The sequence below is a fragment of the Myodes glareolus genome, chromosome 14 (genome assembly GCF_982192425.1).
Source record: "Myodes glareolus chromosome 14, mMyoGla1.1, whole genome shotgun sequence".
NCBI lineage: Eukaryota > Metazoa > Chordata > Mammalia > Rodentia > Cricetidae > Myodes > Myodes glareolus.
In genome coordinates this window covers 31,681,036-31,824,812 of record NC_142039.1, presented here as the reverse complement: position 1 = coordinate 31,824,812, position 143,777 = coordinate 31,681,036, and the positions used below count along the sequence as shown (strand labels likewise).

At 42.8% G+C, this 143,777-nt stretch overlaps 2 protein-coding genes, 1 long non-coding RNA gene and 1 pseudogene across 3 annotated transcripts in view; 3 read left to right on the top strand and 1 right to left on the bottom strand.

The window, feature by feature from the left end:
* Actn2 (actinin alpha 2) overlaps positions 1 to 41,775 on the top strand; it is a 68,307-nt gene extending 26,532 nt beyond the window's left edge. The window contains exons 2-21 of the mRNA XM_087896433.1: positions 659 to 773; positions 2,177 to 2,296; positions 3,059 to 3,145; positions 5,814 to 5,901; positions 7,748 to 7,826; positions 10,978 to 11,059; positions 15,295 to 15,380; positions 17,248 to 17,340; positions 19,780 to 20,010; positions 20,754 to 20,901; positions 23,575 to 23,725; positions 28,683 to 28,791; positions 30,329 to 30,469; positions 31,883 to 32,065; positions 33,638 to 33,772; positions 34,727 to 34,906; positions 35,949 to 36,095; positions 38,256 to 38,321; positions 39,716 to 39,874; positions 41,548 to 41,775. Of these exons, the coding sequence (XP_087752559.1) occupies positions 659 to 773; positions 2,177 to 2,296; positions 3,059 to 3,145; positions 5,814 to 5,901; positions 7,748 to 7,826; positions 10,978 to 11,059; positions 15,295 to 15,380; positions 17,248 to 17,340; positions 19,780 to 20,010; positions 20,754 to 20,901; positions 23,575 to 23,725; positions 28,683 to 28,791; positions 30,329 to 30,469; positions 31,883 to 32,065; positions 33,638 to 33,772; positions 34,727 to 34,906; positions 35,949 to 36,095; positions 38,256 to 38,321; positions 39,716 to 39,874; positions 41,548 to 41,706 (2,559 nt within the window). The 3' untranslated portion in view covers positions 41,707 to 41,775. The remainder of the gene's footprint in view (positions 1 to 658; positions 774 to 2,176; positions 2,297 to 3,058; positions 3,146 to 5,813; positions 5,902 to 7,747; positions 7,827 to 10,977; positions 11,060 to 15,294; positions 15,381 to 17,247; positions 17,341 to 19,779; positions 20,011 to 20,753; positions 20,902 to 23,574; positions 23,726 to 28,682; positions 28,792 to 30,328; positions 30,470 to 31,882; positions 32,066 to 33,637; positions 33,773 to 34,726; positions 34,907 to 35,948; positions 36,096 to 38,255; positions 38,322 to 39,715; positions 39,875 to 41,547) is intronic.
* Positions 41,776 to 54,314: 12,539 nt separating this feature from the next.
* On the bottom strand, positions 54,315 to 56,263 carry LOC146891976 (uncharacterized). The gene is made up of 2 exons (XR_015005079.2): positions 56,219 to 56,263; positions 54,315 to 55,774 (listed from the first exon to the last, which is right to left on the bottom strand). It is a non-coding gene; the product is annotated as an uncharacterized LOC146891976 (long non-coding RNA).
* Positions 54,993 to 141,127, top strand: Mtr (5-methyltetrahydrofolate-homocysteine methyltransferase). The gene is made up of 33 exons (XM_048460723.3): positions 54,993 to 55,376; positions 60,547 to 60,761; positions 63,359 to 63,448; positions 64,761 to 64,830; positions 66,987 to 67,079; positions 69,964 to 70,070; positions 74,622 to 74,684; positions 75,151 to 75,245; positions 77,459 to 77,559; positions 79,199 to 79,260; positions 80,526 to 80,593; positions 83,413 to 83,492; positions 87,672 to 87,784; positions 92,519 to 92,659; positions 95,658 to 95,843; positions 100,633 to 100,812; positions 103,757 to 103,873; positions 104,477 to 104,617; positions 106,830 to 106,919; positions 108,145 to 108,297; positions 109,302 to 109,409; positions 111,383 to 111,483; positions 119,538 to 119,605; positions 120,140 to 120,260; positions 123,716 to 123,797; positions 124,917 to 125,015; positions 126,024 to 126,099; positions 128,564 to 128,719; positions 130,115 to 130,311; positions 133,406 to 133,606; positions 134,270 to 134,462; positions 135,699 to 135,811; positions 136,206 to 141,127. The coding sequence occupies exons 2-33, from the start codon at positions 60,552 to 60,554 to the stop codon at positions 136,290 to 136,292; spliced, it is 3,762 nt and encodes a 1,253-aa protein (XP_048316680.3). The 5' UTR covers positions 54,993 to 55,376; positions 60,547 to 60,551; the 3' UTR covers positions 136,293 to 141,127.
* On the top strand, positions 122,835 to 122,934 carry LOC125417700 (U6 spliceosomal RNA; annotated as a pseudogene).
* Positions 141,128 to 143,777: the final 2,650 nt, after the last annotated feature.

Below are 143,777 nucleotides of genomic sequence, written 5' to 3'. Positions count from 1 at the left end.
AGAGTTCTTCAGAAGGCGCAGCCATTGTCAGTGCAGAGCCACTTTTCACCGAAGGTAAAAGCTCCTCAAGAGGAGGGAGAGGGCTCGGCAGGTAGAGGCACTTGCCAAGCCAACAGCCTCTGTTCTGTCCTCTGACGGCCGCTTGTGCATCCTCCAACTCATGTACCTCTCTCCCCCACAGAATAAATAAACAGATAAGTAAATAAATTTTAAAAATTCCTCAAGTTGTAGTTGCAAACAAATGAATTTTGTCCCTACAGAGATTTTACTAAGTGCTCACCTTTGTGTGTCCATTGAACTCTGCTTCCTGTAGAAAGCCCAGGTAGCCCCAGTGTCTGACAGACCCTTTCAGTGGTTCTCGCCTTCCTCATGCTGAGACTGTTTAATACAGTTTCTCATGTTGTGGTGACCCCCCCAATCATAAAATGATTTCATTGCTACTTCATGTCTGTAATGTTGCTACTGTTATGAATCATAATGAAAATATCTGATATGCAGGATATCTGATATGCGACCCCTGTAAAAGAGTCACTTGACCCCAAAGGGGTCGCGACCCACAGGTTGAGAAGCATTGCTTTCGAAGGTGCCAGGTGCGTTCATGAAGCGGAGATCTGCTCACAGCCTGGCCGGTGCTCACCCAGTCTGATTTTCCTTGCAGACCTTCACCGCCTGGTGCAACTCCCACCTCCGGAAAGCTGGCACCCAGATCGAGAACATCGAGGAGGATTTCAGGAATGGCCTCAAGCTCATGCTGCTTCTGGAAGTCATCTCAGGTGGGTGTGCAGGCTCCGGCTGCGTCTGACCTGTGACCTACACAGGTGGGTGTGCAGGCTCCGGCTGCGTCTGACCTGTGACCTGCACAGGTGGGTGTGCAGGCTCCAGCTGCCTCTGACCTGTGACCTGCACAGGTGGGTGTGCAGGCTCCAGCTGCATCTGACCTCTGACATGCACAGGTGGGTGTGCAGTCTCCGGCTGCATCTGACCTGTGACCTGCAGGATGGTGTCTGTAAAGATGAACATATTACTTGAACTTGGTTGGCTATAACGTGGCAAAAAGCTGGGTGCGGTTAACCGTAGCAATGGGGAGGCAGAGGTGGATGGATTTCTGTGAGTTCCAGGCCAGCCTAGTCTACACAGCAAGTTCCAGGAAAGCCTGGGTTACGTGGTAAGACCCTGTCTCAAAGAACAAGGCCAAGGTCAAGAAAACCTTTTTCAAAGAATAATCGCCAGGGTTGTTTGGTTGGTTGTTTTGGTTTTGTTTGTTTGTTTGATTTTTGTTGTGGTTGTTCTTTTTCCCCAGTGAAGAATGGATTTTGTATAGATTGGACTTTCAAAATGTTTAGGGCTAGATGTAACAGTGCATTCCTTTAATTCTAGTCTGAATTAAAAGGATCACCGTGAGTTTGAAGCCAGCCTAGGCTACATAGGGAGTTGCAGGCCAGCCTAGGGTATATGATGAGATTCAGTCTCAAAAAGCAAAAGAAAACAAAACCAAAAAAAAAAAAAACCACCAGTTAAGTAAAAGAGTGTACTGTACATCTCAAAACAAGAGAGATAAAAATAGCCACTTCTGTGCTGCCTGCCATGATACCTGCTTCATCTTTAGTCCACCTGGTGTAGGTTATAGAAAGAAATGAGACCTCTTGTCCAGGTCAGGGCTTGTGTTTCACATGAGTGAATGTGTGTAAAGATCGCCCTGGGCTTGTTATCATATATAGACTGGGCAGGGAGGGTGGGTGGCCCTTGAGATGTGACTCAGAAGCAGAATGGCCAGCCCACTCTGGTCCAGATAATCACATAACCAGATGTCTAGGAAGCCCTGATAGCCACCTCTGTGGCTTGAATTAGGCCATCTTCTTCTAGCAGCTAGTCAGAAACTCTGACTGCTTCAAGGCCACCATGGCTTCTCTCTTTCTGAATGTGAAAGCTGGCTCAAGACCAGACCTGATATACTGATATGCCTATGTCTGCAAAGGGTGCAGTAGCCTTAATGCTATAGTTCTCTTGGTCACATTGGCCTTTCATGTGTTCCCTCTTTGTCATTTAGGGAAACGAGGAACATGTCAGAAGCAATGGGTGATTGTGATCATTTCCTCTTAAGAGAAGCCTAGACTCTAGTATTTAACCCCTTGATTCAGAGCCCAGTACTCTGCACGATTCTCTTTTCTTCCTTCAGGGGAAAGGCTGCCTAAACCTGACCGGGGCAAAATGCGGTTCCACAAGATTGCGAATGTCAACAAGGCTTTGGATTACATAGCCAGCAAGGGGGTGAAACTGGTGTCTATTGGGGCTGAAGGTAGGTGAGAGGTGACCTCAGCTGTGGCCTGTGCCTTCAGTTTTCTCCTCCCTCCCACCATGTTCCACGCCTGCCTGTGTCATGCCCCCTAGGCACCGCCTCTAGACTTGAGAACCAGGAGTGGGTACCAGGTTCTAGACTAACTGGTAAATACCAACATCAAGTATCACACTTGTCTTCTTCAGACTGGAATGAGAAAGAAGATTCATGTCTGAAGGATTATAGGTTGGAAACTGGTCACTAGGACCAGGCGGTGTTGAGACATGCCTGTCATCCCAGAACCTGAGAGACTAAGGTCCATTCTAAGTGAGAACCCAGTCTGGCTACGTAGGACTTCGAGGCCAGACCTGGCTGCATAGTCTCAAAAGAAAACAAAACAAAACTGAATAAAATACCTAATTTCTAGGAAGGGAGCAGCCTCCCCATTGTTTGTGGAAGACTGAGCACCAAGGGAAGCCAGGAGCTGGACCAGCTGCATGTCACCATGTAACTGCCATTTAGGGAGGATGGCAGGAGGGGCCAGGGCAGAGGTGGGGCAGAATACCTTCTCTCTGACGGGGTCCTAGAACTCCTAAGTGCTCTGCATATACAAGGCTGGTGCTGCTTACTAACTCAGAATTTGTCTAAACTTAGAGCCATTTGCTTATAAATGCCATAGAACCAGACACTTGTTTGAACAGACGGGTCCTCTTGTGTGTCCTTGCCGGCGGAGTTGGGTACCGATTGTGTCATCTGCCCATTAACTTGTTTTTCTCACCACAGAAATAGTTGATGGCAATGTGAAAATGACCCTGGGTATGATCTGGACCATCATCCTCCGCTTTGCCATTCAGGACATCTCAGTGGAAGGTAAAAGTCTCAAATGGTGATCTAGCTCTTTGATCTGGAAGCTGTGCTTGCAAATTAAAATTTGAGTAGGATATTGTGACACTGAACAGTCATGAAAAGCATCTAAATTGAGTCTTCAAAGATTTCATACTTCTGTGGGAAAAGACCCTGGTGGTGCTGTTCTATTCTTGGGGTGGAATCACTTTGCAAAAGATGAGCACATGTTCAGAGCAGACGTTATTTTTAATGTGGGTCTCTACTGCGTGCTGCACTACGAAGTTAACAAATTACTAATGAAATAGGCAGCGAGTTTTCCTTTCTTCTTTGTTTTCTCTGTCCTTTCCTCTCTCCTCCTTCCCTCCCTTACTCCCTCTCTATTCCTTCTGTCTCTCTTCACTAGGGATGGAAACTGGAGCCTTGCCCATGTTAAGCATATGTTTTGCCACAGAGCCATCCCTACAGCCCCGTAGGGCAAAGTTCTTCAGGCTTACAGCTAGATAATAATAATAATAACAACAACAACAACAATAATAAGTTGGGCATTGCCAAGCAGTGGTGGTGCCTGTCTTTAATGCTAGCACTTGGTAGGTAGAAGCAGGCAGATCTTTGTGAGTTCAAGGCCAGTCTGGTCTATGGAGTGAGTTTCAGGACAGCCAAGGCTACACAGAGAAACCTTATCTTGAAAAGCAAACAAAGAAAGTTGGGTATGGTGGCTGTCACTTATAAACCCAGCACTGAGGAAGGTAAGACAGGAAGATCGCAAGTTTGAAAACACCTTAGGCTTCGTAGTGTTTTTCATTGTGCCAGGCAGTCAGGGCTACGTAATGAGACCCTGTCTCACCCCCAAAACATTCTCTACATTCCCCCCAAATAAAGAAGAAAAAGAAAAAAACAGGAGATGCTCCTAGCTCAGCTAATGTGATAGTGTAAATTGGTCTTTAAAATAGTATCTACTCCATAAAGTGACTGTAACTGCTTAAATATTTAAACTTAGTGTATAAAAACTGACACGGTTATGACAAATTAGTTTTTTTAAATAAAGTGGGAACCTTTAGGAAGCATCTTGTTATTTCATTAGCATAAAGAAATGCACTTTTATAGAACCACATTGTGCAGGAGTGTTCAAATGCAGACTGTGCGTTCTTCAAGCTGGTTGTCATTTCTAAACCTGAACTGCGGTGTGAATGTCGCTATATCCAGTTTAGATGATGTAAATGGGTTTGGGGTTCTAACAAGGGAATCACAAGGGAATTAGAAGTTCTCTAAGGGCACATACTACAGGCTTTTTGTCACCTGGTGCAAAAAAACAGGCAAGTGGATTTTTTAAAGATTTATTTTAGTTTTAATTATGTCTATGTATGTGGGGAGTGGTGTGTGTGTGTGTGTGTGTGTGTGTGTGTGAGAGAGAGAGAGAGAGAGAGAGAGAGAGAGAGAGAGAGAGAGAGAGAGAGAGGAGAGAGAGAGAGAGAGCAGGTATCCTTGGAGGCCAGAAAGCAAGTCAGATTCCCTGGAGCTGGAATTAGAAGTAGTTACGAGCTGTTCCTCATGGGTGCTGGGAACTGAACTCAGGTCTGCTGGGAGAGCAATGTGAGCTCTTGCCTACTGAGCCTTCTCTCCAGCCCCACTGGGTGGTTTTAATGATTGCTGGCTGATGAGTCACTAAAAGCACCAGAGAGACCAGTCTCAGAGCCTCTTCCAGCCTGGGAAGAACATTCCACCCCTCGCCACTGAGGCTTAATTAGCTCTTAGTTAGCAAGTTACAACAGCTGAGTATTGGCAGTCCATCTTGCCCTTAAACCTATTCTGCTGGTACACATGCTGTGCTTTGAGAGTTAAGTAGGCAGCTCTGATTTTCAGAATGTCAAGCTGTCATTTGTCAACAGCTCTGAATTCAGATTTAATTATAAGAGGTGCTGAAGAGTTGAGCTAGCAGGCAGTCCTGACCTGACAACCTGAGTTTTGCTTCCCGGAACCCACAAGGTGGGAAAGAGCACCGACTCCAGACACATGTACACCATGGCACACACACACACACACACACACACACACACACGTGCATACACACACACAATTTAATTTTAAAAAAATTAGAGAAATAAACATTTAAGGAAAATATTTAGTTACAGTGATCAAACACTCATTAAGCTAAAAAGCACAGTAATAAATTTTGATAAAGTGAAAAAAAAAAAGGAATAATAATGATCCGTAGAGCCAGGGAAGGAGGGAGGTAGCAAGCACGTCAGACTGTGCAAGCTGATCCGTGTGAATGCTTTGCTTAGGGTGGGGTTGGCCTCGAACTCCTCATGACATCTCCAGAGTGTGGAATTAAGGGGGTCTAGCAAATCCTTCTCCAGTTAGCATTACAGAGGTGAAGTGTTTTTCTGACTGGTTGTTTAGGTTTCTCTTCTTTGTATTTTTGTTGTCCTTTCGGTTTTGGTTGCAGGATATTGTACTCGGTGCCATGGAAACACTAACCACGTGGGCATTCTACTCCTGAGCTACCTCCCATAGGCTTGGTTGCAATTTTGTAATTAGTAATAAATTTAAAATTTAATTTTTTCAGGTGTAGCTATGAGAATGACATTGTCTGAGTTTCCCCTAAATGATTTTTTTGTGTGTGTGCCCAAAATAAAATAGCCGTTCTCTGAATGTTTTTCCTTCCAAACACCTTTTCTTGATGCTGTTACAGAAACATCTGCCAAAGAAGGTCTGCTCCTGTGGTGTCAGAGGAAGACGGCCCCATACAGAAATGTGAACATCCAGAACTTCCACACCAGGTAAGTGCCAGGGCTGTTGAGGCCCTACCTGTCTCCCAGAGCCCAGGAAGGTGAGGAGAACCACGTATCTCTCCTGTCCAGGGACTCGTTTCCACAGGAGAAGCAAAGCTTATGTTTTCCCAGAGGAGACTGTTCGTGAGGGTTTGCAAACAAGGGGACACATTTGTAAGTGGAGTCTATGCTGCACCAGGGTCCTTCCTAGTCTGATCTAGGGGCTCCTTGTGGAAGGAGTGGTAGACTTATCTGTGTCACTGGGAGCCCAGAAGACCCTACAACCACTTCGGTCACTCCTCCACCTTGGCCTCTCCTGCTTAGTCCAACAGCTTTAATAATCAAAATTGAAGTCAAACAGGAAAGACAGAGAACAGGACAGATGCAACACAGAATTGGTGTGAGAGTGTGGCGTGGCTCTGGCTGCAGGCTTAGCTCCCAGGTGGCTTTCTATACTCTCACATGTGAGCACGGACTTGGTCATATTCTCAGCCTTTGGATGGTGAGTTCCCCATGAGTCTATGGATAGCGAGAGAAAGTCCGTTACCACAGTAACCCATTGGGAGGTACTTTGGCTAGAAAATTATTAGACTGATGGCTGTCGGAGAGGGAGGGTCAATTTTCCTGAAGGGTGTGACCCTTGATAGGTCTACCGTGCTCCGGTGGGTGGTTCCCCATGAGGATATGGACAGCACAAATTGAACTTGATGGATTGATTTTTTTTTTAAAAGGAAGAAAGAAAAGAAGGAAAAAAGGAGAAGATTGGGAGGATGGAGGTAGATCTGAGAGGGATTGGGAAGAGTAAGGAATGAATGTAATTAAAATGTATGCTTATCTGAAACTCAAAGAAATGTTTTTAAAAATGTATTTAAAAATATGTTAGACTATTTCCAGGATGATAGCACCAAGCTAGGCCATGCAGGCAGAGGAGAAAGGAAGCCCTCCCTGTCCCTGAGAAGCCAGGGGGAACTGAAATGGCCAGCCAGGGTGGAAGTCAGGCTCCCGTGTTTGTCTATACTTACCGCTCTCCTCTTCTCACACTGGGCCAAACGGACCTAAGCCCTTCCAAGTGATGCTCCATCAGGTTCTTCTTCCACTTCTTACTCCTTAAGGGTACCTCCCATGCCCTACTCTCACTGGTTCCGCTGTCAACAATACACTTAGAGCTGAGCATCCCAGGGGCCATTAATAGAGGTGTTTTTGCCCCTGCTGACATCCAAGTTTGCCCTGTGACCTCACCTAGAAGCTTTAGCCTTTAAAAAAAAAATAAAAGTAAGCTCAGAAGGGTACCACCCATCTGGAATCCCAGCACTTAGGAGGCTGAGGGTAGAAGGTTGAGTGTTTGAGGTCAGTCTGAGCCACACTGAAAGACCCTATCTCAAAATAAATAAGTAACTCAATAAAAGCAAACCTCTTAGGAAAGACAGAGTAGCTGGGAACTGGTGTTGGCTTTGAAAATACCATAAGAACTTTCAGAGGGTGAATCTCCCGCCTGCGGTCAGTGATCTTTGGGGAAAGGGGTTGCTGGGCAGAATCAGGTAAGGACCAAAATGGAGACTAGGTAAATGTGAGTAGGAAACTCCAGGATTAGAAGGCAGGGACAGTGGTGGACTTGTCTTACCCCCCATTGCTATCCAGACAGGGGTAGGGTCCCTGGCAAGACTGGGTCTGCTAAAAAAGGAAGGGAGAGGGGAAGGAAATGGAAGTGTACATGGGGAAGTGCAAGGCTGGACCATCTAGGGGCCATTGGTGTCATTCATTGGCACATGACATCAGATGGGAATAGCTGGTGTCTCACTCAGGGGAACTGCGGGTCTCTCCATTAACCCACGTTCTTCTCTTCTGTGCTGTGAAGCTGGAAAGATGGCCTTGGACTCTGTGCCCTCATCCACAGACACCGGCCCGACCTCATTGACTACTCAAAGCTTAACAAGGTCATTCATTTGGGGTGGCTTTCAGTGTCCCCCACCCATCACGCTCAGCATGTCACCCTGAGAATGAGCACATCAGCACTGACTAGCATGGATGCGGGCTGCCCAAAAGGCTTTACATATGTCCACGCTTTCACTAGCCTGGAGAATAAGACAGGTTCAATTGTTCTCCCTGTTTTTAATGCGGCACCTGAAGATCGCATGTGCTAGGGGAGGGCTTCCTATTGAGCCAATGTATTCCTTGCCCTTAAATTCACTTTAGCGTTCTGGGGAGTTTTTATGTAGCTGTTGAGAATTGATTAATTGGTTTCTCACACAGGATCTTCACAACGATGGCATTGTTGATGGTAAAAATTAGATATTAGTCTAACAATAGAAGTTTTGGAGATTTGGGGGTGGGGGCTAACCTTAGAAAACAGTTCAATGCACTAGGTCTCAGATGAGGTTGGGTTTCGGTGGAGTAGGAAACAGGGGTTCTTGTATATGAGTCTGACTTTGAATTCCTGATTCTCCGCCTTTTCATCTTAAGCACCGTGATTGCAGGAACGCTCCTCTCAAAATTCCATCTTTAGAAGTAGTTCCAGAGTCAGGTGTGGTGCCCAGCACTTGGGAGGGTGAGGCAGGAGAGTGGTGAGTTAGAGGGCAGCCAGCCTGGACTATCCAGGAAGAACTCACAGCCATTTTAAAGTGTAGGTTGTGGAACACAGAGAGATAAGGCCCTCCTCTGGAACTGCCATGCTTTGGAAATAATGATGCAGGAAGGTTAAGTACTGAGACTATGGCAGTCTCAGGCTGCTTGCCTTGGGTTGTAGCCTCAGATTTCCTGCTGGTGTGCTGAGTTGGCTCTTCATGTGTGCTGTGTGTTTTGGGTTGGAAACTGGCTCTGTTGCATGCTGCCCTCATGTGTGTGGCATGTACAGTTGTGCCCTCTGGCTTCCCTCAATCCTGTTAATTATCACTTGCCCACCCGCACCCCCACTCCCACCCCAGTCTGTCTTCATCAGTTCAGAGCATGTGAAGATTGATTTGTTCCCCAAAGATGAGGATGGGGATACCACAGTAGAAAGTCGTTTTTCAGACTAGCCAATGCACATAAGCACATGTATGTTTTCCCCATGAATATTAATTGCATTTGTAAAATGAAGAACTTATTCTAAATAGATGATTCACTACCAATTTATAGTGATCAGTTTTTATTTTGAAAGTGAATAGATTTGTAGAATTGGTCATCTATAGTGGGTAGAAAATTAGTAATATATGACAAGTAGAGTTTTCCATTCTTTATATCAGATTATATATAATGAATAAGTGTATATGCATATATGCTCAATATATGTAAGCATGTTGTAAAATCATGCAGACATATTCATTGGGGCTTTCACACTAAAGTCAGTGCTTAACTTTTTGTTAGTTTGTTTGACATAGGGCATGGCTATGTAGTCTTGACAACCCTTAGACTCATGACAATTCTGTCTCAGCCTCTAGAGTGCTTGGATTATAATGAGCCATCATACCTGGCTTCAGGAATTAGCATTCCAGTTTTGTAGACCTAGAAAGTGGGAGAACCAGGGCTTGCCCAGGGTCGTATGACTTCCTATTCTAGGAAGTACTGAATTGCCACATTTCATCTCTTTAAATTTAAACCAAATGGTTGTCACCAAGTCTCACTCTGTTTTGGGTACTGGAATCTTCCTTACATATTTTTGAAAACAATTTTTTTCACTTAACTAATAAGCTTCATAAACATAGCCACAAAACAGGCAAGTAATATTTGCTTAACAAGATTAATCAAGTGAACATATGCCTTATTAAAACAGTATTTAGTTAAAAACCATTTTTGCCTGATATAATCAGATATCCTGAAGTAAAGGAGACGACACTGGTGTTCTCTGTGGACACATCTCAAATGTGGTTTTGAAGTCTGAGGCCTTCAGTGAGTCCCTTGTAGTGAAGGAACTGAGAGCTTTGCAGAGCAGTGCAGTTTCTGAGATGTTCAAATGGGCAGATGGCTCAGCAGGGAAAGGTACTCCCTGGCCAAGCCTAACAACCTGAGTTCAATCCCTAGACACACGGAGGAGGGAGAGCACCAACTCCTGGAAGTTGTCCCCTAGCCTGCATACATGCTGTGTGGTGCACGTGTGCCTGCATGCGGTGCACGCATGCATGTGCGTATGTGTGTATACACACACAACAGTAATTAATAAATTTAAAGAAATTTGAAATGTTTACATGACATTGCACTGAAAGGTGATTGAAGTTGTCCCTGAAATAGCACTGCTTTCATTTGGATTTTCCTCTCTTCTCTCCATCCATTTCAGATTTATCATAGTTCATCTCTTTAGGAGATTAAAACAGCTTTTGTTAAGTCTAGTTTTTCAGTATTTTGGTTACATATCTCTAGTTAACATTACTACACATGTTTGGCAAATTTCATAGGGTGGAAAACATAATTTCTTGGAAAAAAAATGACCGTGGCGAATTCACGTGAGATTTTTTAATACTGTCATTTTCTCACCTTTAATATAATAGAGGTGTCATTTCTACTCTCACCTTTAACACAATAGAACTATCATTTCTGCTGTTTGTAGCCGCCTTGTAACTACTCTAGTGGGCTAAGTATTTCACCCAGTACCACCTGCCCTTCATCTTCCTACCCCCAGCTTGCTCATATTCTGAACCAACATGTTAAGCCAAGTGTGGTGACGCACACCTGTAAGCCTGTCACTTGGGGAGTAGAAGCAGGAGGATCAGTTCAAGGTAGGACTTTGTGAGATGTGTCAAACAAACATCACAGTATAATTGGGGTAAACATCTGGAAAATGGCTTTCATGATTTAGAATGGTGGAGGATTTTTCCATAGCCCTACCGCACACATATCAGGGTATCCTTTCTTACCAGTGACAAAGCAGTCTGACTGTTCACCTTCTAATCCAGCATTTGCCCTCTTAAACCTTTTGCTTACCTCCTGCGAGATGGAGCTGCATGGGTCCTGTGGTTTCTGTGACTTCTAGTGTTTCTCTCCACGTCTCATAAGAAGGAGCATTGTGTAATTCTAGTTCCGTGTGAGCAGGAAGGTGTCCTTCCTGCAGTGAGGTGCATGTCTTGTCCATTGCTTTGGTATTTTAAAAACTTGATTCTCTTGTTTTCCACACAGGATGACCCCATAGGAAACATTAACCTGGCCATGGAAATAGCGGAGAAACACTTGGATATCCCTAAAATGTTGGATGCTGAAGGTGAGATGAAAATTGGGCCTACCGAGTTACAGGGGGGAGAAAAGCAAAACCTAGAGATTGTAAAAGCTGTGGCTGTGGAGGGGAGCTTTGTAAAACTACAGCCACGTTACATCTGAAGTGCTTAGGATTCCCACAAAGCTCTGCCCCTCAACCTGAGTATTAGAGTTCTGTGTCTATCTTGATCATACATGATCTCGCTAAAAAAACGGGCCAGCAGAACTGTAGGAATAGGATTTGACAGACATTCCAGCTTCAGATAAGAAGTAGAATGTGAGCCTGGCCTGGTGGTGCACACCTTTAATCCCACGCTGGGGAGGCACAGGAACTGGATCTCTGTGAATTCAAGGCCAGCCTGGCCTACACAGTGAGAGTTCCAGGAAGGCCAAGGTTACACAGAGAAGCCCTCTCTTGAAAACAAAAACAGAATCCTTTTTATACATTGAAGTTTAGATAGGTGTCTGTGCATAGATACAAATTATGTATACATATCCCACATACTACGTATTTGCACACATCACATAGACAGTAGTACAGTCCTGGAGACTGAGTCCAGGGCCCTGCACATCTATGTGAGCACTCCACCATTGAGCTGTGTCCCCAGCCCTCCTTTTACTTTATAGTTTGGAGTCAGGGTCTCAAGTCTCATTAGGTTACCCAGGCTGTCCTTGATCTCACCTCACGGTCCAACCAGATCTAGAACCTTTGACCCTCTTGTCTCAGCCTCTCCAGCAACTGAGACTGCAAGTCTGCACAGCAGGCTTTGTGGGCTTACTGCTTTTAAAAAGACTTTCTGTGTTTTGTTTTGTTTTGTTTTGTTTTGAGTAGCAGATGCCTTTCTCTTCCCTGTGGAGAGATAAATTTAGCCGATAAATCCCTTGTGAGATTTACTACTTAAGAGGAAAAAAAGTCTTTCCAGCTAAAAGCTGTGGAGCAGAATTTAAAATATGGGACTTTGGCCATCAGTGTACTAACCAAACTTTCATGCTTTGTTTTGAATTTATCGAAAATGAAATTTAATGTTGACAGATCGGGGGGGGGGGCTTTTGTATAGTTTGTGTTTTTGCCAGTTCCCCTTCTGGGGACTTGTTTCAAATACTTCTTGTGCCCCTTTGGAGTGGTGAATTCATGCGGTTGTACCTGTGGCCCACTGTTTAAAGCACAGGCATTTGGAGAGGCTGCATTCATTTCATTTATACACAAGTAGTTAACCCTCAGCAGACATTTACTGAACACTTACTGCGAGCCAATTCCTCTCTGCTGGGAACTGTGGGGATCCCAAGTTATGTAAGTTTCTGCCCTCTGGATTTGACTTTGTTTTTTACTTTGTTGTTGTTAGTACCATTATTCTCTAATGGGAATATCAATTACTCATCAGTTCTCTTAGGGCTAAACAATCACAAGCTGGGTGGCTTAAAGCACCATGGTCCACTTTGCCCCACAGCTCAAAGTCTGGACTCAGGGTGTTGGTCCGGCCAGAGGCTGAGGGGAGAATCCTTCCCTGCCTTTTTGGGCTTAAAAGCCCCAGACATTCCTCACCCTGTGGCAGCCTTGATCCATGACAACCTCTTCTCAGAGTCTGTCTCCACGTGTCCCGAATCCTAGTTGACACCTGCTGGGCTAAGGGACCTGTAAGCTCCATCATGAGTTCTTCACTTCCTCCCCTCTGGGACGAGTCCTCTACATAAAGTCCAGTCACAGCGGCTGGAGATGAGCGCCTCAGCTATCCAACCCACGGCAGCCATTTTTCAGTTGCGATGCTGCCATTTGCCAACCCAAACCCTGTGTGGGTGCTAACACTCAGACTCCTGGGTGGTTCTCAGAACGGAGGCAGAAGGAAACCCTCCTTCCTGTGCTTTCTCCCAAGTTCTCTCGAGGGAGCACAGAGATGCCCCCTTCCAACTATCCTCTCCAGACTAAGTTCGCATTCATATGGTCTCTCCGTGGACCTTTCCATGTGGTGACTAACACCAGAGCTGTTGAATTAATATCCAGGGTGGATTAATAGGTTCATCTCTCTGTTCATTAGTGCCTTTTGAACACCTGTCCCAAGTGGAAGGCCAGGGTTGCTCTCAAACCTGCATTCCTGGTTGCCGGCAGGCTCACCAGTACTGCCCTGGAGATACTCACATTCTCCTGTTCTGGGTTTTCCCTTAGTCTCTGGGTCCTGGGCTGGGTGTGCAGTTAGCCTTCACTTTGTCCTTCTGGCTGAAGGACACTTTAGGGTGCTTGCTTCATTTCTTCTTCCCTTTCTCCCTCCTCCCCCTTCTCCTTCTTCTCTTCTCCCTTCCTTTACCTGGCTCCCTCCTTTCCTTACTTCCCATTCTCTGTGCAGGTCTTTCTATACATTCTAAGTTGACCTTAAATCCACTATATAATCCAGTCTGGCCCAGAACCAGAGACAACATCCTGCCTCAGCTTCCTGAGCACTAGAGTGTCAGGGTTTCTATTGCTGCGAAGAAACACCATGACCATGGCAACTCTTATATGGGAAAATGTTTAATTGAGGTGAACCTGTTTGGAGGTGACCTCTGAGCTTAGGTCTGTGGGCATGCTTCTTGTAGACTTGTAAAAGTGATCTTGTTGACCTCAGCCCCCCCAGGTCACAGAAAACCCTGTAAATGTGCTAGAATTCTCAGAGCTTCGTGTGCTTTCTTGTAATTTAAACTTTTACAGATCAGCCATACGCTCTTCTCTGCAGTCCTTCGCTTTCCTTTGGTGGTTCTCACAAGTGCTCTGAACCAGCCACAAGCTCCTCTCTGCCATCCTTCTCTTTCCCTTGGCGGTTCTCAGAGCACTCAGAACAGAGACTTCAAGTGTGACTTCTGTGATTTGAGCCAGACTCAGGTAGCAGCTGCGCGGTGGGCAGAAGAAGTGCTTATCAGAAGCCTTATCAGGAGCCTCCAAGCACTTAACTCTCTTTTACCCACACATATGTAGTATACACTGGCAAGCCCTCCCCAGTGAAAGAGCCGCAGTGACTCACCGTTACTATCCTGCTCCTCTCTGGTGCACAGAGGGAGGATGAGGGACACAAGTCACCACTCGCCCTTCGTCTTTGGGAGACTGTCTGGTTCTGGGGAAGCAGTCCTTGGTCTTTCATCGTCTAATTTTCCTTGAAACTTTCTGCCCACATGCCATTTCTGTTGTTTTCCAAAAGGTTCCACAGCCTGTAGAATCCTCTATTCTTTACACTCATAGCTTCAGCAAACCCAAGGTCAAAGTTCGCCATAAACAATGACAGAGTATCATCTCCCTTTGTCCATTGTCCATCGTTCCAAAGCCAGGTAGAAACACACTCACCAGAAATGATGCCATAGGAGGAAAGCATGCGCAGTCCCCGGGTTCTGTTTCCCTTCTGATTGGTCTTGCAGCAGCTAATACAAGAGGCAGTGATAAGCACAACCACGGTTGCTGCTTTCTGTAGACGTTTTGTTACTCTTGGTGGGAAGGTAAGTATGTTGCAGAGACGTTAAAGATAAGCCCACACAGACACACATAATGAATTTCCCTTCTCTCTCAGGGTGGTTTCCAGAGCAAAGAGCTCCCATGCACGTGAGGGTGGGCCTGGGAAGTAAGAGGACAGCCCCGCCAGGTCTCTAGCATCTTTCAAAAGTAACCTGTCTTCCTCAGAGCCAAGGTTGTGGGTGTCACAAACAGGACTAACAAACTAACAAAAACGGGGTAATGATCCTGATACATGCTGTATGAATCCCCTGTCAACATGCTGTATACACTTTTAAAAGCCCATCAAAGGATGCAGGGCACAAGCCCTCAGTTAGATCATTAAAATACCCTATTCCTGGGACTGGCAAGATGGTTGAGCCGATAGACACTTACCAGTGAGCCTGATGACCCAAGTTTGATCCCTGGGCTCCACCTGGTGGCAGGAGAGAAAATACTCTCAAGAGCTGTCCTCTGACCTCAATATGCATAAAATACGTGTGTGGGGTACACATTGCATAGAATATGTGTGTGGATTTATGCACACACGCACACACACACATCCCAGCCACACACACATTCATCTACTGAATAAATGAATAAAAATATAATCTCCAAATTCCTATTCCGGGATCATCTCAATGCTGTCCAGCTGCCCTGAGGTTCCGGGTCGTGGGCCAATGAAATGCGAAGCAAAGTGGTCGGTGTAAGCTAATTAGTTCCTCCCTCCGTTCACCGTGGTTTCTCCTCTTCGCCTGTGTGTGTCTGTGTCCCGTGTTATTTTTCCCCCTCAGACATTGTCAACACTCCCAAACCCGATGAAAGAGCCATCATGACTTACGTTTCCTGCTTCTACCATGCTTTCGCGGGAGCGGAGCAGGTACTCCTCCCTTGTGCACGCAGCAGGCTGTGCTGCTCTTCTGTGTGCGCGCGTGTGTTTCTGGGTGTGTGTCTGTGTGCTTCACATCTGACCTCGGAATCTCAGTGTTTCATAACGACCTAACACAGCAAGTTCCAAACTGCAAGTCTTTTTTTTTTTTTAACTTTAGACAATAACCAAAGTGTTTTTCTCTACTCTTTCCCTTTCTAAGATATTTCTTCTATTTTATTAGAAAATTGTTAGGAACATTCGCACATTCTGGGGAGCGGAGTGGCTTGAAGAATGCGCTGCATGCACTGAGTGACAAAGGGAAGGCAACTAGAGGCAGGAGTGCCCCTCCCCTGTTGTTGTTGTTCTCATTGGCCTAGAAACGACCTCTGTTGAATGGTTTGCTCGTCATTCAAGACTAATCATATGTTTAGTCAGAGGGACCAGCCTCAGAAGCAGTCACATACCTCAGGACAGTCTGAGGGACACTGGGAGAACAGTCGTCCACCTTCTGCAGATTTGCCTGTCCCCTTTACATGGCGGATGCACAAAGTGTGCCTTGTTTCCGCCCTCTTTGTAAAGACCACTCCTGAGAGATAATAGTAATTGGAATCCGTGTGGTCAGGGAGAGCAGGCTGTAGAAGCCACACTTTGGGGGAAAGTATCTAGTTGGTTAGCTTCTCTGGGTCACACTGGAGAAAGATAGATTGTGTTGAGCTGCTCGGGGGTGTCCAACCTGTAGCCCAGAGGTTGCAAAAGCATGTGTTTATTTACTTTGCCTGACATTACCACATGATGTTGTCACCTACAAAGTCCATACTCAAGAACCATGCAATTGAGTTGCACCCTCAAAAAACATTTTCAAGTAGGATTGGTAAGATGGCTCAGTGGGAAAGGTAATTGCTGCCAAGCCTGACAACCCAGGTTCAATCTCTGGGACCCACATGGTAGAAAGAGAGAAGACATTACAAGTGTCTTCTCTGATACCTACATATGTGCCTTGGTACACATGTATCTGTACTTACTTGTGCACAGTCTCTATACATGCACACACACACACAATAAATAAAATGTAACAACAACAACAACAAATAAAGCCAGCTATGGGGTACACCCCTTTAATCTCATCACTTGGGAGGCAGAGGCAGGCAGAGTTCTGTAAGTTTGAGGCCACGTTACATGTGACACATGGGCCACGAGTTGGACACCCCTGCTTTAGGACAGACACATGCCTCTTCTTGATCCTTCGGAGGAGCGTATTATAAGAGATGTGACCCAAGTTCCCTTCAAGAAGGTGACAGAGGATTATTTATTGCCTCGATGATTCCTCTTGTAGATTAAACAATGGATGGAAGAACATCTTAAGGCAAGCTCATCTCTAGTATCCCATCCAAAAAGTTCTACATGGCCATGAGAAGAGCTGAGGTCCTCCCATGGATTCAAGGTCAATGACACGGTAACAGGACCCAATCACTTCAGCTCTGATTTCTGAAGGCCAGTGTCATTCCACCCTGTAGCAGTAGGGTCAGTATTCAGGAGCGTTTAGACAGACAGTCAGGGATCTGAGATCTTGGTTTCCTTTGACCCACATATTTGTTACTAACTTGCTCAATGTTTTATAAAGCTTGTGCTTTAGACTAATGATATCTCCCCGTTATTCCCTACAGTATATTCAGCCTGCCGTGTAAGTCTGTGTGAAAACTAAAAAAGGTGTGAACTGATTCATCCCCCCCTCTCTTATCCCACCCCGACCCAGACCGCACTGTTTCCAACACACCGTCTCCTTCCACCTGCCTTGCCTGACCACACCTTGCTTTATGTGTGTTTGCGCGCATACCCTTGTCGACCAGCCATCCTGTTTACCTATTGTGTTTTGCAGGCCGAGACAGCAGCTAACAGGATATGTAAGGTTCTTGCTGTGAATCAAGAGAATGAGAGGCTGATGGAAGAATATGAGAGGCTAGCGAGTGAGGTAAAGGAAATGGGTGGCCCCAGCTCTGCCCACCTGCAGCCAGGGGTGAGGCAGAGATTGTCCATGTTTATTTTTGTACTTTTCATCGCAGAGAGAGTGAAAGCAGGAAACACACCTGGTCTCAGGGGTCACTTATTCTATAGCGACATGTGTGGTGCCAATGTGCCCCCCTAAGCCCCAGGGCCTTTGCAAAGACTGCAAAACTTAGTGTAGTCTGCATGTTTTGAGGTGGTAGGAAGGGCGTTCTAGTCTTAGCTCTGCCCCTGCAAGGTCAGACCCTCAAGCAAACTTCATGCACCTTGCTTTGCCCCCTGGTTTGTGGACTGCTGGCATCATGCAGTGTGCTCTTTGTATCAAGAGCCCTATTCAGCACTGTGACCCCATGTGAAAGGAATTCGTATAACCTTTTGGGAGGAGGAGATGTGATGTGTGTGTGTGTACACAGGCCCAGAGTGGGATCTGGGCTTACCTTCCAAAAACTTGGAGCCTTGGGGATGCAGTTCTGATTTGAGCAATGCTTTTACAGTTCATTTTTTTGGTCCTTATCATAGCATAGAGGGTACCAAGGCATCTTTGTTGCTACCCCTGTGCTACTTTTGTAACATGAGTCCAGGCTGAGGAACCCCAGAGCTGTGTCTTCTGAGATGGAACTCAAGTAAAGAGCCATATTCAAGATCAGACAAACTATATTTTAAAATATTTTAAAAGTAGTTTAAAAGGTTAAAAAAACACAAAAATAAATACAAGACTAAATAATTTTTACCTTCACTTGATTTACCTGATGTTTGGTTTGTGCTGTGAAAATTATCAGTGTTAATGGGGTTAGTCTTCCCAGATAGGTACTTGATGATGATGCAATCAGAGTAAACTAAATGTCTACCTTCATGCTGCTGATATGAGAAAATCTTCGGTGTTTAATTCCCACCACTCTTTTTCTTTTGTAATTGTTATTATTGCTGTGGGAAAAAAAATCCAATTCATTAGCAGTCGGGCCAGTTTTCAACTTCAAGAGTGAAATATGTTCAACACAGAAAGAGGGTTCTTGGGAATTTTCTTACTTGACATTAACTTAGTTTCACTCTCTTTGCTGTGATAAAAACAAACAAACAAAAACAACAACAACAACAAAAAACTCTACAAAAGCTACTTGCAGGAGAAATGATTTATTCTGACTCAAAGTTCCCCTGGGAACCTTGACACAGTCCCCTTGAAAGAGGAGGCATAACAACAGAATCCTGAGACAAGTTGGTCACATTGCATCCACAATCAAGAAGCAGAAGCAGAGAGAGATCAGGAAGGAGGGCTGGACTATGAAAACCACAGGGCCTGCTTCCAGTGACTCACTTCTTCCAGTGAGTTGCTTCCTCCTAAACCTTCCCAGACAGCGCCACCTGCTGGGGAGCAAGCGTTCGACACATGAGCCTTGAGGGGCATTCACATTCAATTGCTGCAGGTCTTCTTTCTTCTTCTGGGATGCTGTCTGTGGTGGCATCATCATCGTAACTAGTTTCCATTCCAGTCTGCTGACACTTTCCAAGGGATCAGTACACACACGAGTAAACTAAATAAATGAGTAAATAAAATAAAAGGGGGGGACGTGGAGAGATGGTTCAGCAGTTAAGAACCAGGTTGCTTTCCGCAGGATCTGGTTTGAATGCAGTTTGAACTGTAACTCCAGTTCCAGGGGAACCTGAACCCACTTCTGACCTTTGAAGGCACTTCATGCATGTAGTGCACAGATACACATGCAGGCAAAACACCCATACACAGCAAATAAAAATAAGTAAAATCTCAAAACAAATTAAAAAATGAAAGAATAAATAAATGAGTAGATGTCGAGCAGGTCATCTCTGATACCCGGGTGGTGCCTCAGGAGAAGGGCAGATACTAGTTTTGGGGAACCCACTACCCTTTTTACTTTTTGCCTGTAGATTTTCATAAAAACCAGATGATAAATCCTATTCTGGCCCAGAGTCAGACTCAGGCTTCTAGTACATTCTCTAGTGAGTGAACTCATTAGAGCTGAGCTTGTTGTTTTCAATGAAACCTTTGCTATCCAACCCAGTTCCTTGCTGAGTATATCAACTCCATTCTTTGTTATATTTTGTTTTTCCTTTTAGAACTCGAAGGTTCCATCCAGCATTTGTCTGCTAATGTCTGGTTGCCGTGTTTCTTGTAAATGTCACACTTTTGTCAACACGACGTCATGTGCTGACCTGTGTGTGGTCTCACTGGGGTGGTCACTGTGGCCCCGGGTGGACACTGCCATTCATTGCTCCATGCACAGAGCTGTCTTCCCCTCTTTACGTCAGTGCAGTTGTAACCATGCGCAGTCATTCGGGAGCCTTGGGGGAACTGGTTCCAGTTATCGGGCCCCTTTGTGTGTGAACTGGGAACAGTTTGCTGGCATTTAAGCCCCACTTTTCTGTTTGGAAACAGCTCTTGGAATGGATTCGGCGCACAATCCCCTGGCTAGAGAACAGGACACCCGAGAAAACCATGCAGGCCATGCAGAAGAAGCTGGAGGACTTCCGGGACTACCGTCGGAAGCACAAGCCCCCCAAGGTGCAGGAGAAGTGCCAACTGGAGATCAACTTCAACACGCTGCAGACCAAACTTCGGATTAGCAACCGACCAGCTTTCATGCCCTCCGAGGGCAAGATGGTGTCGGTGAGTATCTGCAGTCCAGCCCCCGTTGCCCTCAGTCTGCTGAGGAGGCTTCCCGAGTGTAACTGTTAGTGAATGCAGTAGTGAGTGACCCTGTAACCACTCCGTTTTTGTGGGTTGAGAGATCACTGGGACTGGACCCCAAGACATTGCAAGTACGAGGCAAGTATATCACCCCTCAGCTACCTCCCCAGCCCTTTACTAAGTTGGTAGGTTGACCTTAAATTCATTAAGTTGCCCAGGCTGGACCCAAGCTTCCTTTCCTTTTGCCCTGGCTTCCTAAGTAGCTGTGATTATCAGTGTGTGCCACCAAACCTGGCTTCCATTCCGAATACTCTGCTCCTTCCCATGATGCAGTTCTTGGTGTCGCAAACGCTCTGCCTCTCTTCCCTCCTCCTAGACTTGTGACCTTGCCCTTGCCTGTGTTTCTCTGTAATTGACATTGTCTAGCTCTTCCCTGTGCTCTCCCCTCCTGCCATGACCACTTACCCTCTGCACCCTGTGGGATGTGGTCCACATCTGGAGGAGTGTCTGTGTGGCTGATGAGAACAGCTGTGCTAATTTAAAAGGCCACCGTGGTGATGTAGACATTTGGAAACCAAACCGGTGGGATGGTCAGTTGTGCAGAAGAGGCAAGGGAAGATGAAACCAGAGAACACCGCTGTTAGACACGTATTGGAGGATGCATGGGAGCCCTAGAAGCCCGCATGCAATCCCTGTGGCCTCAAACATTTTCCATTCCTCAGGACATTGCTGGCGCCTGGCAGAGGCTGGAGCAGGCTGAGAAGGGATATGAGGAGTGGCTGTTGAATGAGATTCGGAGACTGGAGCGCTTGGAGCACCTGGCTGAGAAGTTCAGGCAGAAGGCCTCCACGCACGAGACATGGGCTTATGGTAAGGGCATGAGAATCCGGTTCCAGTTTTACAGCATCTGAGTTGTGGGCCAGTGAGATGGCTCAGTGAATAGACAGGCTTGCTGCCAAAGCTGACACCCTGAGTTAGAACCAATTCCTGAAGATTGTCTTCCATCCTCCATACTCCACACTGTGACATGTATATGCCAGCACCCATACTCCACACTGTGACATGTATATGCCAGCACCCATAGTCCACACTGTGACATGTATATGCCAGCACCCATACTCCACACTGTGACATGTATATGCACCCATAGTCCACACTGTGACATGTATATGCCAGCACCCATAGTCCACACTGTGACATGTATATGCCAGCACCCATAGTCCACACTGTGACATGTATATGCCAGCACCCATACTCCACACTGTGGCATGTATATGCACCCCTCCATGAACAAACACACACATACAATTTACGTATAAATATATAAATGTAAAAAATCTGAGTTTTGCTGGGCTTGGTGGTGTGTATTTATATAATTCCAACACTTAGGAGACTGAGTCAGGAGGAGCCCCAAGAGTCCCAGCTCAGCCTGGATCACATAACAACCAGGAGTTCGGAGATAGGGTTCAGCAGTTACAAGTGTCCCTTTCCTTGTGCACCCACATCAGGGAGCTCATAACCCCTGTAACTCCTGCTGTAGGGGATCTGGTGACCTGTCCTGGCATCCATGGGCACCTGCACTTCCATGCATACACCTCCACAGACACATACATACCTGAACACACAATAAAAAATAAAAGTAGGCTGGGTGGTGGTGGCACATGTATTAGTCCCAGCCCTTGGGAGACAGAGGCAAGCAGAACTCTGTGAGTTCAAGGCCAGCTTTGTCTACAGAACAAGTTCCAGGATAGCCAGGGCTGTACTCTGTCTTCAAAAAAAAAAAAAAAAAACCAAATAAATAAATAAATATAAAATTGAATCTTAAAAGCAAACAACAAAGAATGGATATACTATAACTGTTTCCCTCATAAGGCTCCTTGTGAGTTCATATGATAAATATTTCAGTTGGGGTCTAACTCATCCTGACTGCAGTGTTGTCATCACTGCACTGTGGACGTTTGTCTCCGTTTCCAGCCTTACAGAATTAAATTGTTATAGGCCACTAGCCAGAGAGTAAATGCAGATCTGGATACCCAGTTATAGCAGTATCTAGATTTAAGAAATACTTATAGAGAGGACTGGAAATGTGACTCAGTTGGTAGGATGTTGGCTTAGCATACACCAACAAAGCCCTGGGTTCGATGCCCAGTAGCACATAAATTGGGCATGGTGGTACATGCCTATAATCCCAGCTCCAGGGATATAGAGGCAAAAAGATCAGAAGTTTGAGGTCATTCTTGGCTAAATACTGAGATCAAGGCCAACCTGCAGTAGAGACTACTTATCCAAATATATATATTTATTTATTTATTTATATATAATGTTTATATATATAATTTATATATATAATTAATATATTAATTATATATGGTTATATTATAATTAATTATATTATAATTAATATATTAATTATGTATAATTAATATATTATATAATATTTCTATATAATATTTATATTATATATATTTAGATATATAGGTATATATCTAAATATATATATATATATCTTATGGAGGAATTAGTGAAGGTCCCAAGAAGGAAATTTCTAATGTTTAAATGTTTAATTAAAAAAAAAATTTTAATTCTAAATGTTCAGAACAAGCCAAACAGAGTCACATTTCGCCCCAGAGTATAACTTTCAAGTACAAAGCCTGGGGCGAGAAAGCCCTGCTGGCAGGCGATTGTTTGAGACAGGGTTCTGCTGTGTCACTCATCCTCAGCTTGGATTGACAATGTCCTTTACTTAGCCTCCTGGGTACTAGGATTGGAAGTGTACCACCATGCCCAGCTAACACAAGGGTGCTAGGATTAGAGGTGTACCACCATGCCCAACTAACACAAGGGTGCTAAGATTGGAGGTGTACCACCATGCCCAGCTAACACAAGGGTGCTAGGATTGGAGGTGTACCACCATGCCCAGCTAACACAAGGGTGCTAGGATTAGAGGTGTACCACCATGCCCAGCTAACTCAAGGGTGCTAGGATTGGAGGTGTACCACCATGCCCCCCTAACACAAGGGTTTTATTCAGCCATCCCCTTGTGGCTCATGGATGGGAATAATTTTCAACTGAACTGCAGGTCGTGGTGAGAAAGAAAACAATTGTATCTTAGAATGATGCAGAATATACTTTATACTTTATAAAATGCATGCTTCTTCTCCCCCCACCACCTTTCTTTCTGGGACCTCGCCTGTAAACACCTAGACGGGCTGACTGTTGCTTGCAGGCTGGTCCTTATCCTTCCTTGAAATCTCAGTATTCTCTGAGCACATCCTGGTGTGGGGAAGCTGCTGTGTGACTTTGAGTGTTCATGCTTATATTAATTGATTCATTTATTTAGGCAATACTGGGACTTGTATTCATGGCCTTTACATATCCTAGGCAAGCCCTGCTGAGCTGCAGTCTTCTGTTTCTTTTTCATTTTGAGACAAAAGTCTCACAGAGTTGCCCAGGCTGGCCTTGAACTTGCGATCCTGCTGCCTCAGCCTCCAGAGTAGTTGGTATAACGACCTGGCCTCATGCTTCTTGCTGTCCCCTTTGCAGGCAAAGAACAGATCCTGCTGCAGAAGGATTATGAGTCAGCGACCCTGACGGAAGTGCGGGCCCTCCTTCGGAAGCATGAGGCCTTCGAGAGTGACCTGGCTGCACACCAGGACCGTGTGGAACAGATCGCTGCCATTGCCCAGGAGCTCAAGTGTGTGCTGGTACCCTGGGTGAAGGCCGTAGTGGGCTATGGGCAGGGTCTCCAGGGAGCGGGCACTCTTCCCAGTTGAGTTCCAAGGGTCAGGCTGGAGCCCCCAGAGATGATGATTTTGGTAACTCGAAATGTAAAAACAGGTTCAGCCTTGCTGTGACAGGGTCCTTGGGTCCTCCCAACCCTCACACCTACCCCACATAAACTATTCCTCTTCCAAGGAAATGAGATGTCAGTGTGGAGGCCAAGGCCTAACAGCCTGGCTCACACTGGGGGAGGAGGCAGGACCCATGACTCATGCAGAAAGAAAGGCCAAAGAGAAGTCACTACCTCAGCCCCGAAGTAGCAGGCTGCCTCACTTTTCTGAGTTTTGTTCTCAAAACTGAGTGGGGACAGATGTCATGGTACTGAGACTATTCATTGTGTAGATGTTTCTGTCTCTACTTTATGCCTGTGATTCCTGGAGTGTGTCCATGTGTGTGGAGGGCAGAAGAGGGTGTCAGGTCCCCTGGAACTGGAATTCCAGATGGCTGTGAGACTCTGGGTTCTGGGAAATGAACCCAGGTCCTCTTGCAAGAGTAACCAATGTACCAATGTTCTTTATTGCTGAGCCATCTCAGAATAGAATTTTTATTGCCTATCCCTTCACAATAAAAACAAAGTAATTAAAATGTACTTCAGTATGTTGCTCCCTGGTTTCACCCTTTTGAGGACCACGAACCCCTTAATTAAGAGGTAGGGCTTCATAACACACCACATCTCAGGTTGACCCTTATAAATCCTTCACGTTGTTAGCCTCACATTCTATCAGGACCTTCCATCATGGTTTAATGCTTCTTGAATGCTGGCTCTTTGCTAATTAACAGCCACTCACCAATAAAGTGAGGGCTTGAAAAGGACTCAGGTTATTTAGTGCACTGTAATGGCTCCCGTGAGTAATTTGAGCAGTTTAAGTGTTGCCCATAAACTTTAAGAAATACTTTTATATTATTATGGCTGTTAGTCATGGCATTTTTGGTGCTGTTTGCTTCACAGGGCTAAGGTGAAACCATGCATGAGATTTAGGTTGTGTCCACCTGACTGTTAGTAACATTCTTTCCCTTCCTGCCCATCCTAGAAATAAGTCAGCATTTTTATGCCGTTCTCAAAAGTACATAAAATAGTCATCGTGAGCCCTCACTCTCAATGCAGGCATATATGGAACCATCGTATGAGAATCGGGGTAAAGAAGGAGACCCTAGAAATAATCTCAGAGTGGCTGCACTGGTGTTTCCGTTGCAGTTTAGCAGAAAGTTCTTGCAGTATTCACTCTTTCATTTTGAGTCAGAGTCTCTCAATAGAGTTCTGGCCATCCTGGAACTCTCTGTGTAGACCAGGCTGGCCTCGAACTCAGAGATCCCCCTGCCTCTACATCCTGAGTGCTGATAATAATTTTTAGAAATAGCAACCTGCAAATGGGAAAGTGCACATAGGTATACTCTTGTGTTTGTGCGTGCGTGCGTGCGTGCGCGCGCGCGTGTGTGTGTGCGTGTGTGTGTGTGTGTGTGTGTGTGTGTGTGTGTGTGTGTGTGTATGCGTGCGTGCCCATGTGCGCACAGATCAGAGGACTTTCGGGGGTTGGTTTTTCCCTCCCACCTTACCGAGGCAGGATCTTTCTTGTTACTGATATTGTACTGTGCATTCCAGGCTTCTGGTTTTTCTGCTCTCTTGCCCTCCCATCATGCCATATGAGGTCTGGAATTATAGGATGTGCCGTTTAGCTTTTTATGTGGGTTCTGGGGTTGAACTTGGGTTGTCAGACTTACATAGCTGGTGTTTTTACCTGGGGAGTGATCTCCCCGACTCCTTAATTACTTTTTCATTTGTGTTGCCAAAATACCTGACAGAAACAACTTGAAGGGGTAAAGGTTTATTTTTGCTCACAGCTTCATAAGAATTTCAGTCAGGACAGAGAAGACCAGGAAACAGGGAGATCTAGTGTCTTAGGGTTTCGGTTGCTGTGATTAAATATCAGGACCAAAAGCAACCCGGGAAGGAAACAGGTCCTGATCACATGTCTTCTTATCATAGGCCCTCGTGAAGCAAAATCAGGGCAGAAACTTAGCTGTCTTAACCTGGAGACAGAAAATGATGCAGAGGCCATGGGGGAGCGCCGTTTGTCCTGTTTCTCCTAACTTGTTCAGTTTATTTCTTTTTCTTTCTTTTTAATTGTTTTCTTTTTAATTAGAGTTACCTTTTATTTTATGTTTGAGTGTTTTGTCTGTGTGTATGTATGTGTACTACCTGTGTGCTTGGTAACCACAAAGATTAGGAGAGGGCATTAGAAACTGGAGCTAGGAATGGCTGTAAAACCGCCATATGGGTGCTGGGATTCAGACCCCCATCCTCTGTAAGAGCAACAAGTGCTCTAACCACTGAACCACCTCTCCAGCCCTCAATTTGTTTTCTTAAATGTATCCCAGAATGACCACCCACAGTGGGACTGCCCCTTTCACACCAATTGTTGATCAAGAAAACTATCTACAAGCTTGCCCACAGGCCAGTCTTATGGAACCATTTATCCATTTGAGGTTGTTCCCTGCACCTTCTCAGGTTACTTTAGCTTGCATTAAGTTGACATGAAAGTAGCCATCACGTCTAGAATGGAACCAGAGGTGAGTATGGCCCTTTAAGGCCCACCCTCGGTGACTCACTATGCCACCAGACTCTACCTTCTCCAAATTCGTGCAACTAACTAGGGACTAAGCATTCGAAACATGAAACCATAAGGGACATTTCAGATTGAAATCTTCAGATACTTCTGGATTTATCTGGACTTGTCTTCTTAATGTTTGCTCTTTAAAGATCTACTGCCTTTGTCTTTTATATCAGTGTTGTAGAGCCGCTCGGGACATTTATTAGATTTGTTTTTTGGTTTATAACCAACGTAGACACAAGAATCTTAGTCAGCCTTGGTCACATGAAAAGTGTGTGTTTGTAGATAGCTAGTGACTGCTCTTAAGAACTGGACAACCTTTAATGAGGCGATGGGAAACTTCTGTTCCTACCAGAATGTTCGGGAAGAACACTCAGATAACAATCATTTCCTCTGTCCAGCAACACACACAGTAAAGAAATAAACATGAACTAGTATATGAAAGAAGAAAAGGTAGTGGGCTGCGAGATAGAGGGTAACAGTGCTTGTGACTGGTCTTGATGACCTGAGTTCAATCCCCAGGACCCACACGACACAAGGAGAGAATTAACACTTGCAAGTTGGTCTCTGACCTCCATGCACTTGCTGTGTCATGTGTGTATGTACACATACACAGTTATTTATACATAAATAAAGATGCAATAAAAAAAATTTTTTTAGCATAGTGAACAATTACTGCCTTAACTTGATGTTGAATAAGCAGAGAAGCAGACCGGAGCCTCAGAGGAGTGGTTTCAGGGGAGCAGGCCTCTTCTCAGGTTGTTTTAAAGCCTCCTGCAAATGCCTCTGTTGTCCCCAGCTCTTGCTCTCTTCTTAAAGGTTTTATGCAGGACTCAGACACTGATCCCTGAGATGAGGTTAACTTTCACCCAGGCTTTATGTTTTGTTTTGTTTTACCACATTGGAGGCATCTAACAGTCCAAAGAGTCTTTGTCCCTAAATGGAAGAGCTCCATCCTGCCTAGTTTTAGAAGACTCTGCTCAGTAATGTCCCTGCACCATCCTGGACTGGTCACTCAGTAGGCAATAAGCTGCATGCCCTTCTAGAGGAGCAAAGGACACAGAACCCTGCAAGCGGACACCTCCTTCCCTATGACTCATTTTAATGTTCCAGCGTTCCAGGCCCCGTGGCTGCGGCTCGCTTTCTGGACTGACCTGGGTCAGAGAGTTGGCTCCTTGTGGTTTCCATTTAAAAGTCATGCTCTCGGGAGGCCTCAGAGAGGACACTGGAAAAGAAAACTGGCCAGAGACATTAAGGAGACAGTGCTGTCTGTTTTAAAAACTGCTGAATAACATGATTTTCAGTAATTCTTATAATTTATTCCAAGTGATAATACGTCCAACAGGGACTGTTCACAAAGCCCTGACATTCCCTACCATTTTCTATTACATTTGTTTTGCCTGTGTGTGTGTGTTGGGGGTGAGAGTTGGGGACCCCTGAGAGTGATGTGGAGAGGTCAGCCTCAAATGTTGTTTTCACTTGTCACTATCTACATTTTTTTTAAAGGCAGAATTTCTTTTTTTTTTAATTGATTTTTATTGAGCTCTACATTTTTCTCTGATAAGACAGAATTTCTTAATAGGCAAAGGGCTTACCTGATTCAGTTATGCCAGCTGCCTAGGGAGCCCCAGGGATCCCCTTGTCTGTGTCAAGTATGAATTACAGTAGCCAATCGCCCTCTTCTGTGCTCCACAGGAGCACTCACGTGTGTGTGTGCACGCGCGCGCGCACACACACACACACACACACAAATCTTTTTTTTTTTTTTTTAACGAGCATTAATTTTAACTCTAGGAAGACAGATACAGGTAGATGTCCAGAGCTCACTAGCCAGTCAACCCAGCTGAATAATACAAAACCCTGGACATTGGAAGACTCAGTCTCAAGAAGAAGAAGAAGAAGAAGAGGAGGAGGAGGAGGAGGAGGAGGAGGAGGAGGAGGAGGAGGAGGAGGAGGAGAAGAAGAAGAAGAAGAAGAAGAAGAAGAAGAAGAAGAAGAAGAAGAAGAAGAAGAAGAAGAAGAAGAAGAAGAAGAAGAAGAAGAAGAGAGTTGTTGGATAATGACTGACAGGAATACTCAGTGTTTACCTCTGGTCTCCAAGTGCATGTGCACACATTTGTGTGTACATTCATCCGTACACATATTTGCTCACACACATTGCGCTCACGCATTCATGCACGCCCCTTCCCTGTTTAGTTCTAGCTTATATCCATTTTCTCTTGCCATCTGTGAGAACTAATCTTTATTTCTTGCATTTCCTAGCGAGCTGGACTATCACGATGCTGTGAATGTCAATGACCGGTGCCAGAAAATCTGTGACCAGTGGGACAGACTGGGGACGCTCACCCAGAAGAGGAGGGAGGCCTTGGAGGTGAAAAGCTTGAAGCTCTGTTGACTTCAAATTCTGACTAGAGGCTCCACACTGAAATCAGTGGTGTTGGTTGTTTTTATCCATGGCCTCAGTAAATGGAGTCCTAAGAAGAATGTGGGAAGTGGGAGGCAGAGGACCAAAGGAGGCTGGTAGCTTTGTGTTGGGATGTACCACATCAGCAAGCAGCAAAATAAGCTCTTCAATTTTAAAACGTTTGAGAGGGATATGGTTGAAGCCCTGTTTGTTAAGTAGCAATCACTACAAATTTCCTAAAGTTCTTTTGAAAATTTTTTTAAAGATTTATACATTATTTTTGATTTCTGTGCATGAGCACTTTGCCCACATGTGTGCCTGTGCACCACTTGTGTGCCTGGCATCTTTGGAGGCCAGAAGAGGGCATCACATCTCCTGGACTTGGAGTTGCAGATGGTTGTGAGCCATCATGTGACTGCTGGGAATTAAACCTGGGTCCTCTGGAATAGCAGTGTGAGTTCTTTTTTTTTTCTTTTTCGAGACAGGGTTTCTCTGTTTCTCTGTGTAACAGTCCTGGCTGTCCTGGAACTAAGTCTTATAGACCGAGCTGGCCTCAAACTCGCAGAGATCCACCAGCCTCTGCCTCCAAGTGCTAGGATTAAAGGTGTGCGCCATCACCGCCCAGTACAGTGTGAGCTCTTAACCACTGAGCCAACCCTTCAGCTGTGCCAATGACTGACTCAGGCTGTCAGGCCCATCTTGAGATGTGTACCTGGAAAATGGCAACAGATGTGGAAGGGAAAATGCTAGAAAATAAGCCAGGGGATGTAGCTCAGTTGGTAAAGTGCTTGTCTTGTACATACAAGGGTCTAGGATCACTTCCCAACATCCCATAAAACTGTGTCCTGGTTATGAATGACTAACTCAGGAGGTAGCTGTAGAAGGATCAGAAGTCCAAGATTATCTTAAGCTGTATAGAAAGTTCAAGGCAAAGCTGGGCTTACTGATGTGTGGCTCCAATTCTAGTACTTGGGAGGCAGAGACAGGCAGATCTCTGTGAGGTCAAGGCCAGCCTGGTCTATATAGTGAGTTCCAGGACAGCCAGAGCTACAAAACAAGACTGTGTCTCAAAAAAACAAAAAGGCAAAAGAAAGAAAAAAGTTTAGACAAGCCAGGGATGCATGAGACTTCAATCAATCAATCAATCAATCAATCAATCACAGATTTAGCTGACAGAAGTTGTATATCTGTGAATTTTCAAGAGGAGCACTTCAGATTCTTTAAATGTGAGGCTGCTCTAGACGGTATTAAATTCTTCTTTACTCAAAAGGCCCCAGAGAATAAACTCGGTGGTGGAGTATTTACCCAGCATAGCCAAGGCTGTGATTTCTGACCCAACACTAAAACTAAATAATCAGAAAGCCTCTCAGAGACAGCAGCAGCGAGAACACATAACAGGACACACTTTATTGAACTGGATACGTATTTACATGTGTTTGCACATCTTAGGGCTTTAAAAAATGTATTTAATCCTTGATAACGCTTGCTTCTATTTAATCTTCAGAGAACTGAGAAACTGCTAGAAACAATTGACCAGTTGCACCTGGAGTTTGCCAAGAGAGCTGCACCCTTCAACAACTGGATGGAGGGCGCCATGGAGGACCTGCAGGACATGTTTATTGTCCACAGCATTGAGGAGATCCAGGTGAGGGGACTCGAGCTCAGTTCTCTTTCAACTAATGCGTATTTTGTTGTATAAAGTAATGTGTTCTGTTCAAGTATTTCCTGTACCCGAGTCTTTATTCTACATTACCCTCTCCTAACCCCACTTCTGCTTGTCTCCTTCCTTTTCTCAAATAGTCTCTCTTCTATTTTCATGTCACGTGTATGTGTGTATGTATATGCCTTAATATGTATATAGCACCTAGGTTCTGGGCTGTGAAAATGGCTTAGTTGCCACATACCCCCCAGGTCCTGACAATCTGAGTACAATCAGCAAGAATTCACATGGTGGAAGGAGAGAACTGAGCTGTGTATGAACTCACCTTTACACCGCACATGCATGCATACACACACACACACACACACACACACACACACGTAAAATAAATCTGTAAAAAGGGAAAATAAAAGCCAAGTGGTGGCTCATCTTTAATCCCAGCACTCAGGAGCCAGAAGCAGGCAGATCTCTGAGTTGGAGGCCAGCTTGCTCTACAGAGCTAGTACCAGGACAGTCAGGGCTACACAGAGAAACCCTGTCTCAAAAACCAAAACAGAACAACAACAACAAAAACAAAAAAACAGACAAAAAAAGAAAATAATAAGATTCTAGATTGAGTAAGATACTTGATATTGACCTCTGGTTCCCATGTACACACAACATGCATGTAACCACATGTGAGCATACCACATATACACACAAAAGAATCTCCCAAACAAAACTGCTTGCCTTCCTTTTATATTTCTTCAGAGCATTTAATTAAGTCTATAAATAATACTTGCTGGCTTTGATGTTAGGAGGAACAGCTACTGTCAAGTACCCAGGACCCAGTTTATTCATAACCCGTTTATGGCTAATTTGAGATCTAATAGAATACAAAGAAAACATACATTTGTAATTCTATTTCCAATAAAATTGGTATGTCATGAGGGCTGGCTTTGGTCAGTAAAGTGTTGCCTTGTGGGTACACAGTCGTGAGTTCAATCCCTAGAATCTAAGTTTTTTAAAAATAACAAATTAGAGTTGATAGCTCATGCTTCTAATCCAGTACTGGGAAAATAGAGACAGGCTGGGACTAGCTGGCCAGCCAGAGTAGTCTAATCAGAGAGCCGCCAGGCCAGTGAGAGTCCATGGCTAGAAAAGCAAGGGACCTCTGACCTCTACATACATGTACATACATCTGAACACACAAACACAGTTCACACTAAAAGTCTGGGTGTGGTGTACATGCCTGTAATTGCAGATGTCAGTGCAGAAGAAAAATCAGGAGTTTGGGGTCATTTGTGACTTCATAGCAAGTCAAAGTCAATCTGGCTACTTGAGACCTTGCCTAAAAATAAATAAATAAATATACAGTTGACCCTCCAGTCATATTGACTCTGCACTGTTCCCTGGCAGAGTCTGATCACTGCGCATGAGCAATTCAAGGCTACCCTGCCTGAGGCTGATGGGGAACGGCAGTCCATCCTGGCCATCCAGAATGAGGTGGAGAAGGTGATCCAGAGCTACAACATCCGGATAAGCTCCAGCAACCCCTACAGCACTGTCACCATGGATGAGCTGCGCAACAAGTGGGAAAAGGTGGGCGGTTATGGACTGTGTGCTGGGGGTGGGGCTGGAGCTGGACATGGGGTGAGGCTGGGGTGTGGGGTGAGGCTATGAATTGTGTGCTGGGGGTGAGGCTGGGGCTGGGTGTGGGGGTGAGGCTATGAATTGTGTACTGGGGGTGAGGCTGGGGCTGGGCGTGGGGTGAGGCTGGGGTGTGGGGTGAGGCTGGGCTGAGTGTGGGGTGAGGCTGGGGTGTGGGTGAGGCTGGGACTGGGTGTGGGGTGAGGCTGGGGCTGGGTGTGGGGGTGAGGCTGGGGTGTGGGGTGAGGCTGGGGCTGGGTGTGGGGGTGAGGCTGGGGCTGGGTGTAGGGGTGAGGCTGGGGCTGGGCGTGGGGTGAAGCTGGGCTGAGTGTGGGTGAGGCTGGGGCTGGGTGTGGGGGTGAGGCTGGGGTGTGGGGTGAGGCTGGGGCTGGGTGTGGGGGTGAGGCTGGGGTGGGGGTGAGGCTGGGGCTGGGTGTGGGGTGAGGCTGGGGCTGAGTGTGGGGCTGAGGCTGGGGCTGGGTGTGGGAGTGAGGCTGGGGTGTGGGGTGAGGTTGGGGCTGGGTGTGGGGGTGAGGCTGGGGTGTGAGGTGAGGCTGGGGCTGGGTGTGGGGTGAGGCTGGGGTGTGGGTTGAGGCTGGGGCTGGGTGGGGGTAAGGGAGGGACAAGAGGAGCAGCCATGGACTGGGCATGGGATGGGAAGGATTAGGTGGACAGATGGCCATAGACTGGATATGTGGTGAGATAGGGCTGGGGGAGGAAGGACGACCTAATTCAGTGCCACCCTTAGGTTTTCTTTCCTTCCAGGTTTTATAGATGAGTTAAATTGTCCTGTTGTTTAGCAACTTTTGTGATTTTGGGGGAAAGAAAGTAGAGCTATTTTCCTTAAAGAAAATATTATAATTTTTGGCAAAGTAAATGTTAGGTATAATATTAATACTGTCAGGGAGACATTTTAAAACCCTGGCCTGAGATGGTTCAGTGGGTGAAGGCACTTGGTGTGCAAGCCTGGGAACCCAGTCCCCAGAACCCACTTAAATAGGAGAGAAACAACTCCACAAAGTTGTCCTCTGACTTGCACATGTGTGCTGTAGTGTGTGTATGCGTGGAACACATGCATGCTCACACACTCACTTGCACATGCACATGCACTGTTGTGACAGTCACCATCTCCTGTGTACATCTGATGCCCTCATTCATAGATAAAGCTAACTTTCCATCAGGGAGAGTGAAGATTAAGACGTCACATCAACACATTCAAGTTCGTGATCCTGTACTGTGGTCCCAGCCCCCATGGGCTTGGTGCTGCAAGGAGAGAACTCCTAATGTCCTTAGACAGACTCTTCAATACCCTTGACTAAGCTGTTCTTTCAGTAGTGCCTTAGAGTCACAAGGTAGCAGTCAGAACTAATCCCCTGAGCAGGGGCTCCCTTTCCCCTCTGCTCCCTGAGCCTCTCCTCCCTCTCCAAACCCCAGTGTCCTGATATCTGATGATGAGCTCATCCTGTGGTCACTCCTATGAGACCTGAGCTGGCCTCTCATCCTACTGTCCTTGGGCTCTGACAGGTGAAGCAGCTGGTGCCTGTCCGGGATCAGTCCCTGCAGGAGGAGCTGGCTCGCCAGCATGCCAATGAGCGCCTGCGGCGCCAGTTTGCTGCCCAGGCCAATGCCATTGGGCCCTGGATCCAGAACAAGATGGAGGTAGGTAGCACCCTTCCTGGGGACTTCCGGAGCCTGGAATCGGTACTGAGCTTCAGAACAGCACATCCCCACGTTCTTCGTGACCTTTGTCTCGCCATGCCAAGGGCCATTAGAGGTTAGAGTGTAGGGGAGCCACACTGAAAGAGGGGTCTTTCCCGCTGCCGTCTCTCATCAATGACAAAGCTCTTTCTCAGGCTTGGTCTCACCAGGAGCTAGATTTTTAAACTATCCATCCCTAAAGAGGGCAGGTGAAGACTCACACATACTTTGTATTTTTAGAACATCCAAGGAACAATGGCATTGGAAGGCACTGAGGGTCTGGCTTCATTTTATAACATTTTAACAATAGCTAGGGGACATTTCCTGTCCCCCTTTGGGATGAGTTAAATTGTGAAAGGCAATTTTCTACTTGCTGTAGAAACTTTTAGAGGTAGAAACACCTAAGATTATAAGACATTCTCCCCAGTGGTCTGATACCTGTCTGGCAGCTCTGCCAATGTCTGTCAGTCCTAGTGCCCAGTGCACAATAGCTGTGTTCAAAACGTGTCTCTACCCTTCAAAACTGCTGGCAGGTTTCCTTACTCCTGTTTGAATTGTGGTGGCTGATTTTCTTTCCCCATTCTCTAGACAGACATGAACTCCACCTCTATCCCATGGTCTTGAACCTCTCCTCCCCAGTGTCCTAATATCTGATGATGAGCTCATCCTGTGGTCACTCCTGTGAGACCTGAGCTGTCTGGGAACATCTAGTGCCTTGGGCTGCCTAATATGAATATGGCCCCTGGCACAAAGCTGGAGGTCCACCCTCAGTCTGTCTCCACATTCTCTGTCTGCCTCCATGTACCTTCTGTTCCCCCACCACTAAGAGTGTCTCCTCACTTTCTGCCACTTGTCCCCTACTTGCCCCTGGGAGACTGCCCCGCTCACTGAGTGCCCCCCATACCCCACACATAGGAGATTGCTCGGAGCTCCATCCAGATCACGGGGGCCCTGGAGGACCAGATGAACCAGCTGAAGCAGTACGAACACAACATCATCAACTACAAGAACAACATTGACAAGCTGGAGGGCGACCACCAGCTCATCCAGGAGGCCCTGGTCTTCGACAACAAGCACACGAACTACACCATGGAGGTAGGAAGGGCAGCCGGGCAGCCGGGCAGCCTGCTCTTTGCCACCAACCTTGACACCCTCTCAGCTTGTTTCCCCATACACATCTCCCCCTCTGTTTCTAGTAAATTCTATACATGTGAACACTAGAGATACTTAAGTCTTCCTACTTACACTGTTTGGAAAAGCACTGAACTGTTGCAAGCACCAATCAGTAGTTAATTGTCAACCCTATTAGTATTGCCACAGTGATGGAGAGGTTACCAGAACTTAAGTTGTCCTAATTTCTTCCCATTTTTTGGTTAGGGTGTTGCTGTTGTTGAGACCTGGTCTCATATACCCAAAACACTCCTGGATCTGACTGTGTAACTGAGAATTACCTTGAACTTCTGTTCCTCCTACCTCCACCTCCGACATACTATGATTACAGGCATGTGTCACCATGCCCATTTTTTATTAGTTATTTTAAAAATTAGCATATCAAGTTAAGACTGTCCCCATTTCTGCCAGTCTGGCTCAGTTTGACCTTTCCTGGAAGTCAGGAAAGATCATAACCCAGCGCCCATTCAGCTATTTGGTAAGTGAGAAGATGTCTTTAGTAACAAATAGACCACATGTTGAATATTTAATCTGTGGAATGGGGCTGGAGATATAGTTTAGTTGTAGAACACTTGCCTCGTATATGCAAGGGTCTAGCTTTAACCCCTAGTTCCAAATATATGTAACATAAATAAATAAATATTTTAAGTATTGGGAAGCCAGGCTGGTGAGATGGCTCAGCAGGTAAAGGCACTGGCCATAAAGCCTGACAATCTGAGCTGAGTCCCAGGAACCCACATGAAGGTAGAAGGAGGGAGTTGACTCCAGATTTTTTCTATGATCTCTGCACATACACTCTCACCTACACTACTACTACTACTACTACTAATTAATAAAATAAGTATAGAAAATGTATATCAAGCTATGCTTACTTCCTGCTTAGTTGTGTCCCCCCCTCCTCTCGTGACAGTGATGCACTAGAACCTCCCAGACCTAGCTGACTGTTGTTGGTTTTTCTCCTTGGTAGCATATCCGCGTTGGATGGGAGTTGCTCCTAACGACCATCGCCAGAACCATCAACGAGGTGGAGACCCAGATCCTGACGCGAGATGCGAAGGGCATCACCCAGGAGCAGATGAACGAGTTCAGAGCTTCCTTCAACCACTTCGACAGGGTACCACTCTCTCTGGTTGTTTGGAAGGCACTTACATCTGCAAGAGCATGCATACTGTCACTTTGAGTCTTTGAAGTCTCGTGGATCCCAGGCTGGCTTTGAGCTCCCTACTGGCTGAGGATGACCTTGAACTCCTGGTGTTCCTGCCTCCACTTCCCAAGTACTAAGATGATGGCCTTGTGCCAGGCTAGTCACTTCAAATCTTGCTACTCCAAAAAGTTCACAAGGAAACCGAGTGATACTAAGGGAACTAGCTATCAAACAAGCAGTAGTAACTCCTGATGCCATGGCCAGCTGACAGCACATCAAGGCTTTTGCTTTGTTTCCTGGAATTGGGGGATTTAGCTCAGTGGTAGTAGGCCCTGGGTTTAGTCCTCAGCTTGAGAGAGAAAAAGAAAGATGCCGGGTGATGGCACAGGCCTTTAATCCAAGCACTCCTGGAGGCAGCTGCAGGCTGACTCTGTGAGTTCAAGGCCAGCAGAGTTAGTTACGGGACAGCCAGGGCTGTTACACAGAGAAACCCTGTCTCAACACACACACACACACAACAAAAAAGATACGACAAAGCTTAAACATTGGAAACAAAGAAACAAAGTTGTCTTGGGGTGTGTTTGGGTAAGAGATCAGGTGTTTAGATTACTTCATGCTCTCACTAGACAGCAAGATGGTTCACCTTGAATCTCAGCACGAGGGGGCAGAGGCAGGATGATCTCTGTGAGTTCCAGGCCAGCCTTGTCTGCATAGTAAGTTCCAGGGCAGCCAAGGCTACATAGTAAGACCATCTCAATAAATAAAAAAAGAAAAGAGAAAGAGAAAACAGTCAAATGGGATAGTAGGGCCGTGGAGGGTATGGATGGAGAGCGCCCTCCAGTGGACAGCTCAGTTGCTGAATGCCATAGAGCACAGGATGGTATGACCAGAGCTGTGTTTCTGGGTCATCAAGACGCCAGGTGTGAGTGTGTGTGTGTGTGTGTGTGTGTGTGTGTATGTGTATGTACGTGCATGTACGTGTTGGAGTGAAGGTCTGAAATGGAGCAGAAGTCTCCAGTGCTTAAGGACAAGATTTGAAGGCTGTGTGACAGGGAAGAGTGACAAGTGCCATAGTCATTCCAAACTCTGAGGGCAGGAGAAGATTGCCGTCACACGAAAGCCAATCCTCCTACCCCAGCAGTGGGAGGCCATCCTGGAGCAAAGTCAGAGAGTGTGCACATAATGATCTTCTCCAGCAAGTGACCCTCTGGGAGGAAGAGAGAAGGGTTCCCACCTACAGAGTTATTGTGCTAAAGCAAGGGTAAGAGCCAGAGCAGGACACCAAGGGAAGCAGACAGAGGAGCAGTAAGACAGAGCTCAGGGCTGCAGAGTGCCTGACATTGGGGAAGGCTAGACCCACAGGCTTGAGAGCCAACACAGGTTCCATTCACAGAAGACAGAACTTCTACCATTAGCTTTCCAAACTGGCCATTTCCTGGGTGCACAAAATCAACTGAATTACCAGTAAAGTCATATGGGTGTTCGCATGTTAGCTGCCCCCTCACAACCCTGAGACATGTACAAAGGAACACTTTGCATCCCACCCAAGATTTTACGTCAGCTGTCCTGCTTATACAAACCTGAGACCACTGCACCGTTGGGCTTGCCACACAGATGAGGCCACTGCATCTGACCCTGGGTTTCATTCCCAGCACTGTATCTGGATACTAGGTCCCAAGTCTGGTTGAGCCATAAGTTTCCAATTTCAGCTCTAGAAAGGATTGCAGTATGTGCTGTTATCAGTAGGTGGCAGTGGTGAGCTCCTAACTGACTCCTTTTGCTGCCTTTACTGTGGGTTCTCTTCATTTTCAGTCTTTCTAGCACCTGCCTCCTTTTCCTTATTTTACCTTGCAGCACTGAGGATCAAACCTGGGGCCTCATGCATATTAGGCAAGCGCATAAGAAACTTCCACCGAGTTACAGCCTAGTCTCCTCTTCTCTGCTAAAGAGGCTATTTTATAATGTTCTTGTACTGGTGGCTTTGTCCTCCTGTAAGTCAGAGATGACCTCTGGTCTTGGCTGGGCTGCAGGTTACCCTTTCCCTACCATCTTGCTCACTGGGTGCTGGGTCAGGCAGAGCTGTTCGTCTCATTCTTAACTGTCCTTTCTCTGTTCTTTGCATTTGCACAGAGGAAGAACGGCCTGATGGATCACGAGGATTTCAGAGCCTGCCTGATTTCCATGGGCTATGACTTGGTAAGACACAAGCTGAAATTCAGCTGAGGTCTGATACCATATCAAGCCTAGACTGTGGGAAATAAATGATGTAATAAGTTATCAAATTGGCTTATTTTCATATCACAGGGCAATGCCTCTTGAAGATCTGCCTGTCACTGTACAAAAATAAAGTTACAGAGTTAAAAATTCATTTTTATTTAGTAGCCAGCAAAGTTTCCTTATGGTGAGAAAGCATCAAGAATGTGGGGTTTCCTGGTGATTTGTAAAAGTTTTAATTTGCACACTGCACTAAAATCACTTAAAGTGTGCAATGGCCTGAGTTTTAAAGTGTTTTCCTTTAATATTTTAGAAGATAGAAGATAGATTCTTAAGGGCTGGGCATGATGTTGTAAACCTTTAATCTCAGCTCTTGCAGGGCAAAAGTAGGCAGATCTCTTTGCGTTCCAGACCAGCTTCCTGTATACTGAGAGTTCAGGGCAGCTAGAGCTAAACCGTGAGGTCTCTGTCTCAAAAGAGAGAGAGAGAGAGAGAGAGGGGTTATAGTAATACATCAGCTAAGAAAACCATGCTTATCATGAGCTGTGGCGATCATAGTGTACTCAATTACCATTTGATGAGTTACATATTTATTGATTTTTGAAACAGTATCTTGCTAGACAGTCCAGGGTGGCCTTGCAGTTGCTGAGATCCTCTCACCTCTGCCTCTAACCTGGGGGGTTAGAGTCCCATCACTACAAGAATAAATTCAATATATAAATTTTTAAAAGAAGCCAGAAAACCAGGTGGGTGACTTGCCTGTAGTTCTAGCACTTGGGGCATCTTGTTTTGTAGCCCAGGTGATGATAGCTTGGAATTTACTGTGTACTCCAGGCTGGCCTCAAACTTGCCATTCTTCTACCTCAGCTTCCTGAATAGCAGAATTGCAGGTATGCACCCTGCTTATATATAAAGCACTGTTTTGAAAGGTTTTTTTTTGTTTTGTTTTTGGTGGTTTTTTTTTTTTTTTTTTTGGTGGTATGATGGGAACATACTGGTATGATGCTCAGTATTGGAGCATCATACTCCCAGGTTTAATGAGTGTTTTAAACCTGACCTCCTTTGATTCCTCTGGTAATTTAAACTAAAGAACAAGCGCCATCTTACTTAGTAAGTTCACTCTGCAGCTCCGGATGAATTAATCTTCCTAATTATATAATATAATTCAGAAGGGCGACATGGGCTACAGAATAGACGGACTTGTGACATGCGGGGGGGGCTTCTGGCTCGATGCTACAGCAGCTTTTAAAACGGATGGAGATGAACCTAAGCCTCCCGCCAGGGAAGCCGTTTCCAGAGAGAGGAGAACCATGTGGAGGCTCCATTAAGTTCTCAAACCCTGAAGCATTTACTGTCTCTGTGTCACCTTGTCTCAGGGCGAAGCTGAATTTGCCCGAATTATGACCCTGGTTGATCCCAACGGACAAGGCACTGTCACCTTCCAGTCCTTCATTGACTTCATGACCAGAGAGACTGCAGACACCGACACGGCAGAGCAGGTCATCGCCTCCTTCCGGATCCTGGCTTCCGATAAGGTCCGCTGGGATAGACTTTCTTTGGTTTTCAAACTTTTAAGATTATCTTTGGGTATCTGGGGGCAGTAAGTACACCATAAACATGGGCTTGGCGTGTGTGGAGGTCAGAAGGCAGCCTTGCATGTCAGCCTTGCCGTCTCCCTGTCTGAGATATGGTCTCTTCCGTTCACTGCTTTATATGCAAGGAAGGCTAACTTGCTGCAAGTTCTCAGGGATTCTCCTGCCTCCACCTCCCATCTTACCATAGGAGTGCCATGATTATAGACAGATACATAATGCTATATCCAGGCTTTTAAAAAAATGGTGTGTGTGTGTGTGTGTGTGTGTGTGTGCGTGTGTGCGTGTGTGTGTGTGTATTTCCTTCTGCCTTTACATGGGTTCGAGGGACAGTGTTCTCCAGGCTTGCACAGCCTTTACCTGCAGAGCCAGTTCATCAGCTGGACATTTCTAATATGAATTAATCAGTGGTTTATAGTAAGACAGAAATTTGGGGAAAGAGTAAAGTTCATTGGGGCTGGAGAGATGGCTCAGTGGTTAAGAGCACCACCTGCTCTTCCAAAGGTCCTGAGTTCAATTCCCAGCAACCACATGGTGGCTCACAACCATCTGTAATGAGATCTGGTGCCCTCTTCTGGCCTGCAGTTATATACACAGACAGAATATTGTATACATAATAAATAAATAAATAGTAAAGTTTATTCCAGAACATGGGTGGGTGAGAGCTTCTCAAAGGGGAACTCCCGTATGTGTACGCTTTTTAAGACCTCTGTCCCCAGATGTCAGTCTTACTTTCTCCTTTTTTATTATTTTTTGTATTTTTCAACTGAGACAGAGAGAAAGATGATTTACTGTAACTCAACTTGGCCACAAGCGAGAATCTAACTAGTCCAGAATGCCACAGGTCCCGGGCAGAGGCCGGCGGGACTGTTTTGATTGTCATGAAGGCAGTCAAGTCTCAGGTGGTCTCTGGAGCAGATGGTGAGACTCCAGGCCCCCTGAGATTTGTACTGACAGCAGCACACTGTCCAACAACTTGTTCCCGAGTCCTGGCCTTCAGCATCCCTTACATCTGCTCCTTCAGCCTTCGTGGGCGGGCAAGCAGGTTGCTTAGACCTCTGCCTCGTTTTTCTTCTCTGGCTCTTCAGCCTGCGCTTTTGCTTCTTCTTCCACTTTGCTCTCATGGCGCAGAATTCCAAGGAAGATGGCGCTAAGGCTGAGAGCAATCTTACTTTTTCTTTGAGAGAGGTTTATTCTTTCCTAGCAGCAACCTATTTCCATATTTTTAATAAACAGCACGAGAGGGTCTCTGTTTTCTAAAAACACCAGTTATGTGATGTCATATGACGTATTCCCATGTTCCATCAGTGTATGATATAAACCGACTCTGCCTGTGAGGTGGGAAGTTTAGGTTAGAACGTTTATGACTCACATTTGGCCCTGCTTGAGAGCTATTGGGGATATTCTCCGTGTGTTTCTAAGAAGCATACTGAACCTCCTGCTGACCACTTGTAGACTCCCCCTATACACAACAGCTTTTGTTTATTACCTGATACCGTGGCTAGTAGACACTCTACCTGTAAGCCTTGCAACATAAGAAATGTGTAAATATTAAGATGGCTTATTCTCTACTGTTCTCTGCGTTTAACTTGCATCCCTTGTGTGTGTTTTTCCAGCCCTACATCTTGGCAGAGGAGCTTCGCCGAGAGCTGCCCCCAGATCAGGCCCAGTACTGCATCAAGAGAATGCCCCCGTACTCAGGCCCGGGCAGTGTCCCTGGGGCCCTGGATTACACTGCCTTCTCCTCTGCCCTCTACGGGGAAAGTGACCTGTGATGCTGTTTCTGTGATCCCTGGCCCTATCAGAATGCAATAAAGGCTGAAGTATAGGTTGTTTCCTGGAAACCTGGACAAATTTTATTAAGAGGTGTGGTCAACTGGAGGTGGTGGTGCACGCCTTTATCCCTGGCACTTGGGAGGCAGAGGCACAGGCCTGGTCTACCTAGTGAGTTTCAGGCCTGCCAGGGATACAGGTCTTCCCTGTCTCAACAACAACAAAAGAGAGATTGGAGCGAGGGAGGGACTAAGAAGAAAGGTTGATCTATAACGTACATGCACACGGCCACCCACAGACACAACAGACTAAACTGTAATAACAGAATAAATAAAATAATTTTTAAAATTTAATGAACCAGACTGTGACCCCCTGTAATCCCAGTACTTTGGAGGCAGAGGCAGAAGGACTAGGAGTTCAGGGTTGACTTGGTCTACATGAGACTCTCAAAAAACAGTGAAAAGGTTTTGCTTTAATTATTAAAATGGAGCCATATCGACCTCTACCTATAACCTCTCTGTATCTGGGAAGCTGAGGCAAGAACACCGCCCATCTGAAGCCAGCTGGGCTACAGAGAAACACTGTCTCAAGAAAAAAAAATGTTTTTAATACTAAAGATCTTTTGAGCAATCTGTTTCTCCCACTGGCGGCCCATCTCATAATGTTTAATTCCACTGACAACATGACAAAATCGCTTATATTTAAGTCCAGTTAATTGTTGTATAATAAAAAAAATGCTAGAATCCCAAACATGTCCTCTCAAGGATGACCATACAAACATAAAAGGCATGAAGATTCATCTTAAACATCAACCCTTCACCAGACCTTCGGAGTACCAATGTGGGATTGCCTCCCGTCACGAATCCTGGATGTTTTGGTTTTCCCAGTTTCACTCACTTCTGTGCCTAGATCAACCTGTTTTCATAGTATTCAAGTGGCCAACTTAATCAAAGAAACATCTACCCACCCTTTCGTTTCATTTATCCAAAAATTCAGAGAGAAACCAACAGGTAAAGTATCACTACATCACATGGTACTGAAACTGCTTCTGCCTGGCGTAGGCTGGGAAGAACGAGCTGCAAGAAGTATGCTGTGGGGTATTTGTACACTGTGTGAAGATATATTGCTACAATTTGTTTAATAAATATCTGAACAGCCAATTGCTAGGCAGGAGGTACAGGCAGGCCTTGCAGGCAGAGAGCGGGAAGAGTCGATCATGGAGGCACAGGGGAGACGCCAACGAGATATGGAGGGAGCTGGACATACAGAATGAAAGGTAAAAAGTAGATGAATAGAAGTGGAGGTCAGGGGTCATCTTCCAGGATCTGGTTCTATCCTTCCATCATGCGGGTCCCAGAGGTCCAAAACCAGTGGTCAGGCTCGCTGGAGCACCTTTATTTACCTCCTGAGTCCTGTTGGCCTTCACTAACATTTTCAAATAGTTAATTTGTATTAGTTTTAATTACGTAGATGTGTGTCTTTGTGCAGCTATGTGTGCGTGAGTGAAGGTGCATGAGAAACCAGAAGTGCTGGATCTTCTGGAGGTGTGATTACAGGCGGTTATGGGTCACCAGACATGGGTGCTGGGAACTGATCTCTGGTCTCCAGGAAGGGCAGTCAGGTCTTCTCAACAGCTGAGCCATCTCCTCAGCCCTCTCCCAGTAACGTTTTTGAAGCAGAGCTTGCAGTCATCTCTTCACTGTGTAGGACAGGACAGTCCAATTTGCGGGGAGAGGGGGTCTTCCTCGGGACTTGAAGTAATGGCCAGAGATGGAGGTGGAGTCAGGAAGGAAAATGAGGTGACTACTGTTGTCTCTTCATTCCAGATGCCCAGAGATTTTATGTCGAAGTGCTCTGTTAAATAAGGAGCTGACAACAGCGGTTCCCGATGACACAAGAAGGCTGCCGTCTAGGGACACTAGGTGGCGCTCTCTCGTGCCTTAGCAGGAGAGGGGTGCCATTCTCAGGTGCAGGAGGAAATGTTTTCCTCTGTGGCTCCTTTGCACTCCTTTGCTGCATTCCTCCAGGGAGTTAACAGCACTGAAGGTCAGGGCTTCCCCTCTCGGATAGGGCAGTGGTTCGTAGTGTGGCTGTGTCCTAGGACAGAGGGCATCATCTGTGCTCCCCACTTGGTGTCTTGGTCTGGTCAGTGTGCACTCGATTTTCCATTCTCGTTGTCTAAAGCTATATAACTTCCCTCAGAGTTTCCATCATGCTGACGGCTTGTAGCAATCAAAGTGGAACACCTGGTAAATGCTGGTTCTTGATGACCAGGAAACAAGCTAAAACCAAAAACAATTGCTAATTGCAATTAAAGTGTGACTAGAGAGGCAGCCCTGTGCCCACTGACTGTGTGTGTCTCCTTGGGTTTGGTAGGTTCCCACAGGCAGCTGGAGAGCAATGTGCCCCCTGACTGTGTTTCCAGAGGCTGCTGGAAAGATCAGTGTGTGCTGATAATCTTACCTACTTTTCGCCTTGGTCCATTTTCTTAATTTGCATCATAATTAAGTAGTTGACAGTTTGAAAATCTCTGAAATACTTGAACCTTTAATACCAGATGCTTTGGGGCTGATGTGTAGGTAAGCTTTTGGCTGTTGTATTTGAAGCAGGTGCGATCCTCCAACTGGAAATGTGAAGGGGGGAACCCTGGGAAGTTGCTCCTCTTCATTGGGTACTTGTGTTTTTAGGGTAGCCATGGGTAACTCATCTCCCTAAAATTATTTACCTCTCTACAATATTCAGCAAGAGATTGGGTCAGTACCATCTAATGATAAATGAGGAAGGGAACTAAGCCATGACAAACAATAAAGTGTTTATACTGTCCTCGTAGGAGTGGTTTTTATTTCTGATCATGAGTTATCAATTAAACTTACCAAAGAAAAAGCATCTCAATTTTTATCATTTTAAAGGATTCACAGGCAATTTGGTTAACTGTAAACAAACTTTTCATACTTGAAACATTCATCTGGTGTTGTGTTTGCCTCCTTTCAAGAGTCCAGACTGGTTGGGGGTGTGGCTCAGTTGGGAGAGTGCTTGCCTAGCACACACGGAGTCCTGGGTTTCCCAGCCCCAGCACTGCGTCTGGTGGCACATGCCTATAATCCTAAGTGTTCTGTAGGTGGAGGGAGGAGAGTCAGAAGTTCAAGTTCATCCTTACCTGCATAAGGAGTTCTAGGATAGCTTGGGTTACACGGATGAGACTCTGCCTAAAACAAAGGAAAAGGAGGAATGGGGGAACGTGTATGTAGTGTGGAGTAAATTTGAGATGGGGAATTGGAACGGATCCACTGTTGGGTTAGTGGTGCATGACTTAGGAGGAATGGTTAAACCGCAGGTCAGTTCAGAATTCTCAGGAGATATGTATTCAATTGTCCATGCACCCAGTTCTTCCAGGTTTCACACAGTATGAGGGTCTGGGCTGTGACTTGGACATCTGTGTTTTTATAAACTCCACAGGAATTCTACTTAACCTCCAAATGAGAGCCTGTGGCTTAGAGAAAAGATCATTTAGTAATCAAAACCCCTAGAAATTAGAAAAGTCCTCACTGGAGAGGTTAATAGCATTGAGACAATGCTGAAGGAAGACTCCAGACTCAACTAGTATGCAAAGAAAAAGAGCGTTTATTCCACCATACATGAGGGATCAAACATCTGTACAAAATGCGGTGACCCTGAGAAGAGCGTGCACGCTACTTTAAAGCACAGCTAAGAGAATTCCAGGAGCAGTTAGGTCGTCTCAAATATAATTGGTTAAACAAGCAGCAGCTACATTAGTATACTTTTAATTAACTGAGATTTAATATTATCATTTTGGGACACACTTGCACAAGCGTGGGCAAGTCTGGACGTGACACAGAAGGGGGCTGCAGAATTTGTCCTTGAGACATCGTGGCTGACTTAAGCCTTGTACGTGCGCTTTTCCTTGTCCCTGAATGCAAGGGTATTGTGGATAAATAGCCCTTTGTTGGGAGAGACACCTGTTTTTCCCTCTCAGAGAACTGAAATCTAAATTCAGTTATAAACATAGGAGAGTTTAACCCCTTCAATACAAAGTTGGGCAACAAGAATAGTCAGGCCAAGTCATAGTGTTGTCCATTTGGCAGTATAAAAATGCCTGGACATAGCCAGGCATAGTGGCACATACCTGTAGGGCCAGCACTTGGGAAGTAGAATCATGAAGATTAGAAGTCCAAGCCCATCTTCAGGGAGTCAGGCTATCTGGGTCTATGTGAGGCCCTGTTGCAAAACAAGATCCAACTACAGCAGTTTAGGCTCTCTGCTGAGAAAACCAAAGGGCAGAAAAATGCTTGGGAGGTTGTCAAGGCACAGGCACAACAGCTTCTGTGTGGTTAGAACTTCTGGGAAGGAAAGCCAAGCCAGCAGATAGATAGGAAGTGGGTTACATGGGCCTTTGTAAGACATGGTCAGAGAAGAAGGAAGATTCACTCTGTAAACAGTGGTTATACAAGGGGCAGAAAGTCTCTGCGAATACCCAGCATGACCCAGGAAATGGCATTATGGTCAGAACTTAAAAAGAATTGAAATGATGTAAAAGGAGAGTGCTTTCTCATTTCCCAGCCTCCCTGATCTGAATAATCACACAGAAACATTAATTACAACACTGCTTGGCCAAGGGACCAGGCAGGGAATACCTCAGTAAAGATGGTGGGACTTGGTCACCTGACCTGGCTCTCAGTTAAGATGGTGGTGAAGTTACCTGACCTCAGTTAAGATGGTGATAAGGTCACCTGACCTCAGTCAAAATGGCGGTGGTCACATGTACGGAAAAACCACGTTTTTAGAGCCGCAAGAGTTTTAAACATAATAAGAGGGACCTAGAGGCATGGTCTGCCCTGTCACCAAGTCTCCACATCACAAGCTGCGACGGGAAGACTGGAATTGAAAATAGCTGCCTTGTGGATCCGATTAATCTTGTCGGTTCTGTGTCATCAGCGGTATTGGTGGCAGGATAGTTTGAGGAAAAGCAGAGCGGGTAGAACACTGACAGAGCATTCACAGGCGAGTGGCTGATAGTTTGAGCGTTTATACCATAGCAGAAAATGTGAAAACAACAAACGAACACCTCAGGGCCTATAGAAGGACATCTCCTCTCTACAGGCAGGGTGTTAAAGCCTGACTGGCTACGGTCCAGGTGACTCAGAAGCCAGAGTCTAGAGGCTGCTCTGAGCAGTCTCTTACAGTGGGGACCACTAACAAGTGGTCGAGAAGAAAAAAGAAAGGAAAAGAAAAGAAAAGGAAAGGAAAGGAAAGGAAAGGAAAGGAAAAAGAAAAATCCGAGGAACCCTGGGCCCCAAGGTGAATATACTGCTCAGCATGTGCAGTGCTAGCATGAGTGGACTACCCTGAGTTGTCTGGTCATGTTTTTAGCTCTGGGAAGCAACCAGAGATGAATGTCAGTGAAGGGCTCAACCGTAAGCTGTGAAGGCTGTGGCTGGGGTCTAGAAGGGGAAAACTCACCACCGAAGCCAATGGTGTGAGTGGAGGTCGGCATTCGGGCAGATACAACACAGAGCTGTTGTAAAGAAACCTGGTTCCCGAGCCCAGGGCTCTATGCATCCTCAGCTAGCCCTTTGGGAACATGGAGAGAGCCTTGTCGAGTCACAAGCACCAATGTTATGGTAAAAATAAACCGGCACCATTGCAGAGAAAATGAGTATTTATTTAGTGGGTTATGGAGGGGAAAGGGAAAGGGGGTAAGGGGAGAAGAAGTAAGAGCAGAGAGAGGCAGGTGGGGGGGGGGAGCCACAGCAGCAGCTACCTCTTTGGAAGAGAGATGGAAAGGAAGGGGCTCAGGCTGGAAGCAGAAGGAAGATCTGCTTGCCTCAGAAGACTGGGTGGGGGGGAGGTTGTCTCTTAAAGGGACAGGACAGACCACTACGGAAACCTCATGTTAGAATGAAGTGTTTAATTTTAATTGGGCATGTTAATTAGGCAAGGCAAAGGAGGCTTTTGATTTCTGGGCTTTAATACTTTTGATAGCTGGACCTTAGTGGTCAGCCTCAGGAGGAGGAAGTGGCCAAATAAGGGAACAGACCTTGGTGACTAGCTTTGAGAATGTAGTCTAATGATTTTTAGCAAGGCAGAGGGAATGGGGAAAAAGGACAAGGCTTGCCAGAGCCATCTTTGTCATGCTCAGGATAGCTAGAGTCCCTTCAATAACAGTGTGTCTGTGTCTGTTGTATGTGTGTGGTGCATGCAGGTGTGTGCACCTGTGTGCCCACATGTGGAGGCCAGAGAAGGGCAGTCAGTGTCTTCATTTATCACTCTCCACCTTATGGCCTCTCACTGAACAGGAACGTTTCCATTTTGACCAGGCTGACTGGTCAGCAAACTTTTCTGATCCTCCTGTCTCCGTCCTCCCAGTACCAGTGTTATAGGCATGTCCATCCATTCCTAGCTTGTTACATAAGTGCTGGTATCTTCATGGGAGCTAGGGTCTTCATGATTGCACAGACAAAACCATTTTTTTGGGGGGGGGTAAGAAATAGACAGTAGAAACCTGGCGTGGTGTTGCACACTTGTGATACCAGCACTAGATGGGGTGGAGGCAGGAACAACGAGAGTTCAAAGTCACCTTTATCTACATAGGGAGTTTGAGGCTGTATGAGAAGCTGGGCTGAAATAGGCTGTGCCTCAAAAAAACCAAAACTTCCAACAATAATAAACAAAGTAGAAATGTAACCTTAATTTAAGAAGCCTGTTCTCTGCCTTGGAGCGAGAGAAAAAGCGAACAACTCCTCTGCCATACATTACTACTGTCAGAGTGTCCTGCCCATGCCTTGTGGGTACTCGTACTGAAACTAGAATAGGGAATGTAGCCTAACTTTCCTTGGTCTTCAGAAAAACAGGAACGTATCCCTGGCAGCTACTGAAATGTCACATCTTGTTCCTTTCCCCAGGTCATCAAAACAGGCCGGTGATTTGCTCTCCAATCTGCTGTGTCCTTTGGAAACCACATTGCTTACTTCCTTATAATTGTGTTTGAAACAAATCTAAACTTAATCAGAAAAGTTGATGCCCAGAGGCAGTCTCCCTAACAGTAAAGCCAGCAAGCTAGAAGGCAGTCCTGCCGGCCATCTCTATTAGGCAAGCTGAGAAGAGTCATTGACCAAGATGCTAAGAACTTTTTTCTAGGGTGGGCTGTTCCTTTTGAGACAGGATCTGCTGTAACCTAGGCCGCCCTTGGATTCATGGTGCAGCTGAGAATGACCTGGAGCTTAAGATTTCCCTGCTTCTATTGCCAGAATAAGGGGATTCCAGGCATATTCCACTATTCCAGATTGTGCCAAGACCTATCTTCCTGCCGTTGGATTATATTGCGATGTGATCATCTTAATTGTATATCATCTTCTGTGAAGGGACAGAAGACAGTATTGCCATCTCAATTCTTATACAGTCACCTCTATTGTAATGTTTGCTCTTTAAATGGGCAAAATGCTAACTTTGTTTTGGTTGTTGAACCTTTGTTCCCACCTGGAATATTAAAAAGTTTCTTTCTTAGGTTATAAGAGATTTTGTTATCAATACTACTTCAACTTAACGATCATCTCTAATTTTCTTGCACTTAGTCTGTAAATTTGCAGAATTCAATGATAAGCCTTTGAAAAACGTTATCAGGGCAACAGAATTCCTAGCAAGCTGGAGTCTGGAGGAGGAAGACTGGTGGAAGCTTCAAGGTTAGCCTGGGCTACAGAGTGAGCTATAACAACCTGAGCTACAGTGTGATAGCCCGTCTCAAATGACTTTATCAGGGCCCCTTTCCTCTTTAGATCTCCTTGCTAAAGGAGAGAAGAATGAGTAGTTATCAAGTTCTGCTTTTAGTTCCATATTTAAGCTGATTAAGTTCTCTGAACAACAGTTCCCAGAAACTATACCTTCAAACTAAGCCTTCCAAAGGCTGATTAACTCATTAGAGCTTCAGTGATTGTGGAGAGTGTGGAATGTTGCAGGGCCACAGCCTCCTTAAATTTATCTTAAACAGTTTTAGCTGTCTTCTTCATTTTTCCCCCAAGACAGGGTTGTTGCAGGATATTTGATCACACTGTGAAACTCCAAGATTACATTAATAAAATTAACCTTGGGTCAAGGGGCAGAGCTAGCGACTAGCTGACAGGAATGAGCCACAGAGAGCACAGAGGACTCAGGAAGACAGATGGAGAGATGCATAGGAAGGAATAGGGAGGGACTTGTTAAAGGAAAATCCAAAATCTCTCATGTCAAAAGAGCCACATGGTATGGGACAGAAAAAAGAAAACAAAATTAAGGGACTATTCTATTGCCATTAATCTCATAATCCTTTTATTTTAACTCTTTAAAGCTTTTCTTAAGATAGAAATATTATCTCAAAATCTATAATAAAACTATGTATGTATGTAATCTTTCTGTCAGGATCCTAACAGTCACACAGAGTATTTACTAATTTTAGAAAAAACTTCATTTAGCTTCCTGCTCGTGTTTTCAGGTTTGAGTCTGAAGCAGGCAATTGGGAACTAAGTTTGTGTGCCTCAGATGTGCTTAATAGGCTATGGTCGTCTAACCTTTAGGGGATCTGATGCATATGACGATGAAAATGCTTAAGTTTTCTGCAGTGACCTGTGACCATTCCTAACAACAATCTTTGAAGTCTCCAAAAAAAAAAATGATGGGTTTCTGCAACAACAAATTAACTTGGACTGTAGTTATTACATTAAGCTGACAAACACCACTCAAAGACCAGTTTCTGACTACAAACTGCTCAGGACAACTTTAAAGCAGTTAGCTAAGATGGTCCAGTCTCAAAAACTACTCCAGTCTGGACTTCAGATAAGCCTTGCACTTTCCTATCACGCAGAGACTGGACAACAAATGATACAGCTAGCTCTCCCAGGACATGACCATTGTCCCAATTTTCTCAGGGACCCATAAAGATGCTGTCACCCCCAGGCAACAGGAAGTATTTTTAAGTATATAATGTCCACATTCCCGAGATATGGGGTAGGTGGTTTTTGGTTGTTCAGTGGGTTATGGATATCTGCCATTGTTTTGGGAGGTTAGTTGCAAGTTGTTATTGGTAATGGTCAGAGGAAATTAAGCAAAGGAAGTTAGATTCAGGGATCTAACAAAGAAGTGGAAAATAGAAATGATAGGATAAAAGGGTATATTATTGGATCTACTTTTAGACTAAAAAGCAAGTACTAATCTCAAATATTTTACATTGGCATGGGTTTTTATATGTTGATATAAAATAAGGTTACTTTTGTTACAATATATTGTAAGGCATTATACCCATGCAACTCATTTTAAAATTGCATTGTAAACTTCTAGTTCTTGAAAGCTACTATTAGAAACTGATTAGGATAATTAAGATAAAAATCAAACTTGTAGAATATTATTGTTTTCAATATCAAACAGATATATTTTAGATAGCTGGTCTTCAAACACTTCAGAGATCTATAGAATATGGCATTTAAGATGCCTTAATAACATAAGACTTTTCATGACAGTGAGATAGGTCTTCTCTTGCCAGCATCAATCTACTTCAGAGAAGATGATGGGTATTGGAGAACCTCTATATGGAGTTTGCTTTCACTGGGACAAAGTTAAACACTGGGTAAAAAGCTGCCCTTGCCTCGACTGCTGACAGTATGATTTCCAAATTGTGCAAGCAGGACACAAAGGAAGTTAATCATCAAACTTCACTAAGGTAGGCCGGTTCTTCAAGATTCCTGCTTCACAGAAAAGTCTGTCTGTTTTTCTAACTCCTTTACTCTTTTGAAGGGCTACTACCCTGTTCCCAAATAAACCTCTCTGCTTTGGAACAGGTAGAGAGACACTCCCTTGCTGAGTCTCTGGATGAAAAGGAAGGTCTGCTGGTTGTTTTTTGGCTTCTCTGATCTAGCAGGTTTTCATCCCAACATCTGACTCCTGAGTCTTTTTTGGTAAATAGAAAAATTTAGATAAAAACAGCACTGGGTTTCTCTGTGTAGGCCTGGCTGACCTGCAACTTGCTCTGTAGACCATGCTGGCTTTGACCTCGGGCTTCCACCTGTCTTTGCCTCCCAAGTGCTGGGATTAAAGGCATGCCCTACCACCACCCTGCCTATTTTAGCCTTCTAAATAGCCATTCATAGCCAGTCTGTGCGTTGGACCTAACATCCTATGAATAAAGGTTAAAAACCTTTTGGACAGTATTAATCTAATCAAACACTGGCTTCCATCACCCAAAGACTAAGAGTACCAACTGATAGCCTCTGACTGTTAAACTAGAAAATTTGAAGGAGAAAGACAAAATCCACCATAGTCCAACTGAAGCAAGCTTTATTTTGGCCAGTCTGGCTTGCTGTCTTTCCCTAAGTTGGGATTTTAGAGAGCAGCCCCTGCTGATCTCATACTTTTTATAGGAGAGATAAGGTATTCACAGTTCTATATTGTTGGAAAGATACAAAAGGGAAGGAACAAGGGTAAGGATATACATCAGGTGAATGGGGTCGCAGTTTATTGAAAACATGTTTTGCAGTTTACATCAGATCTAAGAAACAGGAACTTAGTCTTAATTACATCTAGAGACCTTAACTTGCAAGTATTTAACAACACAGGGTAAACAGGAAGTTATTCTTTAACTTTTGCAAGGATTTAACACAGAACACACAGGAACCTTTTTGTAGCTACAAAAAGAAACCTTAACCTGCACAGGACCAACAGAAAGATTAAATCCAAATAGGTCAAACAAAACAAACAAACAAAAAAGAGGCCCAGATCTATCAACAGGTAGATTCATTAGCTGAAATAGTTCTACAACATGATAGGGCACTTGACCTGCTCTATGTAGTGCAAGAAGGTATCATGTGACTTGAAGAGAAAATTGTTGTTTCTATACAAATCACTCAGGAATCATTAGAAATAAAGCATTTTATTCTAGAAAAATAAAAAGATACATGGATCCAGGAGTAGTTGGTACAGGGGTGGGGGTTACAGGACTGGGGTGCAGGGGTGGTGATAAAGGCCCAGATTCCTAGCACTAAAAGAATGAGGCAGTAAGATTATGAGTTCCAGCCTAGTCTGGGCTACATAGCAAGACTGTTCATGGAAGGAGAGAAAGCATAATATTCCCAAGTTACTGTATATAATTTTGGTTTGTTTGTTTTGTTTTTTGAGAGGAGGTCTCACATTATAGCACAGACTGTTTAGTAGCCCAGGCTAGCTTCAAACAGGCAAGTTTCTGCCTCAGCTTTCCAAGTATTGACATTATAGGTATAAGCCACCTACCCCTGACCCAACTGGCAAACTTTAAAATTTATAATCTATGTTGAAGTGATGGCTCAGCACTTAAAAGCACTGACTTCTCTTGCAGAGGACCAAATTCAGTTCCCATTACCCACATGATGGCTTACAACCCCGCTGTAACCCCAATTCCAAGGGATACAGTGCCATCTTCTGGCCTCCTTAGGTACCTTCATGCACATGGTATATATACACACGTGTAAGCACATATTCCTATACATAAAATAAAAATCTTTGAAATGTATAATGATGAATATAATATATAGAATTGTAGTAAAATGTACAATATATAGCATCCTTATGTGGGAAATGTAAACAAAATGTATTGTGTTTTCTCCTTTTACTTTTTATTTATTTTATTATCAACTTCATTGGAGGCCAAAGGAGAGTATCAGATCTGCTGGAACTGGAGGTGCGAGTGGTCATGAGCTGCTGAAAGTGGGTGGGAGAACCAATTCCAGGACTTCTGTAAGACCAGCAAGTGTTCTTAAACACCGGGCCATCATTTCAGTTCCTAGACCGTCCTTTCTGTCAGAGGGGTTAAGTAAAGACAAACTCCATTTTCTGTTTGTTTGGTTTTTTTGCTGAGATAGTCTCACTGTGTGTGACCCTGCCCTGCAAAGAACTTTTTATACAGCTTGTCATCTAATCCACAGAGACCCAACGGCCCTGTCTCCCGAGTGCTGGAACTGGAAGCAAGGCCACTACACCCAGTTGACAAAGTATTTTTAGAAATTGTTAATAAGCTACTTGGCAGAAAAATCAGGTTTTTCCAGGGTCAGCACTTCTTGAAATCAAAACATGTGCTCAAGGTTGCACTCTATGCTCAAAAATGCATTCTTCTTATTAACTGAGTAATTTGAAATTAACCAAGTTCACAAGAACATAAAGCCACCTTGTTTTAGGATTAAAAACCCAGTAGGTGCTTACTCCCTGGGTATGCTTGATGTCTTAAATGTAGCTACACGCACATACACAAGAAAATGCAGAAATAAACAATACAGAATAAATAACAGAAAAAAAATCATACGGAAATAAAACTCTTTGCCTTGCTGAAATACTTTGGGCTGTGTGGTGGTTTTCTTGAGCTCACAGACTGGTTTTTTTCACACCTTACCAGAGGTGACCAGCCTTGGAAGGGAGTAGCTAGGAAAGAATGAAAGAGACATAGAAGACCTGGGATAACAGAAGATTTTGCTGAGAGTATAAAGACTAATTCTCCAATTACCACTTATCATTCAAAGCATATAGATAAGTTTATAGTGAATAAAACAAAGTCATAAATCAAGATGATTTATGGATGAAAAATAAGAACATGGCCACTCCAAAGTATGGTTGAGGAAGTTTTATTGTAGATATGAGGGAGAATTCAGCCAGAGGCATCTGGAAGAGTCTATATTGAACCGGATGCACTTACAGGATCTTATTTTAATCCTTGTTGTAATCCTGTAAACTAATAGTCACTTCCGTTCTAGTATTTCTTTTCTGTGTATGAGGGAGACAAAATATTTAGTGTCAGCAAAACTAAGCTACAATTAATTTTTTGTTTGTTTGTTTGTTTTTCGAGACAGTGCTCCTCTGTTTAGCTTTGGAGCGTGTCCTGGAACTTGCTCTGTAGACCAGACTGGCCTTGAACTCACAGAGATCCACCTACCTCTGCCTCCAGTGAGCTGGGATTAAAGATGTGGGCCACCACCGTCCGGCCTACAGTTAATTTTCTGACTTCAGGTTCTGGTCCTTGATACTGTACCACTGGCACAGGCCAACACCACAGTATGGATCCCTGCACTAGAACTTGGAGGCCCCTTTGCGAGACACTTTCCGAACCCAGAAAAAATAAATTCAGAGCTCCCTAGGAATCCAGTACTCAGGACTACATTTCCCATAGGACCATGGAGCAAAGCCTCCGACGATTGGTTGCGACCAACAGCCTATACACAACGGCGAGGAGCGGGTAAAGACCAACCACATGCCGCGGAGGGGGCGGGCCCTCCCGCGGGAGCTTAGCTTGAGCCTAGACCTAACGGGGCTGTAACCGAGGTCGGTAGCTGCGTGTGGCCATTTCCACGTCGTCCTTCCCTGAACTGTTTCCTTGCGGTCGCGCGCGGGTGACCGCGAGCTCTGCGCTTGAGAGTTCCGTAAGAAGCGCGTGCCCGCGGCGCGCACCCGGAGGCCCCGCGTGTCGGCTCTGGAGTTTCAGGCTCCTGGTTCTCGTGGGTCAGTTCGTCAGGCCAGTCAGCGCTGGCTGGAGCCGCCCGCGGTGGAATTCTCTGGAGATCACGCCTTCCCTGCTTGAGGTGGACGCTGGGCGGCGGCGTGTCGCCTGCGTTGTCGCAACCCGGTAACGCCTCCACCCAGGTCGAGCGGATCCGTCGGAGCCTCAGCTCCTCAGGTGCTTCTCCCTCCGGAGACGCAGCCGGGGGTGGGGGAAGGGGTGAGCGGGGCCGCGGTCCTTTTTGGGTCCTTCTCCGTCTACGTGCGCTCTGTTCCGGAACGGCGAGCGTTGCCTTTAGCGGGTTCCAGTGGGCCCCGGGGGGGACGTCTGTATGATGCGACGCCCGTATTCAGTAAATATTTACCCAACGCTGTCTGCCCTAGTTAAGATGCTAGGAGGCTGCTAAGGCAGCCTAGGTAGTTGAACCACGTGGTTTTAAAGTTTCTTTTTCTACTCTTTCCTTCGGCAAACTCCAGCGTTAGCTTGACCGTGGGCTGACCGGACTCCTAGTACCTAGGGGTAGGACTAGGCGGTGGGATAGTAATCGCAAATGATTCTGATGTTGATGGCACCGGCTTCCACAATGAGAAAAGGCACAAAGGGAATATAACTTTAATTCTGCATTCTTAAAAATTTAGGCAGAAATTCCTATAGCACATGGGAGGTGTGTGCGAATTAGCAGTAAGGACTTCCGAGGTTGTGTTTACTCAGCAGGCAGGAAGCCCTGGTTTAATTAATTACATCTCTGCATAAAATTAGTGGAAGTAGGATTTGAAGTTAAAAGCTATTCTCTGTTGCATAGTGAGTTCAAGGCCAGCCTGCGTTACTGTAACATGAGGGGCCGGCTTGTTGGGGTATCTGTCCCACCCGGTACCCCACAACCGGCAAGTTCCAAAGAAATCCACACAGAGTCTACATTAGGTTATAAACTGATTGGCCCTTAGCTCTGGCTACTTATTAGCTCTTATAACATATATTACCCCATTATCCTTATCTACATTAGGCATATGGCTTGGTACCTTTTTCAGCTGTCAGCTCATATGTTGCTTCTTCGGTGATCTGGGTAGGAGTGGTGGAGGGAGCTTCCTCCTCCCTAGCCTTCTCCTATTCTCATTGCCCCGCCTCTGCTTCCTGTCTGGTTGACCTGCCTCTACTTCCTGCCTGGCCAATCAGCGTTTTATTAAAATACATGATTGACAGAATACAGACAATTCTCCCGCACCAGGTTACAGGTTGTTTATTTTATCTATCTATCTATCTATTTTTGACTTTTTTGAGACAGGGTTTCTCAGTGTAACTTTGGAGTCTGTTCTGGAACTAGCTCTTCTAGACCAGGCTGGCCTCGAACTCACAGAGATCTTCCTGCCTCTGCCTCCCGAGTGCTGGGATTAAAGGCTTGCGCCACCACCACCCAAGACCTAAGATTCTTGATCTTTAAAGGTTGAGCCTGAAAGCTGAATGTGTCCTGAGCTGTGTCTGCTTAGTGGTGGAATGCTTGCCTTGTAAGTGTCAAACCCAAGAGTGAATCCTTCCAACAGGTGGGCGGGGTGGGGGAGGAGGGAGTAACCTTAATCCCTGATTGTGTCTCTTGGGGGAAGGAGACTTGTGGGCCAGCAGGAATTTTGTATGAGAAAGTTTCAACTACAGCTTCTCACTAGAAGCTTCTTGGTTTCATCCTTGCATGTTTTTAGGAATTTAGCTAATGAATGATTAATGGAAGAATGAATAAACGAGCCAGTGACTTGATAGCAGCCCTGTCGTTTCCTGGGTCTTAAATACTGGTGGGAGAAAGAAATGTATTTCAAGAATGAGATAATATGTATATAGATGCTTGCAAAGTCTAGCAGATCAGTTAAACTAGAGATTAGCGGCTCCAAATAAAGTAGTATCCTGCAAGGGGCTTGTGGGGCAGATCACTAAAAGAGCTAAAGTGGGAAACTGGTGGGAAAGCACTGAGGTCGTTTGCTTATGGTGTAGAAAAGTAAAGTATTCTTCTGATTACCCTGAGCGGTATCCCCAGGCCTTAAGAATAGTTCTCAGGTGCCGCTTGGCTGGTGCACCTTTCAGCTCTGATAGGTGCCCTAACCAGTCCTACATTTATCCTTTTGAATGTTTGCTGTGAATTTAAATGGCACTGGTTTAAAAAAAAAAAGTCGCCAGGAAAAGAAAAAAAAAAAACAAAACCAAAAAGAAATCAACCAATCAAACAAAAACAAAACAAAAAACCCTAAATCCCAAAATGATGTGGGAGCCACTCAAACTGGGGAAAATACTGTGTGATCTTGTTGGGCTTATTCACCAGGACAGTTCTTGGTATTTTTTTTTTTCTATACAACAGTTACTAGATACTAAACAGAAAACAATTTCTGATTATCTGCGAAGAGATACTATGAAGTCATGTTTTCTTTTACTTACCCTAAAAGATGTGTTCTACTTAGAATCAGAGTAGTTGTCACTTTTGGTCAAGATCAAATATAGAATTAGCCTAGTCAGTTGTAAAACATACAGAATATTCTAGATCTACAGAAGAGTAAAGTTTTGGTGAGTACCCACTATGTTAAGGGAAAGGATAATCATCAAGAGAATTTAATTTTTAGATTTTGCTTAAGTCTTAATGTTTGTATGTATGGGGGATGTCATTCATGTGTGCTGGTTTACACGTGTTGGGCGTGGTCTCAGGAGGTCTGTTTTTTCCTCCCACTGTGGGAAATCTGGAGATTGAACTCAGGTCAACAAGTTTACACAGTAAGTGCTTTTGTGAAGCCTTTTCACTGACCCGAGGGGATTTACTCTTAAGACAAGATTCTAATGGCAATTAGAAATGCTCAACTATAATAGTAATTAGACCTCGTAAAAGATAACCGCCTACTAGAAAAATCATTGTGTGCTTAGGCTAAGGCTTCTGGAGGAAGACCTCTTAGGTTCTCTAAGTGATGAACTGTACATTGTTCTTTAAGGATAATAAGCATATAGATGATGCAGACTTGGATTTTGCTGTTGTTTGTTTTGAGAAAGGGTCTAATACAGCCAAGGCTGTCCTCTGAACTCACTATATAGCCAAGAATAGGCTTGAAGTCTTTATCTTTTTGCTTCTGAACGTCATAGAAGTTTTCCATATAAGTTATAGAACAAATTTACCAAGTAAACATAACAAAAGCACACAACCCTCCCTCATATTATGGTTAGTTTTTAAAAAAACATGTACATGTGGTCTCATGCTTAGCTGTATACATGTGATTCAACAAACAAGATCCCAGAATGTGTCACACCCAGTGCTCATATGGTCTCATTGTAGGGTGAATTACAACTTTATCCATCATCCATCGGGGACATAGATAAGGTTTTTGGTCCTCTTTTTTCTCATTTGGAATATGTTTTAGTTGTTTCCACAGACTTTTGTTTTCGTTCTATGAGATTGATGTTCATTTCCAAACCAGAAAATAAACCTTTAGATACGTCTTTCTTAGATACTACTTTTTAATAGCTTTGGCCTTGTTAATAGAAAGCCTTTAGAGTTCGTGATAATAGTAGTATGATAGTAGGAATAATTAACAAATGTTTATTTTACATCAAGCTTAGATGTCTCATTTAATGACATGTTACTTCAGAAGTTCACTTGTTAACACACAATCTTTTATAAACAGTTTTGTTGATGAAGGCAGGGATGATATTTTTCCAATTTACTGAACCGGGGAAGACTTATCCAAAATCCTATAGTTGCTTAGGGGAGCTGAGACTAAAACCCAGATGACTTGGCTTTTGTCACCTTGCTATTTTTAGTTTAATCATACCAGAGTCAGTACTTACTAGTTGATGGGACATCGACATTGGGAGATTGCCAAAGTGGTACTACATCTGAATTTGCTATGATTATAACCTGGAATGACTGGGCTATTTCCTATCATTTATTAGATAGGCTTAATTCAGCCTTACTTTTCCTTTGTATTTTCATGTAGTGATTTCTTTTGGTTGGCTCACAGGATTGTAACTTTGTTCTTAGAAAGTGTTTTATCACTTTCAGTGAATATAGCCAAATATGGTGGCACATGTGTAAATCCCAGCATTTGGGAGAGAGAGGCAGCAGGTCAGGAATTTGAGGTACCTACATAGTGAGTTTGGGCTGCTTGAGACCTTTTTTTTTTGTTTCTAGAAACAAAACAAGTTTATTATCTACACGTAGCTAGGTTGTTTTTCAGGTTATGGAAGTGCCCTTCCTGAAGAGGACTAAGATTGGATCTCACTAGTAGAGTGTGCTTGGTGTAGTGGGATTTATTGTAGAGGCCACACTGGTAGAGCTCGTGATCCTAATAGACAGGTGGTTGTTTTCAGTGAGAAGAAGAGCCAGATATCATTGAGATTTGGAGTTTACATTTCTGGAAAGGACATTGTCATTCACAGAAATAAGGAAGTGAGACAATCCAGCAAGATTGGTTTTGAAAATCAGAATGAGAAGCTGTTGGGTATTCTGTGAGAAGATGTCAGGTGGGTAGTTTGAAACTTGGGCCTTAGAGTCGTGTTTTCAGTAACTAGTAGGTTATTGTTGACTGTAGAAAGTAATTTTTGAAGAGTGACCGAAGAGGAAGCTGTATCAGGAAGGTGAAGAATCTGCATGTTGGAGGTGAGCAGGAGTAGATTGGGGGCCATGGGAAGTATTGGGGTATCACTGAGCATGCACTCTGTTGGTACTCTGTTATTACTGTTGCATGCATACAGAAGGAAGGGTTATGATGAGTCCATTGTGGTGGGGAGGCGTGACAGCAAGTGACAGGCATTGCTGCAGGAGCCACAAGCAGGACGCAGAGAAAGGGGTGTGACTCTGTACTCTCAAAGCCCATCCCCAGTGACATACTAACTGCAGCAAGGCAGCCTCTCCTAAACCTCCCCTAACGGCACCACCAACTGGGACCAGGTGTTCAGATGCCTGATGTTTTTAGTACATTTTACATTCGCATCATCATAGGTACATGGACAAGGAAAGAACCCCCAGCCTCAGGAGGAACTTGAGGTGCTTCCAACAGAAGACATTTGCACAGGATTAGGTTAATCACTTGTCGAGTGAAAAGGATGAGAAGGACTTGGTGCTGCAGTAGAGCAGAGGCAGAGTCAGCAGATGCTGGAGGTGCTGAAAGGATGAGGCTTGGTTGTTCATAAGCTCTGCTTACTCTGAATTTCCCTTCCATGTTTCCTTTATCTCTCCTAATCCTTTGCTCCCTGCTCCTTACCTTTTTTTCTCTTTGTGGTGCTGGGGCAAACACAGTGGTCTTACACATGAGTCTACCACTTAACCTTCATCCCCCACATAGCTTCCTTCTTCATTTTTTGAAGTCAGTTTTTATTTTCTTTAAAGGAGAGATGAAGAAAACCCTGAAGGATGAGATTGAAGCCATTCTTAAGAAGAGGATTATGGTGCTAGATGGTGGGATGGGGACCATGATCCAGCAGTACAAACTGAATGAAGAAAGTTTCCAAGGTCAAGAATTTAAAGATCACACCAGGCCACTGAAAGGCAACAATGACATCTTAAGTATAACTCAACCTGATATTATTTACCAAATTCATAAGGTGAGTTATTTCTAGCTCTTCAGCATTGGTTCAGGTTATTTCATGTCTCAAGCTCAGACTGTCATGACTTGTTCTCTAGAGAATATGGAAAAAGGATGTGATTTATTGAAAAAGCAGGTATTTCACACCAAGTAAAAGCTACACACTGTGTTAGTTGCTCAGTTAGGATAAGCAGATGACAGAGGGAGATTGGTTTTTTTGTTTTGGCCTTTGTAGCATTTAAACTTTAATTGAGAAACCATAAGTCCTGGAACAAATTAGGAGTCTCATGTTTGCCTATTAATACCCTGTGAAGATACACTGAAAGATGGTGTCTAAGTTTGTGTTGCTATAGAAATTCTCAGATTAGATGACTCAAGCAACAACATTCCTGTCTGTCTATCTGTCTGTCTATCTGTCTACCTATCTATCTTGATTTATATGTGTGAGTGCTTTGACTGCATTTATGTATGTGCATCATGTGTGTGGCTGGTGCCCAGGGAAACCAAAAGTAGGTATCAGACTCTCTAGAACTGCCTCTAGGAGTTTTAGATGATTATGAACTGCCATTTGGGTATTGGTAATCGAACCTGGGTCTCCTGGAAGGGCACCTGGTGCTCTCTAACTGATGAGCCATTTCTCCAGGTGCCAGCATTTATTTCTTAACAGTTTGTAACAGTAAGAAGTACATCATTGTGATACCATAACTCTGGTGTCTGCTGAGGGCCCCTCTGCTTACCACGTACCATTCTTCCTATCATAGTCTCACATAGTGAAGTGTAGCAAGAGAAAACAGAAATGTTCATCTGGTCAGTACACAAAGGTCTGAGGGTCATGTCTCTCCCTCCCTGCCAAGATTCATATTTTAAATTTCAGTATGGCATTAAGAGGTATCCTTAAGGTTGTTTAGTTAAAAATATAGGTAGATACATTATTTTATATGTATAATATAATATATATTTATATTATAATATAGTTATATATACATATATATATAAAATATATATAATTGCACATTCGGTGTTTTGCCTGCATGTATGTCTATACTGTATGCATGCCTGGGGCCTGTGCAGGCTGTAAGAGAGAGGGTGTCTGATCTCCTAAAATTGTAGTTACATATGGTTATGAGCTACCCATATGAGCGCTGGAAATGAAACTGGGTCCTTTGGAGGAACAGACAGCTCTTAGCCTTAGAATCACTTTCAGTCCCCTTTCTTGCTGTTTAAAATAAGAATAAATTCCTATTTGACTACTACTATAAATTGCTACCTTCCCCCAATAGCTACTATCAGTTGATACTTATCTTCTTGTTTTTGTTACACACTTATGTCTGCATATTATGTGAGTAGACTTAGTGGTTTTGTATTTATATGTTAATTATCTCTGCTAGAATAGCTGACAGAAGTAACGGATTTATTTTGGCTCAAAGAGAGGGTACAGTGCATTGTACAGTACAGAAAGGTATGGTAGTGTTTATGGTGGAGGGAGCAGTTGCTTGTTACATGGCATTGGTCATGTTACCGTGTGCTGATCAGGGAGCAGAGAGACTGGGTAGTACCCTTCTTCCTCCAGGTTGGCCCACTTCCTAAGGGTTCTGCAACCTTCTGAAACAGTGCTACCAGTTGGGACCAAGTCCTTAAACATGAGTCTAAGTACATTTTGCTTTCAGACCATAGCAATATGCTTTACACATTGTGCTTTCCTATTCAGTGGTGCTTTGGTGTCCTCCCCATGTCATAGACATACAAGTGACTTTTTACGTGCCATATGACATGTAATAAAGTTGCTTTAGTTATCTCTCTCTTGCTGACCGCTATGATAAATGTGCTCCTTGGCTTTCATTTTCAGTTCTGCAAACATTATTCATCAGCTTAGGAAAGACTGAGTTAACTGTTAGAAAATAAAGGAGTCCAGACTGGGTCAGACTTGAGATGGAGATGTTGTCCAGACAGAGAAACTAGGAAGGCAGGTTAAACAGGCAGAGTGGTACGGTACCAAGTTCTCAGTGTTCCAGGTAGGTTGCAGATACAGGAGTAGGAGGTGCAGACCAAAAAAAACCATACTCACAATTTGATTTCTTAGTGGCGGTGCAGTTCTCAGTGCATATCAGTTATGTTAAAGAACCGAGATGTGGAGAACAGAGCTGGTGGCTCCTGAGTGCCCAGGGTGTGCCAGCCACTTGAAATCCTGGCTGATATTACCGTATAGACTTAACTGTTGGCAGAAAATGGTTTTAATACTTTAGATGAGGAGTTCAATACTCAGAAAATTTAAGGAACTTGACAGGCAGGATTCTAGTTATTGCCTAGCCACTGCCCCTTGAAGTTTGTATATTTTTTTCCCTTAAAAATAGCAGCAATAACAAAACTCCAGAAACCAAAACAAAAAATCAGAATTTAAGGAATGTAACTAAACTTACATAACTTAATGTATTATTTTTGTTTGAATTTATGTTCTGTTCTTACATATGCCTTTCTGTGAAATCCTTCTACCTGCTTGCATCTCTAGTCTTGAGGGTATTGTCTTTTATATTTGGTGACAAAATGAAAAGATGTGTTTATTATTGGGGCCATGGACTCTTAAGTTCACAGTAGCTGACTTACTATATCTTGTTACAGGAATACTTGCTGGCTGGAGCAGATATCATTGAAACAAACACTTTCAGCAGCACTTGTATTGCCCAAGCTGACTATGGCCTTGAACACTTGGTAAGACTTTTCTGTCTAATACGCTTATTAATATTTGCAATGGAGATTGCTAGTGACAGAACTGCTTGAAGTGGCTGTCATTCTAATCCTAATTCTCAGGGATCATGGCTGGAACCTCTTCTGCTTATTAGGGTAGCAGCCCATTCATTGCAGCTGGCCTTTTGGGGCAAGTAGTAGTCAAATAGCAGTATATCCTTTGGTAAAGGCAGGATCACTTACTGTGAACCTGCACATGTAAGCAAATGGCTGTCGCTGTTCCAGTGCAGAAATGGACAACTAGATGGGCTATGAGCCACAGTGCACCAAATCCTGTTTTCAGGATATTCTGGTTTGTTAGTTGCACAATTTGAGGTGCCAAGGTGGTTAAAGGACTTGATGCAGATCACAAATCTAGGAACATTAGTTGATGTGTGAACAGCTTCTGAAGGGTCCCATCACTTGTAGACTGCTTTGCATATGTGAGTCGTTTTCAGATGAAAAAATTATTTTGTTTGCATATATATCTGTGCACTCATGAGTGTGCTTGGTGCCAGAAGAGGTTATTGGGTCTCCTGGAATTGGATTAGCAGGTGATTATAAACTACCATGTGCATGCTGGGAATTGAACTCAGGTCCTCTGGAAGAGCACCCAGTGTTCTTAATTCTTGGTCTATCTCTCTAGACTGCTTTATCATATTTTTTTTTTCTCCCAGAGAAAGGGTGTCTCTGTGTAGTTCTGGAGCTCACGTACACCAGGCTGTCCTTGAACTCAGAGATCTGCCTGCCTCTGCCTCCCCACCCCCGAGTGTTGGGATTAAAGGCATGTGCCACCACTACTGACAGGATTTTTAAGGTGTTAATAATGTATAGAAAGTTTAGAACTGCTTTTTTCCATCATCATCTAGTAATAAAATCAGGGCCAAGGAAATCTGCCATGAGAACTGCAGTGGCTGACACACTCTTAATCTTAGGTTTCCTCTCTCGAATGTTGCTTTTCCCATTTGAATACTTTTTTCTTATTTTCTTTCAAGACGGTATCTCATTATATAGCCTTGGCACACTTTTAAATTCACCCTCTTAGCTTCCCCAGTGCTAAGATTATAGGCCACCACACCTGAGTTAGAATATTTTATCGATTTGTGGACTATTTGCTGCATCAACTTATTTGACCTGGTGTATGTGCAGATATCAGCCTTACAGTGTATGGTTTCACTCAGACCTCATTAGTTAATGCTAATACCTTGATGAGTTCAGCTAAGAATTAGCTAGTTATAGATACTTTGCTGAATGGAAGAAAAGCAGGACAGACTAACTTCAGTGGTTGATATGTTAGGCCTACCGGATGAACAAGTGCTCTGCAGATGTGGCCAGAAGAGCTGCTGAGGAGATAACTCTGCAGACAGGTAAGGGACATTCTCTTTCTTTGTTGCACACACACAAGTTCTTTGATGTTCTCAACTCTGATGTGCAGTTTTCTTTCACATCATGTTTGGCTTGGGAGCAGATAATCTACTTGTTTGCAGGATACTTCCCATAGTACCATAGAAAAGCATTCAATGTCTCTGAGGTGACATTGTCCCTGTGGACTTCCAGTTCAGGGTTTTCTGTTTTACCCTGATGATGCTCATAGCCTGACTTGGTAGCTAGGCACATCACTGGGTTATTAAATAGCAACTGGCTGGTTTGACTTTGATTATTATTTGAGTATTTGATCTTATCCTTCAAAAGCTTCTTCTCCATGTCTGACTTACTTAAGCAGTGATTACCTTTTGAGCATTTTCTCATGAAGACACTACTGATGACCCGATTGCTCTTCCTGGCTGACAGAAGGATGTAGCATTTGATTCCATCTTGCTGGGACTAAAGTGGTTCTTGAAATAACCAGCCTCCTGGCTAGCTGCCATCAGAACGCTGCTAGTGGGAGGCTTTGAGACAGGGAAAGCAATAGAAGAAATAAAGTGAGCCCTGAAAGATTTGGAAGTGTACAGTCATTGCCAGCAGGAATGATGGGAAGAAATTGTTAGGAAGTAACTGACAGCATACTAATGAAAAAGACCAAAGCAGTTTACAAGGAAATGTGTTTCTGAGAGATAATGTTAAGTTCATGGACTTGCAGAGCCTATTACCCCAACAGAGAGGTGGTACCTATCAACACTATTATGCAGCACTGGGGAAGATAAAGAATCTTTTTATAGGCTGAAAATAATTCCTTTTTTTCTCTGTTTGTTTTGAGGCAAGCTTAGAGCCCAAGGCTGATCTCAACCAGTATTGGCAGAGGAGGACCTTGAACTCTTGATCCTCCTGCCTCTACCTCCCACATGCTAAAATTACAGAAGTATGCTGTCATGCCTAGCCATCATTAGCTAGTGGGCAGTCTTCTCCTGTGTATTGTAAAGTACAGTCCAGATTATGCTACTAAAATCACCAAGTAATGAGTTCTAGGACTCCTGGCTTTTTTTCTGATATGTATATGAGCACAACTTCCCAGGCTGCTATAGAAACAAGTTTACTTCTGGCCTAAAGGCAAGATTTTTAAAAATGATTTATTTATCTTTATTTTATGTGCATTGATGCCTGCATATATTTCTGTGCGAGTGTGCCAAGCTACCTGGAACTAGAATTATAGACAGTTGAGAGCTCCATGTGCTGGGAATTGAAAACAGATCCTCTGGAAGAATAGCCAATCCTTTTAACCATTGAATCCTCTTTCTAGCCCCGAGGCAAGATTGTGTGTGTGTGTGTGTGTGTGTGTGTGTGTGTGTGTGTGTGTGTTTAAAGAACTCACTAGAGCAATATTCATTCTGCTTCATACTGGAATTTCAGGCTTTTTAATTGTTAACTCTGATTTGTATTTACTTAGTGAAAGGCCTGCAGTGTAGTACCATAAAACATTTCACATTATATTCTAATGTGAGGCACCTTGTTAAATTCAAGACTTTGGGTTCTTATTAAGAATAGGGAGAAAGTATGCCAACACACAGCTGTAATAGAAAGGGTGCATGCAGAAATACTTGGATTTGAAGTTTGAGAGTTCTTTTGAATTGTTAATGGCAATAATATGTACATATCCCTTTTATTGTGTGATTTTTCCTAGTCATGAACAAATATGTTAAGAGAATCTGTCATCTCAGTGACATAAAAATTAAATAGCCTTTTATTAGTTCAGTAGTTTTGTTTCAAAAGAATTTTGAAAAATTAGGTTTTTAGGACTTTTTAGATTTCTGAGCTATAGAGGATTATAGCCTTATAGTTAAGGAAAAGTCTCCCTCACCCCCTTCTTTTTTCTTTACTGAGGGAGTTGAACCAGGATGAGTGCCTCGGGTGTGGTAAGCAAGCACTTTACCACTAAGTCCCAGTTCCGGCCCTTTTTATTTTATTTTGGGATGGATTCCTAGTCGATAACCCAGGTCAATTTCCAACTCACAGACTTGCTTCTGACTCCTTAGAACTGAGATTATAGGTTTGTGTTACTGCACTTGATCCTTGAGTTTGAGGATTTATACCAAAAAGTTTGAGCAGATTGTGATTTCACACCTTTTGCTTTTTTCTTTTCCCAAAGGAATCAAGAGGTTTGTGGCTGGAGCTCTGGGCCCTACTAATAAGACACTTTCTGTCTCCCCATCTGTGGAAAGGCCAGATTATAGGAATGTCAGTGAGTATTCATTACATACTGTAGATCATGGACCTTTGGGAAGTGCTTTAGCAATCTACAAGTCTACAAAGTGAGACCTCAGAATTGTGACAGTGTCTGTGTCAGGGCTTACAACAGTGCCTGAAATACTCTAAAGTTAGCTGCTGTTCTTGTTCGAGTTTGCTTTCAGTTGTTCATGGTGATGTGTCAGTTCTTTCTGTAAAACTAGCTGAAATAATACTTAAAAGGAAGACATTAAGCAAATTTCGATATCAGCTCCTGGTCTATTACAAAGTAACTGCTGTGTTGTTTCTCCCTCTATTTATCCTTCAGTTTTTAATTTTTTTTTAAATTTTAAGATTTATGTATTATGTATACAGTGTTCTACCTGCTTGTGTCCTTGCAGGCCAGAAGGGAGCACCAGATCTCATTACGGGTGCTTGGGAGCCACCGTGTGGGTGCTGGGAACTGAACTCAGGTCCTCTGAAAGAGCAGCAGTGCTCTTCACCACTGAGCCATCTCTCCAGCACTAATTTGTAACACCTTCTCCTGTGCTACCCTCTCGGTACAGTTCGTGTGCCACTGTACCATGTGCCCCACTGTGCGCCACTGTACTGGGCAAGGGCCTGGAGATTGAAAGAACACACAAGAGACCTGGGCCATTCGAAGGGAAATCAGCTAAATGCCACAGCCTAATGCCTCAACCTTGGGGAAATCCTAGCAGCTGCACAAGAAATTCCCCCCAGGCAGGTGGGAAATTGCCACACCCAAGATGGAGTAAACAATGCCCTACAGCTAATCACCAGGTGGGGCAGAGGAAGCACAGGAACAAACAGAATGTTTTAGCTGGCTGACTAGAAACTATCCTCAAGATGAACCCCAGGAGCAGGGGTAGAGCCATGGGCCCTACACTAATTTATGTTTTTAATCTTTTTTTTAAAGACAGGATCTGACATAGTAGTTCAGACTAGGCAACCTAGAACTCTGTCTAGCCCATGCTATTCTCAAATTTGTGGCAGTCTTTTCATCTCCTGAGTGAGGGAATTACAGGTGTGAGCCATCATATCCAGTTTATATCATCTTTTAATTTCAGAAAGCAGTCCAAATTATCTAAACATACCAGCCCTATACATAGAAATTACTATGGATAAACTATGGATAAACTAGAGTCCAATCACCAAGGAAGAGTTGCCCCAAGAGACCATCTCTCACACCACAGCTGATGTAAAAGCATGAGGATTTTATTAATTCTGTCATGACAGGGTCTTCCAGCATTCGGGAAGCCAGAAAGATCCTGAATAGCTGGTACAGACTACTTTTAAAGGAAAAAAGCCACAGAAGCAAAGGGCTGTCTAGGGGTTGTTCTTTGACTATTATGATTGGCTTATTCAAAAGGGCTATTACCAACAATTGGCTGGAGAGCGGTTGCCAGTCAGATGAGTTAAGAGGTCACTTTGACCCTGTTTCCCAGGGGCTGAGTCAAAACATACATGTGTGGGTAATTGTTCAGGAACTGAGTCAACATCTTAAAGGTTATCTTGCCCCAATTTCTGGAGAACATACGTGTATCTGTAGCTCTTAGGTCCTTGGTTCCCAGGGGGGAATGGGGGAGCATTACTGCTGAGACTGAGAGGGCTCAGAATTGTCTTAAAGTTTTACAAAACTTGCTAAGATTTAATAAATTAAGAGTGTAGGTCAATCTGTGAGCAGTAATACTGTATAAAGATTTAAAGCCCTAGAGCTAATTTTACCATTTGTGGTAATAGATTTTTGTGAGGTCTAGGTGAGTCCAGCTTATGGGATTTCATTTACAGAATTGTGCATGCTGTGCTACCATGCTTCTTTACTAAGAGTGGAGCTTCCCAAGTTGATGTGTGGTCTGTGTTCTTTGGACTAGATATGACAGTGGGGAGCCCGTTCCCAAACTGTATGAAGTCAGCTATAACTACATAGCAAGTGTAGTAGGTACCTCTTAAATAGCTAGGCATTTTTTCTTTTTTGTTGGGAGATAAAGTGAGAAGACAAATGACTTCTCATTGGAAATAGACAATACAGGACACTTCTAAAGAATTGATCTAGTAGTTGTTGAACACTATTGGTTCAGTCAAAAATTGTCTTCTGGCTGGGCGGTGGTGGTGCACGCCTTTAATCCCAGGCAGAGGCAGGCAGATCTCTGTGAGTTCGAGCCCAGTCTGGTCTACAAGAGCTAGTTCCAGGACAGGCTCCAAAGCTACAGAGAAACCCTGTCTCGAAAAGCAAAACAAAACAAAATGTCTTCTGGAGACGTGGCTTTTCTGAACTGGAGAGGGGGGCAGTGAAATCTATAACTTTTTATTATAGATTTAGCCTGTGATATTTCCAGATCTCATTTATGTTATTATGTTGTATTTTTTTATTTGTGTGTGCATGCGTCTATAAACTCCAGATGAGGTATTGAGTCATCTGGAACTGGAATTATAGGCAGTTGAAGCCTATATAGGCAGTGGGTGCTGGGTTCTCTCTGGTCCTCTGGAAGAGTGGCAAGTACTCTTAACTGCTGAGCCATCTCTCCAGCCCCTAAATCCTGTTTCTTAGATTTGTCTCTTAATGGGTTAAGATGATTTATGGAAAGAGTGATTGATGTTTTTATTTAAAAGATGTTAAGAATAAAGTACACAGTTAACCACTTAATGTATCTTCCCACTCGTAGCTCATGTGAGAAGTGGGGGGCACATGGCAGAATTTTAGGATAACTTTGTTGATTATTTCCTACCACTGTGTTTGGTTTTTACACAAAGTGTTGTCCTTAAGCAATTGCATTGTAAACCATCATTGATTACAGGTGCCAACCTTGAGCTTGACATACCCTGGTGTCATTCAGAAGGTGTGGGTTTCTGATGCGCTGACTGTGATTTGTTTTCTGCAGCATTTGATGAGCTTGTCGAAGCATACCAGGAGCAGGCCAAAGGACTGCTGGATGGTGGCGTGGATATCTTACTCATTGAAACTATTTTCGATACAGCCAATGCCAAAGTAAGCGAGGGGAAAATGGAGTGGGATGATGGAGGGGCTGTGAAGACTCCTCTACAGTTAGAAGATAATAGTAGCTACTGTTGAATTTAAGTAAGTTTCTTGTGTTTGCTCCATTTTAGTCTTTCTCTGATTGACTCTTTCATGTACATATACTACCACACCTGAGTCTAGAAATCATACTTCCTTTTCTTTGATTTATGTCCTCTGCTCTTTTTTTTTTGTATTGGATTTTTAAAAATTATGTGTATGTGTGGGTATTTGCACATCAGTACAGATGCCTGCAGTTCAGATGCCTAGATGTTCAGAGTCTAGAAGCATCTGATTCCACCTATAGCTGGAGTTGCCAGTGGTTTTGAGCTACCTGATACAGTTGCTGAAAATAAAACTTGGGCTCTCTGGAAGAGCAGTGTGTGTTCTCCTAACCATGGAACTAGCAGATGTACCACTGAAAAGAAGCACAGTATTGTTTTTATTGGCTACGTGGGTAGCCAAACAAGACTGTAAAGCACTAAGATAGTCTTTTTTTTTAATTTGATGGAAAAGATAAGCTACTGGATTTTTAATTTTGGTGTGGGCTATATATTATGCAGTTTCACATGCAAGTGATTATTTAGATACAGGTATGTATGCATGTGTAAGAGGGCATGTGGAAGATGAAGGATAAGCTTGGATGTCATCCTCAGGAATCATGAAATCTTTAAAGGATGCCACCTGTCTCCTTTAAGATGGTTTCTCATTGTTCTGAATCTCTCCAGTTAGACTGACTAGTGAGCAAGCTCCAGGGAGCCTTCTGTTTCTATCTCTCTAAAACTGGGATTGCAAGTGTTTATCACTAGCTTCTAAGTGTGTTTTAGGAATTGAATTCAGGTCCTCATGCTTGTAAGGCAAGTGTTTCATCAACTGATTATCTTTGATATTTATAAAAATTTTTAACCCTTTATTTTGGATACATGTGTGTATGTGTGTGAGTAGGTAAGTGCCACAGTGCATCAGTGTTTGTCACTGGACAGCTTGGGGAGTCAGTTCTTTGTTTCCCTTGACCAAACTTAAGTTGTCAGGCTTGGCAGCAGGCGCCTTTACCCACTGAATCATCTTGCAGGCTCCATATATTCTTTTTTATACTAGAAGTTTTTCTAATGATATATTTGGAATTTATTTTGGAGTATGAAGTAGGGAAGACATTAGTGTAAGATTATTTCATTTTCCCAATACTATCTTTATTTTTCATTTTTTTTTCATTTTATATGTTTTTGCTTGCATGCATGTTTGTGCACCATGTATATACCTGATGCCCATAGAGGCAAGAGAGGGCATGGGATCCCCTGGAATTGGGATTGTAGAAGGTTTTGAACCATCATGTAGGTGTTGGGAATTGAAGCTGGGTCCTCTGTAAGAAACCTGTGCATTTAATTGCTGAACCATGTCTCTGGCCCAAAATACTTTATTATTTCTCAGTGACATGAAAGATGCATAAGACAGCTTGTCCTGGTTTTTTGTCAGCTTCGTATAAACCAGGGTCATTTGGGAAGAGGGAACTAGAAAGTGTATGGTTGATATGAGAGGGCCCACCTGTGGGTAGTGCCACCCCTTGGCAGATGGTTCTGTGTTATATAAGGAGACTCACTAAAGCATGGGGAGTAAACCAGTAAGCAGTATTCCTCCATGGTCTCTGCTTCAGTTCCTGTCCCCAAGTTCTTGTCCCCAAGTTCCTGCTTTGGCTTCTCCTTGATGGACTGTAACCTGTAAGCCAGATAAACCATTTCCTAAGTTGCTTTTGGTCATGGTGTGTAAACACTGCAGTGAAAACCTTGACTAAGATACCCTGAATTCTATAGTCCTTTCCAGAACTCTGTTCTTGTGGCATTACTGTATTGTTTGCTGCAGTTTTAGAATAGCTTGAGTGACTGGTAGGCTTAGCCCCTTTTCTACCTAGAACTTTTCTGACTATTCTGATGTATTTGTTTTCTATAAGATTTTAAGGTTGTAAAATCTTACACAGTCAGGCAGTGATAGCTCAAAGCTGGGCAGTGGTGGTGCATGCCTTTAATGACAGCACTCAGAAGGCAGAGGCAGGCAGATCTCTGTGAGTTTGAGGCAGCCTAGTTTACCAAGAGAATTCCAGAACAGCTACGGCTGTTACATAGAGAAACTCATTCTTGAAAAAACAAAATAAAACAAACAAAAGATTTTAAGGGACTGCCAGGTGGTGGTGGTGCACACCTTTAATCCTAGTACTCAGGAGGTAGGGTTAGGTAGATCTCTGAACTCAAGGCTAGTCTGGTCCAGAGTGGCAAGAGCTACATAGCAAAACCATGTCTGGAAAAACAACAAAAATAAAAATAAATCAATAAATAACCCCCCCAAAAGCAACAACAACAAAAAGCAACAACAACAAAAAAATTTAAAGGATTGATTTTTTTTTTTAAGTTCTAAAATAGAAATTCCATTTTGTTGTTTTTTGTGACAGAGCCTTGCTATGTAGCCCAGACTAACCTAGAACTGGTCCTGAAACTTGAGGTCCCTCTGCCTCAGTCTTTCAAGTATTGGCATTGCAGGTGTACATCACCATACCAGCATTAATATTGTTGACTTAAGAGCTTTCCATGAGGTAAACAAAAAACAAAACAAAACAAAACAGAATCCCACTACTGGAAAAGGTCGAATTAATGACAAGTTGCATTCCAATTACAGATGGAAAAGGTCGAATTAATGACAAGTTGCATTCCAATTACAAATGTGTTCATCTTCACATCGTGACTAATGATACAAGGAAGAAGAGGTAGAAGATCACTGCTTGAAGCTTAAACATGGACTTTTAACAGAGAGGAGTAGTGTTACAACCCAAGCTCACGATAACTTTTCTAGTGATGCACATCTGTGGTTCTTATGACTGCCGTTGATGTATATGAAAGGCTGACAAAATAGGCAGGACATTGTTGTAGTTACTTTGTTTTAATTGAGGGAGGAAAGAAAGAGAAGTTAGCTCTTCAGATCCTCTTCAGAAGAAATGACTAGCTTGTTGGTAAACTCAGGTTTTTATTTTATTTTTTTATGATTCTGGGGTTGAACCTCGAACCTTGTGCACCATGCTAGGCAGGGTTCCACTACTGAGCTTTTCCCATATATGAGCATTCATTGGTGTGTATAGTGTTATACTTGAGAATCCCTTACCTGATCATTGGTTAGCATGTACTGTGTTACACATGAGATTCCCTTAACTGAGCATTGGTTAGCATGTACGTGTTACACTTGAGATTCCCTTACCTGAGCATTGGTTAGCATGTACAGTGTTACACTTGAAGTTCCCTTACCTGAGCATTGGTTAGCATGTACAGTGTTACACTTGAGGTTCCCTTACCCGAGCATTGGTTAGCATGTACAGTGTTACACTTGAGGTTCCCTTACCTGAGCAATGGTTAGCATGTACCGTGTTATACTTGAGATTCCCTTACCTGAGCAATGGTTAGCATATACAGTGTTACACATGAGATACCTTTACCTGAGCCTTGATTAGCATGTACCATGTTACACTTGAGATTCCCTTACCTGAGCATTGGTTAGTATATACCGTGTTACACTTGAGATTCCCTTACATGAGCATTCGTTAGCATGTACAGTGTTAAACTTGTGATTCCCTTATCTGAGCATTTGTTGTCATATATGTGCTATACTTGAGATTCCATTATGTGAATGTACGTGTTACACTTGAGATTCCTGTATCTGAGCATTGGTTAGCATGTACTGTGTTACATATGAAATTCCCTTATTTGAGCAATGGTTAGCATGTACCGTGTTGTTATACTTGAGATTCCCTTACCTGAGCATTGGCTAGCATATATCATGTTACTATTGAGATTTCCTTATCTGAACATTGGTTAGCATGTAGAGTTGTTATACTTGAGGTCCCTTACCTGAGCATTCGTCAGTATTTATGTGTTAGACTTGAGATTCCCTTATCTTAGAATAAGTTAGCATGTACAGTATTACACTTGAGATTCCTTTATGGGAACTTTGGTTAGCACGTACAGTGTTAAACATGAGGTTCCCTTATCTGAGGATTGCTTAGCATGTATAGTGTTACACATGAGATTCCCTTACACAGCATTTGTTAGCATGTACTGTGTTACACTTGAATTTTCCTTATCTGAATATTGGTTAAGATTCCCTTACCTGAGCATTGGTTGGCATGTACAGTGTTACGCTTGAGGTTCCCTTACCTGAGCATTGGTTAGCATGTGCAGTGTTACGCTTGAGGTTCCCTTACCTGAGCATTGGTTAGCATGTACAGTGTCACACTTGAGATTCCCTTACCCGAGCATTGGTTAGCATGTACAGTGTTACACTTGAGGTTCCCTTACCTGAGCATTGGTTAGCATGTACAGTGTTACACTTGAGAAGGGATGTTAGGTATATAGAGCAGCTTAGGGCATTACCTGCCTGAAGAGGTCTTGGGAAGGGTTGTTGTGATCAGGCAGTTAGTTGACCTTGGACATTTCACAGAAATAACGTATTCTTCTTTTTCTTTCTTTCTTTCTTTTTTTTTTTTGATAGGCAGCCTTGTTTGCACTCCAGAAACTCTTTGAAGAGAATTATGCTCCTCCCCGACCTATCTTTGTAAGTTCTTAAATATGTACCTGACAACCCCTCTCCCTCTTAAAAAAATTCCTTTGTATTTAGGACTTTTGTATAGGTTTTTTTTTTCTCCCTGGAATAGTAGAATATCTTTCAGAAACTACCCTTCTGTTCACCTCCCTCCTATCAATAGCTACATACCTCTGGAGAGATAACAAAAACTAACCTACAAATGTCCAATGGAGGATAGGCTGTTGAAGAGAGGTCAAAGCCTTGACAACTGTCTTATTAGGGCTTGTAGAGGAATGGGTGTGGGCATGTGACTTATAAGGCTGTTTGGGGTTTTCTTGCCTTTGTTCTTCTTCTCCAGTTAGTTGATTATATCCATTCTGTCATTCCTCTTCCTCATGAAAGAATGAAGAACTCCACTGGCTTGTTTCACTTTGTCTTTGTGACCATATTCTTTACCAGGGTCTGTATTGTTGATCTGTTTACATTGTTAATGCAGATTTCTGGGACTATTGTTGATAAAAGTGGAAGGACTCTTTCTGGCCAGACAGGAGAGGCATTTGTCATCAGCGTGTCTCATTCAGACCCACTGTGGTGAGTGACTCTTTCATTTGGGGCACTTTTACTGGGGGTGCATAAAATGACCTCAGAGAGGCCTTGCTTCTGTGTTTCTACTGTATCATTGCCATGGTGCACTGGATTTCCTCTAGTCTCTGAGACTTTAAGGGCTTCAAGGCTTCTGTAGTAAATAGGTCACATTGATATCAGGAGAGTTCTCTTACCTTCTAGGCAGTCAAGGGTTTGCCTGTGAGTCTGCTTATAATTTGAGACTGTGCTTGGCTGGACTTTAGGCTATTAACACTCAGTTGACATTTTCAGAACAGTGATTGCAAGTGTTATGGCAGTGTCCTTCTCAATTTGTGGACCAAGCAGAAGCAGTCTGGAGTAAAATAAAGTAGGGATGTTAAAGGTCAGGTTTTTATCTTTTAAGAATGGAGGGGTATATAGAAGTTAGCAGTCATTGAAAGAGTTAACATCAGAAACTGTTATTTAATGATTGACTATTATCACAGACTCTTTGTTAACAAAGAGCAGTAGAATCCTGTATTATTTATTTATCATTCATTGAAATACAGCTATGTGTCCTGGAGTACTGGTCAAGTGAAGTAGTCCACATTAAAGAGAAACACTTCACTAAATGAGAACGTAAAACGTGACTCACCAGGTAAAGGTGCTGCTAAGCTTGGTGACCTGATTTGATCACCAGGACCCACATGGTAGGCGAGAACCCACACCTGCAAACTGTCCTCTAACTTACAGATGTACATGCCTCCCTTCTATTCCCTCTCCCCAAATACAAGTGGTGAAACAGATGGTGCTGTACAGAAACAGTGAAGGAAATCTGGCTATATGTAGTGGTAGGTCCTTGTAGGATTCAGAGATGGCCCTTCAGACATGGTAACATCTGAACTATGTTGACTTGAGCCAGAGTTTGCTAAGTAGATAGGCAGGATACATGGATGTGTCAGAGTGACTTAATGTCATTACGAGAACTGGATAGTTGATAAGGAATGTCCATATGTGATATTTCATTTGAGCTTTATTAGAGTCCTAAGAATTGAGTGGGCATTACTTGCTTCTTATCTCTAGGTACTTGTAGTTGAAGACTGATTGACTGGGTAATGTCAACCGTGAAAAAGAAAATTAGCATTGGAACTAAGTTTGGAAAACATTCAAACAACCTTACTAGTTGATAACACAATGATTTACAGTGTTATTTTCAATATGCTGAATCCATATGACAGTAGCTATCTTGGTTACTTTTTTCTTGCTGTGATAAAACACCATGACCAAGACAATTTATAAAAGAAAGCATTTAATTTAGGGCTTACAGTTTCAGACTATTAGAGTTCCTGACCATCATAGTAGAGATCATGGCAGCAGACAGGCATGGTACTGGAGAAGTAGCTGATAGCTTCCATCTTGAGACCAAACCACTAGGCAGAGAATGATGAAAGTCTTAAGAACCTTGAAGTCTTCCTCCTGTGACATTCCTCTTCAAATGAGGCCAGACCTCCTATACTTTCCCAGTTTCACCAGCTGAAATATGTGCACCTCTGAGGGCCATTCTTACCCCTAACACCCTAGTGACCTACGGTGAAAGTTACCAAATGTACTGGTAAAATGTCTAAACTGGGAAGGTCTGTTCAGTTGTAAGTTAACCATGCATGGGACCTTGCAGTCCCCTTTTTATGTGTTTATTTTTGAGTCAGCATCTCCTGAAGCTCAGACTGGTCTCACACTTGCTGTGGCATTGTGGAGGCCTCCTGCTTCTGCCTCCCGAGTGCTGGGATTACAGACATCTACCATCATGCCTGGACCTGAATTTAGCAGTCTTAAGGGAGATGTGAGGATCGGTTGAAAATTATTGGTCAGAGAATCGTGTTTGCTTTAGATCAGGTACACAACAACAACAACAACAAGAACAAGCAGAAAGCAGAATTTTCTGTACTCCCTCCCTGCCCACACTTTACCAGTTTTCCCTGTTAATATCTTGCCTTGGTAAGGTAGGGTATTATTACATTATTAACTGAGTACTAATCTACGTTAGAGCTCTCTTTTGTACATTCTGTGGATCTTTGCAAATATGCAGTGACACATAGCTACTGTTTTAAGATCATATGGAATAGTTTTATTCACCAAAAATCCTGGATTTCTATACATATTCATCTCTTTATTATAAATTTTATGCGTAAATATTTTGAATGAAAGATGATGATTCTGAAATCTGCTTGCTGTTTTTTTAGCATTGGATTAAATTGTGCTCTGGGTGCAGCTGAAATGAGGCCTTTCATTGAAACAATTGGAAAATGTACAACAGCCTATGTCCTCTGCTACCCAAATGCAGGTGTGTTTATAAGGGGGCGTTGCATGCGAAGAATTCGATATATTCAAGTCATGGTAATTGGGATAACTTCTTAATTTGGAGAATTTATGTTGTAGGTGTGTGTGTATACATATAGTGGAGGGAGAAAGAGAGAGAGAGAGAGGGAGGGAGGAAGGCTTAAGTGTGTGTTTGTGCTTTTAAGACTCAAAATGAATTTTGCCAAAAACAAAACAAAACACTGGGTATTTGGCTTTATACTAGTGCTTCCCCTTAAGCCTGGAAGAACAGTTTTGCTCAGCAGAACAGTTTCAATTAGGGTGTATCTTCAGGAAATTAGTCTAGCTTTGTCACTAATAAGGGTTTTGCTGTGTGAATATAGCAAGAGGGATCCTTTCCCCATTTCATTTGTTAGCAGAAAAGCATTGTTGGTAGTTAAATTTTAAAAACTAAGATTTCTAGTTGATGGCACCTAAAAATTTCAGACATATGTAGATCTCAAACTACCCAGGAAATGTTGATAATGTGATCGGGACTGGCCAAGTTTCCCAGGGGATACTTTGTGTACTATTCAGCTAATTAGGGCTAAAAGTTATTTTCTGCATATTCTTATCCAATATATACATTAAATTAATGTATACATTAAAATAGTTAATAATTTTATTAGTATGTGTGTAAATGATCTATATATGTGGGTGCAATTACATGTGTGTCATGGTGTGCATATGGAGGTCAAAGGATAACTTTTAGGAATTGATTCTTTCCACTGTGGGTTTTGAGACTTGAACTCAGGGTGTCAGGCTTGGGCAGCAGATGCTTTTATTTGCTGAAACAACTCACCAGCCTCAAGTGTATACATTTAAAAATGCATAAAAATGGTCTGAACAGATGGTTCAGTGGTTGAAAACACTTGTTCTTGCCAAGGACCTGGGTTTAATATCCAGCCCCCACATGTTGGTTCACAGCCATCCATCACTCCAGTTCCAGGGACTCTGACACCCTCTTCTGACCCCTGTGGGCACCAGGCCACATAAATTTAAGCAAAATACACATATACATAAATGCATAATTTATTTTATTTTCCTTTGGTAATTAGGGGCAGGGCATGAATCCAGTAGGAAACTAGATAATCAAGGGATAAGGTATCAGGTTATACTAAAGAGAGATAAACATTTACTTTAGAAACAAAAATGTCACAAACTCTAGGTAAAAGATACACATGGGAAGTAGTTCAGATACTATGAAACCTTTTATGCTATCTGAAATACAGTAGAAGTATTTAACTAATTTAAAGAAGGCTGGTATTTCTTATTTTTGGTTGCATTGCGTGTCAGATATTCATTAGTTCAAAGGCTGTGGGATTGTGTACAGGGTGTCTTCCACACAAGCAGTTCTGTAAGACAAATGAGTTTATCTTACAGTAAGGGGCTCGGAGGTGGAGGCTGGAGCACTCTGTTCCAAATGGGAGTGAACATGTAAAAGAAAAGTGAATGTTCTTCAAATTTTGTTCTTATTGTTATGCTGTCTGTTCTGTAAATACTGTATTATTATTCATTTTGTAAGCAGTTATAATTTGAGTGTCAATAGAGAATTGTATAAATTTTAAAACACCTAGATATTTGTTAAGATACTTTTGAATAATGGTTGAAATGTCCTTTCTCAGGTCTTCCCAATACTTTCGGTGACTATGATGAAACACCATCCATGATGGCCAATCACTTAAAGGTCAGGGATCCATTCATTTCAGTTTTGAAAATATAGATACAGTGTTATTTTAATTAATTAATTAATCAATTAACTTTGAGATCCAGTCTCTCTTGCCTAAGGTGCTCTTAAACTTGTTATCCTTCTGCCTCAACCTCTTGAATAGTTGGGGTTATAGAGGTATGTGCCAAAATGCATGATGGAAGATGGTATATAGATTTAACATAGTTTTCTTCCAAAATATAGTGTATACGTAACCAAATAAAGTCTAGGTACTCTGAGAAAGTAGCAGAAGCATAAGGCAGACTTAACTGTCTGCTTACTTAGTGGTTGGCAGTGGTAGCTATTGGAAAATTCCTAGTGAAGTTGTCTCCAAACTGAATGAGACATGGCTTGCTATATTGTCCCTTCTTCAACACTATCAAATAATGGCTGCTCCTCTCCTTCATTCAGACTGCGGGCTGGGTGAATTAGATGTCCATGTGGCTCCCTTTCTTGAATGTACTTGCCATCTTTGAATCACGAGTCTGTGTCACTGCTGCTGTTGCTTAGTGCACTCATGTCATGATGCCTCTGTTTCCCTTCAGTTTTTGAATTTCCAGGTCTTGGCTCACTGATACTTTCTCTTAGACTGTTTCTGAGTCAGTTCATATAATTTCACTATCTTTTTTGTTTGTTTCCTTTGAGGGTTTTGCTACAGCCCAGACTGCTTTTGAGCTCATGATTCTCCTGCTCAGTCTCCTGAGTACTGAGATTATAATTTCAATAATCTTAAGTAGATAGTCTTGGTGCTCTGCTTTCTCAGCTTCTTTATTTATCTCTTTTTACTCACTCAACTCTGGTTATTCCAGACCCTGCTCATCAGGATGGCGCCTTACCTGTGTGTTTGATGAAATGCTTGAAACATGGCTAATGTGACAGAGGGCATTCAGTTTATTTAAAAAAATTTAAATTAAATTGAAAAACTGATACTCATATGTCATTTGAAAATATGTTATTCAATTTCATATTCATTGTGGTCATATGGGTAAAAACCAGTTTCTTTTCATCAGAAAGGCAAATAAAATTCTTCTGTTTTTCAGACAACATAAAAGGTTTCAATCTGTACTATGTCTTATGTGTATCTTTTACGTAGGGCATGTGACAGTTTTTAATTTAAAGTACAAGTAAATGTGTTTATCTCTCTTTAGTATCATCTCAGTTATTCAGGAAATATAGAAAGTAAATGCTCTTATGCTGATTTGATAAATTTAGAATTCAGATGAATTCACTTTCCCTAAGTACAGGACTTTGCTATGGATGGCTTGGTGAATATAGTTGGTGGCTGCTGTGGTTCAACACCCGATCATATCAGGTAATGGCTACCTCTTTTATCCTGCTTTAAAATTTGTTTGGTTTTATTTGTTGATAATTTTTAATGATATTTTTATTATTTTTTGGAGAATTTTATACATGTACATAATTATTTTGATCATATTTACTCCCTAGTTCTCCTCTTTATATGCCTTTGAAGCAGGGTCTGTCTTTCTTTGTAGCTCACACTGGCTGGTACTTGATACGTGTAGGTAGCTCAGGCTGGCCTTGAACCTGTGATAATCTTCTTGACTTAGCTTCCCAAATCTGGGATTATAGCATATACCATCATGTCTGGCCTTTTATTTGTGTGTGTGTGTGTGTGTGTGTGTGTGTGTGTCTATGTATGTGCGTGTTTTCAGGTGCCTACAAAGGTTAGAATGGATATTGGATTTCTTGGAGCTGGAGTTGCAGGTATTTGTGAACTACCCAATTTTGTGGGTGCTGGCATTTGAGGCATTTTGATAGCCATGTTTGCCCTTTTCTGTTCTCTTCTCTTCTCAAGACAAGGTCTCATTGTGTAGCCCTGACTGGCACAGACCCTGTTGTATAGCCCAAGCTGGCCTTAAACTCTTGGCACCACGTGTCTCAGCTTCCTGAGGATTGAGAATGCAGCTGTGAGTCACTTTGTCCAACCTAATATTTCCTGTGCTTATCAGCTCAATTGTTCTGCCCACAAGTTTGTATGTTGAAGTCCTAACCCTTGGTACTTGAAATGTGACTGTGTGTGGAGATAGTTGAAGGAACAAGTGGATCTGCCCATAATCCTGCACGGTTAGTGTTCGTGCAAGAACGAGATACAAGTGAACAGGTGAAAGAAGGTCGTGTAAAGACACAAGACATCAGCAGTCTGCAGGCCGCAGGGAGAGAGAGGCCTTAGAAGAAGCATCATCAGCACCTCAGTCACAGACTGTCTATCAGATGTGAGAGTCAGTTTCTTTGTGTACGCCTCGTTACTATGGCAGTGATACTGCTTCATATTATGAAAAATACAAGCAAAAGTAGCTTTATATAAAGAAACATTCTAAAAATTGAAGTAGTACAGAAAAATTACAGTGAGCTGTCATGTACCTATCTCAGAGATACTATAATTTTCAATTTTGCCATTGTTATTTTGTCTGACACTCAACTTCTTTCCCTGGAATATTGTAAACTCCATATAAGACTCTACCCGGATATTTCCATGTAGATAATTCGCTCACAGAAGGACAACTAGGTGTTCTTAGGTGCAGCACATGCCTCCATTAGATTCTCTCCTACAGAGACAGTAGTCAGGTACCTAGCATCTTGAGGTCTAGAGGAATATCCTCCTTGGTCCTGTGCATCATTGCTTACTCATGCTTTCAAGGGCCAGTGTGAAGGAAGGAGTGAAAAATGACAGTGCTGGTTATGGATATGTTTATTCTTATCATTTGTGGCTCTCAGAAAGATTAGGATTCCGTCAGAATGTAGTTTAGGACTCTTAGCCATTTTCCCTAGAGTCAAAAGTGATTGTGCTTTTAGCCAGCCCTTACTGTTCCATGTATGTGCACATAATATATTTCTTTTTTTTTTTTTTTTTTTTTTTTTTTTTTTTGATTTTTCGAGACAGGGTTTCTCTGTAGTTTTTGGTGCCTGTCCTGGAACTAGCTCTTGTAGACCAGGCTGGCCTCGAACTCACAGGGATTCGCCTGCCTCTGCCTCCCGAGTGCTGGGATTAAAGGCATGCGCCACCACCGCCCGGCAATATATTTCTTTAGCTGAGTTACCCAATACTTTTTTTTTTTGTTGTTGTTAAACTACTTTTCTTGACTTTTCTGACAGAAGTCTTGGCTGGAACTTCCTGTGTAGACTAGGCTGGCCTGGAACTCACAGAAGTCTGCCTGCTTCTGCCTTCTGAGTGCTGGGCTTAAAGATGTGTACCTCCACACCTGGCTTCTATGATATACTCTAAATAACTATAAAGTTATTATATATTTACCTTTTTGGTGCTATTAATTGAACCCAAGGTTTGTATATACTCAGCATCTACTCTAGAGCAGTGTACTACATCCCTATTTTTTGTATATCCTTTATGTTATATCTTCATCAGTAGTTGAAGTATCTTATCTTTGGATCACAGACTGACTCTTCATTTTTTTGGTTCACTTCCTCTTTAAAAAGAGGTTGTTGTAACTTGTGTATTTGTAGTTGATATCTATACCTATCTGTATAACTCCTGCTTTTACTTAGTCATCCACATACTAATTTGGGGACAGTAGAGTGAGCAGTGCCTATAGGGCCTTATAAGTAAATAGAGAAAGCTAGATTTCTGTGGTTTATCAAACAGAAATTAATGTTAAAGAGACTGTGGATAACTGAAACACATTTTGAGGAGTAATGTTTTAGAGTCCAAACTCTGTTTCTCTGTTCCTTCCTTGTTGTGTGCACAGGACTGACCTCTCTCCATTGCCAGCAACCCAGCAAACTCCCCAAGCGCACATTTACTGTTATTTCTCAGAGCTCCAACTTCTCTTTGAAGTGCTAAACTGTTGGTTAGGTAGCGGGGACGTGTTTTGTGTGTGGGATGAGGGGGAGGGTTTTGGTTTGCAGTTTGTGTTTGTGCAGAGTCACACAGCAGCTCCAGCTCGTGTCTGTGATGGTAGAAGCAGCACAGGCAGCACTGCCCACCTTTCTCTTGCTGAGGAAGTGAAGGATGTAACTGCTGCTGTACATTTAAGTAGGCATATCATTATGCGCATGGGTGTATTGATACAGGCTTAATTTCATAGCTGGAAATTATCTTAATTAAATACATGTTACTCTGAATTAATGAATACAGTGTTTTCTCTTTTAACTTAGGGAAATCGCTGAAGCTGTGAAAAATTGTAAGCCTAGAGTTCCACCAGCTAGTGTTTTTGAAGAACATATGTTACTATCTGGTAAGTCATGAAAATGTAGTTTTTTAAAAAACCATTTATAGGATCTATTTAATGTGTATATATCTAAGTGATTATTTATGCCAGGAAACTTACTAGGTCAAAGAAGGGTGGTTGTTTTCCTTGGCACTTAGGTAAATTTTACTAAAGAACTTTGTTTTTCTAGGATGGGTAGAGAGATTAATTCCAGGGTAAAAAGGAATGAAGAGCAGGTGACTTGCTGATGTACTCCCTTGTTTACAGTGAGTCTGTGGGCTTGTCTTTGCTGCACAGAGACAGCATAGCCTCGTCAGTGCCTAAACTTTAATACTCAGTTGAAAATTCCAAATGGTTAAGGCCTGGTGTTTTGTAATGGCAATGTAACAAATATTGTTAGAATTTTGTATTTGCCATTTGTTTGGGACTTTTTTTATTTTTGGTCTCTCTATGCAGCTCTGGTAGTCCTGAAACTCATTTTATAGACCAGGCTGGCCTCATAGATCCACCTGTCTCTGCCTCTTGACTATTGGGCTTATAGGCGTGCATCATCATGCCTGGATTTTTTTAATTTAATTTTATTTTCTGAAATGTTAGTGTATAAAGACAGGTCTCACTGTATAGCCAAAGGCTGTCTCAAACTAACAGTCCTCGTGTTTCCTCTTTCTGAGTGCTAGAATTACAAGTATGTGCTACCATGTCCAATCTGAAAAATACTTTGTTAACCTGTGTATAAATAAGAGAAGCATTGCTTCTGTATCTGATGAGTCACTCCTGCTAGATCAGAACCGCTTTGTAGAATGCCATTAGATCACACCCTCAGCATTTAGTAGTTGTCATTCCTATTTACCTAATACACAACCTCCAGATTGTGTGAAAGTTCAGGGGGCACAAGGATCATTAGCAATGAGAAAAGTCAGAAACTCAGAAACTGACAATGTAGAAAGTTATTGCTTCCTGAGTCTGTGAACTAATGGCCTGGAATATCTGTATAATTACCTAGGCCATTATAATCTTCCTCTTTCTCATACTAGGTTCCTCATGTAATGCTTTGGCAAAGGACTCAAAGGCCATTTTTTTTTATGAAGCTCTATTAGCTGATGGTAATTTTGTGTAATTCATTTTTATGATAATTAAGGCAGAGACTATTGCTGATTTGTAAGCTGAAAGATTATGTGATTATGTGATGAACCCAAGGCCTTCGTCTCTAGAACCTGCCTGTGACTATTCAGGGAGACTGCTTTCTATAATACTTTAAAAACAAAGGCAGTTTGACAACCTTTTCTACAGTCATTTCACAATCTTTTGCTTTTTGTCTGAGTATAATACATCTACATGTGTTATTTGAGACTTGCCTCTTATTAGCGTGTGCCAGGGAAGATGGTGCTACTCCTTAGTAAATAAGGCATTAATATGCCAAAGCCCAATGGTCTGCCTTGGGTGCCTCATGGCGGAAGACCAACCACAGTGATTCGTGGATCTCCATCTGGGTCCTCCCTCACCATCCAATTTGGCAGTGTTAGCTTCAGGTTCATGGTCTTTCCGTGAAAGAGATGGAGTGCTCTTCCATAGTCACTGTTGACTGGGTCTTCCACATATGCTGTTGTTGTGGCCTTCCACATGCAGGGTTCATGTGACCTTCCACATGCTCTGTTGTTGGGACCTTCCACATATAATGTTGATGGGAACTTCTACATTCCATGTTCACTGTTGACGGGACTTTCCATATACTTTGTTGATGAGGTCCTCCCACATGCAATGTTAATGGGACCTTCTACATGCAATGTTGATGAGACCTTCCAAATACTCTGATGATGGGGTGAAGAGATTTGTTCCATGCAGCTGCAAGTTTTCTGATAGAACAGCAATGGAGCAAAAAAAGAAAAAGAATTCTTTTGAGGTAGAATTTTGCAGCATAATATAAACGTTGACCTCAAAGTCCTACAAGTTACAGAGTGCTGGGATTATAGCTATGAATCACCATGCCTGATTCAACAATCTTTTTTCCCCTAAGATGGGTTTCTCTGTGTAACTCTGGCTGTCCGAGAACTTGCTTTATAGACCAGGCTGACCTTGAACTAATAGCCTGCTCCTGCCTCCCAAGTGCTTAAATTAAAGGTGTGCACTGCCACTACCTGGCCAGCAATCCTTTTTGTTGTTGTTGTTGTTATTGTTCTTAAAATATTTTTTATTTTTTGAGAATTTCATACAATTTATTTATTTATTTATTTTTAGCAGATTTACACATATCCCAGCTCTTCCAGTAACTACACTTTTTATTCTGCTATCCCTCCCTACCCAGTTTTTAGTTTTATCCTTGTCTTAGTTAGGGTTTCAAATGCAGTGAAGAGAAACCATGACCATGGCAACTCTCATAAAGGAAAAAATTTGATTGGGTGGCTTATAATTCAGAGATTTACTCCATTATCATCATGGTGAGACATGGCAGTGTATAGGCAAACATGGTGCTGGAGAAGGAGCTGAGTATTCTGTATCTTGATCCACAGGCAACAGAAGTGAACTGAGACAATCAGCATATGTTGAACATAGGAGACCACAAAGACTGCCTCCACAGTAACACACTTCCTCCAACAAGGCCACACTTACTCTAACAAAGCCACACCTCCTAATAGTTCCACTCCCAATGAGTTTATAGGGGCCAGTTACATTCAAACCACCGCACTCTACAACCTTCCAAGCCTAGTTGGTGTTGCCCATGTAGTTTTTACTTGATAGGGGAGTTCAGCCAATCATATTCTGTTTTCGGGGCGTGCCGCCCTCAGGCAAAAGCCTGCCCATAAACCTAGTAAGAGCGCTCTGCTAGCTCTCTTTTCGCTTGGCTCCTGCGTCCGGACTGATCGGTTGGATTCTGGTGTAAGCTGTTGTAAGTCTTACTTCTGTTTATTAAAGCTGTATATTTTGTATCAAGATAGTCTGGGGACTTTTCTTTACCAATCGCCCTGCAGCTTCATCTGGCGTCCCACGTTGGGCGCCATATGTAGTAAGGAGCTGCGGGCAGGCCTGCTTTTCATCCTGCCCAGCTCCCGCATGGCTAGCTTAGTCCCGGAAATAACAACACAGAAATTGTATTCATTTAAGCACTGTCTGGCCCATTATCTCTAGAGAGTTAGTTATTGGCTAACTCTCACATCTTGATTAACCCATTTCTAGTGATCTGTGTAGCACCACAAGGTGGTGGCTTACCGGGAAGTATTCAGCATGTTTGACCTGGTGGCTGGTTTCATGGCGTCTACCTCACAGCCCTCTTCCCAGCATTCTGTTCTGTTTACTCCGCCAACCTAATTTTCTGTCCTATCAAAGGGCCAAGGCAGTCTCTTTATTAACCAATGAAAATAACACAATAGACAGATAACCCTCCTCCATCATTTACTCTTCTAATTTTAGTTTCTTTTTTGAGACAGGGTATCTCTGTGCAGTCCTGGAACTTACTCTGTAGACCAGGTTGGCCTCAAACTCACAGAAATTTGCATGCCTCTGCCTCCCAAGTGCTTGGATTAAAGGTGTATGCCACCATTGCCTGGCTACACATGAGTTTTGAAAAGAAAATGACACACATTCTATTTCCCTTTCCTTCCTTATCTCCTTGTTTCCCTGTCTCCCAGCAGCTATCAGATGCCAATAATGTCTCAGCTCATGGTGGGATCTTGTGTCTACTTCCTCCATCTAGTTCTGAATGGGACATAACATGCCCTTCTTAGGCTCAGGGATTTTCAGGGGAAAGTGGGACATAGAGTTTATAACTGTCAGAAGTTGTGGGTAGCATCAAGAGGCAGGATTTTCCAGACATAACAGTAGTTGAACATGACTCACAGCATTTAGAACAGCATGCACAAGGCCTACTCAAGCTCAGTCTTCTTTTGAAGTTTTCTTCATGATTTTTGCCCCAGAGCCTTAGTTAAATAAGAATGATGGTGACTTTTTCTTTTCAGAGACTGTGTGGTTCAGCCCTCTCTGGGTATTTACAGCACAGAGCTCTGATATATTTCTTCTTGGGAGATCTGGTTGTAAGCAGGGTTGCAACAAGTAGCCTTTCAATGTTCAAAAAAGAAAAGATTGTGATCCTGTTTCCCTGTCATCTCCTGTCCTATCTGCTCAGATGGACTTGACATTCTTGCTGAAAATACTTTGTTTCATGTCATCCATGTGCATTTTTCAAGAACATTTCAAAATGCTTTTCCTTTTAAGGTCTCGAGCCCTTCAGGATTGGACCATACACCAACTTTGTTAACATTGGAGAGCGCTGTAACGTGGCAGGATCCAAGAAGTTTGCTAAACTCATCATGGCAGGAAACTATGACGTGAGCATCTTCACGAGGCCCCCAGGGCATTGCCCTGCCTCTGAGTAGACTGCATGTCAGCAGAGTGTGTTTGTTCTGTCTGGTGCTGTTACAGAGCTGCTAGGATGTATGTGAGGGTGCTGATGGCAGCTGGCGGTAGGTGGGGCTGCGGGGGCGAGGACGCTTTGAAGATTTGAAGCTGCTGTTGTTACTAATCAGAAAGCATTGCATTTGGGGCATGGGGTGAGATGACTGGGAGGGATCCAGCTTCTAGTCATTCATTGTGCAGTAAGTTTGGATATTTGGGAATACTCTCCATTTTGGCCTCTCAAAAACCTTTCTCTGGATGGGGAAAACATACATGAATGTATGTGTACCACGTATGTGCTTGGAACCCAGGAGACCAGAGGACATTGGATCCCTCTGAGATGGAGTTACAGATGGTTGTGAAATTCCATGTGGGTGCTGGGAACTGAACCAGGTCCTCTGCAAGAGCAACAAGTATTTATTGATTTATTTTCAAGACGGTTTCTCTGTGCCACCCCGACTGTTCTGGAATTCACTCTTTATGCCAGGCTGGCCTCTAACTCACAGAGATCCGTCTGCCTCTGCCTCTCAAGTGCTGGGATTAATGGTGTGTGCCACTGTTACCTGGCAATAAGAAGTATTTTTAATTACAGAGTCATCTCTGCTCCTCCCAAAGAGAATTCTTACTCCTCTGACCACATCAGATGCTTGCTGTGGAAGATATTGTTAGTCTGTTAGCTATAGGTCAGAACAAAATCAAAGGTCCTTGCATTTTTAGCTGTGTAATGCTGTAGATGAGTCAGATTTAATCCATGCAGAACATGCCTAAGATATCTGGATAGGTTTTACTTTTCTACAAGTATGAAATAGAAATGGAAGAAATTGATTTGATGTTTTGGATTTTTTTTCTTCTTGTGTGAGTTAATTTCTTTTTTTCTTTTTTGTCTGGCGGTGGTGGTACACACCTTTAGTTCCAGCACTGGATAGGCAGAGGCAGTTGGAACCCTTTGAGTTCGAGTCCAGCCTGATCTATAAAGCGAGTTTCAGGACAGCTAGGGCTACACAGAGAAGGCCTGGGTTCATGTCTTTAATCCGAATACATGAAATGCGGAGGCAGGAAGATTTCTATGAACTCAGGCTGGCATGGTCTACATAGTAAGAGCTTGTCTTAAAATTTTTTAAAAAATTATTCTGTCTCTGTGTATGTGAGTATGCTTGTGTGTGTTTATACACATATGTGAACATTCATGTGCAAAGCACTGCATGAATGTGGAGGTTAAGGGACAGCTTTTAAGAGTTTATTCTCTCCTTCCACATTTGTTTCTTGGGACTGAGACTCATGTCAGGTTTGGTATCAAGCACCTAACCAGATGAGCCAGCCATCTCATTGTCCTTTGAGTTTTTGTGTTTTTTGGTTTTGTTTTGTTTTGTTTTTTTGTTTCAGGATCTGAATAGATTTAAGTTTTTTTAAAATTTCATTTTACATTCTAACTACAGTTCTCCCTCCCACCCCTCCCAAAGGGTAAGGGCTCCCATGGGGAGTTAACAAAACCTGGCACATAAGTTGAGGCAGGACCAAGTCCTTCCCGCCAGCATCAAGACTGAGCACAGCATCCCACCATAGAGAATGGGCTCCACAAAGGTCATACATCCTGGTGCCACTGCTAGGGGCCCTTAGATAAATCAGGCTACATAACTCTCTCCCACATACAGAGGGCCTAGTTCAGTCCCATGCAGGCTCCACAGCTGTTGGTCAAGAGTTCTTGAGTTCCCACAAGCCTGGTTCAGCTGTCTCTGTAGATTTAAGGGATTTTTAAATATGCTTATTTTATTTGTATGTGTATTGTGAGTTTATTTACGTGTGTGTGTGTGTGTGTGTGTGTGTGTATGTGGAGTTTAGAAAAGAGCACTGAATCCCTTAGAGCTGGAGTTAAGACGCATTCTGTGGGAAACCTAACTTGTTAGATGTGCGCTGAGATCAGAACTCAGCCTCATGGTTGTGCATTATGTGTCCTTACCTTTTGGGCCATCTCTCTAGCCTATAGATTTAGGTGCCTCACTCCTCAAGACAGGGTCTTACTATGTAGCTCTGCCTACCCTGGAACTCAATATGTAGACCAGGCTGGCCTTGAGCTCACAGTGATCAGCCTGCCTCTACCTCCCAAGTGTCGGGATTAAAGGCATGGGTCACTATACCCAACTTAGATTTAGTTTTTAGCCATGCAGAAACAACCCATTTATGTATCTTCCTTTTGGAATCGCTAACCACTGTTTCTCTGCATCTCCGTTGTCTTTTAGTGCAGGCGTTGGTTGCCTGCTGCGCTTTCCTTTCGTCCTGTTGTTGTTAGTGCTGCCATTTACTTTTCTCATGCTTGTCCTCCAGATTTGAAAGTACGTTTTGTGAATAGCGAGCAGGATGCTGTTCAACTTCTTGAGACTGTCATTCTGTCCTTGCCACCTGTGCTATGCTTACCATCTTGATTTGCCCTCTGAGCATTCTGGAAGGTTCTGTGCCATCATGCCTTGGCTCTTGCTTGCACCTTCTGAAGTGCTTGTTGTGACCCTTAATAGTCAGATGGTGTTTTTCAGTTGGCAGAGGATATACAGTTTTTTTTTTTCTTCTTCTGTCTATACTCTGGCTATCTGTTTTAGCTTTGATGGCCTTCTTAATGAGGGCAAAGATTGCTTTAGGAGGAAGTACACAGGTAGACATAATACTAAGGTTTTCTTTTGTGCCCAGTCACTGTGCTAAGCACATTGTATCGTCACTAAACTTGCACAGTTCCATGAAGTCAAACTGCTTCTTTTCACCATTCTACAGATGTGGCAATGGAGATTTGGGGAGGTTAAAATTATTAGTCTCTTTTTACATAGAATTGGTAAAAGGAAGTCTTGAAACCCATGTACTTAACTGTCTTGTGGTCTCTGCCTCGGGGAACCTGTAGGGAGATACAGTTGAAATGGGACTGGGGAGTGCAGAATGGGCGGATGGGTCCTTCATAGAATCTAGGTTTCTATGAATTTGAGTGAATTTCAGGTCCCTGTGGTTTGAAGGGGAGGGCACTGATAGAGCAATGTTAGATCTGATATCTTACTCTTGAAGGAATGATGCCATGATCCTGAGTTAGTTTGGGAGCACTCTGTCTTCAAGCACTTGTTCTATGACTGATGAAATAGGTCAGATATTGGCATCTGCATTTCCCAGGTCTTTGGAACCTCTGTTGATAACTTGTCTCCTCTTTGCTTCCTTCAATTTAATCCTCCATTGGTGGGATGAAGACTTTGCCTCTCAGGATACAACACCTTTGTTAAAGTTGGTCAGCTTTCATCTCTGATTCCGATATTTGTGGTATTTGATCCCCACTCTGGTGTCAGTGCTTCCTTGTGTTCTTTTTCAGTGTGACAGTATTGTGTGCCTCTAACTAGATATAAGCCCTTCAAGGACAGGGATTGCGATACACTTTTTTATTCCTTATACTATTTATTTAAATCATCCCTGATACTAAAACCATCCCCTTTTCCCCTGTGCTGGAGGCAGAACCCAGAATCTCATGCTTACTAAGCAAGTACTGTATCCACTGAGCCCCAGCTCTGCTTCCCTGCTCTCCTATTCTCTGTCTTTCTCTCTCACTCCTGAACCTAGGGCCTTGAGTGTGCTAGGTAAGCACTACCACTCGTCTGCAGCCTAAGCTCTCGAAATTCTATTTTTAGACAGAATCTTACTGTGTATCCCTGGTTGATCTCAAACTCAGAGACATACCTCTGCCTCCCCAGTGCTAGAATTAAAGGTGTACACTGAAATGCTCAGCCTAAAAGCCATTTTTAATTTTACTTTTTGTGAGCCTTTGGGCTGCGAGTGTAGTTCAGCTCTTAGTTATCCTTACTATCCTTTTTCTTTATGTAGATTTGTTCCTCTGGCATATGCCCAATGGCTTCTGCCTGTTTTATCACAGTAAATGACAAAATTCCTTCTGTGGAGTTTGGGGGGCGGGCGCAAAGAAAAATCAGACTAACAGCAGCATCTGTTATTGATTTTACCTTTGCTCATATATTGGGCTACAAAGCTATAATAAAGATTCAAACAAGTGCCTGTGTTATGTTAGTTAGACAAGGTCACTGAGGGCCTGGAGAGATGGCTTAGCAACTAAGAGTATGTTGGCCCCTCTCTTCCTCCGTATTCCTGTTCCAGGGGCTCTTACACTCTGCTGGCTTCAATGGGCACCTTTATACATATGGCATATATTCATACAGAGACACATTTATACTGTATAATAAAAGTAAATCTTTACAAAAATCTCTACTTATGTGGGGAAATATTGAAGGATTAAATGAGTTTGGGTGGTTGTCTAATGACCTTTCTTGAAGGATCTAGACTTGAGCAAGGTTTGAACCAGTGTGGAGGGGAAGGTGATTACATTGCTAGCAATGATACTGTGTGATCTGTGGCACAGAGGTGATACTTAGCTGAGTAAAGTGTTCAGTGAGGGCCAACCAAGAAAGGCATTTAGGTGAGAAGGTATCGTCAGCTTAGAGGCTCATGAGTAGGAATCTGCTTTGGCGGACTCCAAGCAGTAAAATGATGTGAGGAAAGATCCAGTAGTCTATGGTGAGTGTTGGGGAGTAGGGGACAGGGCCATCTATTTCAGTAACAAAGGACTTCTGAGTGTGGGAGGAAATGCTTTTCCTAGTCATTGTCTCCTAACAGTGCTTCTCCCATTCCTTTTCTAGGAAGCCCTGAGCATTGCCAAAGTACAGGTGGAAATGGGAGCTCAGGTGCTCGATATCAATATGGATGATGGCATGCTGGATGGTCCCAGTGCAATGACCAGATTTTGCAACTTTATTGCCTCTGAACCTGACATCGCCAAGGTTGTACAAGGTTTATAATCATCAAGGGGTTTACCTGGTTGCTGCCATTCATTCATTTAGCCTTGTCTATCTGCCCACTCAGGAACGGTTTCCATTTTCCTCCTTTGAAAGTACCATTATTTCTGATTCTGAGCTTTCTTTTTAAGCTCTGTTCCACCTGAAGCAGATTTTAGAGTGATTGTGCTTGACTGTTGACAAGGTGTCTTGGAGAAGTAGGCTTTAAGAAAACTGAATTTTGTCCATTGTCTGCAGTCTGAGAGTTGACTGTTGTATTTCAGAGGGATGCACTTAGTTGTTGCTTCCACACCAATTCTGTTCCTACCCTGGAAAATGTAGTTCAGTTAGGGCTTCCGTACTGTTAGAAGAGACCTTGTTAGGCGTATCAGATTAAGGCAGTGATGTCTAACAGGGTTAAATCAAGGTATCCTGTCTGTGTTTATACTTGTTCTTCGAAAGGTAAAATTTAGGGGTTGGAGAGATGACTCAGTAATTCAAAGCGTGTATTATTCCTGTGGAGGACCCGGGTTTAGTTTCTTGTACTTACTTCTGACAGCTCACAATTGCCTATTAACACCAGCTTCAGGGGGGTCCAACTCCTCTGGCCTCCACAGGCTCCTGCATTTATGTGGACAGACACTCAGACAGACACAGACACATTTAGAAATAGTAATAAAAGTTTGCATTGCATGTTTGTTTCTGAAACAGGGTCTTACTGTGTAGTTTGGCTGACATGAAACTTACAAAGATCTGCCTACCTCTGCCTCTGCTGTAAAAGAAAAAAAGGTTAAAGAAAGGTGAAAGGCTTTTTGTATCAGTCCTTTAGAATGTTTGAGAGGGTTCAAGCTAAACCTTTTTTCTTGTTGTTGTTTGTTTGTCTAGTGTAGTAGCCATGGTTGGCTTTACACTCATTACATAACCAAGATTGACCTTGAACTCCAGCTTCATCCACCCTGGTGTGGACCACCATGCTGGAAGGACCTCTGTGGGGTTTTGCTTTAAAGAAACTGTTCCCAGAGTTGCAGATCTTTAGGTTGAACTGTCATTTTTTTTTTGTTTTGGTTTTTAAATTAGGCTTTAGTAAGAACTTACTGTGGTAAGCATCAAATTACATTTACCATCATCCATCTGTGTACTCACACTTAGTAAAAACCCTTCCAATTTTCTGTGAGTATATCTTTTGAGACCCTCAGGTTCAGAGCTGCTCTGGTCTGTTCAGCATCAGTCAGAATCATTGCTGGGGGAAGAAGTCTGGGTCTCCTTAGAGCCAAGCACACCCTTCCCCATCTCTAAGGTGAGGTGCTCAAACTTGCTATGCTCAGTTCATCAGTTGTAATGGTGCGAGTCTCTTGTTAACTGTGAAGGACCTTATGCACTTCAAGGACTTGTTACTCAGTGTTCTGACTGCTGCAATGAATGACCTTTCTTCCCTGCTTTTAATCTACTATTAAATTTACTGAACATCGGGTATGGTGGCACATGTCTTCAATTCCAGCACTCAGGAGGCAGAGATGGGCTGATCTCTGTGAGTTCAAGGCCAGCCTGGTCTACAAAGTGAGTTTCAGGACAGTACACAGAGAAACCTCATCTGGAAAAACAAAAACAAACAAACAGAAAACTAAACCAAATTTACTGGAGTACAAATTTCAGTCGTTGGAATAGAATATAAAAATGTGCTGCTAGGCAGAGAGGCAAAGAGAGGCAAAGGCAGAAGATCACAGTTAGAGACCTGGGCTACATAGTGAGACTCCAAGACCCTGACTTTAAAGACCCAACGTATGAGTAGTACATTTTTACCAGTAGAGTTGGACCACCAAACTATTTGTGAGCTCTTTCAGACACTGGCCTGGTACACTTCCATTGCATTTGACTCTTTTTTGGGGTAAACCTCTTTATTACTAGTATGCTGAGGAAAGCAAAATTGGAAGAGTACTTGTATTTAAATGGTGTCTTATATCCTACACTGGCCTGGAAATCACTATGCAGTTGAGGATAGCTTTGAACCTCATATTCTCCTGCCTCCATCTTCCAAGTGCTAGGAGTAGGCGTGTGTCAGCAGTTTATGAACTGAGGACCTCTGCAGGTGTTCTACCAACAGTGCTCCTTCTAACCTCCCTCCCCAACTCCCCTTTTAAAGCAATAATTTTTGCTGTGTGTGTTTATGGTATTGGGAAACAAAACTAGGGCCTCACACGTGTTAGACTCTCTGTTGCTGAGATAGACGCACCTCTAGCCTCCTTGTTCTTTTTGTTGTCCTGTGTTCTAACCTTTCTTGTACTTCCATCCTTACTTGTTTAAACATTTATCTTGGTAAACATGGTGAAACCAAGGACCTGTTTGCCTTAAAGGGAGTCAGTTACTGACTGACTGCCCTAAATGATAGTCCTAAATCAGCTATCCTGATATATTTATTTCTTTAGAGTGAACCATTCCTTTCACCTGTCTTAGAGCAGAGGCTGAATTAGACCATGGTCTCTCATGCGTTCATTTTAGTTGTTTGTTTTAGTGATTAGCAATTAATTACTATTTGGAGGGGAAGGGGATTAAATCTGTTTTTCCTTTCTCATAATTTTTTTTTTCTGGTCAGTGGTTTGTTTTTATAAAGAGAAGATTTAATTTGAATACCTTGGCTAGAGGGATCTTTCCAAAGAGGTTCAACCTTAATATGTTAGAATGCTTGAATACTAGAGAAGTTATCTGCCTTAGGGTTTAAGTGCTTGGGAGTGTAAATTTTGGCCTAAGCCCATGAACTACTCTCTTGAATTCCCTGCTTTTGAGTTATAAATCCTGGTCCATGTACATATTCTCTTGTGAGCTGATCTTACTCTAAATATTTGAACTTTAAGCTTAAGTAAGTATATTAAAGTTCTATTTTTAATACTCCAAATTTATTTAAATAAAGAAGTAGTAGAGGGGTTTTTTTTTTGTTTGTTTTTTGGAACCACTTAAAAGGGACGTAAGGTGTCATGTGACCTGTAATCCTCCTGTCCTTCTGTCTTAGGTGCCACTGTGCATCGACTCTTCCAATTTTGCTGTGATTGAAGCTGGGTTGAAGTGCTGTCAAGGGAAGTGCATAGTCAATAGCATCAGTCTGAAGGAGGGGGAGCAGGACTTCTTGGAGAAGGCCAGGAAGATAAAGAAATTTGGAGCTGCTGTTGTGGTTATGGCTTTTGATGAGGAAGGACAGGTAAGTGATTTCTGTTGACCTGGCACTGGTGCCATCCAGGTGAGAAAGCAATGGGAGAAACCCATGTCTGAAATAGCTATGTGTGTGTACACACATACACACACACACACATACACACACACACACATACACACACACATACACACATACACACACACACACACAAACATGTATATGCTTATCTGTGCACACAAATTTACATATACATTCATAATATACTTCTGAAAATTTGATATGTTGTACAGTCTTTATATCAGTAGGGAAAGGTTGAATTCCCTGGGTTGCTGGGAAAGACGGCTGGTTTTGCATTTAGAAGAAAAAAAATAGAGACCTAACTTAATTCATTTTGTGTTGCTATAATAGAATACCACTATCTTAGTTACTTTTCTATTGTTATGGCAAAATACCATGATCAAAGCAACTTAAAAATTATTTAGTTTGGGCTCCTGATTGCAAAGGATTAGAGTCCTTGTCTTTCGTGGTAAGGAGTCTGGCAGCAGTTAGGCCTCCCTTTTGAAAGCCCACACCCAGTGACACACCTCCTTCAAGAAGGCCATGCCTCCTGATCTTTCCCAAACAGTTCCTCCAACTGGGACCAAGGATTCAAATATACGATTCTTTGGAGGCTATTCTCATTTAAACCACCACAACCACAAACTTGGTAATTTTTAAATACTATAAATTAACATGGCTCACTGTTATGGAGGCTAAAAAATTGAGAGTGTTTTGGCTGCTTTGCCCCTTCATGAAGGGGCAGAGAAAAGGTGAGAAAGAGCAAGAGAGGGTGGAACTTGCTTTCATAATCTACTTTTCGCCAGTGAGCCCATTCCTTTGATGACAACATTAAATATCTAAGAAGGAAGGGCCCTCAAACCTAGTCACTTCTCCTACTTTTAAATTAATTTTATTTTATGTTGTATGAGTGTTATGTCTGCATCATGTACATTCCTGGTGCTCACGGTTGTCAGAGGATGTTGATCCCCTGGATCTAGAGTTTTGGATGGTTGTGAGCCATCATATGAACGCTGGGAACCAAGCTTAGGTCCTCTGTAAGAACAGCAAGTGTTCTTAACTACTGAACCATCTTTCCAGCGCTGCTAGTCACATCTTAAAAGTCCTACCACTCAGCACTAGCTCCATATCCTACTATATACTAAATAAAATTAAAAAATTAAAGGTTGAAATGTAAAAAAATTCTGCACAATATATAGATCATTAATATTTTCATGTAGAAGCTGTTGCTAATCTCATGATGTGAAAAAGAAAATTGATGAGTCTGTTCACATAGAAATGTAAAATTTTATGTGGCAGTTATTGTAGTTTGTATGTGTCAGAGAACAGAATGTCCCTAATAGAATGGGCAGAGGAATTGGATGGGCAATGTACATAGGAGTACAAATAGACAATGAGCCTGTGAGAAGATACCACGGTTTCTAATGCTTAAGGGAATAGTGAAGCAGTAATTAGTTTCTTTTATCAAGCAAAAACAATGAGAAGATTGGTAAATGCCTTCTCACACCTGTGCTGCAGAGCCATGTTGAGGCCATGGGAGCTGTAAATACCATGGTAGTTCCCTGGGTGATACATAAGCCGTGGTTTTGCAGTTCTGCTCTTTATAGGTCATATAGCAAGCTTTCAGTTGTACATGATAAAGTGTCAATGGGATAGTTAATCAGTAATTAATCAATAAGTCGAAAAAATAACAGTGCTTATAATGAAGCCTCTCCTCAAGATCTTAAGATAGGTTGTATATGTAAGGCTACATGCTCACTTCCACTGTAGTATGGTGGTAATCAGAAATTGACACAGCCGTCCATTACTTGAAGAATGCTTAAATCTTGCTATATACCACTTGCGGTGTTATAAAAGAATGTGATGATGGAGCCATGTGAAGAAGTAATTGACATGATTTAAATTTTATTCAGGAAGCATTCATGTGAATATTTAGGAGTCTGCATAAACAGGAAAAAGTTGGTAAGTGTCAGCTAGGGTAGGATAATCTGTCATGGGTCATATTGACCATAAGTGATACTATCTATATTTTTGTGTTTTGAAATAAAATTGTTTTGATCAAATTGTTTTTATACAAGATATGTTTTTGTCTTGAGAACAATTGAAATAATTCCAGAAGAGTACCAATGAAAGATGGTTTATATTTATTAATTTATATTGGACCTTAGTTTGTATACCCAGTGGGCACAGCTTGTAAGTCAGTTGTTTTTCCTACCATCCTCCATCCTGGTCCACACACCTTCTTTACCTTTGTCCTCATCTCCCAGGGTAATTCGCTTTAATTTTCAGCACATGTGCTACTGAACAGTGTGTAAGCTAAGCTGTGCCGTATGCAGTGATTGCTTCTCCTTATCTACTCTGTGAGCTCTCTTACTTCTGGAGCATCATTTCCACTTTCCGACTCTGCTAGTGTCTCCAGTATCAGTCCAGACATCAGATGGAATGCCACTTGCTTCCATTCCCCCTCCTCTTTTTCCTCTCTCCTTCTTGTTGGGAATCAATTCTGCGGTCTTGGACATGCTAAGTAAGCACCCAGTCCTGTCATTTGAATTTCTCAGAGTCTTCTTGCAGGACCTCGGATGGCTACTTAGTAGACTGACTACATAGCTGTTGTTATGGTTTTTGCCGTTTGTTTTAATTCTGTACCCAACATCATCATTGACCTTGGATAACTGATACTGTTTTCTAGTTAAGTATCTTGAATTTTTGTGAGTGGTATAGGTTTATTAAAATGAATTCTGTCTTTGGGGGACTGAAGTCTGGAGGTTCGTGTTTTCAATTGGCTTTTACCTTGAAGAAGGCGACCTGACCTCAGACTTCTTGTTCTGACCTTCTCTGAAAGTTCCTTAAACCTGAGGTCAACTTCTGCTTCTAGGTCCCTCTTTTTTAGTGGCTTCAATCGATAACTACCCCTGGGTAAGATGACATGATTGCTTCTATTCTTGGCCTTTCATTACAAGATGATTTGTAAATTTCTTATGTCAGGAAGAGATGTCCCCAGAATACCTTCAGAGACAGAGATATGAAGACCCCAAGTGCACACTTTTCAGAGTGCGTGAAATTAGAAATTTAGGAATTGTTAAGTTGTGGAGTCTTCCACATAATATTTTGGACTGCAGATAGCAGTGGATAACTAGTACCATGAAATATGAAAGTGTGGGTAAGAAAGGACTACTGTTTTTTCTTCTGCCCTTCTTCAGAGCATGTTGGATTAGCAATAACCAGAAATGCGGAATGTAATTTGATGGGTCTGCTGTTTGGAGGTTTGATCTGAAATCAATTTCCTTGACAAAACTGAGAAACATTGTAAAATAGCGTTCATTTACTCACTCCTTCATCTCCTCAGCATGGTATTGAGCACATCTTCTAACAGGCCCTGCTCTGGGGTGAGTGAGACTGACATTCCAGCTAGTAGAGATAATAATAGTAAAACATCCAAGAATAATAAGGTATCTGGAAAGAGATAACTTCAAGGAAAGGAGGAGGTGTGCTGATATGGAGGGAGTGATTAAGGCAGACTCTGAGGGGACAGCTGACTGCCATACCTGTGAGCCGTGAAGTAGTTAGGCCTTGTGTGTTCTGGGCCAGGCAGCAATAGATGGAAATGGACAGACTCTGAGGTAACAACAGCATGGCAGGTTTTGGGAACATCAAAGGAGGAGTGAGGAGTGAGGGCAAATGGTAGGGCAGTGGTGGAGGTAGAGGTCCCGGCTGAATGTGCTGGGCTGAGGATCAGGGAGTATGGACCTTGCCAAAATGGGTTTTGCTTTTTAGGATCCTGCTTAGGAGAATGATGATAATTTGTAGGTTTTTTTAAAAAAAGACTTTATTTTCTGTGTATGATTGTTGGCTGCATGTATGCATGTACACCATGTGTAAGCAGTGTCTACAGACCAAAAGAAAGAACTTCTAGACTAGACTAGAATTCTAGTCTTCCGGAATTCAAGTGGTGAACCTTCTTGATGGTGTCAGGGGCCAAATTTGGGTATCTTGGGAAGTGCTCTTGAGTGTTAATTCATTTTTCTAGTTTTTATTTTTGTAATAAGTAGGGTCTCATTATGTAGTCCTGGCTGGCCTAGAACTCACTATATAGGTCAGACTGACCCTGACTTCAGAGATCCACTTGTCTCTGCTTTCCAGGTGCTGAAATGAAAGTGTGTGCCATCATGCCAAGCACTAATTTGTAGTTCCAACTTGTGCATGTGGTACCAAGCTTGTGCTATGGTAGGTGTGTGTGGGAAATAAATGCATGTGCTTGAATCTACTTTGAAGGAAGACCCAAGAAAGAACATCAGTGTTGTTTGTGTGAGTGGTTGACACATTGCAGGCAGGTCAGGAGAAGCGGGATTCTTTGAGGAACTCTTTCCCAGTATTAGCCCACAATGACTTGGCACTCACGCATGTAACTCAGGGTGGCCCCTACATGTCACAGTTCTGCCTCGCCCCCCGAGTGCTAGAATGACAGGTGTGCTCAGCTGCTCGTTTTGGTCGTCTTTGGTGGAATTTGACTTTTAAACCACAGCTATATTTTTAGAGCCACTTCGTTAACATTTCATTCATGAAATTTCTATATAAGGAATAACATTGTTATAGTAAAAGCAAAATCTTTAACTGATTCTTTTCTGAGATAAGCTGATGAATGTTTAGAGGTTTGACATTTGGGTTTCAAAGAAATACAGTCATTAAGATTTGAGTGGTTTTGATAAGTGACATATGCTGTTTCCATAGATAACAATTTGCGTTTCTATTGTAAATGACATTTCTGCTTGTTTCCTAGGCAACAGAAACAGATGTTAAAATCAGTATCTGCACCCGAGCCTACCATCTACTTGTGGAAAAACTGGACTTCAATCCAAATGACATTATCTTTGACCCCAACATTCTTACCATTGGTACTGGGATGGAAGAACATAACTTGTATGCTATCAATTTTATCCATGCAACAAGAATCATTAAAGTAAGTGGGTATTTTCTGTCTTTATCCAAGACACAGTTCAAATTTATCACCTTGGTTTAGTGCATGCTTAGAACTAACACATACTGATTTGCTGAGAATAATAACATTTCAATCTGTAGTAAATTGTTTTCTAAAATGTAGGAACTTTTATCTTTTATATAATGCTATTTTAGTTGTATTATGTAGCACATATGAGAATATATCACCTAGGATCTGTAGTCTATGGTAGATGACTATGACTAGTTATGAACTGTATAGTAACTTTCACTTTGCTGCAGTGTTCTGAGGCTGTTGCCCCATGTCTCTCCTTTTCTGGGTATGCCTTATTTTCAATTTCATGAAATAACTTTCATTCTGATATCTATGGCTCTGAGACTTCATTATTGTTTTTGCTAATAATTTTATTACTTACATGCAATTTTAGTTTACACTATATCCATTGATTTTTTTGTGTGCTTGTTGGTATACACAAATATACAAAATTTAGTTTTGGCCTGCTTCAATACTCGAGCTGCTTTTGTAGTCAGCCGTGGACATGCCCTTGTGTAGACTTGACTCGCGTCCTCAGATGAGGATGACCTTGGAGACAGACAGCTCTTACTCTGTACACGACAGGTGTCTTATTAGTTCTGTTCAGTGCCCTTTTATGTTCTCCCTTTTGTTTGTGATTTCTCTGAAAGTGCCCTTCAGTCCTGGTGCTAGTGCTTTCTACTGTTCACAAGTGCAGAACACTTGTGCTGTGCCTAATGGAGAAAATGCTTGTTGTATAAACCTTATTCAGACCGTGAATTCAGTGTTAATAATTAAGATGTGCACACCAAGTAAAGTGTCTTTCAGTATTTATTCGTGTGTGTGTGTGTGTGTGCGTGTGTGTGTGCCTGGTTGAGTTTTTTTTACTACATTATTCAAGTGCCCAAGGAAGCCAAAGAGTATAAGATTCCCTGGAGCTGGAGTTAGAGGTTGTTGTGAGCCAATATGGGTGCGTTGTTTGTTTATAAGAACAATTTGCGCTCTTATGTGTTCTGGCATCTCTAGCACACAGGATGTTTTTAACAGACATGCAAAACAAGGCTGTATGTTGATGAGGTTATAAACATATGACCAGAGGTTGCCAGCTGCTGTGTTACTTGTGAGGACAGAACTATTAGGGAATCACAAGAATTCGCTGTATGTCCACATAGTATGAATTAGCCTCTTTTTGAGCTTAGTGTAATTCAAATCATAAATTGCTTATGCTGTTTCTCCCTATTCAGCCTCTTTTTTTTCCCTCCCCGGACTGGTTCTCATTGTGTAGCTTAGGCTGGTTTTAAACTTATTAGCCTCCTGCCTAATCACCTCTCCAGTGCCACCACATCCACATCAGCCTTATTTGAAATTTTATTTGTGTTGCTATAGCTATATTTGTTCATTTTTATTAGTGTATAATTATTAGCCTGAGTCACAACTAGCCATTCTACTGTCTAACAGTTGTGAACATTCTTATATTAGGTTGGTGCAAAATTAATTGCAGTTTCAGATCATGAAGTTTAAATTACAGTTAGGCTCAAGCATATCTTCAGTTATTAAAGTAGGATCCATTCTAGTCAACCTGCTTTTACCAATGAGAATAAATTTTTTAATTCTCCTAGCATAAAAAAAAATCAGTTTTACAGGCTGGGAAGATGGTTCAGCAGGTGGAGGCCTTTGGTGTCAGTCAAGCTGGTGATCTTGAGTTCAGTCCCTAGGTCCTACACAATATGGAAGGTGAGAACTGACTCCTGCAGTTGTGTTGACGTCTTCACACGCACATTACTCCAGATAAATAAATGCAGCAAACACCTTTTAAAAAATCCAGTGCTTCAGGATTCAGTAACTCTTGGAAAGAATTTTCTCTGTCCTGTTGCTTGTAGAAATTTTTTCCCTGCAAAAGGTTATCAAGATGTTTGAAGAAATAGCATTCTGTTGGTGAGTGGATATGGTGGATAAGACAGAAACTTCGTAACCCAGTTCTTGACTTTTGAAGCATTGGTTGTGCGATGTGTGGTCAGATAATGCTATGGAGAAGAACTGAACTCTTTCTTTAGACCAGTACCAGCTGCAGACATGCATAGTATAAAATAAATATTTTTAAAAAAGCAAGTAGTAAATCATTAGCAAAAAAACATAAGGCAGGATTGCATATTAAAATGGCATTTAACATAACTGAATTTACCAAGAATGTATTTCAACATTAAGGAACAAATTTTAACAATGCAACCTACCATTACTTTTGCACCAGTCTAACATGTTTGGCAGATGTGCTTGAGTTTCTCTGTAGCATAGGGCTAGAATGGCTAGACAGTGACAAGCTATGCCCCTGGATACTTAGGCCTGTACTAAGAGTTACTGTTGTTATGACTCATGATTGATATTGTCATAGGTATCTCAGCCTTCTTCTATATTTTGTCCAGTTTGTGATGAACTAGAGAGCTTGTTCATTTAAGTTATTGAAGTCTAGCAGCTTCAAATGGGTCAGGAATGTCTGCAAATGTGCATTTATAGATGTATGCACATAATCTTTTGCTTTCTGTCTCCACCCCCACTCCCCAGTCATTTATCCAGCAAACATTTCATGTGACTCTCATTTTCATGCCTCACCATGAAAATCATCTATATCATTATAAAGGTAGTCAGAGATAAAATAGGAATTTATATTTTTCCTGCAAAGGTTAAAGTCTAGTAGGAAAAGCTATTTATGAAGCAGTGCTTAGAAGTGACACTGTAAAAGGTGATAGATTTGCATAATAAAAGAGGAGACAGAGTACTTGATACAGTGATGTAGCAAACTGTTCTTTGCTTAGTAACAAACTCAGAGTTACTTTGGACTTTCTTTTTACTTCTCCTGTATACAAAACTTACAAGGTATGACTTATTGTGACTTTTGACAAAATAAGAGAATCTTTTCATGCTTTTACATTTTTGCCAGGAAACATTACCAGGAGTCAGAATAAGTGGAGGTCTTTCTAACTTGTCCTTCTCCTTCCGAGGGATGGAAGCCATTCGAGAAGCAATGCATGGTGTTTTCCTTTACCATGCGATCAAGGTATGGTGAAACCAACTTTAACTTAGGTACTGGGAAGATGGCTCTGTGGTACAGTATTGGCTGTACTAGCCTGAGGACTTGAGTTGAAATTTCACAGCCTGTGTGACTTAGTGTAGTAGTAGTTCCTACTGTAGAATGAGAGATGAAGACAGATCCATGGAAGATTGTAGAGCCAGCTAGCCTAGCATGTCCAGTAGTAAACTGAAGCAAAATGAAAGGCAGGAACCAATACCCAGAGTTGTCCTCTGACCTCCGTACATGTGCCATGGTACATGTGTACCCACAGATATATCTATATCTATATGCACATATATTGTAAACACAATGATTTTTCAAAGAATTAAAACAAAAATGATGGCACTGTACTTTACCTTTTAGCAGGCTTACAGACTGAGTTACAGACAGGTTAACTAGCCTGCTTCTGTCTTTAAATGAAGCTTCAGTGGAACAGAGTGCTCTCATCTCTTCTCATGTGTTTTGTTTAGGGCTGCTTTTATACCTCAGCAGAGTTGAATAGTGACCAACTATGTCATAAAGTATTTTCTCTGATCCCTCATTTAGGGTATCAGTAGAATTTCTCATTTTCCTTTCTATTGCCCTTAGTTTGGTATGGACATGGGGATAGTCAATGCAGGCAATCTACCCGTGTATGATGATATCCAAAAGGACCTTCTTCAGCTCTGTGAAGACCTCATCTGGAACAAAGACCCTGAGGCTACTGAAAAACTCTTACGATATGCCCAGGTAAAGGGAAAAGTTTCCAAAGGGTGGCTTTTTCTTCCTTAGAATTTATCACTCACTGGCAGCTACTGAACTTTTATTGTAGAATAGGAGCTAATGTAGAATTGTGTCTCTGGGTCATTAATCATCATAGTTATGGTTTTTATAGTGCTCTAGAGAAGGTATTGCAGTTAGGTTGAGGAGGGAAGAATAGATCTTGTGTAGATTGCTTTAGTATTTTGAACTTAGACTTTTCTAAATTGATCTTTTTTAATGTGAGGCAGTCTTTCTTTTCCTTCCTTCCTTCCTTCCTTCCTTCCTTCCTTCCTTCCTTCCTTCCTCTCTTTTTTTGTTTTTGTTGTTATTGTTTTTGAAACAAGATTTTGTGTGTGTGTGTGTGTGTGTAACAACCCTGACTGTCCTGGAAATCACTTTGTAGATCTCACAGAGCTCCTGCCTCTGCCTCCTGACTACTGGGATTAAAGGTATGTGCCACCACTACCTGGCTCTGTCATTTTTATATACACTTGTGTATATATAAATACACTTGGAGGGAGGAGAACATACAAAGTAGTGTAATCCACCCAGTGTGCCAGGGTACTTACCTTGTACCTGTATCCCTTTTCTGAGTTTCTGAGACCCAACTTCTGAAGCCCTTCATCACTGTCTCAGTTGGTGGTGTCTGTTTCCTCAAACTTCCATGATGCTGTTAGACATCCTTCATTCAGCCCCTGATGTGCACTTTTAGAGTTTTCCCTTCTTTATGTTTTCTTCCTTCCTCTCTTGCTACATCCACGGCTGTCTCGCCAGTGTAGCAGAAATGCTGACTGGATGGGCAAATATTGCCGGAAGGATCAGGATCCGCGCTTCTCGGAGTTGAGTCCTGGGCTGTCCCTTGGCAACCAGTTGTGGTGTAATGCTACCTGAGTTGCCATTTGTACTGACTCGACCTGACTGTACTTGGTGCTATATGTCTGTCTTTTCCCTTGTCTGTGTGTTCTTTGTGATCCTTGCATATTGCTAACAGATCAGACTATTCCAGGCAGTTGTGGATACAAACAAGACTGCTGAGAACATTTTTGAGTTTTGCACCCCTATTCATTAAAGCCTTTAAAGAAATAGCCAGTTCTGGAAATAGGGAAGTCATCGTGAAAATAATTCCTTAATGATGTGGAGCAAAAGGAGTTGCTCTTATCAGGAGAAACCTTAGAAGCCTTCTGCAGGAAAACAGCTGCAGCAACACTAGATGTTTGCCTGAGAATTACGTGCAGGAGGCCTATGCAGCCTTCATTATGGCCAGAATAAACCTAGGCTAATTACAACATCTGACCCTGAGAGTCGGGGAGGGAAGAAAGTTGAGATTTATGGTATGAAACCAGATTCAGACAAGTTTGAGATCATGTCTAAAATTTCCTAGCAGAAAGTTTTCCCAGGAAGATAGTGGCCTTCTCCTCTCACACCCCAAGATATTCTGAGCACAAGGTCACTTAGCCCTGCCAGCCGCCTGGTACAGACTGGGCGAAAGTCCTTGTGCCCAAGTCAAAGCATTTTCAAAGATTCTTTTTGTAAACTATTCTATGCTTTTTTTTTAATGATCTGATGATGTATGCCTTTGCCAAGTTCTTTGTAATAATATAAAAACCTCACACTGAATAAGTAAAACACAGCAGCATTTTCAAAATACATTGAGAGTGGCTGTCTGTCAAATTCCTCCGCCCTATCCTGAAATCTTCCGTCCTTCGCCCTGATTCCCTCACGGTCTGAGTGACTCCCCTGAGCCGGTCCGTAGCACTCTCTTATATGATAAAATCTCAGTGATCAGGACCTTACACTGCTTAGTTGATCTGGAACTCACAATCAACCTGCCTCAGCTTTCCAAGTGTTGGGATTATAGGACTGTGCAACTACTGCTCATGGCTCCCAGATTCTCGACGATTGATTATATGTGGGGGATGTTGATCCTTCCTGAGAGCTGGAATGTTAGAGAATAACTTTTATATCCTAGAAATATTTTGATGTCAGTTGTTATTTTTTAGGAGAAATAAAAGTACACCATTGCTTTTCGCTACTGAAAGTTTAAATTTTAAAAGATTTTTTTGTTCTTTTTCAACATTCATGTTGAACACCCTGGGGGTCTGGAAACTTAAAGCAAGGAAAAGGCGCTTTTCTTTTTTCTTCCTGCAGATAGTTCACTATGTATCATTTGTACTCACTTTTTATCTTAATTTTCATTCAGACTCATGGCAAAGGAGGGAAGAAAGTCATCCAGACAGATGAGTGGAGGAGTGGCTCCATTGAAGAGCGTCTTGAATATGCTCTCGTGAAGGTGAGTTCCAGAGCCTGTACAGGAAGTCATGGCTTCCTGGTATCATTGCTGACAGCAGTTGGAGAGGGTGCTGCCCTAGATGTCTGACCATTAATTCTTAGCCTTCAGGAATCTGTTTCCCAGTGCCGTTTGACAGTGTCTAAAGACGTGTTCAGTTTTCACAGATGGGTGTGGAAGATGCTGCAGTGACTGCAGTGCACAGGGTAGGCCCACATACACAGCAAGGACTTTTCGCAATTAATAGTTCTGAGCTCGAGAACCCACCCTAGACCAGGTTCCTTTTGGTCAGTTAGCAGGACAGTAGGGGGCTCTTCCATAACAGAGAGAATTTTAAATAAGTAATCTCTTGACCTCAGTGTCTACATTTAAGAGTCTGGAAAGTTCCAGAGTGTTTTTAAAAAGGTTTTAGAATTTAAGTTTTAATTCTTAGACCTTCTGAGAGTACATATTTCATTTTGTGAACTATTCATTTGTGTCCTACAATCCTTGTGGATCCTTAGCTTTAGTGTCTGCAAATCAGGCAAGTCAGGGGAGGAAAGTTCCATGTTTTTGTTTTTGTTTTTTTTTGTTGTTGTTTTTGTTTTAACTTCACCTGAGAGTCTTTCTAGTATTGAATCCTTTCCTAGCCAGGTAGTGTTATAGTGAGAGAAGATACTTGTCTATTAATTTATTTGAAATACGATCTTACTGTATATCCTGGTTGGCCTAGAGCTTACCATATAGATTAAGCTGGACTTGAACGTAGAGATCCACTTGCCAGTGCCTTGAGGGCTAGGATTAAAGGCATGCATCACCACACCTCATTGAGCTAATAGATACTGATTTTATAGAGATATTTATTAGCACATGATCAGTTGCTGAGGATTGAACTCAGATCCTCACAAATGATAAGCACCTACTCTGCCACTGAATTATATTCTCAGTCTTCACTAATACCTCCTTTTTCTGAGTTACTTCCTATTACTAGTGAGGCACTATAAATAAATAGCATTACAGTGATTGTCCAGATAAACAGGAGGTTGGTACGTTGATGATTCTGTGAGGAAACCAAAACTTCATAAATTACCTGCATTAGTGATGAGAACCAGGACTCAAACTCTGTCAGACTGATTCTGGGATTTGTGCTCTTCAACATCTCTTTGATTCATTATTTCATTTTGACTTTTACAATTGCTTGTTTGTTTTCTTCCCCCTCCTTCTTTTTTCTTTCTTTTTTTCTTTTAAGGGCATTGAAAAGCATATTGTTGAAGATACTGAAGAAGCCAGGTTAAATCAGAAAAAATACCCCCGACCTCTGAATATAATTGAAGGGCCTCTAATGAATGGCATGAAAGTGGTTGGTGATCTTTTCGGAGCTGGAAAAATGTTTCTACCTCAGGTTGGTGAAACAGAGAAATTTTAATAAATCTTTTTCTATTTTTTTTAGTAAATATTGAGTTTGAGTATTTTCTGAGTTTTTGGTATATGCAAAACTTGATAGTATTATCTGACCACTTCTTTTCTGAGTGTATTTAGGAACCATCTCTTGCCAGTCCATCTTTAGAGTATGTAGTGGTTAGAAAGCTTGCAGAGATTCTTTGTACCATAATCTGCATGTTATGTATTTTCATGCCCCCTCTACCTAAGGTAAATGTAATGTTAATATTAACATTTGACTTGACAAGCCAGTGGCCATCTTTTTTGTTGTTTTTTCAAGACAGGGTTTCTCTGTAACTTTGGGGCCTGTCCTGAAACTTGCTCTGTAGACCAAGCTGGCCTCTATCCACCTGTCCTGCCTCCCAAGTGCTGGGATTAAAGGCATGCACCACCACCAACCAGCTTGCCAGTGACCATCTTTAAGAATGCATATTTTGAAAATATATTACTCTTTTAAATAGTGGGACTTGAAATGATGTATTTTATGTAAAACCAGAATTCTTTATTAAAGCAAGTACTTAAAACTATCATTTAACGAATCCTTGCTGAGCATCTAGATTTGGTGCTCTGAAACATGTAAATAGCTAAGAGAGCCTCTTTCATAAACCTCATTTTAGGTGAGTTAAAATACTGGGGATTTATAAAATGATGGGGATGCACCATGTTGAATATGGAATTTAAAAGATGCATAGAATTCAGAGACACAGAGACTTTAGGCAGAAAAAGAAAAAGCCTACCAAGTGAAAGTTCAGGAACAGAAATTTTAACCTTTTGTTTGTGTTTGGTTTTCCTCTTGCTGTGCCTCATTTATTGGTGTTCCCACAGGGTTCTAATTCCTCATCCTGCTCATTATAGAAATCTGGGACAGTCGAATTACGCATTCTTAATTAGTACTGAAGCTTCATGGGTCAACAGTGACAGTCATGTGATGATTTGGTAATGATGTCTAATTCTGCTTTTTTCCAGGTTATAAAGTCAGCCCGTGTCATGAAGAAGGCTGTTGGACACCTTATCCCTTTCATGGAAAAAGAAAGAGAGGAAGCAAGAATTCTTAATGGTTCGGTTGAAGAAGAGGCAAGTTATTTTGTTCAGGCCTGAAGCCTTTTCAGGAGTTGGCCTGGAAGATTATTGTTTTTGTGGGGTTGGGAGCCTCATCAGTAAAGCTTTTATGCAGTTAGTTGGTGCATTCTTTCCACCTTTACATGGGTAGACCCAGAGCATTGAACTCAGGTCTTTAGGTTTTCAAAGCAGGTACCTTGCTCTGCTAGGTTGGCCATGTTCATGTTTTAAATGTATCATGTTTGCTTTTAGGAAGCTCTTCCCCGAATACTTCTTAGTTATCCCCTTGGTACCACTTGTAGCATTTATCCTTGCTGGCCTCACCACCAGTCAGCCACTAGCCTTTTTACTTTATTTAGAGCACTGTGTAGTTCAGACAACTTTAGCCCTGAGAATTCTAAAATTGCAGTTGGCTGAATTGGAGAGATGATGCCTGCCTTGCATACCTACCTTTCATTTTCTTGTTTCATTAGTGTGCAAAAGAACTGTTTTAGAGAAATAAAAGATGAGTCTACATTCCCTGCACAAGGCTGCTTTGAAAATTTGAGGGACATCTTTAGTTAGCCAGCTCCTCCCTTGTAGCCGAATTTCTTTTGAACCACCAACCAGCTCCCAAATCATAACATGGAGACTTAATACTGTTGGACCCTAGAGTCCAATCACTGAGGAGGAGTCACCCCCCAGAGACCATCTCTCACCACCACAGCTGATGTAAAAGCATGAGGATTGTATTAATTCTGCCATGACAGGGTCTTCCAGCATTCGGGAGGCTAGAAGACCCCAAATGGCTGGTACAGGCTATTTTTTAAGGGAAAAACCACAGAAGGAAGGGGTGTCTGGGGGTTGTTCTTTACCTATTATGATTGGCTTATTCAAAAGGGCTATTACCAATAATTGGCTGGAGAGTGGTTGCCAGATCTGCTGAGATAAGGGAAAACATCTGAGGGTCATTCTGCCCCTTTCCCAGGGCCTCAGTCAAAACATCAGTCACTGAGTCAACACCTAAGGGTTATCTTGCCCCTATTCAATAACTGAGTTCTATATGGAGAACATTCACAAGGACTCAGGGAGATGATAGAAAGTTCCCAACATTTCAGTACATGTGTGGGCAATTGTTAGGTCCTTGGTTCCCAGGGGGGAAGAGGGGAGCATTACTGCTGAGACTGAGAAGGCTCAGAATTGTCAGAAATGGCTTCAAAATTGTCTTAAAGTTCTACAATACTAGTTATGAATTCTTGACCTTATCTTATGCTCGTTTCTTGCTAGCTCTTATTACTTAACCTGTTTCTCTTCATCTATGTTTTGCCTTGGGGCTTTTTGCCCTTCTTTTCTTCTGTATATACTACTCCGTCTAGCTGACTGCTGGCTCCTGGCTGCCCTGGAGTGTCTCTCTTTCTCCATTGTTCTCTCCTCTCTCTTCTCTTTTCTGGATTTCTCCTACTTATTCTCTCTGCCAGCCAACCCCACTTATTCCTCTCCTGCCTAGCTATTGACCATTCATCTCTTTATTAGACCAATCAGGTGTCTTAGGCAAGCAAGGTTAAACAAATGCAACACATCTTTACATAATTAAACAAATGCAACAGGAAAACTTTGACACACCTTTACACAGTTAAAGTAATAGTCTGTAGCATAACAAGTGTAACATATTCTACGGCACCCTCTCTTTTCTGACTTTCAGCAATATACCTTGGCAGTTTCAGGGTTAAGGATGTGGTCTTTAGCTGTAGGACTGTGTCTATGACTGCTGACTCTTTTTCAAATGCTAGAACCTATGAGCTTGGTTGTAATCCCTGGGCTGACTTGATAGGCAGGCCTCTTTTGAACTTCTGGGTGGCACAGAGCTTCAAGTAGACTCTTACTTGGGTCCCCGACCTACCTTTGAGTTCTGGTATTTATTTCTCTGCCATCTCTGTGTGGCTCTTGAGAACCAAATGGTCTTTCTGGCGACCTCCCACCCATGCTCAGCTGCTTGTCTCACTTTGCAGGACCCTTACCAAGGCACCATTGTGCTGGCCACTGTTAAAGGTGATGTGCACGACATAGGCAAGAACATTGTTGGTGTGGTGTTAGGATGCAATAATTTCCGGTAAGTTGAGACCTCACTTCATCCCCTTTATGTTTAAAAAAATGTGAATCAAATGTTTTACTGGGTAAGAGGGATGGGGTAGTGTATGGCCATGGGTAAGGTGTGCTTGTTTTTGTCTACAGCTGTGAACACAGCTTTTTTTGTAGGCTCAGAATTACGTATCTCTTATGTATTTGTTAAGGACATAGAGGATAAGAAGTGTTCCCTAGGGGTCAGGCAGCCAGGAGTCTTCCTGAGAATCTATATTGGACATGGTCTCTAATAGTTTTAGGATTTCTGTTGCTGCGATGAAACACCATGACCAAAAACAAGTAGGGAAAGGATTTATTTATCTTACACATCCACATCACCAAAGAAATTCAGGTCAAGAACTCAAGCAGGGCAGGATTCTGGAGGCAGGAGTTAATGCAGAGATCAAGGAGGGGAGCTACTTATTATCTTGCTTCACTTTGGTTCTTATAGAACCCAGGATCCCCAGCCCAGGGCTTGCGCCACCCACCATGGCCTGGGCCCTCCCACATTGATCACTAACTGAGAAAATGCCTTACAGCTGGATCTCATGGAGGCACGTCCTCAAATGAGGTTCCTTCTTCTGATGACTGTAGCTTGTGTCAAGTTGACACAAAAACAGCCAGTACAAGGCTTCTCATGGCCAGTATGTACCATTTTCCACTTAGCAAACTGTCAGGTTTTAGACCAGGGTTTTTAGGAGAGCAGGCCTTCTAGAAAGACTTTGTCCATATTAGTCTCGACATCCTCTGTGTTTCTTGGTGATTATACTAGTATTCTCTAAGGAACAGAACTGATGGAATGAACTAATATAGATCTATATATCAGTAAAGGATTTATTAGAGAGGCTTATAGGCTGTGGTCCAAGTAGTTTAGTAGTGACTGTTTCCTGTCAGAAAGGTCAAGGATCCAGTACTTATTCGGTCAAGGAACCTGGATATATCAGTAGTCCCAGTCTTATGCTGGAGCCCAGTGGGGTACTAGAGAGCTGCCAGTTTCAGTCCACTGAGGAATCCCAGAGAAGCGCATTTAACTCCTTAGAGTGGGGACAAGAGATGGAGAGCAAAAGCTCCCTTCTTCTAAGTCCTTTCATGTCAACTACCACTAAGAAAGTATGGTACAGATTTAGGGTGAATCTTCTGACCTCAAATGGTCTAGGTTTAGGGTGGATCCCAAATAATCCAACCAAGAAAAATCTCTCGCAAGTACAACACTAAGCTGGGTTTTAGATACTTTTTTTCTTCTCTTCTCTTCTCTTCTCTTCTCTTCTCTTCTCTTCTCTTCTCTTCTCTTCTCTTCTCTTCTCTTCTTTCTTCCTTCCTTCCTTCCTTCCTTCCTTCCTTCCTTCCTTCCTTCCTTCCTTCCTTCCTTCCTTCTTTCCTTCTTTCTTTTTTTTCAAGATTTATTTATTATATATACAATGTTCTGCCTGCATACCAGAAGAGGGCACCAGATCTCATTATAGATGGTTGTGAGCCAGCATGTGGTTGCTGGAAATTGAACTCAGTACGTTTGGAAGAGCAGGAAGTGCTCTTAACCAGTGAGCCACCTCTCCAGCCCCAGTTTTAGATACTTTCTAAAGTATCTAAAGTGTAGTCAAGTTGACAACCGAGATTAACCATCACAGTGGTGATGTAGTTTTTGGAGTGATATATTCAGGTAAAACCCCCTTTTACTTTCTCATAATGAATAAATATTCATAACAAAAGCTAATGGCTTATATTAAGTTTTTATTTTTCCTACTTCACAATATGTTTCAGTGAAAAAGTCATTAATGCCTGTCCTGGCCCATGTCTAGCTAGCAGTCCTTTGGAGTCATGAGCTGCTTTCCACTGTGCCTCTTATCTGATGGTGCAGTCTATTGGTTGTGGTCGCTTGTGTTTTCATTTCTGCTGTCAGCTAACAGTGAACCTTCCCAGCCTCTTTCGCCTCAACACTTGACCCATCTGTCTGGAACACTGGTTAGATTGCATTCAGGAAGGTTGAGGCTGGTTGTGTTAGGAGGACAGCTTTCCCTGTGGGCAGTCAGTCTTTCTTTCTTTCCAGCCTTTGTCTTAAGATAGCTTTCTTTCCTTGCCTTGAAAATCAGGATTACAGTTTACCACCTGTTTATTGTTTGTTAAAATGACAAGTCAGCCTTTGTTTTGTAATGCCACTTTCTTGCGAGTATTGTTTTGGCCTGCATCAACTTGTAATGACTCATTTGTATTTCAAATTTCCATTGAGAAATCAGTTAGAATCTTCAGAAATGTTTTTGATCAGATTATTGATTGCTTGACAATTGATTTTAGATATGAAAAGGACAGTTATATGCTTTCCCTGTTTCACACTATGTGTATAAGAAAATCTGCATATCAACAGAGAAAAATAGTATAAGTCATGGGCAGCTGATGCTAATGCACCAGCCTCTCTCAGTACCTCACAGGGTCATCAGTAAGAGGCCTTTCACTTGTGATATTTTGATGGAAGAACTTTCCGAAATTTAGGGTTTTTTTTTTATTGTTGTTGTTTTTTTAAATAGAAATGGGCTAAGTGTGGTGGTATTTGTCTTTAATCCCAGCACACAAATGAAGAGGTGGGTGGATCTAGCAGGTGGTAGTGTTGCATGCCTTTAATCCCAGCACTCAGGAGGCAGAGACAGGAGGATCTCTGTGAATTTGAGGCCAGCCTGGTCTACAAGAGCTAGTTCCAGGACAGGCTCCAAAGCTACAGAGAAACCCTCTCTTGAGTCCCTCACCCCCAAAAAGAAGTGGGTGAATCAACAGTGAGTTCCAGGCCAGCCGAGACAGGTAGACAGACAGAAAAGCTTCCTTCTAGGTCCTTTTATGTGTGCTTCCACCAGAAGGTATAGCCCAGATCTAGTACTTCAGATGATCCAGATTTGGGATGGGGTGGGGGAGGGGGGGGTGAGGAGGGGAAAAAAAGCAACAGCAGTAGGCTCTGTGAGTACTGCTTAAAAAAAAAAAAAAGAAATTCACAGTTAGGTGCTGGATTGGTAGGGTGCTTCCTTCTAGTGGTAGGATGTGTGAATTGCAAGGGCAGCAGCGGTTCTGAACTGACAGGTTCCTGAAAGAGGAACTGCAGTTTAGTACAGTTGGGTTTTCTTTCATTTGTGCCCCCTCCCTTCTGTCCTCTATCTCTCTTTCCTATTTTTAATTAACAAGGGATGCATATTCCTAAATTACGACATTAAACCCATGTATACAATGTATATTGAGCAGGCATTTGTCTCCTTATATATCCTTACTGAAGTGGAGAGTTCGCTCTTCTATCTTAGTTCTTTGTAATGTGCAGTAGGCTGTTGCGTACTGCTATGGAGCATGAGAACTCTTCTCCTGGTTAACTTGTAGTTCAGCCTGCTGTCCAGCTCTCTGTCCTCCTCTTTCCTCACCTGTGTAGCCTTTGGTAATTTCTTTTCAACTTTCTTGTATGTTAGTCAACTTTTAAGTTTCTTCACGTGAAACAGATCATATTTCTATGTCTGGATTGTTTGACTTAGCACAGTGTCCATCAGCTCCATCTATTTTCTGCAAATGATGGAATTCCATTTTTTTATGGCTGAGTATTAGTTCATTCCATGTATGCATTTTCTTTACCTATTTTTCCATAGGCAGAGGCTTAAGTCATCTTGGCTTTATATGTACAATTTTACTTTTCCTTTGTGATTTCTTCTGAAGAGGAAAAGAGCTATTTTTGTCTACTTTATAAATTCTATGTAATTTAAAATATTATTCGATACCATATAAGCTACTTGTTTTGTAGCTTATATTTTTTCTGAATTTGAATCCCAAGTACAATATATACTTAAAGTTCTTTTGAAAAATTCCTTTAAAATTATGTGTGTGTACATATGTGTGTGTGCCCGTGCATGCGTGTGTGTGCCTATACACATGTGGAAGTCAAGTAACAACTTTTGGGGAGTTGGTTTTGTCTACCATGTGAGTTCCAGGTATTGAACTTAGGATGTCAGGCTTAGTGGCAAATAATCTTTACCCACTGAGCCATCTTACCAGCTTTTAGTGCTCTGTTCTAAACACTAAGGAAGAACATTATAAAAGTAACATTTTTCACAACTTTCTTTTCCACTTTATTCCTTCCTTTCCACTTTGCTTTCTTTTCAGGTGGGGTCTTACTGTGTAGTCCAGAGTGGCCTTGAACTTGAGTTCTTGCTATTTTTAGCCTCCCAAGTGCTGGGACTGTAGATTTGTACCACCAGACTTAAGTAAATTTTCATTTTTCTTTCTTTTTAGTCTTTACTGTGGCAGAAAGCAATATTGTACCTAGCGGAGACCCACAGACCTGGGGAATAGTGAGCAAGGAATAGTAAAGAAAGTGGGTGAATGGGAGGAAGTCCTAGGAGAGGTGAGAGGGAATGGCAGATGTGTGGACCTGGTCATACCCCCGCTAGGCCCTAGGAAGCTCGTGGAGTTTTAGCTGATCATCATGGTCTAGAATCAGCCTAGGCCGCCCTTTCTTCCCTACATCTGGCTGGTAATACTAATTTTATTTTTCAAAATTTAGCTCCAGTGTCATCTGAGAGGCTTCTAGTTGTTGTTTGGCTTTAATGGTCTCCATGCACACTAGAAACGCCTCCATTGGAGCTCTTGTCATGCAGGAGTCTAATTCAGAGCTTCTGTTTCTCGAATATGCTAAGAAATTTATTGGTGCCCTTGGAGATGCCCTGGGACAGCCCCAGTGCTAGGTGGTACCCAGGCTGGGAGTGACTGCCACTGTGAGGCCCTAAGCTTTCTGTGTGCAGAAATTGGAACTACCCCAGTAGGGTATTCAGTCATTTCCCAGCAAGACTTCTTGATGGCAGGTTAAGAAGTTACAGGTTAACATTGCTCTCAGTCTGCCTCACTGACCAGTACTCGTTACTCTTTTTCTGGTTCCTTCTTTTCTGAGCATCCTCAGACACAAGAATGGCTCCAGGCTTGGACCTTGGGCTTCTCCTCTGTCTAGGATGGTGCTTCTTAACCTTTCTGTTTCTTGGAGACTCAGGTCTGGTGTAGGGTAGGTTTGGGCTCAAGTTCAGCATTTCTAGGGAGCTGTCTGGTAGCGTTGGTGCTACAGTATAGGAATCCCCAAGTAGTAAGGTCCAGGGTAGGCCCAGCCTTATCATCTATCCAGTGTCTTGACTCTGATAAAGCCTGTTATCTTCATGTGGATATATTTCCCAGACTCCAGATGTACTGCTTAAAGGGCTCCATTTGGATTGAAATAGCAAACTGATATTTTGAAAATGGAATTAGTTGCTGTCATTTTAAGAACACCTCTCCCTAACTCAACCCCTTTCAAAACACTGCTTATATGAAACTTCTGGGTGTTCCTGGCTTCTCTTCTCCCCAGCTTCGTGTAATACAATGTTTTCAAGGTAATGCCAACTCACCACCCATAACTGCTTCTATACTGGGCCATACCATTCTTACTTGATGTCTTGGTTTGTGTAGCAAACTAACCACTCTCTGCTTTTTCTCTGGGCTTTTCTGGTTCAAGTGAATCTGTTTGACTGGAACCAGTCTTACTTTTCAATTCAGCCCCTGCAGTGACTTCTCTTAGAGAGACTCATAGTCATTGCTCTGGTCTAGAAGGTGGTTTTTCAGGGTGTGATTGCTCTGGTCTACAAGGATTTTTTTCAGGGTGTGATCTGAGAGTTGTCGGGATCCTGTTCTGCCAGTGAAATCACAGTCTCTGAGAAGCATAGCTCAGTTTCCAGTTGGGTTCAGTTGAAAAAAGAGTGGGTTCCATTGTGTGATGGTGGCTCTTAACCCTGGGTTTGAGAAATTCCTCTGCTGCTTTGGTTGTGTGGTCTATAGTCTCTGTCCTTTGCCCCACTGCCCCCCCCCCCCCGCTCCTTTCTCTGTTCAACCACAACAGTCACCTGGATTTTTCTCATGCATGTAAGATGTACCTGAAGATAACAAGATAAAACAGAAGAAAAGAATGAGAGCAAGATAATTGTCATTATTCTGATGATTTTTAATCAGATTTAAAAACATAATATAGGACTGGAGAGACAGTTCAGGCTAGAAAATGTCAAACCCATAGAACAGTGTTGCAAAGAATCAGTTTCGTGGTGCATACTTTCTTGTCTTGATTTAAAAGCTATTTGCTCCTATGCCTAGTTTCATATTTAGCATTGTTTATTAGTCATCTTAAACAAAAGCTCTTTAGTTACTAGATTTTCTTCAGTACATTCAAAAACAACAGTAACCTGAAGGGTTATCAGACACCACCTCCAGCATTTCTGCTGTTGGTCAGTACTAACAGAGCCCAGTGTACTTGTGATCAACTTGAAATTGTCTCACTTTTTGTTGAGGATTTCATAGTGTTGGTTAATTAAAAACAAAACAAACAAACCTCATCTAAAAAAGAATACAGAGACAAGATACCAACCCATCAGTATAAGAGGGGTTGTAGTAAGAATGGTAAACAAGCCTACTTCCTACATCTGTGTTCAGCACTCACTACTGATAGTTGATATTATGTTCTAGAGATGTTCTTAAGTGAACACACACACACACACACACATACACGAAAGCATTTTTCTGCTTTGTTTAAAACCAGAGTTTCACTGTATAGCCTAGGCTATCCTGGAACTTGCTAGATACAGCTCAGGCTACTTCCAATTCATGGCAATCCTCTTGCCTCACCCTTCTGAGTTCTAGGATGTACTGTGCCATACCTGTCAATTATAGTTTGTTTTTAAGAATTTCTGACAATAAAGTAAACACAAATACATGCTTTAGTTTTTAAATCACTAACGATATGATAAGGTTAAGTGAAAAAAAATATACACAATGGGAAGTTTCTCAACATAGCATGGAAGACTAATAGGTAGAACATCTCCAGAGCGTACCTAGTTTCTATAAGTTCCAGGTTGTAAACCTCTCTGAAATTCTTTGACATTATTCTACCCTCCACCCACCATTTTTACTTAGGTATATGTATTTGTATGACTTGGAGACCAGAAGAGGGCATCTGATTGCCTTGAGCTAGAGTTACAGGAGGTTGTGAGTCACCTAATATGGGTGCTGGGATTTGGACTATGATCCTCTGTGAGAGTAGCGGGCTTTTAAACTGCTGAACCATTTCCCTAGATTTGCTTTTTGCCTCGGTGCTTGTCCTACAATTCATATGTGCCCACCGGAGTTGTCTTTCTGTTTGAGACCTGCTGACGTCTGAGTCACTCTCTTCCTTCCTCACCTTAAGTACGAGCTCTGCCCGACAGCTGCTCTGCATGTGCAGGGACTGCTCTCCTCCTGCTCGTCCTCTCTGCTGCCTCCTACCAGCACCCTTTTTGGCCTGAATAGATACGGTAGTAGGATTTATCCCAATTCTGATTCATATCCCAACTCTACTGCCAACTAATTGAGTGTTGGGACCTTGTCTTATATGATCCCTTTCCATTAAAATGGCTGTGGAGTAGTACTTGTGACACAGAGTTGAGGTGAGGGTTTAGATTGGCACTCAGCAATCACAATGTAGTGAAGCAACCCAGGCGTCTATTAGTAGATGAATGGGTAGGAGAGTGCACTGTGTCTGTCAGCACTGTGACACTGTAGTAGATGTCAGCCCCTTGTTGGCCCTGTGGTAACACGGCCTATCATGGTGAGAAGTGTCATGTTAAAGCATTGATATCAGGGGTGTAAAAAAGAGCAAGGAAAGCACAGGGATCGTGCTTCAGAAGCACAAGAATAAAAATAAAAATGTCAAGCTGGGAAATAAGCCTTCAAAATACTGGCCTTAGGGGTACATTTCAGATTGATACTGTAGTATGTAGTACATTCATACTATAGAATATTATTCTTTCAAAAACTAATGTGGGGAATAGGGATTTAGTTCAGTTGTAGAGCACAAGGCCCTGGGTTTGGTCCTCAGCTCTGGAAAAAACAAAGCAAAACAAAACTAATGTGAATAACTTCTGATACTGTGGTTCCAGTTTACGTTAGAGCAGCATTTAGTGGCTAAAATTAAAATGTTCATTTCAACTTTGTTTCTTTTGGGCTCTTGTTAATTTTCTGACGTCTCATTTCTTGCCTCAGAGTTATTGATTTAGGAGTCATGACTCCCTGTGATAAGATACTTCAAGCAGCTCTTGACCACAAAGCAGGTATGTGCCATAGTCTGCTGGGTGTAGGCATCAGCATTACTCAGAGAGTCTGTTGGAGAATGGCAAAACCCAGCCCATGTGGGGGTCTGAGGGACACCCAGGCAGCCAGCTCCAGTGTAGTCTGTTGAGACTTGAAAGAGGTGTGTGAGTGTCCATGGCTTCCTGAGTTCTAGGGGTTCAGTGGACTGCCTTCTTAGAGGAAAACAGTGGAGGTGGATTTTTTTTCCATTGTATGTAGTTGTTTTTATGGTCAAGTCTGAAATTATTATGAACTAGAATAATTTTTATTGTGTGGCATCTTAAATATGTTGCTGCAAATTTATGTTCCATTTCTTTTTTTGTTTGTTTTGTTTTGTTTTGAGACAGGGTTCCATTTCTTACTACCCAAAGCAAATACTAAATTCCTAGATTTAGAAATTAACTTGTTAGGTTTTCTGGTCAGTACAAAAATTTTTAAAGTGGCCTTTTTTTCTCTCTTTTTTTCATTCTCACTGGTCTTTCTTTTCTTTTCTTTTCTTTCTTTTTTGACAATAGATATAATTGGCTTATCAGGACTCATCACTCCATCCCTGGATGAAATGATTTTTGTTGCTAAGGAAATGGAGAGGTTGGCTATAAATATTCCATTGTTGATAGGAGGAGCAACAACTTCAAGGTAAGTCGGCAAGATGAGCTTCATCTTACTTTGCGTTCTCTTAAATGCCAGTGTTTATGACTGGGGAAGTCTGCTATTCTCTCCTTTGCTTTGCTGTCTTCTGTTGCACGGCTTTCCATTCTTTCTCTGGGGAAGAGTTAGAAAGCTTCTAGAGCCCACTCTGCAAAACTCCCTTGTGAATCCTTCCCTGTGCCCTGTTGTGGATCCTTTTGACTTGTTGCTATTTTCTTAATCCTCTGTCTGCCAGGCAGCTCCTAAGAATTATAATATACTCTTAACCCTCTTAAAATCAGACTAATAGCAAAACTGAGGTGTTTTGTTTTGTTTTTTCAGAAAGATGTTGCTTGAACTTCTGCCTACTCGGTTCAAGCAGGAGTCTTCTGGCTGAGTAATTATAAATTCCCATGAAGACACTCTGACGTTGTAATAGATGAAAATGAGCTAGGAAGTCAGTTGGAGGAATTGTTTCTTTTATTTGTTTGTTTGTTTTTTGTTTTCTTTTTTGGAGATAGGGTTTGTCTGTAGCTCTGGAGCCTATCCTGAAACTAGCTCTTATAGACCAGGCTAGCCTCGAACTCACAGAGATCCGCCTGTCTCTGCCTCCCAAGTGCTGGAAGTAAAGACGTGCACCACCACCGCCCAGCCTGAGGAATTGTTCTGACAGGAGGACTTTGGGGAAAACTTTAGGATAAAAGGCATAAAAAGAATGTTCACATTGAGTCACATGGGCAGTGTTTGGTATAAATTCTTCCTGAGATCATGGCCATGGCGAGAGACACTGTTGCAGCATCACAGATATTTGATGGTTAGCAGGGGATAACGTCAAGCTGGAGCGTTGAAATTGGTGGTCCCACAATGTGTGGGTTTTTTTTTTTTTCTAGTGCAAAAGTGACATAATAGTGTGTCATAGGTATTTCAAGAGTTCATCAGAGAGTGAGAGATTTCTTGTGAGGAGTTGGCTCATGAGACTGTGGCTAGAAGATCTGGAATGTGTAGTCTGGAGACTCAGGGCAGTCTTCAGGCAGAAGTTCTTTGTACAAAAAGCAGGGGGTTAATGAGACTGCTTAATGTTTTTCTGAAGGTTTTTAGCTGATTAATGAGGTTAGCCCACATTATGAAGAATAATCTACTGAGTTTACAGGTTTAAATATTTATTGCTTCTAAAAAATATCCTCATAGCAACATTTGGACTGCATGCAGTATGACCAAAAACTGAGTTGTGTGGCACACCCAATCTCACACATAGAATTAACCGTCATATTACTTAATGTGAACGGAGAGTTTTCACAAGTAGCAAAATGTTTACATCGTTATTCATTAATTACTTTTTATTGAAATAATTTGACTAGAAAATTGGATTTGTTTCCCACTGACTGACTTATTAGCCAAGTGGCAGAATTATTTTTAAGAGATCTGACTGATCACTGATAAGAGGATTTATTTGTGTGTGTGTTTGTTTTCTTTCTGTACTGGGATTTGTACCTAGTACTTGTACATACTAGGTAAGACCTTTATCACTGACCAGCCCCCATTTTACTTAAAATCTTTTACTTTTTACTTTTGAGACAGGTTCACACTAAACCTAGTCTTGAACTCATGCTAGCCCAGGCTTGTCTGGAATTTGCAGTGTCTTGTCTCAGTTTCTAAGTAGCTCTGATTATAGGTCTGGACCACCAGGCCTGGTAGATAACTTGGGCTTTATGAACTTGACCTGGTCTTTGGCCTAGTGTCGAGAGTGGCAAGAGGATCTATGGACTGTTGCCAAAATAGAGACTTGAAAGTTGTGATTATGTAACATATTAAATCTCTACATTAGGAGTTATGGCACCTGGGATGCTGGATTCATAATTAAAATATTTTATATTCGTTAAGATCAGGAATTTATTACTTGTGATGATTTAAAGTTGACTACATGGTCCATTTTCTTATAAGAGCTACCAAAGGAAAAAGCCCTCCTCAGTCCATTGGTTGCTTCTTTTCTGATGATTGAGGGTTCAGAGGTGCCTAATTCTTCCCTTTGCCAGATGACAGCTCAGGACTTGTATGGTTTTATGAGACAAATTTCTGAGGATATAAGCTGTGACTTTTCCAGTGGCAATGTGAACCAGACTTGTGTTCCTAGACATTTGAGGGTGTTTAGAAAGGCTGAAAGTTAGGGGTCAGAGATGGGGGGCGAGAATATACTTGGAGTGTCCCTTTTAAACCTGTATTTGTAAAAGAGAAAAACCAACTGTTATTCTAGCTGCAGAAGGATCAATGTGGTATCACATATGGGAACTTATGGAAATCTGGCTTGTTATGGGCAGAACTTGACTGGGTATACCGTCAGTTGTTAAATTTAATGTATAATCAATTGTTATTGTTTTAGTTAGGATTTCTATTGCTGTGGTGAAACATCATGACCAAAAAGCAAGCTGGGGAGGAAAGGGCTTATTCAGCTATACTTCCACATTGTTGCTCATCACCAAAAGAAGTCAGCACAGGAACTCAAATAGGGCAGGAGCTGGTGTAGAAGCCATGAAAGGGAGCTGCTTACTGACATGTCAAATGTGATATTTAAGAATTGAAGATTCTGTGCTCACTTCGGCAGCACATCTACTAAAATTGGAACGATACATTAACATGGCCCCTGTGCAAGGATGACATGCAAATTCGTGAGGCATTCCACATTTTTTAAAAATTAAAAAAAAAAGAATTGAAGATTCTTCCTTTAAAGTTAAAGTTTGACAATAGAAACTTGAGGCTGAGCAAATCTTTGTATGAAATAGTTAATTCTTGCTTTGTTTTAATTAGTTGATTCAGTTTTGTGATGTTAGGGGTTGATTGAACCTAGGGCTTTCTGAATGAACTGTAGCAGGAGTTATACCACTCAGCTGTATCCCTGGTCTCTTTCTGTTTTGTTTTCTGTTGCATTTCAGGTCTGGGATTTCTTTTTACAAGTATAAGGTGGTGTTGAGGCCAGAGGTAGATGGCTTCTCAAAGAGGAAGCAGGGGTCAGATCTGTGGCTGTGTCTTCTGCCTGCTTCCTGCTTCCCTGGGGTGCTGGCTCTTCTCCCAGCTCCTTTGGAGGGAGGAAGTTGACCTTGACTACAGTAGGGTGTGGCTGCCAGGGACTGGTTCCTCCCTCGGCTCTAGCAGGCTGTGCTGAGTGCCTGAACTGGAACTCATTCCTTGTTGGCAGATAGCTAAGAACAAAGCTTTCTCATTTTGTCAGACTCCCTTGGAGCCAGGGCCTATCAGTTCATGTCATTTCACCTTGTTTTCCTGTCTCAGGGTGGGGAAAAGTCATTCTTGGTTGATAAGGGAAATTTGAAGTTCAGTATTTGTAAGTAAGTACCTTGAAGCCTTTCTCTTGGAAATACTGTAGAAACATTATCTGTAATGATTCTAATACGAGTTGTCTGAGCAAGGAGCTCTCAGCACTGATGGACTTTTCTTCTTGACCCTTATTTCAGAACCCACACAGCAGTTAAAATAGCTCCACGGTACAGCGCGCCTGTAATCCATGTCCTAGATGCATCCAAGAGTGTGGTGGTGGTGAGTGTGGGACCTTCCTTTTATTCTCAATGAGTTGTAAAGAGGGAAAAAAGAAAGCGTTAAGAGCTAAGGTATCACCCAAGGTCCACTTTGTTTTAGCAAGTTCTACTGAATAAATGTGAAAGCGCAGAGCAGGTGAAATGACGTCGGAAAGTCCATGGCATGCCACTGCAGTGCTGCCTTGCTGGGGGTAAGCCCTATTAGCATGTATTGTGCTTTCAGGAATGCTGGCAGAACTGAGCAAGAACTGAAGGATGGCACCAAGATGCCTTGCACTTGGATACCTCACCAGATTGATAGTTGCCTTTAATTTACAAATATGAGTAAATTTCTTTGACTAGTGCTAGAATTAAATGGAATGTAGGATTTTTAAAATGACCTTGTTCCAGATGTAAAAAATGCTTAATAGGGCCAACTGACTCAATTAGAAAGCAGTCACCAGATATTCAAAACCCAGAGTAATAGGTAGTTCCTCAGTCTTTCCCTCTCCGTGTCCTCTAGTGAATCCTGATTGTCATTCTCATGTGTTTGCTGAATAATAGGCTACAACAGCTGGGGGAAATCTGAGAGACCACAGGGTCCTTCAGTTTCCAAATTACTTGTTTAGAAACTCAGTGTAAGATAGAAAAGAGCTAAGCAGCCCCCTTCCGTCCACGATCCCATTCATATTTTCAATGAAAGCATAGTTTAACAACTCCAGGGATTTCTGTTGGGGAAGAAATCTACTCAAGGGCCTGGTGATCTGGCTCTAGCAACATCATGCAGACTGGATGACACTGATCTCGGTTTCTATGTTGTCTTCTGAAAGGAAACATTTTACATCTGTGTATTTATTTATGTGGAATGTATCCAGTAACCAGTATTACTGTATTACACCGAGTTGAGTGTATCGTAAGGTGTTATTGTGGGGTGGTGGTGGTGCTGGAGCCACAGTCTGTGTCTGGAGGTCAGAGACAACTGTGGGAATTGGTTCTCTTCTTCTACCATGACCCTAGGGATTAGAGTCAGGCTGTTAGACTGGCAGCAAGCATCTTCATCTTCTGAGCCATCTCACCAGCCTCAGTGGAGTTTATCGTCCTTTAGTGCCTTATGGTTGTTGAACTTTATCTTGCATTTCAGTGTTCTCAGCTGTTAGATGAAAATCTGAAAGATGACTACATTGAAGAAATACAGGAAGAGTATGAAGATATTAGACAGGATCATTATGAGTCTCTCAAGGTAAGTGATTAAAAGCAGGTCTTGGCTTGTTTCAGATCAGAGTAATCCATGATTTTTCATGGGTTTTACTGACTATTTTGAGAGAGACCTATTTCCTAGTGTAAATCTGAGTTCTTTGGTATCCTGATTTTTAAAATGCTATAATGAATTGTAAGTAGGGTATGGACCTGCATGCCTATAGTCCCAACACTTAGATGGGGGTAAAAAGATCATAAGTTTAAATCCAGCCTGGGCTACTTAGCAAGACTATGTCTCAAAACACTTAGGATTTTTTTTTAAACTGTACTGATCCAAACATTCTGGATCCTCGTTAGATATCAGGCTGTATGCCAGGCACTAGGGCTATGAGAAAGAGTAAAACAGGAGCTCATGACATCCTAAAAATATGAGCTAAACCATTCCAAAGTGGTATTCTCAGATTCACTCTTGAGGGAAAAATGGAAGAAAATTCTTTAGCTTCTCCTGGTTATTAGCCTGACCTTGCCTGCTGTTCATAATCATGTTCCTGGAACGGTCCCCTCTAGGCTTCAGGAACTCTATAGGATAGTTTTCATGTTTGTCGGCCTTCCATCTTTGTGTGGGGCATTAAGAGAGTTGCTAGGAATGTGAATGAGGGAATAAACAATTGATGTGCTTCTCAGGTGCTTGAGAGCCATAGGTTCTGCTGATGGCCTCTTCCATTCTTCTGTTTGCCTATAGTTGACAGTTCCTTGGGTCTACCCTGCTCTGGTGCTCAGGGCAGTTAACTCCAAGTTCATGTGTCCTGAAAAAGGTGATGAAGGCTACAGGGTCAGTCTTAGAACCACAGTGAACATGGGGCACTCTTTACTATCCTATTCTGGTGGCAGCATGAAGCCATGTTGGTTGGGAAAGAATAAGGATTATCCTTTAGAAGCATTTGATTTTATTCACTTGTTTGTTTTGTTTGCAAAACTTTTTTGGCAATGTTTTCATTGTAGAGATAGAAAAGCTAAGAGGTTCTGACTAAATTACTATTTTCTTCAACAGGAGAGAAAATACTTATCCCTAACTCAAGCCAGAAAGAATGGCTTCCACATCGATTGGCTGTCTGAACCCCACCCAGGTCTGTGGCTGTTGCTGGAGACAGCTAAGTGTTATAACTGACAATTTCCAGGAATGTTTGCAGTTGCTCAGCAACAAATGAACCGGCATGTGAGCAGTTCTCACTCGTGTGTAGGAATGAGTCACCCTAACTGAAAAGAAAGTAGATAGGAAGACCTGCTGAGTGCCACAAACTGTGGTGAGGTGGAGTCACCATGGCTTACTGGGTCCTTTGGATGACTCTCAAACAAGCATGTTTATTGTCTCCATTTTAATTGAAGAAACTCTAATTTCAGACAATAACTTGAATGGTTGTCAAGCTTCTACCATTAGCTTTGTCTGCTGTAGCGTCAGTGCTTCTCTGTGTTGTGCTGCTTCTCGGCTGACCTGAGTTCATGCAGGCCAAAGGATTCCCTTGGAAGGTCTGAAATATAAAATAACTGCACTCACAGGTCTTGAAAACTGCAGCAAAGCTGGATCCTTTTTCTGTTTCTGGATGCTTTCCTTTTCATTTCTCTTATGTTGTTTCTTCCCGTTTTGTTTCTAGCTACCTTTCTTACCTCACAGAGGTACTCACAAGGGAATAATATGCGTAAGATATTTTGACAGGCTCAGAGAGACACGAGGTACAAATGCAGAACTGAGACAGGGTGAAGGGGGGTTCTGTTAACAGAATCCAAATTTTCCAGGTAATGTCTGAAACCAGCTTTCAGTGCTTATGACATCTGTGTTCTACACATGCTCAGCAGGGCTGAGAGGATTAAATTGGAAATGTAGGTGCGCTCAGTTCTAATTTCATTCCTGCTGGGTTCAGTGTGGTTTAGTGGAAAGAGTGCCAAATTGGGAGCTGGAAGGCCCGAGTGTTCATCCCTGCTTGACTCCTGGCTCTGAGTCACTGTGTGACCTTGAGTGTCTGTCTCCTACATTTGACAGGTGCTGATGTCTAAAGGGGGATTACTTTATGGAAATATTGAAAGGTAAAATAAGATACTAATGTGAAAACCTTTGAAGAAATAGAAACCACTACAGCAAAGCGCATGCTGTGGTTTTCACTGTTTATCTTTTACTCTGAAATTGGTCTAGAGGCACCAGGACAAGTCATACACCAAATAATTTGCTAGAAATGACCCTGAGAAGGCCCACGATGCCTGGTAGTGGTGGAGATACTTCCTGGATTGCCAATTTAACCCACATATGATGACATTGCTAGGCTCTGCCCTGCTGTCTAAGGGATATGGGGTCCCAAGGTATGGCTTTTGAATTTTAAGACTAGCTCAGCTGTCTTCAGGGAGCTGTATGAAGTGAAGCCACTAAGAAATCAGGGCCTTCTTTCTGGACCTAGGGAAGTAGAGCTTGAAACATCCTTGGAACTTTAGCATGAAACTTGGTCAAGAGCAGCCCCACCATCAGCCCCAACTCCACAGCTGCAGGTCACTGTCTGCCTCCTAGCGAGAGACCTCTTTGGTGTCAGTGTCAGTGGTCTCTCTTAAGTCTCCATGCAGACTTTATTGACAGGCAAACCCACACAATAGTGGTTACAAAGCAGGAGCAGCCCTAAGAACGGTAGGAAGATGACAAAGCAGATGGGGCAGAGCCAATGTGGTGCAGGAAGGCAGAGAGTCCAGCTTAGTTAAGAGCTCCTCTGCTCCGCCCTTTCTTCCTGAGAGGCCCATGTTCTTTAGGGCAGCTACTAACAGTGGAACAGCGCGTCCTCAGATCCCTAATCACAGGGAAGCATGGTCACTCAGAGTTGGCAGTAGTACTGGCCCCTTGGCCTCTGGCCCAGTATCCATGTGGCATTGTGTCCTTGGTGTCCATGTGTCATTGGTCCTGAAATGTCTGAAGTGCAGTCTGCCTATAGAGTCCCTAGAATTATATATGTTATCATATGTTTCAGACTTGAGATGCAGAGAACAATTTTTGAACACCTGTGTATTTTTATTACTCAATCTAAGAAAAAAACTTAATCTTTTAAAAGATCAGATATTCATCCATAGTGGCAGTCCCGTATTTGTCCCTCTCCTTGTAGAAATAGCCACAGTTTGGAGTTTGGGATTTCATTTCTCTATATGCCCTCACACTGTGTGTGTGTGTGTGTGTGTGTGTGTGCGCACACACACACATGTTTGTACACTTCATATAAGAAGTGTGCTGCACATGCCCTTCTGCAATAATTTCTTAACACTGCCATCATCCGATGCATGGAAGTGAACAAAAGGCTTCCTTTTTTTCTTAGACATGGTGGGGATGAAAGGGTTGAAGGAAGAATTTCCAGCAAGGGGTAGTCAGTCAGCTGCATGGGGAAGTTCCTTCTCCATGATAATTTAAAGTTCTGCTCTTGGTAAGAACTCCTATGGGGCGACAGGAAGGAGACAGGCGTGGGAGTAAGCTGCACAGTGAGGAGCAGGGAAGGACACTTCAGTGTATATCCTTGTGAGTGCTCTCTCAGCTGGTGTGGCATTGACAGCTGTGCCTCTTTGCTCTAGTGAAGCCCACATTTCTTGGGACCCAGGTCTTTGAAGACTACAACCTGCAAACGCTGGTGGACTACATTGACTGGAAGCCTTTCTTTGATGTCTGGCAGCTCCGGGGCAAGTACCCGAATAGAGGCTTCCCCAAGATATTTAACGACAAAACAGTAGGTTAGTAAGTCCTTCCTGCTTGGCCTTCAGGGTGTGGTATGTGACTCTCAAGGTGGTCTGAGAGGACGCACTAAGTGTTTAGTTTACACAGGATATAGCCGCTGCTATATTGCTCCCCCACTCAGCCTTCACAGGAACATTTAATTGTTTGCTTGCCCTTATTACGTCAGGTAAATGTGGCCTTTTATTCACTCAGTCTTCAAGTGGACTCCCTGACATCACTACACACTGGTGTCTGCTTGGCACAGGCAGACAAAAAGGCGAGAATCCTGTGACTGAGTACTGGCTCACCGGCACGGCTGACAGTGCTGGGTTTTTGCTGGGCTCTTGCTGTGGGCTCAGCCTGGAATCCCACTCACATCAGTGGGGCTAGAGCTTCAGCAGATTAGAGTGGGCTTCCTGGAGGTGGTGGTACTGTTATAGAAGATTCCATGGGAATTGCTGAGACTGAACCTAGGGATAGATAGGAAGCAGAAATAAAAAGGAACATGTCAAACCAGGGAGAATGAAGCCTTGGCCATGGGTGCTATATGGGGAACTGCATATCATGTTGTACCCAGAACATTCAGGGAAGGAAGGAGACTTGGCATGATAGAGTAGAGAAGTGACTTAATCACTGAATTGCTCCCCTCACTTGTCTTGGGTAGCTTCACCCCCACCCAACACCTAGAGACATGGGAGAAGGAGTACTGGTAAACAGTGAGGACCGGGCTGGAGAGAGCCAGGGAATCCAGATACCCATCAGCTTTTGGAGGTCCCGGGCATGTTAGGATGCTGAGACGCAAGTACTTACTGGTATCCAGGAGGATTAGGTAAGGGACTTCTTTCTGTACTGTTCTTGTGCCACCACAGCTAGTCATGAAGGACTATGGAACTGCCCTTCATACAGGTAGGGCAGCACAGTGTTGCCCCCTGAGAGCTAATGGGAACTGACGGAAGGTGTCCCAGAACAGGTCTGGTGCCTACCATGCAAGTGCTGAAGTTATTCAGATATAGTACCAATGCCATTTAAGAGAATCTGGGCCATGCGTCCCAGCTCACCCTGTTTCCTCCCCATATATTACTGTGAAAATATATAATGGGGTTATATTGGAATGCCGTTCATGTCCTCTTTCTGACAAGACTGTTTTGGATGCCATTGATTTCATTCTCTGGATTCTACTAAATGGGAAAATATAAACAGATTGACCTAGAGGAGGCACACTGTGGGGATTCATTTCTTGGGTCCACTAGCCACTGTGTACTCTGCTCCAGACTGTGCCCTTGGCAAACTTGAGAGTCTTTGTGAGAATGCAGAAGAGGGTAGAGAAGGGAGAAGCAGCAGTGTTTAAAAAAGAATGGTTGCTTGGTGGTTACTGTTGGCATCTTTAAATAAATTCTTGTATTTTTTAATAGGCAAAGAAGCCAGAAAGGTATATGATGATGCTCAGAATATGCTGAACATACTGATAAGTCAAAAGAAACTCCAGGCCAGGGGTGTGGTTGGATTCTGGCCAGCACAGAGTGTCCAGGATGACATCCACTTGTATGCAGAGGGTGTGGTGCCCCAGACTTCGGAGCCCATAGCCACCTTCTATGGGCTGAGGCAGCAGGTATGAAATGTGTATGAACGATGAGTGCACTGCTTTGACTCTCAGGCTTAGCTACTATACTAAGTGTAGTAAGTGAGAATTAAATAAGAAATCTGAGCCTTTTATCTGTACCATTTCATCCCAGACAGCCCTCCATAGGCCTGAGTCCTAAGCATTTGTGAGGATGGAGAGAAGGCACCAACATGGGTGTCCATGAGGTCCTGTAGGGGTTCATTGTAATGACTACAGATAGATACGGAACAGTGCTGCTAGCCTAGCTATCATACACTTGTGTTTTCAGTCTTTCAACCCCGTATCTCATGAAACAAGGGGCATTTTACTTTCCCTAACAATTGCTTTTCGTTTGAGTATTCTATTAGAGACTGTTATGTGGCTTATTGTCTCAAAGGGAAATCTGTTGGTTACAAATACCCCAGAATGTCCACCCTGCCAGGTGCTGAAGAGGGACTAAGATAACCGTAGTTAACTGTTTCTCAGAGGAGAAAAAAAATGGGCAGAGAGAGCTGGCGCTGAGCTTTGTGTGCAGAGAGGCAAGCGCAAGCCCCCTTGAGTACAGCCCAGCTATTTTCTCCTTGTAGCAGTTCCCAGTGTACACCGTCTGTATTTCGTCTTTGCCTCACCTTTAAAAATGGCAGGAACCATGCAAAGACTTTAGCTGCTATAGACACAACTGTCTCAATGAAGATTTGGAGCTAGAATTTAATAATTAGCAGTAAGTTACTTTCTTTGGTTTTACTCATATTTTTAGTGATTAAAAATTGGTAGGGTTGCCTTTATCATAATACAAGTCATAATGACAGGGTTTTAATAGTAACTATGGATGGGATTCTTAAATTTGAGCCTTGATACCATAAGGGGTTATGTGAGAACAATTTCAGCCTTACTCTGTGTGCTCAGGCCTAGACACCACAGGATACAGAGCAGGGAGTTCCAGTGCTGAGCTCTGGCCCTTCCTCGCTGGGGAATCATGAGCTCATCTTTGACTGGTATAAGGCCAGACACCTCTGCTGGGCTCTTTCTTTCGTCCTCCAGTCCTTGGTTTTCCTCTGCTGACTTCACTTCACAGTCAACTAAATACTGTTGTGTTGTGATATAAGGGCATTTCCCACCATTATTCTTAGTTTACTCTTTCAGTAGCTCCTAGAGAGCAGAGCCGGACCGTGGATACCTGTGATACATTTATTAGGAGATGATCTGCAGGGCACTGAGAAACTGTCACTGAGCACCTCATTACCCTCGGAGTCTTTTGTTCAGAGGATATTTGATTGTCATCCTTTCTGAGGCACAGTGGGACCAGTGACTTGTCCTACTGCAGAGTAGCTTTGTGTCCCTCTCTTGCTTTTTTTCTTTTCTTTTTTAAATCAAAGAACAGTAGAGTACCACTAGAAAATGACTGACCCTTCATTCACCTCTTTTTGAGCTCTGGAACACTTATGCCTTCTGACCTTCAGCCACTGGCTTATTTTCTTCCCAGGGTCAGACTATACTTGCTCTCATGACTAGCAAATAACTTAGAAGATTCAGGATGACTGCTCTTTGATTAATTGATCCGTTTAGAGCAGTACCATGTCTCTAGGAGCATTTGTTGTCATCTCCTGGATCAGCCATATCACTGACTGAGCCTGTGGGGTCAAATTTTATGTCTCAGATTTCTTTCCTGTGAAATGGAGCTTGAGGATCACTTTCTTCACTGGATTGCTGAGAGCTAAATTAGCACCCTAGAAAGAGCAACAAAGTGTTAAGTACTTAGGAAGTATTAGTTATAAGTTATTAACGTTTTATTGACCATGATATGTATAAGACTTTGATAGTTTCATACCAGGGAAGGATCAGTTACCAGCTGAGAGTACAACACTGGAAGATGGACACCTGTGTTGGGGAAACAGAAAGAGAAAAATAGGGGTGTGTGTGTGTGTGTGTGTGTGTGTGTGTGTGTGTGTGTGTGTGTATGTAGTTTTGCAACAGGGTTTCATGTGTCCCAGGCTGGCCTCTAACTTGATGTGTCATCAAGGAACCTAAATATTTAATCTCAGTGCATGCTGAAATTACAAACCTGTCAGATTGTACCTGGCTTATGTGGTACTGGGGATCAAACATGAGTTTTGTGCATTCTGGGCAGGCATTTTTCCAACTATGATTTCTGGACCCTGGACAGAGTCTCTGTATTTAGACTATACTAGCGTATTCTCAGAAGTCTCCTGACAAACTATGGTGGACAACACTGGGCCTGTTTGCACTTGACCTCAGCAGTTTGTTAAAACTCTAGCTGTTGATGCACAGTGAAAGCTGATACCTTTATTAGGGTCTTCTCAAACATGCTCATCTGAACTGAAAACACTCTGGAACAGTAATGTTTAATCTACCTATGATTGTTTAAGGTTCTGATTCCTAGCATAGTGCCTACAGGTATTCATAAGTGTTTAGTCTATATGTAAATGAGCAAATCAACTAATTTCCTAATTGTATATGCTACATCATGTCATGTATTTTTTAAAAATGTCTGTTTTCTATTGCTATAATGGAATATTTGAGACTGGAGATTTATAAAAAAAATATTTATTTTGGTTCATTGTTCTGGTTGTTAAGTCTAAGATCAGGCAGCCACATCTGGTGAGAACCATGTGCTGCCTTGTAACATGGCAAAAGTCAGAAGAAGAGAAGCACATGGGCGAGCGAGAAAGGAGGGCTGAATTCCAGTGATAGCCAACCCATTCTGCAAGAAAGACAGTAATTCAGTCCTGTCTCCAGGTTCCTACACACAGGTTCCTGCATTGGTTTCCTGCCTTAGGTCCCTCAATGATGGTCTGCGACATAGAAGTGTAAACCAAAAAGTCATATACTGCAGTGCCCCTGTGCCCAACATGGCTATGTTGAGTTATTGTGATTTAGTGTGTACTAAACCGTAGCTATTTGTTTATTTAGCATAGATCTATTGCATACTCACGGTATGCCAGACACCGTTTTGAGTGCTGTGGTAGAGCTGAATGAAGCATGCAGGCATTCTGTGTCCTGAAACTGACAGTCATTTTGTACTCTACTATATGCTGATGCCGTGGCCATGCTAATGACTTCTCTGCCAATGCTTGGGTTTAAGGCTGAGAAGGACTCTTCCAGTACAGACCCCTACCACTGCCTCTCAGACTTCATTGCTCCTCTGCATTCTGGTGTCCGCGACTACTTGGGTCTGTTTGCTGTCGCCTGCTTTGGGGTTGAAGACCTGAGTAAAGCCTACGAGGATGACGGCGATGACTACAGCAGCATCATGGTGAAGGCTTTGGGGGACCGGCTGGCAGAGGTAAGGCATTGACAGATACCGGGGTGCTGAGGTAGAGTGTGGGTGTAGGAATTTTTATGACAATGTCAGAAAACCTGCGTGCCTTTAGAATTTATGTCACTGCATACTTGAGCCAGATGCTGCTGGCTTTAACATGACCTGTAGTTTTAAGTCCCGTGTCTCCCAAATGCCACTCAAGTGCCATCTTTTAGCAAAGAGAAACCTCCAGTGCTTGACTAGTTGGTTGTTGCCCTCCAGAGACTTGACCTTATCTCTGAATTAGTCTTCTTTTGATTATTGTGATAACCCCCAGAATTAAAATCAGATTTCTGCTGTAGAGTCCTTCCTAATGTTGGCAACTTCTGTAGCTGCATGTGGGGTGAGCAGGCCAAAATGTGAGAAGTCCTGTCTCCCCTTTGTTTTGAGCAGGCCATAGAGAATGCTGCTCTGTGGTCCCAGTACTCTTCTGGTAAAACTATGGTGCCATTGACTTCAGGAAAATGTCCTAGAATTCTAGATTACTGAATATGGTACTTCAGAACTCTGTTGAGGACACCATTGCGTCTCAGGGCAGCTAATGAAAGTGCAGTTTTCCTGACTGTGACCAGGTGGGGAAAGTGGTTCTGTGTGGAGGTCACAGGTTGCTTCTGCTTGATTGTGCCCCTCTCTCTTCTGTGTTCCCAGGCCTTTGCAGAGGAGCTCCATGAGAGAGTTCGCCGAGAACTGTGGGCTTACTGCAGTAGTGAGCAGCTGGATGTTACAGACTTGCGCAAACTCCGGTATGAGGGCATCCGGCCAGCTCCTGGTTACCCCAGCCAGCCTGACCATACTGAGAAGCTCACCATGTGGAGACTGGCCAACATTGAGCAGGCCACAGGTATGTGGGAGACAGTGAGCTCCTGTCCTTGCTCATTGAGTACATGCATATGAAGTTAAAGTTTTTATAAAATGGGAGAACTTAGAATGAAATCATCCCTCATCCCATCCTTTCTCACTGGATCTGTTCTGGTAATTTACTTCCACAGTACAGCCTTGCGTTTTTCCTGAACTATTTTAGACTTAGTAGGTTAAACTGTTGACTCTTGCCATATCCTAGAAGGGGATTGACCTAGTTCTCCTTTCTTCCTCCTGCCTTTCTGGTTTTGGTACAATAGCTAGTGACCAGCTTCTGTCCTGTTAGCGTGTCTTCTGCCTGCTCAGGCCTGCGCTGCTTGCTGATGGCTGTTTCTAGCTCTAAACTGGCAAGCTCCCTGCCTTCCCTTAGCTCTCTCACTTTCCTTTACTTGTCAGTAACATTTATGCTCCCCTGCAGTCATCATCCCCTCTTAAATTTGCTCTATGGGTTGAGTCTCAGAGTTGAAAATTAGAAGTTGACCTGTGCTCTGTTGAGACAATAGCCTCTTTGTGCTTGACTCAGGGCAGAGTCAGTCATTGTTCTGAGGCTGCATTGTCCCATCCTTGCTGCATAGTTTGTGATGTTGAGAGGACTCATGTTAAATCACAAACCCAGTAGAATTAATCAGTCATCATTAGCTATTAAAGCTGATGAAGTTGAATCCATATCACAGAAAGGAACTGAGAGTGACATTGGATTTGGGTCTGCAGAAACGGCTCAGAGTCTCAACATCTAGGTGTGAACATGGTTTCCTATGAGTGAGCTAGAGATGATTAGAAAGTATTCAGCCGTTGGTGATTCCAAGTTCTTGTCCATAGAGTGAGTAGTGCAGAGTAACAGTCCTGTTTTTGTGGTCGTCTTCTTCATTCCTGCTACCTGCTGACCTTATAGAGTCATGGGGGAACTGTGGGGATTCTCTTACTGCCAGGGCTAGCAGTCCTACCTGAGAATAGTCAGTGTAGAGACAAATTGGAGCCTCTACAACTGATCACATGTAGCTGGGGAGAAGGAATGCAGTCTTTTCCAGGCTTGCTCCCACTGGGTATAATATGCGTGTCCTGAATTTGGTTTTCCACCTGGCAAGAATTTGCTAGACACTATGATCGGAGCTTCTTGCTGTGTCACTGTGTCTCCCTAGATGGCATGTGTTTACTTGGTGCTCACTCAGTCTGTTAGTACGCTGTCTGGGCACTGATTGCTTCCTGTACTTCTCTGCAGGCATCAGTTTGACAGAATCCTTGGCGATGGCACCTGCTTCAGCAGTATCAGGCCTCTACTTCTCCAATGTAAAGTCCAAATATTTTGCTGTGGGCAAAGTTTCCAAGGATCAGGTAAGCATGTGACTTCTCTAGATAACTGTCTTTAAAAGGGACCCAAAGGACCCATTTTATATGACAACGAAGTGATGTGATGTGGTGGTTGTGTGTTTGTGTCTTACCCCAGTTTGTGTCTTAATTTGATTTGAGCCCATTACCCTGTTCCCAGCCTTCTCTCTCTATCCATGGTAAACACACACACACCTATTAGTTTCTAAGCAGCCGACATTTGCCACTTGTTTTCTGCCTAGAGAGTAAAACAGATGGGCAGACAGAAAATATGTTAGCTCAGTAGATTACTGTTAAGACAAGATACGCCAGGTACTTAATGTTTATTCCAAAGTCTATGGAAACTCAGACCAGAAAGATTTAGCACTTTGGTTTAACAAGATGCTTCTGTCTTTTACAGATTGAAGATTATGCTTTGAGGAAGGACATGCCTGTGGCCGAGGTGGAGAAATGGCTTGGCCCTATTCTGGGATATGATACAGACTGACCTCTTTCTCTGTCGCACTCTTTTTTTTTCCCCACTCTTTTTTTTTTTTTTTTTTTTTGCCTTTAAAACCTTTATGTTTGCTGACCTCAAGGGAGTACAATCCAGAGTGCCTTAGAAATAACAACAAAAGCACCTGTGTGCCTGCTGGCCTCCCCCACTGCCATTGTTGTAAGGCTGGTTGGTGGCACATGATATAGAGCAGGTCTTCTGGGGTCCTAAAACATAAGTACTTTTTCAGGCACCTTAAATGAGGTGCATCAAGGTGCCAAGGCTCGTGGTGTTGTTAGGTCGTTAGAGTTGAAGCAAGCAGAAGACATCTTTTGCATTTCAAAGCAAATCAACTAGCTTTTCCCCATTTTTGCCTTTGACCTAGGAGGGTACTTGTACCTGATTTTTGTTGTTTGTTTGTTTTTATTGTTTTTCTCACATTAAAAAAAGGTCCTGAAAATAAGTTGAATAGGGGAATGTATAGAGAAATGTGACATTTCAATCTAAGTGTTTCAACAGTAGACTTGGACAGGGAGGAAGATGTTCCTCTCTTTTTTCCTGCAAGACCATATTTTCTGAGGTTCAACTAACTGACTGTAGAATTCTTTGGCAGAGGCATACTCACTGCTTGCCGGACAGAAATACTGGAACTGTTTGCCCTGGTGTTCTGGTGTAGCTAGGCACAGTCACATTTTCAATGCTTGTAGTTTCATGGTCCCTTGCACTAGTGGAAAAATGGAAGAGAAAGAAAGTGACTTCCAAGGGTATTATTTAACATCTAGCTGTTCTCAGAATGAGTAGGTTCTCAGCTGAGCCCTGGTATTTGTGCAGAGCTGAATCTGTGGGTGGCTAAGCCATGCAGTTCTTTGCCAGCACCTGACTCCAAATTCATATATTTTGGATATACTATACTGTCTTGCTCTTTGTTATATCTGAAAATATTGTTCAGAGCATTAGGCTCTGAAAACGAAACTTCAACATCAACTTTGCTGTGTAACTTCCATGTGACATAAGCCAAGTGCTCAGTCTTCCCAGCGTTGTCTGCTCATCTATAAAATGAGAACAGTGATCTTAATTTCTGTCTCGTTGGATGAGGTTTAAACAGGATTGTGCATAGAGACAGCTCAGTTACACACAGATGTCTAAGTGGAGGTCCTGCAGAGCTCTGTAGTCTCAGCACTATAGGTCCTCATGAAAAGAAGAAGAGCTCAAAAGAAGAGGTACTGTAGGGAAATGTGTATGGGAATCTCCTTCTGGCATTAGATCCCCACTTACAGTTTATACTGACTGAGGAAGAGAAGCTACCTCTTATGTGTTATACACACTATCAACTCATCTTCTTTTAGACACCTCATATGTTGCCCCAAGGCATTTACACCAAACACACATTCTGGTCTATTGGAGGTGAATAGAAGAAAATGACAGTTGGGTAATGATGATCCTGTGTATCTGTAATCTTTCCAATTTTATTTTCAAAGTAGTGTACGCTTTCTGTATCACTCAGGTGAAAAGAATTGTCTTCTTTAAAGTGTGTTTAACTTGTAGTAGAGTGTAAATGGGACTCATTAGTCTGTACACTTAGTTTCAGGACGTATTTCCATAGCAGGTATATTCTTTAGCATTGGAGTATTCATCTGTGAGAAAGAATAACCTCCAGATGTTTTAATGCATTTCATCTGAAGAATTACTAATGTCTTTTTGTCTCATTGCTATTCTTTCAGCTGGATTCCCTGAGTATGTCTTTATTGATCTAACCCATCACATATGCTGTAGTCGTCTTCCTCCTCTTCTTCTTTTTTTCAAGTTTAGGTGTGTAGATATTTACTAAGGAATGGAAATGGTAGCTTGAAAGCATCCTGCTTAGTTTTATTTTAGGTATTCCAGAGAAGCTGGACTCTAAAGGCTGTATTCTAAACTGGGCTCTTGTGTGCTTGATTGGATGCACCCAGCATGTTCCCTCACCATTGGCACCTGAGACTCTGACGTGAACTGATTTTACACTTCATGTTTATTTTTTCACAGTTAAGAATTATCTGTAGCCAGATGTGCCTGCCCTGTGCCTGTTATCACAGCATTTGGGAAGTTGAGGTAGAAGATTGGCATGGGTAGCAGGCTGTCCTGAGTTGAATAGATTGTCTTCAACAACAGAAATAGCACCAGCAGGATGACTTAATGCATAAATGTACAGGCTGCCAAACCTGACCTGAGTTTGATTTCTGAGACTCACATGGTAGAAGAGACTGACTCCTGACCTCCACACACAGGTTGTGGCATACCACACAATAAATACATGTTTGTGAAGAAGGAAAGAAAAAAAAGGAATTGTCTCCATTTTGCTGCTTGCTCTGCTGCCTGCTGTAGAGGCTAGTTTTATGGAGCAGTGGCTGGAAATAGGGAGAGTTTTATTGGTAATTATTTCTCCTTCGAGCCATTCACTTCCATTCATAATGAACACACATGGTAGCAGTTTTTTTTCCCCATAGTTGATTTTCTTCTCTCATGCATGATCTTTTCACAATATTTGGACTTTCATGTACCAGTTATTTTTCTTTTGCTTACACTTAATGCAGTGACATTAAGGAGAGTGTATTTTTTCATCTCTTACCACTGATGGCTTCTTACTAGATCTAGAGGCCTTTCTGTGGGGTTATCTTCTCTGGTTTAGACAGTGTTGACTGCTCCAAATTCTTACCCATATCCCTCCCTTGACATAATTCTTTTGTTGGTCTTTTATATTTATGGTCGTTTCTCAGCCATTTCTTTCTTAAAGTTTTTTCTTCTACCTGCTTACATTCTTAAATTCTGTTACTAGTTGCTTTCCCAGCCTTTTGTTTCGGAGGATGATCTCTTCTGTCCAGTACTCCAGGCTCTTCCATCCTTAATTCTTGCTCCCTAAGAGGACGGTTACGACCTCAGCTGAAGGAGTGCATGAGGCATCTGATAGTGGAATATCCCAAACCTTGCTTCTGTGCATCTCATCTGCTCTCCAGTGTGTTCAGTAGTAAAGACCGGTTGGTGCTGCCCAGTCACCAGGTTGCAAGGTCACTCCATACTGTCTCTCTAGGACAGTTTGCTCAAAAACGTGTTGAACTGGTAGTAGAAGTACTGGTTCTTCCCTGGTTGACTCATATTTTAGGACCTGAAGAATAAAGATGGAGCAGCAGGGAAGGCACAGATCAGGACCAGTGAATAGAAATGAAAGCTTATACAGATGCCAGATTCTTTCACATTGAGCTATGAAGTCAAGACTCCAGCAGCAATTCTAGCTGAGGTCGTGTTGAAGACAAGCAGACAAGCAAAGGACCAGAAGTGGTCAGATGCTTCTGTAAATGAAGAAAGGTTTAGGGAACTTGTCTGATATAGTACATGAAGCTTTAGTGTAAAAATGGCTTAAGTCATTGTTGTCAAAAGTTAAGGACTTTAGATAAACAAATGAATGATTTAAGCGAGAAGACCTTTTTTTTTAAAAAAAAAATGACATAATACTTTATTGATGCTTTGGGAATTTCACATCATGCACCCCAGCCCCACTCACCTCTCTATCTCCATATCCACTCCTCACCACTGCAGTGTTCCTTCCCTAAAAGAAACTCCCCCCCCCCAAAAAAATTAATTTAAAACAAAGCAAACAGGTCCAAGTCTGCTTTTCACTGTCTGGGATAGCTGGCTCTGTCCCTTGTTGGACGTTGCAGCAGGAAAGCTGACCTTGCCCATCATGGAAGAGCTGACCCTTGCACTCGAGCTGGTTCATCCTTCACCTCACCCGAGGGGCAGTCCTAGAGACCCAAACTGAACAGCTTAGCCACCACTCAGACCCACATTCTGAGCTTTGGGTTGGTCTACCCTAGCATTTACCCCATCTACGACCTGCTGGAGTGTGTTAAGGAACTTGTCCTACAGAACAATAACTACAGGATCTCCATAACTCAGGGCAACAGCAGGATATCTGAGAGAAGTGTCAGTGAGGGTCCAGTGATGGTGTGCCAGAGGCCTTGAGCCAGACCAGTGACTCGTTGCAATGAATATTTGTGATGGGACTGATTGGACAGTGCAGCTCCCAGTGCAACTAGGAGAAATGAAGAGGTGTTTGCTTTGAGAGGGAAGGGCATTTTTTTTTAAGTAACTAATAAGGGATTAGTAACCAGAATATATAGAAATTTTCTGCTTGGAAAAAAGAATAGGAAAGCTGTCTCATGAGGCTGGTAAGCAGATGTTTTGTGGTGATGAGAAGTGTGGGATTCTGCTTTCTGTATGTAACATTTGCAAGACCATCTGTAGGTAGTCACACATGCTTCACGTCACTGCTTGAGAATTGTTACACCTCACAGATGGGAACATCTGCAAAGTGAATGTGGGCAGAGCTCCTCATCATATTCAACCATGTCTTAGTTTTGGCCATGGCAGTATAGTCATGTTAGTAACGGATAACTGAAGTTCTGTCCATGGGAGAATGGTTTCCTAAGGTGCCCTCAGGTACATGGTGCAGTGAAGGTGAGCGAACTGCAGCCACACTTGCCGATATAAGGGCAGTCTTGTGACTACTTAAAGCATAATGCCTAATTTTATTGCTTTCAGAAGTGTGAGACCAAAGAATATATGTGGTAGCTACATATGCTTTAAAGTCTTACAAAGTTACAGAAAATCCAAAAGTAAGCTTAGTGATAGATAGCCTGTGGGGGGAGGAGTAAAAAGGGCCAGAGAAGTACACAGCTGAATAATGAATAATTCCTTTAGTTCTTGGATGTGAGGGTTATGGCTGTTTACAGTATTTTTGTATATTTTAGATATGCTATATTTAATGTGTATCTAATATATTTTAAATAATAAAGTAGAATAGTAACCGCAAATCTTGTGTGGCGACTTTGTATTGTATATATCAAACACTTTGGGAAGAATGGCACATTTTAGCTAGAAGAGTTGGGATGAAGCAGTGGGCAATTTTGTACACCAAAATTATCTCTCAAAGCCTAGGTTTTGGTGGATGAGTGGGTGGTGCCATATGTTAAGACAGATTAGAGTTGGAGTGGAGGGGGGAATTTTGGAGATACGGGCTATGACTAGACTGAACAACTTCGGTACCTAATCCACCTATTATGTGTGTCATGTCTGAAATAGTACTTGACCCTCAGGAACGGTCTACAGATACTCTGGCTCTGATACTTTGAAGTCCTCTAATGTAATTTTCAAAGTATCTCTTTCTTTAGCCTTTTTTTGGGGGGGGGGATTCCAAAAGGGTTTTTTCCACATAGCCCTGACTGTCCTGGAACACACTATGTAGACCAGACTGGCCTCCATCTCAGAGATTTGCCTGCTTTGCCTCCTGAGATCTTAGATATCAGCATATCACTTTTTGTTCTTTTTTTATAAAGGCACTAAATCTCAAATATTTTATTATTAAAAATTTCCACCTCCTCCCTTTTCTCTCCCCCCCCCTCCAGTCCAAAGAGCAGTCAGGGTTCCCTGCCCTGTGGGAAGTTCAAGGTCCTCCCCCCTCCATCCAGGCCTAGGAAGGTGTGCATCCAAACAGACTAGGTTCCCACAAAGCCAGTACATGCAGTAGAATCCAAACTCTGCCATTGTCCTTAGCTTCTCAGTCAGCCCTCATTGTTGGCCACATTCAGAGAGTCCGGTTTGATCACATGCTCCATCAGTCCCAGCCCAGCTGGCCTTGATGAGCTCCCATTAGATCAGCCCCACCATCTCAGTGGGTGGGTGCACCCCTCGAGGTCCTGACTTCCTTGCTCATGTTCTCCTTCCTGCTCCTCATTTGGACCTTGTCCAGTGCTCCAATGTGGGTCTCTGTCTCTATCTCCATCCATCACTAGATGAAGGTTCTATGGTGATATGCAAGAAATTCATCAGTGTGGCTATAGGATAAGGCCAGTTCAGGCGCCCTCTCCTCAGCTGCCCAAGGAACAAACTGGGGACATCTTGGACACCTGGGAACCCCTCTAGAGTCAAGTCTCTTGCCAACCCTAAAATGGCTCCCTTAATTAAGATATCTACTTCCCTGCTCCCATATCTACCTTTCCTCCATCCCAACCATCCCATTCCCCCAAGTTCTCCCCAACCTCCCCTTCTCCCTTCTCTCTCCCCATCTCCCCTTACTCCCACTCCACTCCCACCCCCAAACTGAAAAACACTTTTTGTTCTTAAATTGATGATTTTGCTCTTTTTACTGGAAGAAAGTGCTGTGCATCCTTTCTTGGATGCACCCGAGTTGCTAGTGCCAACTAACTCTAACTTTGCGTACAATGTCGTAGGAATTGATTGGTATCGCAGACAGCTACCAAGTGCAGATACACACACTGGACAAGGTCATTGATGGCCCTGGCAGGACAGTTGAACAGTGTGAGAGCCCATGCTACTCAGGGTGGTATCCAGTTTGAAACTTAAGACTTGTTTATTTCTGTGGTGCGGGAGAATTGTCTGTATTCTGTCAATCATGTTTTAAATAAACGCTGATTGGCCAGGCAGGAGGTGTAGGGAGGAAACCAGACAGGAAGTGGAAATGATGCAAGAAGAGCAGGAGAATTCTGGAAAGGAGGAAGCTGATTCCTCCCACTCCTGCCCAGACCACCAAAGCAGCAGGATGTGAGCTGCCCCACTGAAAAAGGTACTGAGCCACATGGCTAACATAGATCAAAAAAATGGGGTAATCAAGATGTGAGCATTAGCTTATAAGTAGCCTGACCTAAAGGGCCAATCAGCTTTATAACTTATAGAGATCTCTGTGTGGTTGATTTTGTCTGGGACTTGTGGCAGTGGGGAACTGGGTGGGACAGATACCCAAACAAGCAGGGCCCATCATGTTACATTTCTGGAATTTTTCATTTAATATATTTGGGCTGTTGTTTCTTGTAGATAGTTAAAACCATGGATAAGAGAAAGAGGACTACCATATAGTGTGGAGACTCATAAAACAGGCTATTTATTTTTTTGCCTAATAAAGGACCTTAGCCTTGAGCTTACATATTCTATGAAATGAAGTAAGTGTTGCTAATGAACTCATAATGGAGATCCACAGAACACCCTACAGCATGAAGTTTGAAGTGACTGAGAAAGTTACTTTGAACTTACGTCAGGTTGTTTTGTACCTTCACCAGGAAAGGAACTCGGGGACCTGATGTTTTACTTCGTAAGGTATGACTTCTGTGTCTACTTGTCTTAATCATGATTGATTAAAAATACTTGTTCTGACAGCTGGGGGTCTGCATGGGACTGAACTAGGCCCTTTGCATGTGGGTGACAGTTGTATAGCTTGGTCTGTTTCTGAGGCCTCTGGCAATGGGACAGGATCTGTCACTGATGTATGAGCTAGCTTTTTGGAACTTGTTCCCTATGGTAGGATGCCTTGCTCAGCCTTGATGCAGAGGGGAGGGCCTTGGTACCTCCCTCAACTTAATGTGTCAGGCTTTGTTGACTCCCTATGGGAGGCTTTATCCTTTTGGAGGAGTGGATGAGGGATGGGCTTGGGGAGGTGAGGGAAATAGTGGT

Coding starts and splice junctions, on each gene's coding strand:
- Mtr (XM_048460723.3), top strand. CDS start 60,552: ATGAAGAAAACCCTGAAGGATGAGATTGAAGCCATTCTTAAGAAGAGG. Junction 100,813..103,756: donor ATGCAACAAGAATCATTAAA/GTAAGTGGGTAT, acceptor CATTTTTGCCAG/GAAACATTACCAGGAGTCAG. Junction 119,606..120,139: donor AGCTCTTGACCACAAAGCAG/GTATGTGCCATA, acceptor TTTTGACAATAG/ATATAATTGGCTTATCAGGA.